Below are 144,179 nucleotides of genomic sequence, written 5' to 3'. Positions count from 1 at the left end.
GAGCTACTGCCTCACCTTGTCCCACAGGGCAGGAAGTAGTATTCTCTGGGATGTGCATCAATGGAAACGTGGAGCTTTGGAAGCAGTTGGGAATTTTAGTTAGAACTCAGCACTGTAGGTATGAACTGTCTGTATCACACAGAGGCTTGGTTCAGGGTAAGGATGCCAGCAAGCTCTTTATGAAAAACAGTCAAAGGTGCAGTTTACACAGGTATGGCTGTCCACTTGGGCCTGTGAGGACCCAAGGTGACTCCTCTACCTGGCACAGGGTGGAGAATCATACTATCATGTCCAGAAACAGAATCAGGGGCCTAGCATCCATGCCTCTCTCCTAGCAAGCTCGCATTTCAGGTGGTATGGCCTAAATGCACTTCCTAAGCTCATCTTGGGGCCTCATGAACTCTGCTAGCCAACCACCTCAGTCTTGGCCCATGTGGGAAGCTGGGGAGCTTGTCTTTTGGAAATGACTCCAGTTTGTGGTTGTTCTCAGTAGACATGCCCTTTGCTGGGGATGAGAGGCTTCCCTCAGCCTTGGTTTGGGGAGAGAAATGTGCTCTGTCCTATGTTCAGCAAGTAGTGTTTTGCTCTTTAACTTTCAGAGTCATATTTGAGGCTAGGCTTGGGTCCTGCATGCCTTTGGTGACTCTGGAATTCAGGGCTGGCTTCTCTTAGGACACTCCAGTGAGTGCCTTATGGTGTTCAGATCTGAGGTGGTAGAGCTGGATGCCCTTACTGTTCCCTACTGAGACTTCAGCAGAGGAGTTGTGTGAGCCTGCATAAAGGAACATAACTTTTTCTACATTGGCCTGAGAGTCAATGCCTGATCCATACAGAATTTTCCACTCCTCTGGCAGTCTCTGCTCAGCCTGGCTCTTAACATCAACATCTCAGAGCAGACACAATCTACTGATACGTTTGCTTGTTCTCAGCAGAGTTCCTACAGGTGGGGGTCTGTCTTTTCCTCTGTATGTCCAGGTACTGTGGCTGATGTTAGGCAAATATTTGCTACAGCCTGGTTAGAGGCCTTGGTGAACTAGGATGGATCCCCACCCATTCTCATACTTGTCTGCAGCTTCTAATCAGGCTGTAGCAAATATTTGTCTAACATCAGTAAACTGTGTCTTGTCAGGAGAAAAAAAGGGGGGGATGATCTGTAAGAACAGACAAATGAGTGAAGACTGGGTAGAGAAGGGCACAGCCTTTATGTGTGTGCTTAGTACTGGGTAGAGAAGGGCACAGCCTTTATGTGTGTGCCCAGTACTGGGTAGAAGAGGGCACAGCCTTTATGTGTGTGCTCAGTACTGGGTAGAGGAGGGCACAGCCTTTATGGGTGTGCTCAGTACTGGGTAGAGGAGGGCACAGCCTTTATGTGTGTGCTCAGTACTGGGTAGAGGAGGGCACAGCCTTTAAGGGGTGTGCTCAGTACTGGGTAGAGGAGGGCACAGCCTTTATGTGTGTGCTCAGTACTGGGTAGAGGAGGGCACAGCCTTTATGTGTGTGCTCAGTACTGGGTAGAGGAGGGCACAGCCTTTATGTGTGTGCTCAGTACTGGGTAGAGGAGGGCACAGCCTTTAAGGGCTGTTAGTTCAAATGCTTTCATGTGATCCTTGGGCCTTTGTGCCAAGCCTTGGCCTACAGCTGCAGGTGGTTGTGGAAGGTAGGTGCTGAGGAGACATGTGAATCTCAGTGGAAAGGAGACTTCCAGGAGCGCTCTAAGCTCAGGTGGGAACTGGGGAAAGGCAAGGTGATGATCCAATGTCATGGTGCGACTAGGTGAGCCCAGGGTTCTTCTTGGCAGGGAAAATATGCCAAAAATGGTGGTGCAGAGAGAAAGGGCAGTGGCCCCAAACAGGGAGATGGCTTTAATGTGAGACCAGTCCCCAAATCACTCCTCCCTTCTCCCATTGAGATGACAGAGCGTGGGTGTTGGCTCAAGCATGAGGTCCCCGTGGCAAAAGGGGGAACCCTAGAATGATCCATATCATTCCCCAGGGACGGACCTTTTGGATGTCACTCCTGGTTCATAAGATAGGAGCCATTAGTGACCACCCACCAGCTACCACCATGTATCCGGCTGCAAATTTCACAGACATCTGTATCAAATTACTGGCTCATGTCATGTATAAAATTAGAGACAGGCAGAAGCTACCACTCTTCATTCCAATGTGATGCATGCACCCCACCCCCAGCTCACTGGAGTGCAGAAAGGGAAGGGAGAGATGACACTGCCTATTCACAAAGGCTGACCCCCAAGTAGAAGAAACTCCAGGAGGTGGCGGTCTAGGCTGAAATGGACGTGGTGGGAGGCCCTGAAACAGTAGAAGTGAGTTGGATGGGGTGAGAGAGGCTGCTGCCTGGGGAGTGCTGCAGCCACACAACAGCCCAGACCCAGCCACCATGCCCCAAGTTGGAGTTGATCAGCTTTTGTCTCCAGTAGGCTGACAGAGCTCCTTGGAGTTTAGAGAAAGTAGTCTCATGAAACCTCCTGTCCACATCCCCTAGGGCATCTGAACAAAGGACCTGTAGACCAAGACGGCCACGTGCTACCACTCTCCTCACCCAAAGTTCTCAGTACCCTGGTTTCCCTGGAAAAGAAAGCACTTCAGGGATGGCTTCTGGAGGCTTCATGTTAAACACAACCTCTGCACAGGTGTCACTCCACAGAGCTGGCTGGGGTCTCCAAATCTTTTGCCTCTCCAGGCCCACTTGTATTGTCATTAAACATTTTTCACATTTTCATTTATTCACATTAAACATTAATAGAGACGTTTTATATTTTTCTATTATTTTCTATTTTTACCCTTCATTGTTTATGTTGGGTATCTGCTTTTTTTCTGTGCTTTTTGGGAGTTCTATGTATGCAATGAGCATCAACACTTACGTTTATAGTGCTGACATTACCATTTTGCCTTTCTTTTTTTTTTGGTTTTTCGAGACAGGGTTTCTCTGTAGCTTTGAAGCCTAACCTGGAACTAGCTCTTGTAGACCAGGCTGGTCTCGAACTCACAGAGATCCGCCTGCCTCTGCCTCCCGAGTGCTGGGATTAAAGGCGTGCGCCACCACCGCCCGGCCCATTTTGCCTTTCTAATGGTGATATTTTTGTCACATAGAAGTTTAAATATTTTTTTACAATGCCAAATCTATCAGCTGTTTGCTAGAGGCTTTGGAGCTTGCCTTTTGCCTGCTTTCCTGAGAGGGCAAAGACTTCATTTTGTGTTGTATTCCAAAACTTTTATAATTATGCTTTTTCTCCCTAATCTAAGTTTATTTTGGGGTATGGGGTGAGACAGAGTGGAACCATTTTTCCACATTAAGCCTTAGATATATTGAGCCCTGGAGGACACAAATTATAGCCTAGAGGCTGGAGAGACTGGGGCCAGCTTCCTGGGCTGGAGTCCAGCCTGCGTTAAGGCTGGGTGCTAGCTGGTGGCTGAGCTTCGGTTCCCTCTTCTCCAAGAGATGGTTGTACAGATCAAAACAAAGCCCTCCTGTAAATACTTCAGAGGGTGTCTTAGCTTCAGGCTCAGGTCCTGCCTCCAACCATTTGCCATCTCACTTCTCCCAGCAGAGAGGAGAGCAAGGGAAGAAACCAGATAGGTAACTTGGTGAGTGAGAACACTGAACTTACAGTTTGGCCCATGCCCTACCCATGGCCCTCCCATCTGGAGCCCTAAGACAGAGACAAGCCTTAGGCTGCCCACGGCTTTAGGAGACTCAACCAGACTTTGGTTATCCTAGGGGCTTCCAAGATGGAAGTTGTCGCATTTGCTGGGTGAGGGGGGCGGGCAGGTTTGGAGATATGCTGACAAGAGCCTCAACTTTCTCATTTGCTAAGCAGAGGGCACAAGATACCCCTTGTTACTCTGTTGTATATAAATACCACTCAGTTGAGAAGGAAAAATGTGCTCACCTTCCACAGGCCTTTCTAGCCCCGACTACCTCTGGGCTCTGGAGGCACACAATGGTCTCCTTTGTTGGCTGTGCCTTAAGGGACTCCCTGCTGACAATAGACTCTCATCTGGCTGGACTCCTGCTAGGCAGCATGTTTTCTTGCTTTCACCCATGCCTGCTAGGGAACCGACAGATACTTTCTACAAGTCCCCCAGACTTGATTTGAGCCCAGAGGGTTTTGCAGGCCTGAGTGCACATTTGTCTGAAGGCAGGTGCTGTGTCAAGACATTGTGGCCCCAAAGAAGCTCTCCAGGGCCCAGAAATTTAATTAAGCCTTATGTCCTTTCTTGCTCAGAAGGCTTGTCCACCCATATAAGGTCACCAACAGTTGGTGGGCAGTAGCAATGGCCCACAGGAGGACACAGACATAACCCTGACTCAGGCACTTCTGAAAGGATTTTAAAAAAACAATGTGTTCTTTCTCAAAATGTATCTGTTAATTAGTCAGAAGGACCTGACAACTGAGTTTCCTCTTTTTCAAAATGAGTGGTCTGCAAGCCTGACTCACTTTTAACTTCATAAATTCTGCAAGGCTTTTGAAGTGCGTGGCACAGTCCTGGCCTATGGTGTCAGTGCTGACATGAGCACATTACAAAAGTCTTGCAGAAAGGAGCTGATATCTTCCTCCTATAAGAAATACATAAATCAGTTAAAAATAGTCCTCAGAGCGGATGTGATGCCGCTGTGGCTGTCGCAGGAAACACGTGGATCAGGCATCTTCAGTCACAGGATGATGTGGACAGGCCTGGAGTTTTGGACCCCTCCCAGGCTGTTTGGATGCCCCTCTCTTTACCCTATACCCACCCAGGCCATGAAGGCTGCCCAAGGAAGCAACTAACATTGCAGCTTCCTTACCTTTTGAAGACTGGGGTTTCTTCCTGAATTCAGACTAACCAGAGCTGGCCCAGGAAGGGGGATACTTATGTGTGGGTACACCACAGCCTTCAAGCTTCCTATGGATGCATGTCTATCCTTACCTGGGAAGTTGTGGGTGTTGCCTGCACAGCTTAGGTAATTCGTGGTCTGGTTTCTGTTTTACTTGTGAAGAAGCAAGACTTATGTGGTCATCAATGTTTCATAACACCCTATACAGTCACCCAAGACTGTTGGTACATTTCATTGTGTCAGAAGTTTATGTAGCTTGTAGTAGCTCAGCAGAACAAGTGTTGAGGCCCTAGTAACCCTCAGAGGCTCAGACTTCTAAATTACTGTGTGCCCTGAGGGGAAGTGGGCCTGCTGCTTCTAGTAATGTCTGGGTTTGGGTTCTGTGGACAGAGCCAGCTCATTCATCTACCTGGAAGCTGAGGGCCCTAAGAACTCCCTGATCTCAGGTTTCCATTTCTAGGATGGGATGGAAGGGTCAGCAGAGAGCCTGGAGAAGGGTGTTAAAACATAAACCAAACCACGAATTATCAAGGTTCCAGAACCTCTATTGGGCTGGTATTCATTTATTGCATTCAGAACCTAAAATTTAGGACAAAGGGTCAAAAATATCTAAACTAGATAGAAATAGCTACCACTAGCTCCAAAATTTAAAAGAACATTGATTCTTTAGCTGGGGTCTTTCTTGTGATGAACCACCTTTGGGCTCTAGGAAAACTGGCCACATGACTTACACTGAGGAATTTTCTGCTGAGTGTGAGCCACCACTACTGTTGTGGAAGCAGAGGAACATTTGGAGGTCAGAATCTCTAGGTCAGCAGGGATGACATTGAAGGCCTGGGGTCTGAACTCATAGGACAGAGGGGCTTCAAGAAATCAGGGTGGAGAGGCACCATCTCAGTCCTGATCAGGCCTGGGGCTCTTCTCTGCCTTGCTTGGCCCCTTCTAAGGGCCTGTGAGCCAACTTTTTGTCCAGTCCTTCTCATTCACAGTCCTTGGAAAGTCTTTGACGAATGCACCAACCTGACTGCAAACACTAAGATTCAGGCTCTAGACAATCACTTTCATCCATGAAGACACAACAGGAACTAAAAGACAAATGGTGGCTCCTTTTTCCTCTTTAGGGTCTTCCAAAGGACTGAGCCTTACTTGGAGTAGAACTTTTGGGCATAATAGTTTTCAGTTGAATCTGGGAGGGTTACTTTATCCAAATTGTCAGCCATCAACTGGCTTCAGAAACTACTTTAGGTATTGTTTTCTCCTGAATTTCTCATGGGTATTCTTCATGGCACCTCGGCTTCCTGCCAGGCTGGGGTGCAACTGGGGAATGAATGAGAAAGGTGGAGGAAGAGGGAAGGGTGGGCTAAGAGATGGTTGTGTGGGTAAAGATACTTACTTAATGCCAAGCCTGACAACTTGAATTTAATCCGTGGGCCCACATGCCCTCTGATTTCGGCATGCATACTGTGATTTATGTATATGCATGCACATAAATGCACACATAATTAATAAATGTTAAAAAACAAAAGTTGGGGGAAGGGTTAGGTGCCATCCCGGACACTGACCCTGGCAGCCAGATACTGTTGTGTGCCCCACTTTCCAGCATCGTTGAATGGAACCTTGACTGAGGGCAGCCCTGCAGACATATCAGGGCTTTGGTCACTTCAATCAGCAGACACTGTTGCTCCCCACAAGCAGAGATAATGACTTGTAGTCACATTGTGCAAACGATAGGAAGTCTGTCTAAATATCAGAGAATACAGTAGTGATGGAATACATACAACCACAGGTCATAGACAGACGAGACCTGACACATACCTGCCAAGAAATACATGCAAGCAAACCAGGCACATGTGTTTATACACATATCATGTTATGTGCTCATGTTCACACACTGAAGACATACTGCATCACACACATGCCCACATATGGATGACACACTACATCACATACTTGCTCACAATAGAAGACACACTATGTACAAATACTCATATGCACAAATAGTCAAATACATATAGCCCCCCTCACACACACAGGCCTTTCTCCATAAAGAATATGCTGTTTTATACATAAGCACACACATTACACATTTTCATGTTTATAGTTATGCACACATCCAAATCCCATACACAGCCATGGCCTGTTAGGCAGAAGGTCAACACATTAGAGATGATCCAAGGCTATGGGCCTAGAGATGGAACTAGTAGGTCACTGATGTAGGCCCTTACCCTGGACACTGGCCAGTAACAACTCGACTGCCCTGGGCCAACTCTTATCCTACACTCCTGCCTTTATGAAGCAGGTGCTGGAGTTTGACCAGATCGCTTAGTGCCTCTCCTACTCCAAACACTGATTCTAATATGTTTGAAGGAAGAGAAGACACATCATGGAAGTGGTGATGGAGGGTGACTGAGGTTCCAGCACCCCTGCCACTCTCCCATGACCACAGTCTTTCTCAAACCTGACCCCTGTCCAAACTTTCCGACTATGAGAGAGATTAAGCAACAACCTGGGCAGGGCCCAGCTGTGCAGAAACAGAAAGAAATTCCTTTGTGGGAGAGCCTGAGCAAAGTCTCTTATGCTTCTGCAGTGCCCCCTGCTGGTTGCTGATCCCTTGATCCATCTGTTATTGTTCAGGCCCAGGTTTCACGTCTCAGTGGAGCTCATCTGCCTCCATCTCTGAGGAGCTCCCAAACCAGTTGGCACCAACACACACAGGCCCCACACAGCCTCGGGTGAGAGGCAAGATTGCCAGGGACAGGGCATGGTCTCCAGCAGAGGCAAAGGTTTGCTCCCAGTCAGTAGGTGAGTGCAGGAGTGATTTCCTGTGTAGGCTTCGGCACTCTGCTCACTATCCCAGTCCATCCCTTTGAATTGTCCTGGTAATGTAGAGTCATTTTCCTTGAGTTACACCGGAGGTTGTGATCAGGCTCGGCTGTGAGGCAGACACAGCAAGTTGGACCCTTGTAGGGCCTGAGGTCCAGTGCATGCTCTAAGAGCCTGCTCAAATGCTATGTGACTTTTAATTGCAAGCTGTGACTGTTGCTGGAGACAGGCACTGCTTCTTTCCCAAACGGTAAATCCCCTGGGTACTTGAACTCTCAAGTGAATGGGTGCTGTTGACAGGAGCTGGCCATGCCAAGGAACCTAGTCTCAAACCCATGGGAAAATGGTAAAGTTTCCTCCTACCTCAGGGTAAGGCTCAGAGAAATGGTGTAAAGCTTTCCTTGGGAGTCTGAGTTTGGGTTAATAGTGTGTGCAGAAAATGTCCTACAAATCTTTTGGGGGCATTTACTCAATTGAGGTTCTCTTCCCAAATGACTCTAGCCTGTGTCAAGTTGACATAAAAACTAGCCAGCAGCTGGGCAGTGGTGGCGCACACCTTTAATCCCAGCACTCGGGAGGCAGAGGCAGGCGGATCTCTGTGAGTTCGAGACCAGCCTGGTCTACAAGAGCTAGCTCCAGGACAGGCTCTAAAGCTGCAGAGAAACCCTGTCTCGAAAAACAAAACAAACAAACAAACAAAAAACTAGCCAGCACACTCTGGTGTGGATGAAGGGAAATGGGACATAGGCTGTGGAGGTACCTAGAAAGGACAGAGCTGGTTCTTCCTTAGGACTTCCATGTCTGTCTGCCAAGTGCTAGCTAGAGCCAGAAACTGATGTGCTCAGGCGTCTGGGCATTCTGTGATAGCTGCTGACTTGGCCAGAGCATGGGAAGACCTTCTGGAGTTGCTAATGAGGCAGAGGAAATACTGATCCCCAAGTTACCAGCTTGTTACTGAGACAAGAGCTGCACACCTCTAAACTCCTAAGTCAGGTTGTAGTTAGTCTCACGGTCTCTGGGCCCAAGGACTCCTGTCTTCAGTTAAGTCCTAAGGGTGGAGGTGGGCAGGCAGCCCATAGGAACGACCTTTCTTTAGCAAGGAGCACTTTTGCTACTGAGGACAGCAGTAGATAGGGATATACTTCCTGGTTATGCCTGGTCCAGGGCTGTGTTGATAAGGATTTGTGCTCAGGTCACCATCTGGGACAAAGAACACATGCCAGAAGGAGAGTCTCCAGGACTCTCTATGTTCTACATTGTACATGTGTGAGCATGTGGATGTGTTTGGTGCATGAACGTGTTTGATTGCGTATCATGAGTGTGTACATGTTCAGTATGCATCTTGTATATGTCTGTTGCATGTTCTGTATGTACATGTACCTTGGTCCAATAGATTCTTTTTGGAATTTCATTCTTAAAAGTTGTGATTATCCTTGTCCAGGTTAACAACAATAAAGAGACCATATCCACCTCACAGTGAGGTATCGCAAGTACCTACAAGGTGCTACGGACAGTAGCATGCTGGAGTGCATTGGTGGCTGTGTTTTTACAGTTCCGTCCATCTTTTTCTTTGTATTGCTATTTGTAAGGTCTCTGATATAAGTTGAACATTGAGATTGGGTGGATGGATGGATGGATGAATGGATGAAATTGTGCATGTTTATCTATATGTGAGCACTGCAGAAAGCTCTGGGGATAAGGTAACAACTCTGTTCTTTCCTTCTCAAATACTGTGTACTATTTTGCTTTGTTCTTGGGAGGATACCTCATGAATCTATATTATTATACATCCTAAACTATCCCACTAAAGCTGTTCTGTGGCTCAGTTCTGAGATGGTAAGTTGGATTTTTATTCCTGTGGTACTTGGGATAGCTAGGAGAATGCTAACTTTAAAAAAACTTTATTTCTTATAGACAAATTATGGACTATTTATTGTGCTATTCTTACATTTTATGGATCTTGGGACTGTACACCAATGATGTGGGATTCCCCTCTGTATGCTATGAATATGTTTTATCATCACTGGTTAATAAAGAGGCTGATTTGGTCTATGGCAGGGCAGACTATATCAAGGCGGAAAATTGAAGAAGAGATAGAGGAGAGCAGGAAAGAAGGCAGAGTCAGGCAGACGCCATGTAGCTGCTGAAGGAGAAGGACACCAGAACATTACTGGCGAGCCACAGCCTCGAGGTGATACATAGATGAATAGAAATGGGTTAATTTAAGATGTAAGAGCTAGCTAGGAATATGCCTGAGCCATCAGCCACAGAATGTTATGATTAATATAGTTTCTGAGTAACTATTATTCGAGTTTGGGTGGCTGGGAAACATAAGCACAGTCTTTGACCACACACCAACTGGTAATTTACATCACTAAACTACAGTGTTCATAATTCAGAGCCTGTCACTGTCACTACGTGCTGCTTGTTCCTGTTCATACCCTTCCAGGTTACATTTATACTGTCTGGATATGGGCTTCTTACGGATTCAAGGAGGGGTATTAACATTGTCAGCTAGCTTGGCAACTAATACTTCTATCACTTCATAAATACATATTTTCAGTTTCATCATCTTTAGCTGTAGAAGGTTGAATTGATGAAAATGTTAAAATATCTCTTTTTATCATGAGCCCATTTTTTAAAAAATATTTATTTATTTAGTATACAATATATGCCTTCAGGCCAGAACAGGGTACCCGACTTCATTACAGATGGTCGTGAGCCACCACGTGGTTGCTGGGAATTGAACTCAGAACCTTTGGAATAGGAGGCAATGCTCTTAACCGCTGAGCCATCTCTCCAGCCCGATGAGCCCATTTTAAAAATTGTTTTGGGCTCAATCTCTTACAAGTATAATATGTATCCAAATCCTTAAAAATAGACACACAGAACTTAGTATATATTTGCAGTTAGAGTAGCCTCTGGCTATTATATTTCCACCCTTTTCTGTTTTGTTTTGCTTTTTGAGACAGGGTTTCTCTGTAACTTTGGAGCCTGTCCTGGAACTAGCTCTTGTAGACCAGGCTGGCCTCGAACTCACAGAGATCTGCCTGCCTCTTCCTTCCAAGTGCTGGGATTAAAGGCGTGCGCCACCACCGCCTGGCTTATATTTGCAGTCTTTTGCCATTGTGAGAAGTTAACTGAAAGGCCAACATGCTGGATCTTCTCTCCTCCCCAAACAATTACTCAGTGGAAACTGAAGCCACAACCATGAGGTGTTGAGAACATGAGCAGATGGGGACTCCTGCAGATTCAGGAGGGGCACTCTTCCTCCTGCATTGGCTCAGTTCAGTTTCTAAAGATTCTTATTTCTGCTCTAGACGTGAAACATCTGGGTCTCAACTTTAATATTCCTACCCAGCCACAAGGCTTATATGGAGAGATGATATTCCCATATTTGTTGAGGCTCAAAATGAGCATCCAGAGGCGTTAGCTGCTGCCATTTTGTGTACACCACTGTCAAGGTCCTGGAATAAACGCTATGCTGTGACCCTGACTGTGTCAGTTTCTGGCCAACTCCTCATTTTCAGGTTCATGCGTACGTTGTTCTTCAGGCAGATTGTTGAGATTTTCAGCCAGCGTCACAGAGCTAAAGGGACTCCAGCAAACAAGCGTATCACATGGATAGCCATGCATATCAACAGGAGGAACCAAGTATCTGAACTCACACTGCAGGCATGTAGATGTTCCATCAAAATGGCCAGAAAGACTATTCATAATGATCACAATAGGAAGAGAACACTGAACACAGAATAGCTAGGTGTGGGTTCACAGCTGACCAGGAAAGTTGAAGGGGAGAATAGAAAATTACAAAGAACTGGATTAGTAAGGCAGGGAGTAGGATAAGAACTTCACTAGACATCTGATTGGGATTCAGGTTTAGCAGGTCCAGAAGAGAGCACCAAGAAGCCTGGAAGCTTAGGCAGGGAGGGAGGGTTTGTCATCAGCCAGTGACTCTTTATAGGCAATTAAGAAGGTGGTTCAACCAAGCTGAGAAGGCTCCCACAGAGCCCGTCCATGAAGAAGAATCAGAGCCCAGAGCCATTGTCCTTTGCTTCTCAGTCAGCCCCCGCTGTTGGCCACACTCAGAGAGACGGGTTTGGTCGCATGATCCATCAGTCCCATTCCAACTGGAGTTGGTGATCTCCCATTAGTTCTGTCCCACCGTCTCCATGAGTGAACGCACCCCTCTCGTTCCTGACTTTCTCCCTCATGTTCTCGCTCCTTCTGCTCCTCATCGGGACCTTGGGAGCTCAGTCCAGTGCTCCAATGTGGGGCTCAGTCACCTTCCCCATCTGTCGCCAGCTGGAGGTTCCCTCACGGTCCTGACTTTCTTTCTCATGTTCTCTCTCCTTCTGCTCCTCATCAGGACCTTGGGAGCTCAGTCCGGTGCTCCAAGGTGGGGCTCTGTCATTTTCTTCATCTATCGTCAGGTGGAGGTTCTATGGTGATATGCAAGAAATTCATCAGTATGGCTATAGGAACTGGCCTTTTCAGGCTCCCTCTCCTCACCTTCCTGGACCTGGGGGGAGTTGGGAGGACCTTGGTCTTAGCATAGAGTGGGGAACCCTGATGGCTCCTTGGCCTTGAGAGGGAGGGAGGGGAGGTATGGGTGGAGGGGAGGGGAGGGAAGGGGGAGAAGGAGGGGAGAGAAAGGGGAGAAGGAGGGGAGGGAGGGGGGAGGAGGAGGGAAGGAGATGGAAATTTTTAAATATAAAAAAAAACCATGAGAAAAAAAAAAAAAGAAAAAAAAAAAAAAAAAAAAGAAGGTGGTTCAGACCAGATGGGGAAGGACTCTCCATGTGGCAGCGGGTAGCTCACAGATTTAAGGCCAGCAGCGATCATTCTTCACTACTGAAGCTCAGAGCAGGTCCTAAGCTTTGTTCCTATACATTCACTTCCATGGTGACCCCTCCTTCTCCTTCTTCTTTTTTTTTTTTGGTTTTTCGAGACAGGGTTTCTCTGTAGCTTTGGAGCCTGTTCTGGAACTAGCTCTTGTAGACCAGGCTGGCCTCGAACTCACAGAGATCCGCCTGCCTCTGCCTCCCGAGTGCTGGGATTAAAGGCGTGCGCCATCACCGCCCGGCTCCTTCTCCTTCTTAACCTCCTCCCCCATCCCTTTTGTGAGTTTCTTACCTACCAGCATCTGCTCTGTTGTTTTGGTGGTGTGACTATTGATTCTCCCTCAACTCCACCACCTGGCCCTTCTTCGTACTCTGCCATGACTGGCCACAGCTCCCAGCACATCTGTGCCAGGTTAGGTTGTATTGGGACATACTTGTGTTCTGTGCATATGCTTTTGTAGGTGAGCACAATATTTTTTTCATAAAAGAAAGAAAAATGCAAATAACAAAATTAGCTAGCTCTTCATGGATTGGGCCCTGTGAGACTTTTTAACAGATAGAGGGGGTTGTCTTCATTTTAGACTGAGCTCAAAGAACAGGTATGGAAGTTTCCCTGTGGAGAAACCCTGGTGGATAGCCAGTGGACTTTTTCTGAAATGTAGAAGCTGAAACAGCCTCATCATAACTGGTTTTCCCTGCCTGTCCTGTTGTGTCTGTCAGGAGAGGGAGTCAGAGACCTGGCAGGTAGGAGAGAAAAAGCAGCAGGAAGGGAGGAAGGACTGGGATAGGGAGGGGACTATGTGAGGAAGAGGTTATTAGCAGGGATATCTGGCAAAGAGAGGGAGGGTAGGCGGAGGGACTCAGGCCTGAGCTGTGACAGGGTCTAATTCCCTACCTCAGGGCCATCATGTTCTCTCAAGCATGAGGAACAGAGATACTAGGGGGAGCAGGCAGATGAACTGTAGCTCTGGTACTTGGAGCTGAACCCAGCCTGATCCCTAGAGGCTGCCTAGTGGTTTCTGGTGCTGCAAATTCCCACTCTTCTCCCACTGGATGCTGAGATGTTTGAGGATAACTTTCTTAGAAGGTGAACTTCTTTCCTGGTTCTGATGTGTCTCCACTTGTATGTATAATGTAAGCTCACATATGTTATGTCCAAACTGGAGCAGCTCCCCAAAAGAAAATCCTCCCTCTTTCTGCCTAAGTTATGCCTTGCTCAGCTTGGCTCTTCTTATAAGCCCCACATTTATCCTTTATTTTCCAAGGCTCCGAATCTGTTGTGCATTCTAAGTTCGTGATTCCTCAGGGCCTTAGTCCTATGCCATTCCCTGAACTCCTTACCTTACCTGGCTTAGACTCTCTGAAGCTTCCCAGTGTCTTGCTTTCCTTCCCTCTGCCCACCCAGTAGCCAAATGATTATTTAAAAAGAAACCTGGGTTATGACACTTTTACCTCATTTCATGTTTAAGGAAACCCATAGTCTTCATCACACTAGAAGGCCTTTAATGGGGCTCCTGATGATCCCTTGACACCTTAGCCTTCAGCCCCCTTGAATAACCTCTGTTCTAGGCCTGACCATCCTGCTTACCCACCAGTGATGGAGGAGGGTCATCTGTTTATGTGTTACTTTTATTGGTTAATAAGAAACTGCCTTGGCCCTTTAATAGGACAGAAAATTAGGTAGGCGGAGTAGACAGAACAGAATTTCGGGAGAAAGAAAGCAGAGTCAGGCAGATGCCTCAGGCAGACGCCATGCCTCTCCTCTCCGAGACAGACGCAGGTTAAGATCTCTCCTGGTAAGACACCACCTCGTGGTGCTACACAGATTACTAAATATGGGTTAAAGCAAGATATGAGAATTAGCCAATAAGAGGCTGAAACTAATGGGCCAGGCAGTGTTTAAATGAATACAGTTTCCATGTAATTATTTTGGGTAAAGCTTGCCAGGTGGCAGGAAGCGGCCCGCCAATCCCATCACTACACACTGGAAAGCTCTTCATGCAAGCCCAGCCTTCTTGAAAAATGAAAGCATCCAGGAAAATGAGATCACATTCTGTCTTCCTGCTTCCTGGAGTAGAATGACATGAGCAAACAGCAGGGTCTCAGTACCCAGGGATAGCTACAATTTCAATGGGATATTTGTAGTGTGGAGCTCGGCGGGCAGGCCTGCTTTTCGTCCCGCCCGGCTCCCTCTTGGTTAGCTTTACCTGAAATAATTACATGGAAACTGTATTCTTTTAAATACTGCCTGGCCCATTAATTCCAGCCTTTTTCTCACATCTTGACTAACCCATATCTAATAATCTATGTAACACCATGAATGGTGTCTTACCCGGAAAGATTCAGCATGTCTGGCCTGGTGGCTGGCTTCATTGCATCTCTCTCTCTGAGGAGAGGCATGGCTGTCTGACTAACTTAGGAGAGGCGTGGCATCTGTCTGAGCCATCTACCTCACTTCCTTCTTGTTCTGTCTACTCCACCCACCTAAGGGCTGGCCAAGGCAGTTTCTTTATTAAAACAGAAGACTCTCCTACAGATATTGACCCCCAACATCGGAAGCCCATATTCCAACTGAGAGGCCTGTCCCGAGATCCTATTATCTGGGTAGATCCCTCTCCCAGGCCCAACCCTGCTTTGCTGCCTGCAGGAACCAGATCTCGGCATGGGAAGCCCCACCAGACTTCTCACAGACCCAGTTTTCTTCCCACCTTTTATCTCCTGGTAAAACCATCCATATAGCCTGTCTCAGAGGATGTTGAGGTACCTTTTCCAAAGGACCTTGGAGAAGCAGAGACCAAATTTATACTCAGTTCAGTAAGAACCTCAGTGCTGTACCTCCTTTTTAGGGGTACAGTGGTGTTTGTAGTGTTTCATCTCCAGAGTGTACCATCCCACACCTCACTAAGAGAATGTGAATCTTCTCCTCCAGCTGTTCAGTGCCCCCACCCTGACCTGTGTGCTGCCATTACCATTAATAAATAGAAACTGTCTTAGTCTGTTGATAGGGCAGAACTTAGGTAGGCAGGGAAAACCGGACTGAATGCTGGGAGTCAGGGAGATGCCATGGACTTGCTGAAACTTTGCTGTTAGGCCACGAGCTCGTGTTAATATACAGATTAATAGAAATGGGTTAAATTAAGATATAAGAGTTAGCCAATAAGAAACTAGAGCAAATGGGCCAAGCAGTGATTTCATTAATATAGTTTCTGTGTGATTATTTCGGTTTTGGGTGGCCGGGACGAACAAGTGGCCTCCTCCTACAACACAGGAGCTTGGGGGGGGGGCAGCAGACAGGTCTGTATTCCTTTCTCTGTTGTGCTCTATACAACCAAAAATCCAAGTGTGACAGGGGTCTTTTAGCGATGTTAGATCGCACACCACCATTTTGCAATGTGTTCTTCTGCAGCTCTTGCTCCACTACGCCATAGAGCTGGTTTTTCCTGCTGTGTGCCTGGTGCAGGGTGAGGGGAAAAGTAGGCACAGCCAGGGATAGGGTCTGGTTTCTGGCCCAACTGTGTACTGCCCAGGAGCACTTCCTTCTTGGGGATTACAATTTCAGTTAGCAAACAACTTGGGGATGTTAGGTAGTTCACTAAGAATCTTCCAGCCAGCAGTCACACTCTATAGATTTTCTCTGTCCAGCTGACTCTCTTGGAGCACTAAATCCAGCTGCCAGGAATGATCAAACCTTTTTCTAACAAAGCACACAGCTGGAAAAACAATCCAAACTAAGTGAAAGGAAAAATTAACTTGTAGTTACATTGGTAGTTGTGAGTCAGAGCCCAGCCTTGCGTGTTACTCTGCTGACACCAAGTGTTTGAGCAGAGGAACTGACGCAAACTATAATTTCCTTCGACACCTCTTAGTAACCATTTCAGAATTTGCTTAATGTGGGAAAAGCTTTCCTTTCAGGAAATAGACACCCTTGTGAAGACACCCTTAAGGTGCTCCAGTGATCCTAGACCAAGAGTCTACTTTCCAGAAGATTAAAAATCAAGTCAGAGTTTGGATAGTCCCCGGAGAGTAAAGGCAGAAGGGGAGAGACAAGTTGCATAAGAATAAGGCAGGAATACCCTTGTGTCGAGAGAAATCAATCTCTAGCCATGCAGGACCAGAGTTACTGTAGATGGATTACTTCTAACACAACTCTGCTTTCCTGGACGACAACTTGTCCACTGCCAATTCTTTTTGGTTTTGTTTTTCGAAACAGGGTTTCTCTGTAGCTTTAAAACCTGTCCTGGAACTAGCTCTGGTAGACCAGGCTGGCCTCGAACTCACAGAGATCCGCCTGCCTCTGCCTCCCTGAGTGCTGGGATTAAAGGCCTGTACCACTGCCGCCAGGCTGCCAATTTTTACTTTACTGCTTGAACAGGGCAGTTCCTGTTGTTTATAACTTGCTGTTTCTGAGATAGGAATGGGTGAAGGCAGGGGGTACCAGGATGGTGGACAGGTCTGAGTGAAGCATGAAACTCTCTCCTGTGGGATTCCTTCCCATAGTCATGACTTTGCTCTATCACACTTCCTGTTCTTCCCCCAGAGCCCATACAAAGTGAGATTTGGTGCACAAGACTGAATAGGTAGAGAGTCAGGGACTGGATCCTTGTAAGCGGAGACTGCTTGTTTGTTTCCTGGCTGCCCAGACCTGAATAATCACACAGAAACTATATTAATTACAACACTGTTTTGGCCAATAGCTTAGGCATAGTCCTAGCTAACTCTTACATCTTAAATTAACCCATTTCTATTAATCTGTGTATCACCACGAGGCTGTGACCTACCAGTAAAGTTATGGCATCTTTCTTCTTTGGCAGCTTCATGGCATCTCCCTGACTTTGCCTTCTTTCTCCCTGCATTCAGTTTAGTTTTCCTGCCTAACTCTATTCTGCCCTGACATAGGCCTAAATAGCTTCTTTATTAACCAATGTAATAAAACATATTCACAGCATACAGAGGGGAATCCCACATCACCTCCCGCTTTCTGTCTAAATAAAAAGGAAGGTTTTAACTTTAACATAGTAAAATTACATATAACAAAACAGGTGTCAAGCAAAAATTACAGTTACAATATTCAGTTTATTTGTATCTGGAAAGTTTCATATTTAATTTATCTTTTATCATAACTGAGAAAAACTATAACTTAACCTACCTACTTAAACTCCATCAAAGACCCCAGAAAGATATAATATTAGCTAAGTTAACAGGAAGTGCATTGTAAGCAACTTCCAAAACTCTAGAATTGACAGAGACATCTCTCTGCCTGGACAGTCACCCAAAGTTCTTTTGTAATGTTGTAGGCACCATCTTCAGACCATAATATCTGACAGACATTTCAGTGAAACAGGAAATTTGAAAGACTTTTTGAAAAATTTTGAAAGTCTTGCCGATATTGGCAGTTTGTCAGTCACTGTCTTCTGTGTCCTTCAGAATGTCTGGAAGTTTCTTCTGTGAAGCAGGAACCCTGAAGGACTGTTTCACCTGCTTTTGGCAAGTTCAGCAGTCATTTTTCTGTGGGTCCTGCATGTCCAGTTAATACAATGTACCATCAAGCAGTCCAGGAAAGAGTGGTTAAACCAAATGGCTAACCAGCTCCATAAGGAGCCTCTTCGATGCCCATCATCCTCTTGAAGTAGACTGGTCCTGCCAGAAGCAGACATGTCTCACTGCTGAGAAAAGTCTAAGTTCTTAAAACCTTTTCAATGCCATATTCTGTAGGTCTTTGAAGTGTTGAAGATTATCTAACTGAAATATGTCTCTATAGATCTAGAAAACCTAATATGACTACAAGTTTGACTATTATAAATGACTATCCGTCATTTTTAATTATATATTACATTTGTAAGTGAGCTGTATAAATATAATACCTTAAACTAGAAATATATATATAACAAAATTGACCTTAAATTTGTATCAATAACCAAAATCCATACCAATGTATTCATTTCTATATCATATTCTGTTTATTACTTTTTTATAAATTGACTGTGACTATTAATAATTTATAATCAATCACCTTTAAATGAAAACATACTTTTATAAACAATTATTTTGGGAATTTGGGTGTTGTTTTCTCCAAACTACGTCCTGATATTTGTTGGGCAAAGTAATTTTAGGGTTCATGGAGACCTTTTTGGAGGGTCTTGTTCCATCAAACCACAAGACCTCCACAAGGTTATATATCTATATATACACACATATACATGTGTGTGGGGGTCCTGGGGATTAAGTACAGGATCTTGTACATGTTAGACAAACACTTTAACACCGAGCTACAGTCCCATTTCTCAGCTTCAATATTTTGTTCTGAGACAGGTCCCACTCTGTTGCCCATACTGGCCTTGAACTTACAATCTTTCTATCTCTACTTCCTGGCTACTGGTGCAGACCACTGCATCTGGCTTCATCTGTAATTTTTGCCCAACCATAAACTGACCTCAGTTTAAGCACAAGTGATAGATTACTTACTCCTCTTGGCATATTTCAGAATAGTTGTGATGACCTACAGGAGACCTTAGCCTGCAGCTATGGAAACAAAACAGCAGAAATATACAGCAGATTAGCTAGACCTGTAGTAACTGAGTTATTAGCAGGATCTCCTCAACTCTTCTCTACTTCAATCCCTGTTCCCTCCTTTCCTAGCTTTAGGAGGCCATGGCTGTCTGTAAAAAGTAAAATGCTGACTGAGGTGGGTCTTTTTGGTGGTACTGCTGTCTGTAGGTTGCCCCTGCTCCTGTAAGTAATCCTAATACTCATTGATTTGTTTAAAGTGGACGAGGACAGAATCTTTAATCTGTTAGGCCCTTCCTTCTTTGGGGCGAATAACCATTTGGAAATTCACACAACTGCATACCACAGTTCCAGGATGGGCACAATAACTCAGCAAATTATCAAAGAATCTACCTCCTGCTGTGATAAAAGCAACTGATACTGGTTCATAGACACTGCAAACACACAAAGATGCAACCAATTTAGAGGAAATCTTGTTCGATGATCTTAACCAATCTCCAGTAAATGCTATCTGGTTACAGGCTTTTTACTTGAATATAGAGGAAATAAGCTGGAGGTAACAGTCTATGTGCTACACTTCCTTCTTTGGGTGCTAATTTATAATGAATCTCAAATCTAGCCCTTCTCAGTACAGGTTTTGTTTTGATTGGAAACTGTAAACTTCAGATTGATAACTTTGTAATTAGTGTAAGCAGTGTAGGATTCCTCTAAGAAATACTTCCGTTCCTCCGACTGGCATCTACGTTTGTCCACAAACCGAGAAACAACAAGCCTCCGTCTCAGAGATCTGACAGTCTAGCAGGGGAAAGCGACTAGGCTACCACAAAGCGGACCGCCACGCTGGAGGGGGCTCAGGGAGACGCGTGCTCCTTAGGGCTTGCCCCGAGGAGATGCTCGGCAGCAAGGAGAGCGGTACCAACCCTAACCTGGGACAGCTCCCCTCGGTCCCGTGCTCCCAACCGTTGCCTCCAGCATCCGGGCCCCCGAGCAGCCAACGGTCCGCGGGTCCCAGACCGTTGGGGCCGAGTAGCTCGGCGGCAGAGGCTCTGAGCAGCGGAAGGCGACATGATCTCCTCCAAGGTGGTGCCCCGAGAGGAGGCTCAGCGGGAGACGCCGTCCGAAGGTCGACCGGAGGCCGACTCACCCGACGAGGCCGGCCCTAGCTGGGCCGCGGGGCCGCCGTCGGAGCGCCTGCCGCCGCTGGGTCAGGAGGCGCCCCCGCCGCGCCGCTGCCACACCGACTGCTTGGAGGCGCCCCTGTCGCGCTCCTTCCAGCGCCTGGGCGCCGCGGTGGGTTCGCACCCCTGGCTGTTTCTGCTTGGGCCTGCGCTGCTGGCGGTGGCGCTGGGCACGGGGCTCATCTTCCTGCCCAAGGAGAAGGAGAACCTGGAGGAGCAGTACACACCGATTGGCAGCCCTGCCAAGGCCGAGCGGCGCTTCGTGCAGGGCCACTTCAGCACCAACGACACGTACCGCTTCTCTGCCTCCAGGACCAGCTCCGAGGCCAACTTCGCGTCCATCCTGGTGGTGTCTCTCACGGACTCGCTCCTGGAGCCGAGGACATTCACGGAGGTGAGCAAGCTGGACAGGGCGGTGCAGGCGCTGAAGGTGGTGCAGGAGAACGGAACGCAGATCCTGTACAAAGAGGTGTGCGCCAAGTACAAGACGCTGTGCGTGCCACCCAACCCTCTGCTGTATGCCTGGCAGCATAACTTGTCATTGGATCTATCAAACCTCACCTTCCCCATCCATAACCTGTCCAACCACTTCATCTACTTGGCGGGCTTCTTTGGGGGAAACGTCTTGGGCCAAACGGTGGGAAGAAGTCAACGACTGGTCGAGTCCCGAGCGTTGAGGCTGCTGTATTACCTCAAGACCGAAGACCCCGAGGACAGTCAGCGTAGCAAGGCATGGCTGACTCACTTTCTTGACCATTTCAAAGACGTGAAGAGCAGTCTGACTTTAGAAGAGACAGAGGTATTCTGAAGGTTAGGGTTTGCAAGGGAGGCCAATAAGGGTGGGAGGGTTGGAGATGAGGTGGCCCTTGAATTAAAGCGAATGGAATCCCACTGTGACACGGATGGATGAAGCCACAGATCATAAAGCATTGGCATCATTCTGGTCTGTGCACGAATCCTGCATCAGGAACTCTGCTTAATATAGAAAATGACTTTCACACGTGGTGTGGGGTTTGGTTACTTGAAAGATATTTTATTGAGCCCATTCTTGTTCGTAGGAGTTCCTACAGCCTGTTTGTGCCCAATGGAATTAAAAGACAAAACTTTTAAGTTCTGTCATGTTATTTAAGAAGATAACTACTTCAGCCCTTTTATGGTTAGTTATAGATAAGACACCTAGCTTAGTATTGAAGTATATGTCATCCGTTAAAATTCTGGGCCAAAATTTCCAATGTATAACCCTAGTGAAAGCAAATGCTTTCTGGGAAGCCAAGCATTTCTTAAAGTGCTACTGGTGCAACTAAAAATGAAAAGACACCAGTCTAATAAGATGTGGAATATGAAATATGAAAAGACACCAGTCTAATAAGATGTGGAATATGCCCACAGCTTTCCACAGTCGTCAGTGTGCATGAAATTCAATTGTGGTTTGTTTATATGTAGGGTTGGCTTTTTTTTTTTTAACCTGATCTTAGCTAAAATGTAGAGCAACCATTTAAACTTTGCATTTTGAGGGAAAGGTTGAAAAGCACACTACAGATTTTATGTGAAGCAAATCATTGACTTTTTACAGTGGGGGCATTAACAAGCTGAAGTGTCCAGCAGAGTTTGTAACTTCTGACAGACTCTGATTGATACCGAGTATTTTTGTTGTTGTTGTTGTTGCAGGTAGTCCATTTTACATCCCTCTCAAGGCAGCTGGAGTTCGAGGCAACCTCCAAGACTGTGATTCCCCTGTTCCATCTGGCGTACATTTTAATCATACTGTTTGCGGTTGTATCGTGTTTCAGGTAAAACCCCCACTCGTGGTTCTCTCCTCACTTTCTAATGTGTTGTGATAAAACACACAATATACAATATTTCACTAACAATTTAGTGATATTAATTCTATCCGTACTGTTTGTCCATCTCGATTATCTGCTTCCTAGGTTTCTCATCACCACTAATAGATACTCCATTAATTATGCAGTAACCCCCTAAACCCTCTCCCAGAGTCCCAGAAAAACTAACCTATTTTTTATCTCTGAATTCGCCTATCCTAGACTTTTCCTTTCTGTTCTTTATAGCTTACTCAGTCTAAAGAAACCACAACAGATGGACACTTCTGTTATCTCTGGTTTTATTTTTTTCCCTAATTTTACAGATTTCCAATTATTCAAGTTTTTCCTTTTTAAAGTAGGTGTCTATTGCTGTGCATTGCCTTGTCACCTCCGTAAGTTACAGTGTTGTATGGCTGTTCTGTCACTTGATAGAAAACCTATACCAAAAGAAACTTATAGAAGAAAGAATTAATTTTGGCTTATGTTTCTCAAGGGATACAGTTTATTATGGAGCAGGGATCTGGCTGATCATATTTCATCCACACATGGAAACAGAAGGACAACAGGAAGTACCCAGTGATGTACTTTCTCTGGAAAGGCTCCATAACTTCCTCAGACAGTACCACCAAATGAGGACCAAGTATTCAGGAATAAAATCCATGAGGGGAATTTCTCGTTCAGACTAATAGTTTCTGCCTCTTGTCCCCATAAGTTCACGACCATCTTACAATGCAAAATGCATTTAGTCCAACTTTGAACATCCCCACAGTAGTGGCTCAGCAGTCACTAGTACCTGGGTCTGGTTCCTAGCACCCCCACACGGTGGCTAACAACTGCCTGCAACCCCATTTCTAATTGGTCTGACCGTCCCTCCTTATCACTGCAAATGTGGTGTAAGACATATACATACAAAATTTAAAAAGTTCCTACAGTTTTAAGTCTTAGCACTGTTCAAAAGTCCAAATTTTCTTCGTAACTGTGATTTCCTGTTTTATTAAAAAACAAATTATATATCTGCACACATATATGCAGATACACATATATCTTATAAAATGGGACAGAATATATATAACCCCTCCCAAATGGAAGTTTGGGGACATAGTAAGGAAATAATAGAGGAAACCAAGACTGTTTGTAGCTCTGGGTCCAGTAGCTGGGACTTCAGGTTTAGAGGGGTTAGTTAGACTAAGGTTTGTAGCTCTGGGTCCAGTAGCTGGGACTTCAGGTTTAGGGGGTTAGTTAGACTAAGGTTTGTAGCTCTGGGTCCAGTAGCTGGGACTTCAGGTTTAGAGGGGTTAGTTAGACTAAGGTTTGTAGCTCTGTGTCCAGTAGCTGGGACTTCAGGTTTAGAGGGTTAGTTAGATGCCTCAGCACTTCCAGCCACGTTGTCAGCAACATCTCTCCTGAGCTGGTTCCGTTCCCTGTATTCAGCTCTCCTTGATACATGCTTTTTGCAGTTTTGACATCTCCAACATCTTGAGGTCTGAAACACAATCTGGGTTTCACGTTTACAAGCTTCACACAATGGCCTTTCAGGGCCTCTAACATTGGCACACATTGCTTGGCCTCAGTGGCTCTTTGACACTGTGGAAAAAGAATCAATGACTTTCTCAATTTTGCATCTTTCTTGTCTACAAAAGTAGTACTACGTGAACAACACTGAGAAGTTCAGCTGCCAGCCTGTGATGGGCCCTTGCCTGTTGGCTTGGTTTGCTTCATTTTCTAATTGCTGAGTTGCTTGCAAGTATATTGTGTGCTACAAACCTTACTCTCTGTCGATGAAAATAGTTTTAGGTTTCCAATCTAAAATTTTTCTTTAAATATTATTTTATTTCATATATATGGGTGTTTTGCCTGCGCATATGTCTGTGCGCTGTGTACTTGCTTGGTCCCCATGGAGGACAGAAGATGTCAGATACCCTAGAACAGAGTTACAGATGGTGTGAGCTACTCTGTGGGTGCTGGGAACCAAACCCTGGTCCCCTGGAAGAGCAGCCAGTGCTCTTAACTGCTGAGCCATCTCTCCAGCTCCTTTTTCTAACTCTTTAGTTTGTTGAGGTCTGAAAAGCTAAGTCCCTCATTACGACTTTTCATGAAAATTATTCTGTGGCATTTTTCATTTTCCTGCGTATTTATCTGTACACTGAGCAGGTGACATGAAGTTGTCAGCCCTGGTTTAATCTTCTGGAGCCACCACTGATTGTGCACTTTCCACTGCCTCCCAACATTGCCACTGGAACATCATTTGTCACTATTGTATGACATACTTTTCTTGGAAAAGCACAACACAACACACAACACACACACCTACTCACCCTAGAAAGGGAGCTCACAGTAGATCAAAGTAATGATTGCAGCAGAGTTTAAATTTGAAGAACTAATGAGCTTTGAATGGGGTTACTAAAAGTAGTATGTGTAAGGGGGGGGTTACTTACAGGAATAGGGGTGACTCAGTAAGAGCAGCTGGATCACCAGAAAGCACAACTTAACATGGGTGGCTACTCATGAAAGTCGTATCCCTAGAACTTTCTGCATAATTTGCAAGGAAACTGGATAGACTGAGGTTTTTTTTTCTGTGTCTTCACTGGTTAGATTCCTCTCCTAGCAGATCTATGAGAATTCTTACAAGCTTTTGCTTTCCTCAATGTGTGTCTCTGGAGTTTCTTCCTCCTTCCTGGAATAGGAATAGGTGAAGAAATCTTTGCCTATTTGAATGTGATCTTTCCTTTTGTCTTAGAAGCTCTGATTTGAATTCCTATTCATCATCTGCACATGTAGGGTCCTAACTTGTTTTCTGTTCCCTATGATGTATTTGGAAGTATAGTTGTCACTCATGGTTTTGAAGCAGTTTCTAGCAAGTGAAGTCGAAAACCTGTAGTGTATTGCCAAGGTTTTAAAATGTACTGATGGGGGCAGAGGGATATGGTTCTTATAGAGAACCCAGGTTCAGTTCTCAGCATTCGCTTTGTGGCTTGTGATAAAGCATCCTCTTCTGACTTCTGTGGGAAGAAGGAATGGGCATTATGAACATACAGATAGGCATGCAAAACAAACATACACACAGAAGAAAATAAATCCAGAAATTTTAAAATTTTCTGTTGTCCTGACAAGGAAATGGGTTGGTTGTTCAAAATGTGTTGTGCTCCAATTCTTTTCTTTCCTTTTTCAAATTATCAACCTTTCTATAAAGCACACATCGTCAAGTAGATAAAAATCATTTCATGATTTTAAACAATGTTTCCATACCTTTAGCACAGTATCTACTGGACTAATTTGAAATTGCAGACTATTTGTACTATGTTTATGTCTAGTTGAAGTCGGGGTGGATGGACAAGAACAGAATCTGCCCAACCCTTATGAGGGTTTCTTACCACTTATATCATTGTAACTTCTGTGGGTGAACTGTTATTTTTATGTCTCAGAGATTTCTCTTTTTCAAACTGAATTTTTATTAATTTTGATGATATCCATAGCTTTTCTTCTCTTGTATAAACAAGAAAGAAACCCCTTCCCCAGTCTCCTGGTTTCCATTCTGAAGTCAACACATTCTTGAAATACACTGGCTGATTTAATTCAGAAAATTTTTCTATTATCCAACTCTCTGCTGTTGTTTCTTTCTCATTAGTGATAAGAAAATTCAAGGTTAATAAAGCATTATGCAATCTATTTAGAGAGGTATTTTTCTATACCTTTCTGTTTGTTCAGCATATCCTTTATAGTTCAATTTGATCTTTCTATAACTGCCTGACCTGAGGGATTGTTTGATATACCTGTAATATGTATATATTTATATATGTATATATGTGCATATGTATGGATATGAGATATGTATATGACAGATATAAAAATTATCATCCTAGAGGCTTTTGCCTTGGTGTCTAAGTCAACAACCAATTGGTCGGATTTCAGTATGAAAGCTGCCATCACAAGTTTTTATTTTCCCTCTAAACTTACAGGTTGGACTGTGTAAGAAACAAAATGTGGGTAGCAGTCTCTGGAGTGTTTTGTGTTGCCTTGTCAGTGGTGAGCGGCTTTGGCTTGATGCTGCACATTGGAGTCCCATTTGTGATCATAGTTGCAAATTCACCATTTCTTATTCTTGGTGAGTAAAACAAAATATGAAGCTGTGTTGAGCCTGTAGGTGTGTGTGGTGATAAAGGGACCACATTTGTGTAGAAAGCTCCAGCAACTGGAAGAACAAACTGGATTATCTATCTTCAGAGTTGGAAAAATGTAGTATCCCAGACAAATAGAAAGGAGAATGGACTTTAGTTCACACTGAAAATATGCAAGAAGTATTTTGTATCAAGGGATACACACTAAATTTTAAAAAGTTTTTTTCTATATTAATCAGTACTAGCAAGATTATTTTGGAATGCTGTGTGTGAATGAGTACTCAAGAGTTTGCTGTAGAAAAAAATATAAATTGGTTTGTATTCCCCAAGTTTATAGCAAAAATTATAGAGCAACAATTTCAGTTCTATAAAATTTATTTGATACATGTAATTGATCATAAGAACAAATGGGTTTATTTTGGTGTGTTTTAGAATAAGAAAATATTGAAAGCAACTTGATCCCATATCAATATGGCATTTGTCAAATCAAACGTATTAAAAATGGAAACCATATTTGACCTTTTTTAAAAAAAGACAAATATAATGAATTAAATGAAAATTTGTCATTATGAATCAAGATACATGCAATAGATAATTTCATGGGTATAGCTGCATAGAAAAAATTCTAGATGAATTTTTAAAATATGTTTTCAGAATTTTCCTTGCAAGGGTGATTATAGTTGTTTTGTACTGCTGTTTTTAAATTTTATTTTACAGTAAGTATGTATGTCAAACTATGCAATTTGAGAGAAATCAGTTTTTTCCCCTGTAGATAGATGGGTTTATATTGCACATCAGTTTAGCCTGCTCTTAAGATTGCACCCCCATGTTCATGCAGTCAGCCACTGTGCCCATAGTCATCAATAACTAGGTTGATGTCTTTATTGTAAGCCAGTTTGTATTCACTGCATTCATATGGTCTGCATCCATAGGAGTGTAAGTATAGATTTGTATAGAATATATGTAATTCTAGCAACTCAAGAACTGTGAGGAGAATTTCTGAACAAATTTCCATAAGTAATAAAATCAGGTTTTAAACACCCAAGAGATACTAGTGCATTCCATTCTTAGTTTTTAGTGCCTCTGATTGTTTCCTCTTTTCAGTTGCTGGTCATGGGGTGCTACCATACAGTATATGACAGCCCCTCTACCTTTGCGCAACTTTTGGATCTTCCTACCTCAATTATATCTGAACTACAGGCCATCTTGTAATTTCAAGTATTCTCCTAACCTTAAAGATCAGCATTGCAGTCCCAAACCTGCTGTTAAATAAACATGGGAATAAAAGCACACATGACTGCAAGCAGTCTCCACTTCAGTCTAATGCTGCAGGGAAGTGGAAGATTGGTAGCTGGCTCAGACTGTCTAGTCTCCCTGCTTTTGTGTCTTCATTCTTTACACTATTAATGTAAAAGCTCTCAAACTTTCTTCAGTTTTGTTTCAAGCCAACCATGAAATGGCACCATGGAAAGGATTCCAAAGATTCACTTTTGCACACCATTCTTATCTCAGGACCAAAGAAACATTCTGTCCACTGCATGCTAGGTGTCAAAAACCAACAGGGACACTAGATTTGTGTGTATGCCTAATAAAAATGGCACAACTTGGATGGCTTTATGCTTACCTGCAAAAACATTTGCCGCCTCCCACAGAATGTTTGATGGATGTGTTTGTATATTAGTTGAAATGACTCATGGGATCAAAGATAGATTGCTGATGCTGTTTCAACTGGTATGCAATCAGGTAGATGTCCTCATTTTATCACAAAGACACCCTGAGTAAACACTAGGGAGTATTCTGTGTACTAGTAACATAGGTATGTACAAAACTAAGACCTATTACAGAGGAAAGAGTGACAAATTTTGTCATAAATTCAGAAGCAGACTGAGAAGATGGTGTTGAAACAGAGATTTTTCAAGACAAGTAATAGAAAATGCTTGGTTGTTTTAATATTTAATGTGTATTATTAATATATAGAAAGATCTGTTCTTTTGTTATAGGTGTTGGGGTTGATGACATGTTTATCATGATTTCTGCCTGGCAGAAGACTAGCCTCATGGAAAGCATAAGAGAACGACTCTCCAATTCATATTCAAAGGTGGCAGTGTCCATTACAATCACCACCATCACCAATGTCCTTGCTTTTTATACGGGAATCACCAGCTCTTTTAGGTCTGTACAGTATTTTTGCATCTATACAGGAACAACTCTGCTCTTTTGCTATTTTTATAGTATCACCTGTTTTGGAGCAATTATGGCTCTGGATGGTAAAAGAGAAGCCGCGTGCTTCCGCTGGCTAGAAAAGCCAGACCCAAAATGTGCCTCCTTAAAAAAATCCTGCTGCATCCCATTTGGTTCAACCCCAGAGGAGAGTGGGGAAGATAAGCATCCAATGAATTTGTTCTTTAGAGACTATTTTGGTCCTTTCCTCACAACTTCTAAAGCCAAGTTTTTTGTAGTGCTGATATACATTTTCTACATCATAAGCAGTATATATGGATGTTTCCAAGTGCAGGAAGGGTTAGATCTTCGGAACCTTGCGAGCGATGATTCCTACATCACACCATATTTTAATGTTGAGGAAGATTATTTTTCAGACTATGGTCCAAGGGTTATGGTCATAGTCACTGAGAGTGTTAACTACTGGGATGGTGATGTAAGACAGAAGCTGGACAACTGTATGATAAAATTTGAAGAAAATGAATATGTAGATAAAAATCTCACAGAGTTTTGGTTGAAAGCATATATTCAATATATGAATAACAGTGGAAAGGATCCTAATGACAAGAATACATTTATGAATAATATTTCAGGTTTTTTAAAAGTTTCCCCTATTTTTACATATGATATTAATATTTCCTCATCAAATGAGATCACTGCTTCCAGAAGCTTCATCCAGACGGTAGGTGTTTCTTCGTCAAGCAGTAAGAAGAGAATGTTACTCGAGCTACGAGGCATAGCTGAGAACTGTGAGGTCCCCTTGATGGTGTATAACCAGGCATTCATCTATTTTGATCAGTACGCTGCGATAATAGAAAACACTGTTCGAAATGTCATGGTTGCGTCAACAGCTATGCTCATTGTTTCTTTATTGCTAATTCCTCACCCAGTGTGCTCCTTGTGGGTTACTTTTGCTATTGCGTCTGTGATTGTGGGAGTGACGGGTTTCATGGCATTCTGGAATGTTAATCTTGATTCCATATCCATGATCAATCTTGTTATTTGTATAGGGTTTTCTTTTGATTTTTCTGCACACATTTCCTATGCATTTGTTTCCAGTTCTGAGACCTCAGTAAATAAAAAGTCAATTGAGGCGTTATATATGCTAGGCTATCCAGTGTTGCAAAGTGCAATTTCAACAATAATAGGGGTGTGTGTTTTATCTGCAGCTAAAGCTTACATCTTCAGGACGTTTTTTAAGATTATGTTTCTTGTTATGTTTTTTGGGGCCGCTCATGGCCTAATTTTTATTCCAGTATTCTTAACCTTTTTTTGAAAGTTTGTTTCAATACACAGTAAATAGCCCTAACCAGTTAGAGAATTCCTGATGACCTGAATCCAGTCTGATTGCAAAATGTACTAATTAAGACTAGTCAATAGAAAAAGAGAGAGATGAATTAGAAGAGGCATTTCAGGGTAAGAAAAACAAGGGGTAGGGGTAGGAGGGAAGGGAGGATAATATTGGATATAAACAAAGTACATTGTATACATGTATGAAAATGTCTCAATAAAAACCGTTAGTTTGTCCAATTGGTATGCACTAATAAAGTATGAATTATTAATGTATAACTGAAAACAGATATAAAATGTTAAAAATAGTCATTCCACTTAAAAGATGTTTTCCTGATTTTGAAGTTCCACATTAAATTGTTCCTTAACATATTCTGAGAAAAATTAAAACGTCTTTACCAAATTCAGAAAAATGTTATCATCTTTATTCTAATATCTACAATAAGTCTTAGTTACTTTTCTATTGATGTGATGACCAAAACCAAACTTTGGAAGGAAGGGTTTATTTCAGTTTGTAGCTTACAGTCCATCACAAAGGAAAGTCAGGACAAGAACTGGGAGACAGAAACTGAGGCATAGACTGTTGGAAAAACTCTTATTGGATTGTTCCTCATGGGTTGCTCAGCCTGATTTCTTTTTTTCCTTTTTTCTTTTTTTATTAAATTATATAATTTTACAAATTTTCACCTCCTCCCCTCCTCCCATTGCCCTTCCCCTCCCCCATCCCCCCTCTCCCTCCCTCTCCAGTCCAAGGATCAGTCAGGGTTCCCTGCCCTGTGGGAAGTCCAAGTTCCTCCCCCATCCATCCAGGTCTAGGAAGGTGAGGATCCAAACAGACTAGGTTCTCACAAAGCCAGTACATGGAGTAGAATCAAAACCCAGTGCGATTGACCTTGGCTTCTCAGTCAGCCCTCCTCGTCAGCCATGTTCAGAGAGTCCGGTTTGATCACATGCTCCATCAGTCCCAGTCCAGTTGGCCATGGTGAGCTCCCATTAGATCAGTCCCATTGTCTCGGTGAATGGATGCATCCCTCTCGGTCCTGACTTCCTTGCTCATGTTCTCCCTCCCTCTGCTCCTCATTTGGACCTTGGGAGCTCAGTCCAGTGCTCCAATGTGGGTCTCTGTCTCTATCTCCATCCATCGCCAGACAAAAGTTCTATGATGATAGGCAAGATATTCATCAGAGTGGCCATAGTATAGGGCCAGTTCAGGCCCCCTCTCCTCAGCTGCTCAAGGAACAGGCTGGGGGCATCTCCTTGCACACCTGGGAACCCCTCTAGGGTCCAATCTCTTGCCTACCTTCAAATGGCTTCCTTAATTAAGATATATACTTCCCTGATTCCATATCCACTCCTCCTCCATCCCAACTGTCCCATTGCCCCATGCTCTCCCCATCCTCCCCTTCTCACTTTTCCCTCCCCATCTCCCCTCACCCCCGTCACACCCTCACCCCCGAGCTCTCAATTTTTGCCTGGCAATCTTGTCTACTTCCAATATCCAGGAGGATAACTACATGTTTTTCTTTGGGTTCATCTTCCTATCTAGCTTCTCTAGGATCATTAAATATATCAGCCTGATTTCTTACATACCCTAGGGAACCTTTCCAGAGATGGCCCATGAAGGGACTGTAAGCTAGGTGTTGTGGGCACTCAGCTATCAAAAACAAGATATTACTCTCTCTTTTTCTAGACAGGGATTTTCTGTGTAGTCCTGGCTGTTCTAGAACTCACTCTGTACACCTGACTGGCCTTAAACTCAGATCTGCCTGCCTTTGCCTCCTGAGTACTGATATTAAAGGCGTGTGCCAACCCTGCCACCTCTGTCATAATGCTGTTTGGGAACATACATAGTTTTTTGAAGGAGATAGTATTCAATTCTGTATAAATAAATTTATTAGTAATTAGTAAGTAGGGGTGTTGTTCCAAAAGGATGGATTATATCATTTTTGGTTTTGGACATATGTTTTATTTCTTCTTGCTCATCTTTTAGTCATGATTAATAGACTATGACAGAACAGAGTTATCATTTCCAATCATTTTCCCTCAAGTTTTGACATTATTGATTAACAGTTATCATTTTTACTCATTAACCCCATAACCCAATTTTTAAGAATCTAGAGGCATATGACAAGCTGTTCTCAGACTGGTTGCTTCTGTGACTACAAGGACATTTGACCAAACCATCTTCAAGCCATCCTGAGCATGCTGCCACATCTCAAGCAGTGTATTTTTAACTCTTAATGGTCAGAGTGCCCAAGAAATATCCTCAGGCCAAAGCTGCTGCAGTTATTATGCAAATTCTGGCATAATAAATGTTTATATTTTATATCGTTATGGAATACTTTTGTCATCTTTCTATATCATTCTTTGCCCATCAGTATAAGTCTCTGTGCAGGACAGAGGCAACTTCAGCTTATCTAACTTTGTTGCTGCCTATGCCAGGCAGTTGCCTGAGTGTACAGTGGGAAGAGGCTTGTGATCTGAACTGTGGCCAGTTCCTCTAGCCCACCGAATCTTGTTGACCTTTTAAAGTTTACTTTGTTTTGATTATCTTGTTCCTGAATAAGTATAGGGGCAGATGTTTCAAAATGTCTCATATCCTCATAGACTTCTGGCTTCTTTATGTGTGTCACAACCTCCAAGGTGTAAGGAAGACCTTCAAGTAGATGAGGATATCTCTCCAAAGTGGGGGAAATAGTATGCTGGGGACTGTACTGGGGAAGCTTAGAAATACCATTCCTGGGAGAAGGCCTAAATGACTCATAATAAATGTTCCATCAATCTAATATCCCAAATTGTATAAATATTAAAAATCTCCCAAGTATGCAACAGGTGGAGATGAAAGTCAAAGGTGGTATGGCGGCCATCATGTGGCTCAGCTTTGCTGGATCTTTGCCAAATAGCTGTGCTGGCTTTATGATTTCTGCATTCCCATCAGATATGGCTGTGCCAACATCCAGCATACAAAACTTCACAGAATATCCCCTTAAAATGGTTTGTATTGGGTTGGAAATACAGCTTAGTGTTTCAGTTTTTGCCTAACATATGTGGATCTCTGAGTTCAGACCCCAGTACTATAAAAATAATTTCTAAAATAATGTGTTTTGTACTGACTTTTGCATTTTTACAGTCAGATCTTTCCATTTTGGTGATTTTTTGGCAAATGCAAATAGTTGTGTAACCACTACCTCCTCCAAACTGTAGAACTGACTGAGCATGGTCGTGTACACCTGTTAAACCAGCACTTTGGAGAGAGAAACAGGAGCTAAAGGCCAGCCTGGGCTACATGAGACTTTGTGCTTAAAAAACAAACAAAAAACTAAAAAGAGAACAGTTCCATCACCCCAAACATAGTGAAGTACCAGCCAGTACTTCCTTGCCTCCCACAGCCCTTGGTGAGGTGGCTACTTAAGTATAACCTCTTGTCTTTTGTTTGTGTGACCCCTTTATCTAAGAGTTTGTCCCTCTCCTCTGGTTGGTAACAGGGCTTGAAGCATGATTTAACAAAAGCTTGGGGTCAGAAATTGGGGTTCAATCTGAAGATCCAAAAAGCAAAACAGCCAGCCCCTGGCTCTTACCTCGACCTCAGTCTGAAATGGCGATAGTACCTTCTGAAATCTCGGAAGACTGCTTTTGAGAGCTGTCTTCCCCTGTCTTATATTTCTCTCCAGGGCTGGGAGTAAAGGTGTGCGCCACTGAAGGCATGTACCACCAGTTTCTATGGCAGCTAGTGTGTCACTGGGATTAAAGGTGTGTGTCATTGTGGCTACTGAGATTAAAGGTGTGTGTTATCATAACCTGGTTTTGTTTTACTCTCAGATCTCCAGGCAGTCTTTATTTATTAAAATACATTTGAAATGATACAAGGGCTGATAGGAGGGTCTCAAAAACAAAAATATGTCCCATGGATCCAGTGGAGTTGAAGGAACCAGGTTACTCAGCCCCAGCATTGCCTCTATGGCTATTCTCTATCCATAGAGTTTACTTTATCTCAAATGTTGCATGGATGGAATTATGTGGTATGTTGGCTACAGCTTCTTTGACAATGCTCGGTTAATTTGAGATTTATCTGATACATCAGTTAGTGGTTTGTTTTTATTGTTGAATATATCTCCATCATACGGATATACCACATCTTATTTTTGCATTCTCTGTTGGAAGATGTTTGGGCAGTTATAAAGCCCTTTCCAGTTTCATATACTTGCATATGGGTTTTTATGTCAATGTATCTCTGCACTCTCAGATATGTGTGAAAAGAATGACCTTATGCATCTCCTAATTATCCATGTGTTAAAGGCTTGTATCCAGCCTTGAGAGGTAGTGGACTCTTCTAAAAGGTAGAACCTAGCAAGACGACCTTAGATTATTGGAGATATGCTTCTTAAGGGATTAATGAGGCCTTGATCTCTTTCCTTTATTGTTCCTGACCATGGCATGAACAGGTCTCTTCTGCCAGACTTGTCTGCAGTGATGTGTTGTGCTGGTCCAGGCCCCAAAGCAACAGGGCCCATTGACTCTCTTAGCTAGGTGTTCTATTACTGTGAACAAAACAACTTGGGGAAGAAAGGATTGATTTCAGCTTATAGTTCCATGTACAGTCTATCACTGATGAAAAACAGAATCCCATGAGCATAGTAAAGCTTAAGGCACAACTAAATAGAAACTTTTTTCAAAATACATGTCTCTTATTAAATGAAGATGGGTTCTATAGATAGACTATAGATGTTATCTAAGAGCCTTGGGGAGGATCTGGTATGGTCTTAGTTGTTCCGATAGTACAAAGGTCATCTAGGCGACCACCTCTATTCCTAGTCTTCCAGAAAACAGGTTATACATCTCTTCCTTTAAAGAGACAATCCTATATGTTTAGCATTCCTGGTTTTCCTGTTCCTTATCTGTGAGCACAAGGATCTTTGTGCCCCAAACAGTTTCATAAGAGAGTTGTGTGGTGCCTTACTAGTAGCAATATATATGATTTTGTTGGCTTTTGATATTTTGGATTTTATACCATTTTGGATTTCAGATTAGGTATGCTCAACTTTTTCCTGTTATGTCAACACCTAGAAAAAAACTCCATGTTAGGCCACTGGTCTTGTTTAGACACAGGTTCATGTAGCACAGATGAAATGCTCACCAGAAATAATGCTTACATCATATGCTTTCCCCATATGTTACTTAATTTATTCAGTCACATGGCCAGGATATCCTAAAACCAATGAACAGTAAACCAAAGTCACATTTCTTTCTCTTCCTTCCTTCCTTCTTTCCTTCCTTCCTTCCTTCCTTCCTTCCTTCCTTCCTTCCTTCCTTCCTTCCTTCCTTCCTTCCTTCTTTCCCTTTGTCTAACCTTACCCTTAGATTAAGGGCTGTGCCACCACACCTACCTTACCCTTCTTGAACAGTGTGCTAGCAGCAGTGCACAGAAATGGTTGTGGAAGGTTTTCAAACATGTTTAGAAAAAAATGCTATAAAGCCATTAACTTTTTCACTGTTTTTTTAAGAACTGCATTAACAGTATGTCTCTAAACAAATTATGAATTTATGTAGAAATTCATATAAAGAGGTTGGTTATAAAATACATATAAATCAGAATCAGGAATGGTGTTTAAGCTGGGTAACTGAAATACCTTTCTCTAGTCTTCACCACTTAAAGGTTCTGCCACCTCTCAGTAGTGATATCCTAGACCCTTGGGGGGAGCAGTCATCATCCATTCAACAGTAATGTGTCAAATTTTCATAAACAGTATTGCTTTGACTATATATGTAAGGGGCTATAATCTGCTTACACTACATAATGCATATGATAATCTTCTATAAAACTGTAAAATCTTTGGATTATAGATTGAGCAATGTGGATTTTAAGAGATTAGCAATCTGTTGAAATTGATCATCATCATGTCTTTTGGTGGCATGGGTAGAAGGCCTTGCCCAAACATGACTGGTTATATTGTTTAGGAATATTAAATTGGAGTCTGTATATGTAGTTAAAAGTGCATGCTGTTCCTCCAGAGGACCTGAGTTCAGTTCCCACCACTGACCTGGTGGTTCACTATTGCCTATAGCTCCAGCTCCAGGGGATCCAGTGTTCTCTTATGACTTCCTTGGATATTATACTCGTGTGTGTGTGTGTGTGTGTGTGTGTGTGTGTGTGTGTGTGTGTGTATAACAGAATATTAAGAACTGGTGATGTAGCTTTTTTGCAGAGGGCTTGCTTAGCATGCCTAATGTCCTAGATTCAGTACTCAGAACTGAAACAAAACAAAAAGAATATTCACTGATAGTAGCGTAAAGAATGTGTCAGGGGAAAAGCCTTTACTGGATTTCTTGACCCATTGTGTTGGGCTAATGCCAGTGATCATGAGGAGGCAACTCCCTGTTGGGTGAATCTCAGATAGGCAAGGCCCCGACCACAGACTCCAGAACGTCTTCTGTGCTTTCATGTGTTTGCTGCTGTTTTTCTCTGGTATCTGGCATGGTGTGAACAGGAGTGGGGAGATCCCCACTGCCTGTAATGTAGTGTGTTTATCTCATGGGAATACTCCATTATTGGGCATTTTACCTGTGGACTATTATGAAGATTATTTCTTCCTGTGCTGTACTATCTAATTGATAATAATGTTGCCATTTTAAACTATAGGTAATGTTTGGTATTTGGTTGTCGGCTGACATCTGAGTGTTGGAAGATGGAGTTCTCAGTATCTTGGGGAAATCTAGGAATGATGGTTAGAATCAAACTTGAGAACCACAGAGAACAGGGCATCGTTCTGATAATACATGGCTCATTTAGCTCAATCATACGGTTGAAACTCTATCAAAAGGTTATTGAGTGGACTGACTGTAATGCATGGAATACTTAAACAGTGCCTGGCCCTTAGTGCAGATCTTTATCTGAATGCTAGCTTTGCTCTCAAGACCTGGAAGTGCAGTAAATGGTGAGGGGACTAGTGGGTAGGGTCACTTTCTGCTAATCCTGATGATCTGAGTTTCATACCCAGAGTCTAAATGGTAGCGGGAAAGAAACAACATGGCACATATTCCCTCACCCTCAAGAAAGTAAAAATAACAAAAAAGAGGTAAACATTTGATGGTCGTTCAGCTGGTGCTTATAGTAGTCGATAATTTATGAAATAAAAACATTCATCAACATTTTGATTATTATATATCTATGTAATAGAATATTATGCAGACATCAAAATTATATACACAACAAGTCTAATAATGGAAAGGTTGATACTGCCATGTATAGTGGGGAAAAAAGCATGATCGGTGTTGGTATGACATAAACTAACATATTTATAAATAAATGCACAACAAATAGGTGTCCATTGCCCCAAACTTAAGAAAATATGTAAAGGATTAATAGCAATTAACCTACAAATTGTTTGTTTGTTTTTAAAACTATGTTTGGGCTATTGAGATGGCTCAGAGATTGAGATTGCTTGTGGCTCCATTCCCAGTACCTACATGGCAGTTCACAGCCACCTATAATTACAGTTCTGGCACATAAATTACAGGCACTATCTCCCCACCACCCAACACAATACCTTAAAACTGTTTTATTTGTTACAGGGGTGATGGTGCAAACCTTTAATATCAGCACTCAGGAAGCTGAGGCAGGTGGATTTCTTTGGCTAGTATGGTCAAAATAGTGAATTCCAGGATAGCTAGGACTACATGGTGAGACCCTGTTTCAACAAAACAATACGCACTGTCTTGCTCTTGCCAAATTCTCCTCAGAGACCATGTTAAATTTTATAATCAAGAAAACTGTGTGTGGTAACAAAATTTTCTCTTCCAAAGTTCCTCTTTATTCATAAGCTCACAAAATCTTAAAGGAATTTATGAAGGTCACAGAACATCTAGAACGTGAAATCAGAACTATGCGCTTACATTTATAACGATATAAATGTATTCAGTTTTTTATTAATGAAATATGTATGGACTAGGGTGAAAAATAAGGCAATGCTAAGTGAAATTATAGAGCAAGGGGCCAGGGAGGTAGTCTAGCAGGTAAAGGAGCTTGCTTGAGAATTCAGTTCCTGGACACACATCCTGGAAGGAAAGATCCAATTACCGCAATTCCACATAGAATACTATGGCACTCTCCCTTCCTCAAATAAGACAGATAAAATTTAAAGAAATTATAAAACTCATTATAATGCAGAAAGATGTTATGATCACAATGAAAAGCTCAGTATTGTTAACATAGCATGTATTTCACAAATTAACTTTTAGAGTCAGAGGCATTTTGTGTTTAAATGAATAGGCTAATCTAAAATTTGTGTGGAAATGCAAAAGCCTGAGAATAACCAAAGCATATTTCTAAAAATAAATGGAAAATCTTACACTAAATAATTTTAAAGCTTACTATAGAAATGCATTAATTACACTAATAAGCAGTTCAGTTTGGCCCCACGTGCCACAGGCTGGAAGACTATGAGTCCAGGTCAGTCTAGAGGATGTAGTGTAGCCCTGTCTCAAAAGAACCAAACAAGTATACTAATAAGAAATATCACTGACATAAACATAGATCAGTAAAACATAGTCTTGAATTCATATTCATATACATTGTTGTATGTAGGCGGAGACTGCTCGTGTGTTTCCTGGGCACCCAGACCCAAATAATGACACAGAAACTATATTAATTACAGCACTGTTTGGTCAATAGCTTAGGCATATTCCTAGCTAACTCTTACATTTTAAATTAACCCATATCTATTAATCTGTGTACCACCATGTGGCTATGGCCTACTGGTACGGTTCTGGCTGGTAGATAGTGTCTTTCTCCTTTGGCAGCTACAAGGTGTCTTTCTGATTCCATCCTCCTTTCTCCTCTGTCTCTGCTTGGAGTTCCCACATTGCTCTATTCTGCCCTGCTATAGGCCCAAGCAGCTTCTTTATTCATTAACCAATAAAAACAAAACATACACAGGACTTCCCACACCAGCTGCATTTTGAAAGAAGTTCCTAAATCAATGTGGGAAAATGTTTTTAGTGGATATCGCTGTAACAACTGAGTATTTGAGGATGGTTAGGATTGGGGTTTTAGCTTGGTAGCAGGTTTGCACCTCTCCTTCTGGGACACTGATGGAGTTACAGGGACAGTCTTCACTGAAGACAAGGCCTCAGCAGCTAGTGAGGAGATGGGCTAGTGCCTGCCATCTCTCTTGGGATGTGGGAAAGGCCTTGGCTCCCCTTATTTCCTCAGAGGCTGACCAGCTACAGTCCCTGTGGTCAGACAGGGACAGGAGTCAACTTTTCTCCATTTCCCTTCCTGGGATGGGGAATGCTCTGGGTTGAACCAAGGTCACATGTATTTTACCTCAGGTGCACCTGGAGGTGAAGCCGCTGAGAGGTCCTCCACTCACCCTCAGGGAGCTCTTGTTCCTCAGGGGTTCAGCAGTACATTTTTTTGTAAGTTTGTAGCATTAAGTTGATATAAAAGATGAAGTTGGCTCTGCCAGGTAACTCCTAACTAGCCGACTGGCATTCGAAGTTGGTATATTGGACTAATATGTACTGATGCACATTTGGGGTAATTTGTTTTATCCTAAGCTCAATTTCCTGCCCCCGACAACTGACACTGACTTTCCACACCTCCTCCTACCTCCTCTACTTCCCCTGCCTCTTCCCCTATTCCCTTCCTGTTTCTCCGCTTTTCTCCTAGCCTTTCCCTGGCTCTTCTCCTCCCTCTGGCTCCTGGCCATCTGCCTGCCTTCTTCTCCTCTCCTGTGCCCTCCCCTTCCCAGTCCTCTGCTCAGGTGCATTTGGTCAAAGAGCATGGAGCACGGAGCTGCATGTGTGCTGTCTTCCTCAGACACGTGCATGCTAGTGGAACAACAGCAACTGCACAACTTGTAAAGTCAGTCTCGTGACTTCCAAGAAGGGCTCACACTGCTGCCTGTGCATTTTATTTTTGTTCATAAAACACTTTCTGAGGTAGTGAGTGAGGAAAACATCTAACTTGTGAGTATGTAACTGGAAGGCCACGCCAGCAGCGGATGGATGCTGGACAAGCACAATGCCCTGAACCCTTCATCCTTAGAGACCTCTTTGAAGAGGCCTTGAAGGGGAGAAGAGATGCCAAGTAGGTGAGGCAACACACATGGAATTTGGATGTTGAGAATCATAAGCCAAAGGGAAGCAGGTACAAGTGGTAGGAAGTAAAAGGGGTTTAAGGCAGTGTCTTAAGCATAGGGGTTATGGTTTAAAGATAGGGTTAAAATGGTTAAGGACAGGGTCAGGGTCCAAGACAGCAGTAGCGGAGATCTATGAGGGGAGTGGGAAGCCCTGGGTTCTACCCTCTCAGTACTGCATAAACTGGGTGTGCTGCCCCATTCCTGTAATCCCAGCACTTACCAGCTGGAAAGAGGGGGATCAGTCCCACTCCCACCCTTGTGGATTGGAATTTTTCTTGATTTTTTTTTCCAGCAGCATTTGGGCTAATAAAATGTTCTTGCAAACTGTGGTTAAATATGATTCTCTGTTTATTAGATGTGTCCTCTTTCATGATCTTTAAACTTAGTTTAGGAATGCATACTCCTGTACCCAGACATACATATAGATACACACACACACACACAGACACACACACACACACACACACACACACACACACACACACAGAGAGGTGGGGGAGGGGGCAGACAAACATAAATGAGTAACAGTTCCTCTTTCAGAAATGATTGCTTTATTCAACCTCCAATAATCATTTTTCAAGCAGCATACCCTGGCAATTGTGGTTCAATCGGACTCTGCTATCACACAAGGAGCCCACAGGGCCCTGTCTCTGTCTTCGTGTTCATTGAACTCTCTCAGGACTTGGTGAGCTGCAGAAAATACCCAACTTCATGTGGAAATGACAGGTCACTGCCCTTTGATTTGATTCTTTAATTTTTAAAAAAGATTTATGTAGGCTGAGTGTGGTGGTGCATTATTTTATTTTATTTTTATTTTATTTTTTTTTTTTTTGTTTTTGTTTTTCGAGACAGGGTTTCCCTGTAGTTTCTAGAACCTGTCCTGGAACTAGCTCTTGTAGACCAGGCTGGCCTCGAACTCAGAGATCCACCTGCCTCTGCCTCCCGAGTGCTGGGATTAAAGGCGTGCGCCACCACCGCCCGGCCCCTGGTGCATTCTTTTAATCCCAGCACTCAGTAGGCAGAGGCAGGTGGATCTCTGTGAGTTGGAGGCCAACCAGGTCTACAGAATGAATTCTAAGACAGCCAGAGCTGCTACACAGGGAAATCCAGTCCTGAAAACAAGAACAAAAGAGATTTAAGCTTTTATGTACAAGAGTGCTCTATCTGCATGTATGCCCCTTTACCAGAAGAGGGCACCAGATACTACCATGTGCTTTCTGGAAACTCTAAAGGGATGAGCTGCGGGCAGGCCTGTTTCCCATCCCACCCGGCTCCGGCACGGCTAGCTTTATACCCGAAATAACAACACACAAATTGTATTCTTTTAAACACTGCCTAACCCATTAGTTTCAGCCTCTTACTCACATCTTGACTAACCCATATCGAATAATCTGTCTAACACCACGAGCGGTGTCTTACCGGGAAAGATTCAGCACGTCTGTCCTGGTGGCTGGCTCCATCGCATCTCTCTCCCTGAAGAGAGGCACGGCTGTCTATCTCACTTAGGAGAGGCGTGGCAATTGACTGAGCCATCTACCTCACTTCCTTCTTCCTGTTCTGTCTACTCCACCCACCTAAGGGCTGGCCAAGGCAGTTTCTTTATTAAAACAGAAGACCCTCCCACATCAAGGAAGAGCAATCAATCCATCTCTCCAGGCCTGATTCTTTGTTTTTCCTGCAGGCCTGCATTAGTGGAAGAGTGGGCAGCTTTGTATTTCTTGTGGACTGCTTTGCCCATGTAACGATTAACCTGTGACAAGAAAAAAGAATCAACTTCCTTGTGTAAAATTTACAATAAAAGACTGTTATTAATTAATTATTACCATGAGGCCATGGCCTACCAGAAATGTTCTGGCATCCTCCGCTGGCAGTTACGTGGCATCTCTTTGACTCTACCTACTCTCTCTCTAGATCTCTGTTCAGAACCCTGTGTTTGTGTACTCACTTCACCTTCCAGATCCCAGATTCGAGACACATTGTCTGCTGAGGCCGGTCCCCAGGGCTGGGATTAGTGTACATCACCACCACCTAGCTTTGCTCCGCCCTGACATGGGCCGAAGAAGATTTATTCATCAACCAATTAAAGCAACACATAGATAAGAACATCCCACATCAGATTATCTCAGCCAGCAGTTTCAAAGATTTTCTGAATGTAGAACTGGGAGGAAACTTCAACAGAGTAGCACTGAAATGTTAGATCATCTGGGCCATTCATTTCCACTGGAGATTATTCAGGGGGGTCTTCCTTGATCAAACCTGATCTTTCTTAACCAAAAATGAATCCATAGCCTCTCTTTTCCTGTGGAAACAAAAGTAAATCCTCTTCTAAAAAGTAACATATCTTTTGACATAAATTTTGAAGTCATTTTCAAAATATATAGGTTGGGTTAATCCAGCAGCATTTATAATCAAATGGCTTTTAGCATACGTTCCTCTTTCCTCAGCAGTCAAACAATTCAAAGACAACACAATAACAGTATTCAGACTGTGTATTTTTCACCTTCATATAGCTTTCTTTTTTCTTACCCTATTTCTTTTATTTTATTTGCTTTTTGGTTTATGAAACAGTCTTTCACTGTTTATCTTTGTCTGTCCTGGAACTCACTCTGTAGAACAGGCTGGCCTCAAACTCACAAAGATTCATCTATCTCTGCCTCCCACATCCTGGGATTAAAGGCATGCACCATCATGTCCGGATACTCTATTTTAAAAAAATTTTTCTACCCTTTTTCTCTTATGCCTACATATATTTTTAAACATATTGTAAACCATTTAGATGTTTTTATTCTATCTGAATCTGTTTTTACTGTATATCTCCATCTTTTTCTGCGCATGAGTCTTAAATCTACTAAGCAGCATGGTTAACATTAAATCTGCAGGTCCCTGGCACCACCAGGAAGCATGCCACCAGCTACTGATAAAAACCTTTTAAGTGACTGGAAGCAGGACCTCTTAAAAGAGCTGCCATGTGGTTTTTGCCATTAACATTAAGTTAGGAAGCCTCAATTAAAGGAGCTGAGCTTCTGCTTGCTGCCAGCAAACAGAGCCTACCAGACAAAAGATGGTTACCAAGAAGTTGCTCTTGACTCTGTTCTTGTCTGACTAGAATACTTTCTTTTAAAGAAGTCTTTCTCAAGCTTCATGTGGATATTCTTTCCAAACATTAGGGTGCCACTTGTAGACAGAAGTTTCTATCCAGCCTGAATCTGCAACCATTCATCCCAAAGAAACACACAGAGGCTTATATTAGTTATAAACTGTTTGGCCTATTAGCTCAGGTTTATTACTAAAGTTCTTACAACTTAAATTAACACATAATTCTTGTTGATGTTTAGCCATGTGGCTTGGTACCTTTACTCAGTGAGGCAGTCTCATCTTGCTTCCTCTGCATCTGGCTGGTGACTGACTCTTTGACTTTCCTCTTCCAAGAATTCTCTTAGCCTGGTCGCTCCCCCCCATTCTTCCTGTCTGGCTACTGGCCAATCAGCATTTTATTAAACAAATACAAGTGACAAATCTTTACAGTGTACAAAAGCACCATCCCACAGCAATTATCCATAAAGTTTTACAACTGAATTAGTTACTTCATGTCATTGAATAGATATATGAAATCTAAAAGGGTTATTTTAACATTTAAGTTTGTAGGGCTCTCTGTTCATAACGAGTTTGTAGGTAGGTACAAACAAAATAATATACTGCTTGAACAGATTGTTGACATCATCAGATTTTATCTCCAGAATTCCCTTGTATAACTTAAATGTGTTAGCTAAAGGTCTTCCTAAATCCTTTATAGCTAGATTCTCTTCTGTATGAGTTTTTATCATGTCCTCAATGACTACTGTGATATGCACAGGCTTTAACAGAATGGCTTCAAACTAAAAGTTTTATTGTCGTATAAAGAGTACTATGAAGTACAAAACCTTACCACATTAGCTACATTTGTAGGGTTTCTATGCAGTTTGATTTTTTTCCTCATGGTTTCAAAGAGAAAAATCACGTACAAAGGCTTTACCACAATGATTACTTTCGTAGAGTTTCAATCCAGTGTGTGTTCTTTTATATATGTGGAATCTACTGTTATATGCAAAGGCTTTCCCACATTGATTATATCAACAATCAGGGTTTCTTGCCTGTATGTGTTCGTTTATGTGTTTTGAGATACTTGTGAAATGCAAAGGCCTTACCACACTGATTACATTCATAGGGTTTCTCTCCGGTGTGTGTTCTTTCATGTGTTTGGAGACTACTGTCACGTGCAAAGGCCTTACCACATTGACTACATTCATAGGGTTTCTCTCCAGTATGTGTTCTTTTATGCATGAGAAGAGCACTGCTATATCCATAGGCCTTACCACATTGATTACATTCATAAGGTTTCTCTCCAGTATGTATTCTTTTATGCATTAGAAGATAACTGTGAGTGGTAAAGGATTTCCCACACTGATTACATCCATAGGGTTTCTCGCCTGTATGTGTTCTTTTATGTGTTTTGAGATAACTTTGAAATGCAAAGGTTTTACCACACTGATTACATCCATAGGGTTTCTCGCCTGTATGTGTTCTTTTATGTGTTTTGAGATAACTTTGAAATGCAAAGGCCTTACCACATTGATTACATTCATAGGGTTTCTCTCCCGTATGTGTTCTTTTATGTGTTTGAAGCCTACTGTGACATGCAAAGGCCTTACCACACTGATTACATTCATAGGGTTTCTCACCAGTATGTTTTCGTCTATGCATTAGAAGATGATTGTGTTGAGCAAAGGCTTTACCACACTGATTACATTCATAGGGTTTCTCTCCAGTATGTGTTCTTTTATGTATTCGGAGGTAACTGTGAAATGCAAAGGCCTTACCACATTGGTTACATTCAAAGGGTTTCTCTCCAGTATGTGTTCTTCTATGCATTAGAAGACGACTGTGCTGTGCAAAGGCTTTTCCACATTGATTACATTCATAGGGTTTCACACCCGTATGTATTCTTTTATGTGTTGTGAGATAACTGTGAAATGAAAAGGCCTTACCACATTGATTACATTCATAGGGTTTCTCTCCAGTATGTATTCTTTTATGTGCTTGGAGAATACTGTCACGTAAAAAGGCCTTACCACATTTATTACATTCATACGGTTTCTCTTCAGTATGTATTATTTTATGCATTTGGAGACTACTGTCACGTGAAAAGGCCTTATCACAATGATTACATTTATAGGGTTTTTCTCCAGTATGTGTTATTTTATGCCTTAGAAGATTCCTGTTGCATACATAAGTTTTACCACACTGATCACATTCATAGCGTTTCTCTCCAGTATGGATTCTTTCATGCCTTTGAAGCTTATTACTATAAGCATAAGCTTCAACACTTTGAGTATATTCAGAAGGCTTTTCTCCAGTATGGCTTCTTTCATTCCTGCAACAATAATTGGCACATGTAAAAGCTTTACCATATTCATTACACTATTGAATATATTGCATGAATTAATTTTACAATTTGGTCTAATTGTAAATAGGAACCAGATCTTAAGGTTTTATCACTGTGATTACATTGATATTGTACTCTTTCATTAATGGATGTTTTGTATCTTTGAAGATACATATGATGGTAAGAGCCTTTATTACATGGTTCACATTTATAACATCTTTTTTCTATTTAAGACTTTTCACATATTTGAAAAGAACTGGAAAAATTCAGAGCTTTACCACATATTGCATTCATAAATTTTCCTATAATGTGAGTCATACTACATTTGCAGAGTGAACAAGGACAAACAAGTATTTAGACATTCCTACTACTCACAGGGCTTTTCTGCAGTGTGAGTTTGTTGCTGAATTTTCAAAGAAGTAAAAGCATTTACTTGTAAACTTGAAACCTACTGAAGAAGTTCATTCAAAATGGGACTAATATATATCTTCTAATTGATCTGAGAGGGAGAGGGGTATGTTGCTTCTTTTGATATCCCTATGTTTATATGGCTTGTATCCAGAGTGACATAGGATATACCTATTAAAGGAAGAATTACAAATAAAAGGTGTCCATGTTCCATTCATGAAGTTTTACTTTCTGTTCCTCATAGACCTATGGTATAGGGATTAGGGTTTCTGCCCAACAACTGCCCCTTGGCTCTTGACTCTAACTACCCCTCTTCACACCAAACATAGCAAAGTCACAAGTATATGAGGAATACAAGCTTTATTATTGACTGTTTGCTTATTAGAAGGTTTGAGACATATACGTATCACCTATTCAATGAGCAAACCTTTTGTACTATGACTGGTATGAAACTAAATGGATTGGCGGTTCCACAGTACAGCTCGCATGGGGCTATAATTGAAATGGTGATATCTATTAAGAAACTGTTTCCTTCTCTTCTTTCTTAATATAATGATTTGCAAACAAAATTTACCTATATGACATCAAGATATGTGGTTTTGTGAGAATTTAATAATCATTAGTGCACTTTAAGTTGTCCTTATTTACACTGTTGCTTTCTTTTAAAATGTCTTAACAATTTCTTGATGCATATTTATATTAGCTTGCATATGAAAATTACCTTCCATGTCTTCTAGAACTTTGACAATGTTCTTCAAAATTATGATCTTCCCATTTGCAGCCTAAAATATAGTAACAGAAAATGAGTGATGTATTATTGGAAAATGTGCAAAATTTAAGTTGTTATCTTCAGTGAATCTTAGAACCATGCCCAACTTACTCACATCATCCTTCCTTAGTCTCAATTACAATTACAAAAGATCATCTATAACCAAGAAACAGTCATCCCCTTATTTTAAAATGTGAAGGAAAATTCATAGTCTTACCTATAGCAGTGAGGTTCCTGTAGGTCTCCAGCATCACATCTCTGTAGAGACTCCTCTGGGAAGGATCCAGCAAAGACCACTCTTCCCAAGTGAAGTCAACATACACATCATCATAGGTCACTGCATTCTAAAATATACATGTGTACAAAAGAAAGTGACAACTTTGCAAATGTATACTTCTTTGAAAATATAGGGTGCTTATCAACATATTTCATGACACAGAAGTTTAAATGTAATCACCAAGTCATTTTAGAAGGAAACTGGAGGGTCAACTCTGTCATTTCTGCACCTTTGAATGGAATATTGCCTTGTTAGAGAAATGCCTATTAACAGACTCAGAGAGACAAGGAAACAGATCAATAGTACTGACTACACATCAGAGAAATTGTATGAACAACTATCAACCACAAAAACATGATGGGCAAGCTGGTGTGCTGGCTCATGTCTGTAATCCTAGCACTCAGAAGGCAAAGGCAGGTATGTTTGCCTCTGAGTTGAATACTGGCCACATTTATGCAATCAGTACTCTACACAGGAGATACTGTTTATAAATTGTACAAAATTAACTCCAGATGGATCCTAAAACTAAATGTTAAATGTTGAAAGCTCAGACACCTCCTCTTCACAATGACCCCCAAAACAAGAATACTTCTAAGTAGTCCACTCCCAATGCTCTGCACAGAGGCAGCCCCAGGAAATTGCAAGGACAATGCAGGACCATGCAGAATCATGCAAGTCACAGGGGATTCTGCCTCTTGCCACTGGTTCCAACCCAGCCCTGGGGAGGACACACAACACCAGACCTAGTAGCTTAGCAGGCCACCCCTCCCTGTCTGGGGACAGTGGCCCCTTGCTCACCAAGGTATGTCTGCTGAGTATGCCTACTCTCTACCTGCAATGGAGCACAAGTAGCAGCACACAGGCCAACTTCTGACTTCCTCAGTAGTGTAGCTGAAAAGGTAGCATGGGGCTCAGAAGTACCTTCCCATCTGAGCTTCCAGGTCCAGTGGAGGCCCTGATTGGCTAGTGAGGTCTGAATGACAGGAGCAGTTCCCTTGGAGATAGGGTGAGCTGAAGGGACCTAGCAGAGTGGTTCCCAGCCTTAGCCTCCATTCCACCCTGAGCACAGACTATCCCAAACTGGCTGGAGATTTGCAGCAACTTCACCAACATATCTCTTGTTTACCTAAACCAATGGTTTCAGTTATAAAGAAATCTATACAAATTCAGAAGGAGGATAAGCAATGTTGCCCAAGAGGAACACAGGGTAACTCCAGAATATTATAAATAAAATCAGGGAGAAACCGCTGAGCGAGTAAGCCAGAGCAAGAGACCACTGAGGGTCCAGAAGTGAGTCTAGGACCTCCCAAGAACCAGGCCTGAGCCAGGACCTCTGCCAGTCTCAGCGTGAATCTGGGACCTCCGAGGGAGTAGGCAGGAACGAGCGATCTTGCAGGGCCAGCCGTGAGACTGGGACCTCAGAGGGAGTAGCCCTGAGGCAGGATCTCTGTGGGCCCGGGCATTGGTCTAGGACATCAAAGGGAATAAGCAGGAACCAGGAAACTCTGCAGGTCTGAGCATGAATCTGGGACCTCTGAGGCAGTAAGCCTGAGCCAGGTCGTCTGCGGTTCTGGGCGCACCCAAGTCTGGGAACTCGGAGGCAGCAGATTGGAGCCAGAAACCTTTACAGGACACACTCCAAGCCAGGGACTTCTGCAGGAGGGGATCCAGACCAGGATTTACAGAAACAGGTCAGAGCCAGTAACCTAAGCCAAAGTAGGCCAGAGAGAGTAAACTCCAAGGGAGCAGAGCAAAGACATTACTAAGAAAGAGAATTACAGACCAAACTCACTCATGAACATGCAAAAATATTAAATAAAATACTGGCAAATCGAATCCAAGAACACATCAGAACCATCATCCACCATGATTAAGTTGGCTTCATCCCACAGAGGCAGGGATGATTCAACATATGAAAATCTGTCAACGTAATCCACCATATAAACAAACTGAAAAATAAAAATGACATGATCATCTCATTAAATGCCGAAAAAGCTTTTGACAAAATACAACATCCCTTCATGATAAATGTCTTGGAGAGAGCAGGGATTCAAGGAACATACCTAAAGATAATAAAGGCAATATACAGCAAGTCAACAGCCAACATCAAACTAAATGGAGAGAAACTCCCAGTGATTCCACAGGAACCAGGAACAAGACAAGGTTGTCCACTCTCTCCATACCTATTCAATATAGTTCTTGAGGTCCTAGCTAGACACCAAAAGGAGATCAAAGGGATACAAATCGGAAAAGAAGAAGTCAAACTCTCACTGTTTGCTGATGATATGATAGTTTACATAAGCGATCCAAAAATTCTACCAAGGAACTTCTACAACTCATAAACACTTTCAGCAATATGGCAGCATACAAGATTAACTCAAAAAGAAATCAGTAACCCTCCTTTACACAGATGATTAATAGGCTGGGAAAGAAATCAGAGAATCAACACCCTTCACAGTAGCCACAAATAGCATAAAATATCTCAGAGGAACTCTAACCAGAGAAGTGGAAGACTTGTATGACAAGAACTTTAAATCTCTTAAGAAAGAAATTGAAGAAGACACCAGAAAGTGGAAAGATCTCCCATGCTCTTGGGTAAGCAGAATTAACATAGTAAAAATGGCAATCTTTCCAAAAGCAATCTACAAAGCAAAGCCTAGCAAAATTCTTCACAGACCTCGAAAGAACGGTATTCAATTTCATATGGAAAAGCAAAAAACCCAGGATAGCCAAAACAATCCTGTGCAATAAAAGAACTTCTGGAGGCATCACAATCCCTGACTTCCAACTCTATTACAGAGCTACAGTACTGAAAACAGCCTGGTATAGGCATAAGAACAGACAGGAGGACCAATGCAACTGAATAGAAGATCCAGATATTAATCCACACTCCTTCTAACACCTTATTTTTGACAAAGAAGTAAAAAACATCAAACAGAAAAAAGAAAGCATATTTAGCAAATGGTGCTGGCATAACTGGATATCAACATGTAGAAGAATGAAAATAGACCCATATCTATCACCATGCACAAAACTCAAGTCCAAATGGCTCAAAGACCTCAACATAAAGCCAGCCACACTGAACCTCATAGAATAAAAAGTGGGAAGTACGCTTGAACGCATTGGCACAGGAGACCACTTCCTAAATATAACCCCAGCAGCACAGACACAGAGAGAAACAATTAATAAATGGGACCTCCTGAAACTGAAAATTTTCTGTAAAGCAAAGGTCATGTTCAACAAAACCACAGCCTACAGAATGGGAAAAGATCTCCAAAATATAGCAAGAGCTCAAGAAATTGGTCGTCAAAAGAACAAATAGTCCGATAAAAAAAATGGAGTACAGACATAAACAGAGAACTCTCCACAGAGGAATCTCAAATGGCTGAAAGACACTTAAGGAAATGCTCAACATCCTTAGTCTAGTCATCAGAGAAATGCAAATCAAAATAACTCTGAGATTCTACACCTGTAAGAATGGCCACGATCAAAAACACTGATGACAACTTATGCTGGAGAGGATGTAGGGTAAAGGGAACACTTCTGCATTGCTGGTGGAATGCAAGCTGGTACAGCCCCTTTGGATGTCAGTGTTTCAGATTTAGGAAACAACCTTCCTCAAGACCCAGTAACACCACTTTTGGGTATATATCTAAAGGATGCACAATCATGCCACAAGAACATGTGCTCAACTATGTTCACAGCAGCATTGTTTGTCATAGCCAGAACCTGGAAACAACCTAAACGCCCTTCTACTGAAGAATGGATAAGGAAAATGTGGTACATTTACACAATCGAGTACTACACAGCAGAAAAAATTAACAACATCTTGAGTTTTGCAGGAAAATGGATGGAGCTAGAAAACACTATTTTGAGGGAGGTAATCCAGACACATAAAGACAATTATCACATGTACTCACTCATTGGTGGGTTTTAAACATGAAGCAAAGAAAAGCAGCCTACAAACCACAATCCCAGAGAACTTAAATAATGAAGATACTAAGAGAGACTTCCGTAGATCAAATACATGGGAAGTAGAAAAAGACAAGATCTCCTCAGTACATTGGGAGCATGAAGACCTTGGGGGAGTGTTGAAGGGGGGAAGGGAGAGGAAGGGAGGGGAGCAGAGAAAAATGTAGAGCTCAATAAAAATCAAGAAAGAAAGAAAGAAAGAAAGAAAGAAAGAAAGAAAGAAAGAAAGAAAGAGAGAGAGAGAGAAAGTCCACAGTGACCATGGGACCCATAACCACAATCCCATGTGTGGAATGAATCAAGTTCTTAACTTATGAAGCAACCCCTTCCCAAAGGCCCTGGCCCCAGACCATTACCAAGTGTGATCTTAACCAGTGTTACCCAGCTATGCTGAGGGATAATGCTGTTGTCCACTGTAAAGATATGTCAGTTGTATTAGTTTAATAAAATACTGATTGGCCAGTAGTCAGACAGGAAGTACAAATGGAGTGACTAGATTAAGAGAATTTTGGGAAGAGGAAAGGCAGAGATTCAGTCACCAGTCAGATGCAAAGGAAGCAAGATGAGAATGTCTTAGTGATAATAGAAACCAAGCCACATGGCTAAACATAGACAAGAATTTTGGGTTAATGTAAGTTTAGAGAGCTAGTTAATAATAAGCCTGAGCTAAGAGGCCAAACAGTTTATAATTAATATAAAGCTCGGTGTGTTTCTATGGGACTGAATGGCTGCAGGAACATACAGGATAGAAATTTCCATCTACAAATGGCACTTATGTTTGGCAAGAATTTCCAAATAAAGCCTGAGAAAGCTTTAAAAAAAGAATTCTAAATATACAAGAACAAAGACAAGCTTTTCTCCAGTACGTTCTGCTCCTTTAAGAGAGGCTTCTTGACTCAGCATTAGTGACAAAAACCTCCACAGCTCTTTTAAGAGGCTCTGCCACTAAACACTTAAACGGCATTTATGAGCAGCTAGCATCAGGCTTTTCGGTGGTGGCATGAACCTAAAAACTCCACAGAGTTGTGACATTCAATGTGGTTCCCACTTGTACTTGTGCCATGAAGCGAGACTCTTAGGAAGCTAAGAAATGTAGAAGAGCCAGTTGCCAAAGCCACAGCTTTAATCCTAGCCATTTTGCTTAGCAGATGAAGACTCATGTTCAGAAAAAGAAATATATAGTAAAGACAGATTCAGGGGAAAAAGAATCCTCTAAATGATTTACAGTGTGTTTAAAAATATATGTTGGCTTGGGAGAGGAAAAAAAAAGATAAAGTACTTAAACAGAAATGGTGACACAGGCCATTAATCCCAGCACGCGTAAGGCTGAGACAGGTAAATCTCTGAATTCAAGGTCATCCTGGTTTACAGAGTGTGTAACTAGCACAGCCAAAGATACACAGAGAAATCCTGTCTCAAAAACCAACCACTTAAAAATAAAAATAAAAGAAAGTAAGGGAGAAAAAAAGCTACATAAACATGGAAAATACACAGAGAATCTGGATCCTGTATGTTATTGTGTTGTCTTTGGATTGACTGCCGAGGAAGGAGCAACAGCTGCTAAAACATCTGATTATAAATGCTACTGAGCAAAGAGGTCAAGACCATGATGGAGAGACCCACTGACACAGCTTACCTGAGCTAATGGGAGCCCCTGGACTGCAGTCCAGCATAGGACCAAAATAGGCCCACTTAATGTGAGTGACAGTTGTATGACTGGGGCAGACTACAGGGACACTGGCAGTGAGACCAGGATTTATCTCTACTGCTTGTACTGGCCAAACAGTTTATAATTAATATAAACCTCGCTTTGTTTCTTTGGGACTGAATGGCTGTGGGACTGGGTGGGACAGAAACTTCTGTCTACACAGCTACCTATGATTCTATGTGTGTACAGAAATTAATAAAGATAGATTTCATAACTTCAACAAAATTAACGCAAAGTGACACTTAAACTGTTCATGTTTTGAACCTCCAGCTACGGATATGTCTTCTAGAGAGGCCCTATGCTCTGGAGCCCTCCCTGCAAACGGAGGTGATCTCCAGAGCCTAACATGACTATACAGCTCCTCATGCCCCGCTGTGGTTTCAGGCAAACCCAGCCCCGATGATGCCCAATCACAAAACAAGGTTGGAGAATAATTTCATGCCTGCTTCCTGCCACATCGATAATATCACACGCTGTGGCATCTGCCCTATTCACCTGCCCAACACCATGCAAACCTGAGATAGCTCTACAGATCAGAAACTCATTTTGTCCCATGGAACTGAGCTTCACTGAATCACACCATGGTGGCTGGCAGTAGCAGAAAGCTGAAAACATTATCTTGTATTGCCGAAGGATGATGCCCATCACCTCCTTTCTACGAGTTTCTAAACTATCTGACACATGTGTTAAACAAACCTGAAAGTGGAATGGAACATTCAGAACTTCTACAACCCAGATCTTCAGTTTTTAAATCTGTCTTCCCATGGCACAACAAATGCAAAGCTTCTGTGTGGACACTGGACAGTGATATTACTAGATAATAGTCTCCGAGGCCAGGATGGCAGAACCTCCCCCTCCGCAAGGAATCCACACTTAAGGAAGCTCAGAGGTCCAGAGCCACTGCTCATGTCACTACAGGGATCAACAGAACCCCAGGCTGGCTTATGGGGTATCTGAGTCCAAGCAGTCCTGATTCTGATAGTTCAGTCAACCTACTCTTCCTGATCTGGGGACAGTGGCCCCCACACTCACCATGGACTGGCTTGTGGACTTCAGCCCCTGGCCCCAGCAGAACAAGAGGAGAATCATGAAAAGAAACTGTGAGCTACCTCCCACTAGTGCTCCTGAAGGTCAAGCTTTCCCACATTTCCTCATTACTTAAGACCACCAAGCTGGGCTTCAGGACAATAGCAGCAATGCCACTGGGTGAGTAGAGATCAAATGACTCAGACCACACAGTCCTTCCAATCCTTGCCCTTCCACACTATACTGAGATAAGACCCTAATCTGGGAAGTCTGCAGTTTAGTAAAATCTTCCAACCTCCCAGAACACTTCCTGCTCCTCTTCCAAGGCACTGGGTCCTATGTGGGTCCTATGTGTGCACAGTCCAGTACAGCCAATCATAGTTGGGAGGTCCTGCAGCCAAAGGCAGGTCACATCCAAACAGTAACTGTTGTTAAACAGAGGCCATGGATTAGAACACAATGAAAAGTCTATGGGAGGGCTTGGAGGCAAAAATAGAGATAGCAGAAGTAATGTAATTATAATCGTAAAATATTATGTTAAAAAGTTGAAACAAGCTTTATGACTACATGCTCTAGAGACTAGGAATTTCTAGTAGAGCACACCAAGTACCACTCATGCCATTTCCTTAAGGATATACAACTGAAACCTGGAAAACACAGTCATGCAATGCAGGGACACACCATTTTATCCAGTTCTTCTATTTAGGTTGAACTGGTATAACTACAGTAATTTGGATTCTAGTTCAGTTCTTTTTCCAGATTCTTTATTGCCTGCTATGTGGACCCAAGATATGGCTAGACAGAACCTTTCTGTGACCATCTAAAATTGATTCCCTCACTACTGATTGCTAATGTCAACTACTGTCATAGCAGGAAAGCCTTTACCCTCCTTGCCCATCCTTTTCTGTGATGTGACTACACATGCTTTACAGTTAGTTAGTGAACTCAATTCTTCCATGGGTCTCACTTCATTTGTGAATTCAAAATAAAATCTACAGGATCATTCAATGATCTATTTTTCCTTCCAGTCAAGGCTACAGGACTGTCTTTTCATCAGTGGGCAGCAGAGGCAGGAGTAGGTAGGTGTTCAAAGCAATTTTCAGTTACTTAGTGTGAGGCATCGGAGCTACGGGAGACATTGATCTAAGCCAGTGGTTCTCAGCCTTCCTAATGCTGTCTCATTAATGTACAGTTCCTCATCATGTAGTAACTTCCAATTATAAAATTATTTTCACTACTACTTCATAGCTATAATTTTGCTGTTATGAATTATAATATATATATATATATATCTGTATTTTCTGATAGTCTTAGGCCAGTCCTTTGATAGTGTCATTTGATCCCTCAAAGTGAGCCAGACCCCCCCCCCCAGATTGAGAACCATTGCTCTAAACTAATATGAATAAATAGCACTTAAGAAAAAAACAATGGAATGATATTCTTAAACTGGGAAACATTGAAAATAGAAACAAAGAGATTATAGCGGTAATTCATCAAAAAAATGAAATAAAAAATACAAAACACTGACCATTTAAAATGATAAAAATAATTGGAAGAGTAGTTAGCTATACTGACATTGAAACAGAGTGGGCACTTCCCTGGTAGGGAGAATGCCATTAATAAGAGAATGCATGACTTTATCCCATGTAAAATGTTAGCTACTGAATGCTGTAAGCCGACACGTGGAGTTACAGCCAATGGCCTACATCTCAAACCTCTCAGCTGATTTAACTGTGTCAGTCCAGAATGCACATATGGGAGAATTTGCTGATTAGAAACTAAATACTTAGTAGTTCAAGCTATCCTTCCTAAACTGTACACCCACCAATTCTGTCTGTATTCATTCACATGGAAGGGGTTAATTCATGATAGGAAATACACAGATAGTCATTCACCCTACACCATCAGGTCTATCTTTTCTGCAGCTCACTGCCTTTAAACCCAACCTGTGATGTAGCTATTGTCTAGTCTGTTTGCCCCTGCAGTGTGCACACTACACTGTTCCTCCTCTTCTATTCCAAATAGACGAGTCATGCTCCATCTACATAAATCCTTCTCTTGTTACTGCTTTGGATAGTCCACTATATGACTCAAACTGGTAATTTTAGAACTCTATGGTGCTATAGACCTGCAATCCAGGAACGCAGGGTGGTTTAGTCAGGAGGATAGCGAGGGCAGGGTCCTGTGGAACTACAGATGGGGTTCAAGTTCACCTTAATCAAATTGACTCAAAATTGCTTTTCAAAAAAGTATTGAAAGTGAAGACCTTCTAGAAGATACTAGAGAGATCAGTATTTTTCGACTCTGGTAAATCTGGTGATGTCACTCCACACTGCAGGCACCAGCTTGTCACAGTGATGTTAACATTAACAACAAGGATCTTACTAAGCACAATTCTGCTCCCAATGCTCTGCGCAGGCACAACCGGGTGACTGAAGTTATTCAGAGGCTGCCAGCCCGGCCCAGGGAGTTGCAAGGCCACATAGGACCACGCTGGACCAGGCAGGAAAACAGCGAACTGTCTGGCCACTGGCTCCCACCAAGCCAGGAGAGGACCCATCACAGGCTGCTGAACCTCAGCCAGCCTCTCTACCTAGTTTGAGGACAGCGGCCCCTCCCTCACCAAGGATAGCTACTCCACCACACGTGGTGACAGCGGACCCTGGCTCACCAAGGCCCACCGGCTCTCTCCGCTTGAGTACAGCAGCACCTCATTCACCATGGCCAGCCACTCTTGCCGGCATGGGGACAGCACCCCCTAGCTCACCAAGGCCCACCGCGCTTCCCCGCATGGGGTCAGCAGCCCATCAATCACCATGGCCAGCCACTCCTCCCCACAACCGATCCTCACTCACCGTGGTCCACCGCTCTTCCCCGTTTGTGGAGCGCAACCCCTCGCTCACCATGCTGCGGCTGCCAGAACTATCCGTGCTCTCCCCACAATGCAGCTCAAGGTTCAGCGCAGGGGAAACTTCCGACTTCCTCAGAAATGCTGAACCAGAAGTCGGCCTCCCGGAGGAACCCACCAATCTGACTGGCCGGTCCTCTGGAGGCTCTGATTGGCTAGTAATAAGTGAGTGATACAAACGCAACCCAATGATTCTCAGCCTAGACCTATCCCAGATTGGATGGAAATTTGTGCCAAATTCAACAACCAGTCTCTTCTTAATGTAAACCAATGGGCTCAGTTTTAAAAGGAAGTATGCAAATTCAGGAGGAGGTTACTCAGGTAATGTTGCACAAAGGGAACACAGATAACTCAAGAACTTAAACAGAGTCCACAGTGACCTTGGCACTGATAACCACAGACCTTTGTGTGGAAAGTGTTGGATTCTCAGGATCTGAAGCAATCCCATTGTTAGGTTGGGAGCAGTCCCTCGCATCTATCCCAGCCCCCCAGGCCTGATCTGGACTTCAAATCCCAGCAGGCCAGGTCCTGACCCCTCCCTTTCCCAATTCAGAGATTCAGGTCCACTTCCACCTTTCCCTCCCCCTCCTACCTCACTGCTCCACTCCTGGACCCCCTCTGCGCACTGGGCTAGTCCCTCCCCTGTTCCCTTGTCCCTTCCAAATCTCTCTCAGGTAGAACAGCGGCTTCCTTTTCTACTAATCATTCTGCTACCTCAGCCACTACCAGATATTAGAATAGAGTTAAAAAAAAAAAAAAAAACAGTTGAGGATGGTCCCCAAACTCCTATACGGGAATTGGTGAAAATGGCCTTTAAAGTTTTTAATGCCCGAAAAAAATCAGCTGAGTCTTCCCGACAGACAAAGCTGCAACAATATACAGGCCCAGGCCTTACCAGCTGCCCTAAGGTCACAGGAAAGTGGACAAGGGAAGTCAACCACAGGACTGTATCAAGTGTGGCCTAAATGGTCACATGGCACGATATCGCACTACACCTGCTCCGAGGTTGTGCCCTATCTGCCAGCAACCTGGACACTGGAAATCACAATGGCCCTGCGCAGGCTTGTCCTCTATGCCAAGCCACGGAGGTCCGGCCTCATCACCATCGGCAAGTGAAACTGTGCCAGCCTTAAAACATCTCAGCCTTGCAGAGGACTGACGCTGCCCATCGCCTCTCCTAGGCTAGGGTCAGGCTACAGGGGCGGGTGAGTCCTTTACTTTCATTCTCACTCAGGCCTTAAGTTTCCCTCACCAATTTCAGCTATGGGGGTAGAAGGGACCCATTCCTCCCCACTTGGAACTATGCCACTGCCCTACCATCTTGCAGGACATTTTTCTGCCATTCTTTCTTAGTGATACCTGCTTGCCCAACACCCTTACTGGGTGGAGATATCCTTAGCGGGTTCCCCAAAGCTTTGTTCCACTTCTTGGAGCCCCTTTTAACCCCGCCCATCTCCAAGATTTTATTTCACAGGTTCATTCCTCCTGCCAGACGTGTGCCCAGGCCAACCCCAAGGAGCTCTCCACATACACCAGCTTCGTGGACACCAACCGGGCAAAGATTGGCAGGTTAATTTCACCCATATGCCTACTCATAAAAAACTTTGTTAGCTCCTAACACTTGTGGACACTTTTACAGGATGGATAGAAGCGTTTCCAGTCTCCATGGAAACATCAGATGCCATGTCTCAGGGTCATGGAACTCGTGTCAGAAGCTCTCAACATCTCCTGGACAATGGGACTCATCAAACAACAACTAAACAAGCTCTCCACTGAACTCAGGTTATCTTGGCCCTCGCCTCAGGGCCACCCCACGTTCCCCTACGGGCCTGAGCCCTTTTGAGTTGCTTTATGGCAAGCCCTTTCTCCTTAACCATCACCTCCCAGTTTAAACTCCTCCACTGGCAGAATACCTACCCTACCTCTCCCTTTTAAGGTCCCTTCCCCCGTTCACACGCTGACAGCTGTTTTCCTGCCATCACACCAGTGGACCCTACTGCCCTAAACCTGCCCTGCTCTCCCCAGGGGACAGAGTACTTTTTAAACAGTTAACTCCTAGGTCTCTCAAGGCTCAATAGACAGGACCTCACAGATTAATCCTCACCACCCCCTCGGCTGCCAAGCTCTTGGGACACCCATGCTGGTACCATCTCTCTAGGCTCAAGCCGGCACCTACTCAACTCAAGACACTTGGTCTGTCCAGCAGACAGGACCTTCCACCCTCCGGTTTCCAGGATGCCGCAATGAAGGGCCTACCTGCTCCTCATTCTGGCACACTCATATTTAGCGATAACAATTTTTTTCCTAGACACCTGCCTTCTCATCTCCCCCAAGGAACGGATGCCTTCCTTCTCCAGGATGAAAGTTCATGGGATGCCTTTCCAGCCACACCTCACTAAATGTGGACACCTGGCTCTCCCCTTCCCCACGCTGCCCCGTGCCTGCAGGAAGTAGCCGGATTTGAGTCTACACCCTTTTCCCAAAGAGAGCCTAAGTGTGTTTGTCATAATTACCATTCCAATTTTTTGTCACCCCTATAGCCAAAGAGTCTGGAATGTTAGGTTGGGAGCAGTCCCTTGCATCTATCCCAGCCCCCCAGGCCTGGTCTGGACTTCAAATCCCAGCAGGCCAGGTCCTGACCCCTTCCTGGGGGTGGGATCAGGACCACTCCCCAGGGTACTTAAGTGATCCCCCAAAAGAAAAACACGTGGTCTCTCTTTCTCCCTCCCGGGGGTCGCATTCTTGCGGCTTCCTGGTTTCTCCCTCGGGGCCACCCGAGAGTGCAGATCTCCCATTAAACCTGAATATTTCTTAATTTGGCTTGCTTTGATTTGGCTTGATTGGGAATTTTTGCGTTGTCAGAGAGCTCGTGTTAGGAAATATTCCTAACACCCATCCCAAAGACCCTGGCCCCAGATCGTTGCCAGCTCTGCCAAGCATATTCCCAGTATTACAGAGGGAATTCTGATTTTGCTCTATACATCAGGGCTTTAGAGAAACCAAAAACTTGGAGAGGACTAATTTCAAGTCTTCTATTGAAACTCTGCACTCTGTATTAGACATTTAGGTGTACGACATTTTGGAGTTAATCTATTTGTGAAGGAGGTAATTGTCATCTCATGCTCATGTACTGGATAGTTCTCCACTACTAATTAAGCTGCAAGGAAGAAGAGCAGGATTGCTATATAAAGGATTGACAAATACTTAGGAGAAAGTAATTGACACAAAGTAGAATTTAGCTAAGGGAGACCTGCATCTAAAATACTCCCAAAGATATGTAGTATGATGCTAGAATATAAATATTTATTCACCTCTTATGAATACTGTTATAGGTCACATATCTGCAGTAAAAACAGTGGATAGGATGCTCAATTCTGGAGAGGATAGAAAGACCCTCTGTGTAAAGTTCTCTATAGTAAGCCTGGCAGTGATGGCACATGCCTTTAATTCCAGCACTCAGGAGGCACAGGCAGGCGGATCTCCATGAGTTCAAGGCACACCTGGTCTACAGCAATTAGTTCTAGGAAAGGTTCCAAAGCTACAGAGACACCCTATCTTGAAAAACAAAACAAAATAAAATCTGGAGCATCATCGTTTTAAGAGGGAAAAGGTAGATTATACATACAAATCCCTAGTTTCTCGAGCACATGGTCATAAAGCCAGGCTGCCTTGCTTTCATCTTTTCCAAATATTTTTTTGGGATTATATTTACATCATTTCTACTATCTCTTTTCTGCCTCCAAAGCCAAGTATGTCAGTCATTCTAGGCTGCACCGTCACTGGACAGTGAGTAGGAAGAAGGGACAGGATGCTTGTCCTATGCAGTCCAGGCTTTTATTGGCAAAGAGCAATACAGAGGTGCTTGTGTAAGAATGGGAATTCATTGTCCACACATTATAAGCTGTTATGACCACAATAAAGAAAGGGAGGGTGGGAAGGAGCCTCAAAACTTTCCAATTTTGTCTGCAGTTGGGATTACCAGTGGGCAATCAGTAAGTCAATTGAAAGTGATCAATAAATATCCTGTGTGGTCATTTCTTGGGTTCTCCAGACCAGGTTTCTTTGTCAGGAGATTGATCTATCCCCATTTAAATGTTAGGTTTGCACCCAGGACAGAGATCCTATTCTCTTGACCAGGGGCCTTTTCATAGGTCTTCATTACTACTCTTAACTTTCCTGCTTCCTAAGGGCCCTAGAACCCTTAGCATCAGAGTTCAGAGCTCCCAAAAACACTTTTGTCCTCTTTGGTCTCTGGCAAGGACAAAACTCCTAACATTCCCAGTGACACTTCTGCATTTTAATCAAGAAAGAAAATGGTTACTTTTATTTGGGTTTCTTTTTCTCTAAACTTTCTAGTCGATTTCTACCTCCAGTTCTTATCCCACACCCTAACTGCCTTTATGGGATTGGGGCATTGACTGATTTGGTTTCTTCCAGATGAATTTGGAGTATTAGGTGACTGTATTGAGGTAACTTTCCAGAAGGCCTCTCATAATGACCAAACTCCCAAATATGGAAAGGAAAGGAATTATTTTAATGGTGTCTGAGAAGGACTAAAATGTCCAAAATACATAAGACATTCTTGATAGGATCACAGCAGCTGCCATCTGTTAGATGCTTTCCTTTAACCTCTACAGTTGGTCTCCAGTGTGATGAACCCATAACCAGGTTGCACATCCTTTCATAGCTGTTTCACCAGCCAAAATCAGCATGAAGCACTCCCATGTGGCTTCTGGATAGGGAAAGAAGTATTTAGCATCATTTAATTTGGGGGTTAAAACGATCATGAGCCTGTCTTCCTTGGTTGTAGGCAGGTCCCCAGGGAGCCAAGGTGACATCTGACATCTGGCTACCTCTTTTTACCAGGAAGAAAATTTTACTAAGATTGGTTGTCTAAATAACACCTCACTTAGACTTACATGCAATGTCAGTGGAGTGTGACCCTTGGGTTGTTACCAATTCTCTTAGTCTTTGGTTAAACATTCTTCATGAGTGCTGAAGACCAGGCAGGAAGCCACAATTTATCTTTCTTTATGTGCTGTCAAGGCCAGTTGAACAAATAGTCCTGAGGGGTCACTTGGGCTTGAAAATAACCTCAGACTCTTCTAATATTTCTTTACCAGTTACCCATCAATGTGAGAATAGGTCAAAGGCTTTGCTTCATGTCCTGTGTCTTTCTTCAAAGCCTTGAGAAAATCTTTCCCACATTGATCCTCCTTTTGTAGACTTGATAATATTTAAAATCCATTGAATGGGCTGGAGAGATGGCTCAGAGGTTAATAGCACTGACTGCTCTTCCGGTGGTCCTGAGTTCAATTCCCAGCAACCGCAAGGTGGCTCACAATCATCTGTAATGAGATCTGGTGCCCTCTTCTGGCCTGCAGATGTACATGCAGGCAGAACACTGTATACATAATAAATAAATAAATCTTAAAAAATAAAATAAAATCCATTGAGTAAGGTCTCCATGGCCTCCATGTACAGGACAACAAGTGATCAATGGCCCTTTTTCCCATGGGCCTCATTCACCTTGTAAGGAAAGGGGAGAAATATTCGCCCTTTAATCCCTCTAACCATGTTAGAATAGCCTCCAAGATAATTATGAAGCACCCAGAAGATCAGTTTTACACGAATTTGGTACTTTTAACTACTGTTAAAAGCATTTGAATAGCCAAACATAACTCAATTAACTTTATTTGACATACATTTTTGCGAGTCCTTGAAATAGTTATATCTGACCTTGCCAACTTAACATATGATCTCTATATCTCATCCTTTATGTACCTTAAACAACTTACTCGGACCTCATAACTTGCACAACCTTCCTGGTCTTCTTTATTCTGCTGTCATCCAGGCATTTTCACCATCTTCATATATCTGTCTTTCTTTTCTTTAAACTTTTTAATATTTATTTATTATATATACAATATTCTGTCTGTGTGTCTGCCTGCAGGCCAGAAGAGGGCACCAGACCCCATTACAGATGGTTGTGAGCCACCATGTGGTTGCTGGGAATTGAACTCAGGACTTTTTGGAAGAGCAGGAAATGCTCTTAACCTCTGAGCCATCTCTCCAGCCCCTCTGTCTTTCTTTTCTAATGTCATTTCCACAGTTTTATTCTTCTTATAAGTTCTTTTATATACTGCTTCCTTTTTCTAATACCATGCGACATAGGAACATTAACAAATATGTTTATGATCTGTTGTAAGAATTTTCTTCCATGTGGAGAGGGAGGAAGCAATATGTATCCCATCCCCTAAGTTCCAATAATGATGCAAAGTACAATTTCACCAACTTCCCTCCTGGGGATTCCATGAGTTTATAGAGCTTATTTACTGAGCATGGTTGAAAGGGTTTTGATATCCTGGTAATTTGAATCAAAGTGACCCCCCAAGTCCCATAGGGAATGGTAATGAAGGATGGGTGGCTTTGTTGGAGTTGGTGTGGCCTTGTTGGAGGAAGTGTGTCACAGCCATTTTCTGCTGTCTGTTGATCTTGAAGTAGAACACTCAGCTCTTTCTCCAGCACCATGTCTGCCTGCATTCCACCATGCTTACTGCCATGATGATAATGGACTAAACCCTCTGCAACTGTAAGCCAGCCCCAGTGAAATGTTTTCCTATATACGTTTTGCTGTGGTCATGGATCCTCTTCACAGCAATAGAAACTCTAACTAAGATACCCAAAGGCAGCCACACAGTAATGTCTCCAACCAGTGTGTGCAAAGGTTCTCCCATAGCTACATATGTGGAGTTTAGCTTCTCTCTACTCTTCCACTGCCAATATACTCTGCATTACATTACATTTTTCACAGACTTAGAAGTAAGCCTGCTATTACTCAAGGTGAATTTCTATTTTAAAGGTGGCTTTCTCATGAATGCATACACAGAATCTACCTTCTCCCACGTCTTTCCCAGGCTATGTAGTCTAGCCCCACTCTAACACCACAAGTCATTATGGCCGAATTGCATACAGTACCTGGAAATGAGGCTGAAACTCATAAGGAGGGGAAAACTCCTGTCAGCAAATCTCGTGGTGACCATCCTTGGTAAGCAGGCACAGCTGATCATAACGAGGTGCCAACTGTTTGTCTTATGATAATGCTGAGCAACAACAATTAAATAAAAAGAAAGCTGAATAAAAGTGTGAATAAGATGTTATAAATGAATATTTCCTATGTACAATGTGTTAAACTAAGCCCTACAAACTACACAAGACAGTCTTCATATAATACATGTCATCACTATTATAACCACACTATTGGATTTTAATGCCAGTGTGTACTCGATACCAAGAACCAGCAAATACATAAGAAAACATTATGGAATTGATATTTACAGCACCCAGTAAAATACAACTAAGAATTCCCTCTTAAAGCTGTGATGCCAAGATTACTATCGAGAGATCTTTACACAGAGGGTCTAGAGAGACCTCCTCTCCATGGCTGAGCATCCTATCCCCTGTTTCTACTTCAGACATACGACCAATAACAGTACACATGAAAAGTGAATAAACATTTGTATCCTAGCACTGAATTCTTCAACAGGCCTGGTTAACATACTATATATCTTTGGGGTATTTTATGGCAGCCCTCCCTTAGCTAAATTCTACTTGGTATGAATTACTATCTCCTAATCGTTGGTCAATCCTTTATATCACCAGTTCTGTTCTTCTACATTATAGCTTAGTGGTGGAGTACTACCAAGTACATGAGAAGACATTTATAACTTCCACAAATAGATTAATTTCAAATACATATTACACACAAATGTCAAATACAACATGCAGGAGTTTAAGAAGATATTCTAAACTAGGCCGCTTCAAGTTTTAAACCTGCCTAGGTTTTGGGAGGTTTCTCTAAGGCCCTGATGTATAGAGCAAAATCCGAGTATGTATGTAAAATGTGATTATGATTTTGAATGGGTAACAGATACATTCAGACTGGAAGAAAACTGTGTGGTTTCCTTTGGCACTATCATATGGTGATCAAGGTCTGGTTGCCTTTCTTGTATATCACAGACATTTTTTTCAATCTGAGGCAGCTTACTAGTGCTCAGGTCAGATCAGTAGAAACTTAAAACAGTAAAATATTGTCTTTTATTCAAATGTAAACATAATGCCATTTGAGAATAGAGGAACACAGTATAATCTGAATAATGAGTCCTAGGTCAGGCAGTGGTGGCACACGCCTTTAATCCCAGCACTTGGGAGGCAGAGGCAGGCGGATCTCTGAATTTTAGGACAGCCTCGTCTACAAAATGAATTCCAGGACAGCCAGGACTGTTACACAGAGAAACCTTGTCTTGAAAAACCAAAAAGAGAAAGAAAAAAATCCAGTGCCCTTAGCTGCTGAGTCATCTATCTGTTGAGTCCCATATATACATGTAATTAATAGCAGTAAGATGTAAATGATTGTTTTTCAATTCATCTTTACCTCGGTCCTGATGACCTAGAAGAAATAAAAGATTGATAACATCAGAAATTAACTTAGACTTGGTGCTTGAAGAAACATATGAGTCCAAATCTCCCAAAATAAGGGAGGAGTACAAAGAATGATCTGGATAGAAACTTTTATCTGTAAAACTTTAAGACAACTCTGAAGCCATTTCTGAACCTTCTCAGCCTCTGAGCCTTAGTGCTTCCCCTCCTCCCCTGGGAACGAAGGACATAACAGCTATACATGCATATACTGAGATGTTGGGAACTTTCCATCCCCTTGAATAGGGGCAGTTAACCCTTAGGTGTTGACTCGGTTACTGATGTTTTGACTTAGTCCCTGTGAAAGGTGCAAAGTGACCCTCAGAAGTTTCCCTTTACCTCATCTGATCTGGCCACCACTCTCCAGCCAATTATTGATAATAGCCCTTTTGAATAAGCCAATCATAATAGTGAAAAAACAACCCCCCAGATACCCCCTTTTGTGGCTTTTTCCTTTAAAAGTAGCCTGTACCAGCCATTCGGGGACTTTCTGGCCTTTTCGAATGCTGAAAGACCCTGTCATGACAGAATTAATAAAAATCCTCATGCTTTTACGTCAGCTGTGGTGTGAGAGATGGTCTCTTGGGGTGACTCCTCGTCAGTGCTTGGACTCTAGGGTCCAACATTATCTAGATAATAGTAGTCTTAAAGTCCCTGACCACTTGACCAAAGTTGAAATATTGTGTTTATCTTAAATGTAGTAAATAGGAAGCAATGGGAGTGTACAAAGACACAGGTCAGGTATACCCCTGCTGGACATTATGTCTCCTGTAAGGAGGGAAAAGGAATTGGCTGGCATAAAGTTCAATTTTTCTGAAAGGGATAGTATTCTGCTTCCCTGGTGCCTGTCAATAGACTACAAAATGTGAATGAAACCATTTAGTGCATGACTTGGGAAAAGTAGAAGGCAAATACCAACCAAAGGATTTCTCAGAGTCAAAGTCTTGCAGTTCTCAGATGGGAAGTTTAGGCTAGGCTAGCCCAGCCTTGCCTCCACTTCCACCCCTCAGTGGTTCTGATAGGGCCTGCACTTTTGCAAGACTGACTCTAGGCCCATGCAAATTCTTTATGAATCTTTCAAGACTAAATATTTAAAAGTGCCAGATTCCTTTGATGTGTTGCTAGTTTTGGAGGCACATAGCTAAGAAAATTCTTCACTTCCTTATGAAGCCATTAATTATATCAGGAAAAGCAGTGTGTCAAAAACAAAACAAAACACCCAAACTAACAAAAACCAGAGAAGTCTGGTTTCATCTCTTTAGTATAAATAGTGTAATCCACTCAGGGCTCAGTGGCAGCAGGAAGTTTATGGATGTCTCCTTTTTGTTTTTTTTGCCACAGTAACCAAGAAGTCACTGGGCATTGATTCTTTTTAACAAAACCATTACTAAAGAATATGGCTAATTCAAATGGCTGCTGCCTTTGTGATGAGGTTACCAGTCAAATGAGAGCAAACCATGTGGTTTCTTTTTGCTCAAGGTTAGCTCAGCCCAACGGGAAGGTGAACCCATTCACCATTAGGCAAACTCTCTGCAAGATTCACATATCTCAAAGGTTAAATGTGTCCTGTTGCTCCCTAATCATAAGCCTGTGAGCATTCTTAGCTTTTCTGCTTTCCATATTGCCGCGGACTGTCTCTTGTGGAGATCATAGACCGAGGGAGAACAGGGGTGAAACAGGAGAAATCAGGAATTGGCGAGGAAATGACAGACAGACACACTCAATAAGGTTGAATATGCTGCTGCAAATTTACTGAAATTCAAGCATCAGTTTTATGGGATTACAGAAGGAAGTTGGCAAACAAAATTCTTTTCATGAAAAGAATGATTACAGGCAATTGATTGTTTTCAGTATGTTCTGTGGTTAGTACCAGGAGGGCAGAGTTTTTCTTTGAAACTCATCTCACACCATTAACCAACTGCTTTCTCATGGCCCTAAATCATATCTGTTCTCATGGTAACCCAAAACACCATTCTTCAGGATTTCACTCCCAGGGCTTGCTCCAATATTGAATGGCTGGTTTCATATTGTTAAGAATAGCCTGCGTTTCTTTCCTATCTAAAATGCACCAGGGGTTTTCTCATTCTGGCTAGCCTCTCCAAAGATGGTAACTCATGTCACTCCATACGTTTTCCTTCATCATTTACTCATCTTCTCCTACCATGAGCTCTTTCTGTTCTATGGTATCCATAAGTTTCCCCAGAGAGTGAGCCAGAGTCTAATATGTCCTCAGTAGTTTGGTTATTATGAGAAATGTCCTAGAACATCTCGATCTGCTGGCAAGATAAAAGAACTACACAGAATACAGAAACAAAGAACAGAAAGCTCAATACGGCGTCAGGGCCAGCGAAGGCGAGTTTGCTGATCCAGAATCATGACTGTGGCTGATTGCCAGGGAACCGCCTGGGGCTCAGCTCCTGGGAGCGCAGACCCCAACCCTTCAGCTTCGTTCCACCTTAGCGGCATTTATCTGCTACACATGCGTGACAGCCGTGGGCGTAGCACCATATAACATTAGAAACAACGTTTCTTTTTTTTAAATATTTATTTATTATGTATACAATATTCAGTCTGTATATATGTTTGCAGGCCAGAAGAGGGCACCAGACCCCATTACAGATGGTTGTGAGCCACCATGTGGTTGCCAGAAATTGAACTCAGGACCTTTGGAAGAGCAGGCAATGCTCTTAACCACTGAGCCATCTCTCCAGCCCCCGAAACAGCATTTCTTTTATAAACATTTAGGAGTTTTCTTTGAGTATGTTGAATTTATGTTGCAAACTGAACATGTCCAACTTCTTAATATTAACTCATCATGTTAATAGGATCATCAAGGGACTAACCATTTATTGTTTTTTTATTTTTTATTTTTTGTTGTTTTTTATTGTTTTCCGTATATGTGAAAACTTAGTTTATTGCCTAAAATATACTTTGGTGCTAGATGGGTGGTTTAACATGTCCTCTTCTTTAGGATGATGCCACAACTCCAGTGTCATCTATGTGACATGACATATGTCATTATGCCGGACAGGAGCTACGTGTCCCATGGGACTAGGCTTCCTGGAGGTCAATGGCAGACAGCCCGGTATTGGCCATCCTTGGGACATAGACAGGTTTCTCGATTAGCTGGCTGTGTGGGATATGATCTTTGCACAATCTCTTTCATAATAATGGTAGTCTTTATATATACAAGACAAGGATTATTCTCTTCAGGAACAGCTCTGAGATAGGGAATCACAGTATGGGAATGTATAAGACTATAGCAGAACCTTTGTCATACACGGGGTGTATGATGAGTAAGGGAATAGATGGATTAATGTAACGAACAAAGACTGTTATGTTATACTCTGAACTTTATGGATAGGCTTGCTAGATCCCAACCCCCATGGTGTCTGCTGCATAAGAAGGTACTAAAAAGTATATTTCAACAGGTGCAAAGAGCTGATTAGGCATATTTGGTCACTAGATGAGATAAAGAAAGGGTTAGAAAGAGGAAGGGCCATGATAGCGATAATGAGACAGAAACTCTCTATTCATAAGATGAAACCACTTGTCTGAGGTTTATGTTCCCAAGGACAAGATTTCCTCTTCTAAGGATGCTTTATGTCTAACACCTGTCCCTGATAATATACTTTTCTTAAATATTGCTGATGTGACTACAAGAAGCTTTCATACTGTGCCAACCAATGACACATGACCTTCTGATTTGTTCTTTGTTTGAATACTATATAATGAAAACATGAATTCAGTAAAATTGTAGCAGATTCCAACCACTCTCTTGTGTGTTGTGTCTGTCTGTCATTCGCCAAACTTGTGCCTTCCTGTGTACCAAGACCCTGCTTCTCCCATGGTTTGAGTGGCTTCCCTGAGCCGGTCCGTGGCAGGATGATCTGTGTACAGATCCTAATACTCATGTTGGATGGCTCATATGTTCCTGCAACTCCCGATCCAGGGAATCTGACAAACTTCTCTGAAGAAGGATGCTTAAAAGAAATCCCACACTGGCTCAGAATTGAAAATAATAGACGGGCTGGGTGGTGGTGGCAGTGCATGCCTTTAATCCCATCACTTGGGAGGCAGAGGCAAGTGGATCTCTGTGAGTTGAGACCAGCCTGGTCTACAAGAGCTAGTTCCAGGATAGGCTTCAAAGCCACAGAGAAACCCTGTCTCGAAAAACCAAGAGAGAGAGAGAGAGAGAGAGAGAGAGAGAGAGAGAGAGAGAGAGAGAGAATAATAATAGATGGTTATTTATTTAGGTTATTTAGGGATAGACTCACAAGTCACAATCCTCTGCTGGAATGGAGAACAGCAACCAAATCCAGCACTTGGAAAAGAGGCCAGACATGCGCTTCACATCGGCATAAATAGTATAAGAGGCCATGCCCAAGTGAGTGGGTAACTTAAAAGCTACTGGCTGTAGGAATTCGTACAGCACTTCCCTCTTTTGTTTAAATAAGAGTTCTAAGACTAATACAAAATTATATACAATAAGAACAAATATATCAAGTAAGAAACCTGTGATAAATTGTAGAAGGAGCAGCGGGGCTGCATCCCGCCACCTGGATAACTTTACACCCGAAATAATTACACAGAAACTGTATTCTTTTAAACACTGCCTAGCCCATTAGTTTCAGCCTCTTATTGGTTAATTCTCACATCTTGCTTTAATCCATATTTAGTAATCTGTGTAGCACCATGAGGTGGTCGCTTACCAGGAGAGATCTTAACCTGCGTCTGTCTTGGAGAGGAGAAGCATGGCGACTGCCTATGGCAACTGCCTGAAGCGTCTGCCTCACTGCCTTCTACCCAGCATTCTGTTCTGTTTACTCCGCCTACCTAATTTTCTGTCCTATTAAAGGGCCAAGGCAGTTTCTTTATTAACCAATGAAAGTAACACATAGACAGATGACTCTCCTCCATCAATAAATGTTTCAATAATTATTCTATCCTAATTAGTTTAAGTCTTGGCCAGGTCATGAGAGTAAAGTAACTACAACAACCTAGTCTTCAACCTCATTGAAGATTCGAGAAGGGAAATAATATTACTTGAGTAGGCAGCAAGTGCAATCAAGCAACTTCCAAAAATGTACAACAACTGACAGAGATAACCAGCTACCTGGGCAATCACCCAAAGTCTCATTTGCACTATTGAAGCAACCAACTTTGGCTAAGGTCTAGCGTAACTGACAGACAATTTTCAGAGGCAGGCAATTTTTCAAAACTGTCTTACCCTGTCTTTGCAAGATTTGAGACTTTTCCCTTGTGTCCTGCTTATCTATTTCTGGATACCATGTACATTATCAGTGGTTGAGACATGGGCAGCTCCTTGCCCAAAGATCAATTTTGCTAAGAAGAAAACAAGCTCCAAGTGGAGTGTGTTTGGTTCTCAAAATTCTCTCTGGAATAGATTGGTACTGCCAGGAGCAATCATGTCTCACTTTGACAGAACCCTAAGTTAATTAAATGCCATATTCTACAGTTTTTTGAAGTGGTTGAAAATGGGCTCGCACACTCAAGATTTTGATGCAGTACTGAGAGCATGGAGTCCATAAGATCAAGATGAAAGCATTCAAGGGGAATGGCTCCATATCTGGCAGAGGCAGGTGGATCTCAGGGAGTTTGAAGCCAGCCTGGTCTACAAGAGCTAGTTCCAAGAACTGGCTCCAAAGCAACAGAGAAACCCTGCCTTGAAAAACAAGACAAAAAACCAACCAAACAAAAAAACCATAAATCAAGCAAAAGAGAGAAAGAGAAGAAATGTTGAATTACAGATAGAAAATAAGAAAAAAAAAAAACCAGAATGTTCTTTACCAAGAAGACAGCCTGGTTTATAAAGTGAGTTCCATGACAATTAGGGCTATTACACAGAGAAACTGTGCCTCAAAAAATAAAAAAAAGAAAGTAAGAAAGAAAAAAAAAAAAGAAAGAGCCAGGCAGTGTTGGTGCACAACTTAAATCCCGGCACTTGGGAGGCAGAGGCAGGCAGATCTCTGTGAGTTCAAGGCCAGCCTGGTCTACAAGTCAAATTCTAGGACAGCAAGAGCTACAGAGAGAAACCCTGTCTTGAAAAATTAAAGAAAATTATACGAAGGGCCCGGCAGTGGCAGTGCACGCCTTTAATCCCAGCACCGAGGAGGCAGAGACTGCTGGATCTCTGTGAGATCAAGGCCAGCCTGGTCTATAAGAGCTAGTTTCAGGACAGGATCCAAAGTTTCAGAGGAATGTAGGGCCCGGGTCTGCCCTTGTTCCTGGGGCTCACCTTGAGGACGGTTTCTGGTCAGATGACTAAGCATCCTGTTTGTTCTTATGCTCCCTCTGCCCCGCCTGGTGATTTGTTGTAGGGCATTGTTGACTCTATTGTTGGTATGGTAATTTCCCACCTGCCTAGGTGGGAGTCCTTGTGCAGCAGTTAGATATGGTAATTTCCCACCTGCCTGGGTGGAATTCCTTGGGCAGGAGTGTGGGGTATTTAAGATTTTCCCAAAGGCTAAATAAACGGCATTCAGCTGATCTCCTTTCGAATGACCCAGGTCTCTTTGTGTGTTCTTTCAATCTCCAGGCCCTTGTCCGACTCGGGTAAGGTACAGTGGCGCGCGAACTGTACCGAGGGGGTAACACAGAATTGGGTGTTACAGAGGAACCCTGACTTGAAAAACCAAAAAAAAGAAGAAAGAAAGAAAGAAAGAAAGAAGAAAATACAACTTTTTTCCTTTTTTTTGGTAATCCCATGTCAATTATTTTAATTTCAGTTTTTCTTCTTTAAATTGTAGTTGCAGCAAAGTGTTCAGAAAGAAGTCCTGGGCCATGTATTAAAATAGTTTGGCTGAAGCACAAATAAAAAGACAGGTCCTGTTCTAAAAAACAAAAAATCGAGTTAAAATGTGAAATAAAACAAGTAAGTTTTTCTTTTCCCTAAGAAACCTGAAATGACTGAATTCAAATCAGCAATTTCCCAACTTCACCAAGAAGGTAATGTGTAGCTGAAAGGCAGCAAGTGCACCTGTGTAGACCAGGCGGTGGTGGCACACACCTTTAATCCCAGCACTTGGGAGGCAGAGGCAGGCAGATCTCTGGGGCCAGCCTGGTCTACAAGAGCTAATTCCAGGACAGCTAGGTCTATTACACAGGAAAACCCTGTCTCAAAAAACAAAACAAGGGGCTGGAGAGATGGCTCAGAGGTTAAGAGCACCGGCTGTTCTTCCAGAGGTCCTGAGTTCAATTCCCAGCAACCACATGGTGGCTCACAACCATCTATGAGATCTGGTGCCCTCTTCTGGCATGCAGGCATACATGCAGACAGAACATTGTATACATAATAAGTAAAATTTAAAAAAAAACAAAAACAAAAAATGCATATCTAAGCAGACCAGTCAAGTTGTAGCCTCACCCTTTAATGGGTCAGCCAGGAGTTCAAGACCTTAGCAGAGGGTGGAGACCTTAAAATAGTCTGTTAAATCTGTGAGTCTCACTCCACCCACATATGACAGATAAATAAATACTCAGCAGTAGAAGCTTGAAAGCAGCTACTCATTTTTTTTGATTTTTTTTCTCAAGAGAGGGTTTCTCTGTGTATCATTCTTAGCTGTATGACCTTGAACACATAGAGACCTGCCTGTCTTCTTTGTGGAGTTTTGGGGTTATAACGTTGTGCCTCCACCAACCAGTTCATTTTTTTATGCCAGTTTTTTAGTTTAATTTTAGTTAATTTTCTGAATTTGTATACTTTGTTTTAAAACAGAACCCATTGATTTACATTAGCAAGAGACTTGCTGTTGAATTTGGCATAAATCTCCAGCCAATCTGGGAAAGGTTTGTCTTTAGATTAGAAGCCAGTGAGTCCCTTCTGCTGACCTGGTCCGTCACTCAGATCTCACCAGCCAATCAGAGCTTCCATCAGACCTGCCAGTCAGATGGGAGGGTTCTTCCGGTAGCCAGACTTCCGTTCTGGTTCAGCTCTCTCACGCGCTGCGTCTCGGGCTCTCTTGTGGGCAGAGAGTGCATCAGCTCAGCAGCTGCACCATGGTGAGTGAGGGGTTGCTCTCCACAGATGGGAGGAGTGGCTGGGCTTGGCGAGCGAGGGGCCATTGTCCTCAAACGAGGTGGAGCGGCCCGCTGAGGCTCACGGCTGGTGTTGGGTCCTCCACTGGCTAGGTGGGAGCCAGCGGACAGACAGTTTAGCGTCTTCCTGTCTCAGTAGTCCTAAACTCGCAGCTCTCTGCTGGCAGCCTCTGAACCACTTCACTGCCCAGGCTGTGTCTGCACAAAGCAGAGCGTCAGGAGCTGCCGGTGGTGGTGTCTGTCGTGCTTATATCGCCACAGGTGGAGAGATATCACCACATTCGCCAAACGTGGAGACTCCTGGTCTCTCCGGGGTTTTCAGAAGTTCTGCACTTTTTTAACATTTAGGTTTGGGATCCATCTGTAGTTAATTTCCTGTGGCTTGTAAACCATTTCTCCTGTGTAGAGTAGCGCTCTGCTACTAAACTGTGATGTAGAAGAGTACAGTTGATAATAAAATTAATGGTATAAGGATTTACCGGTTCTTAGGAGACATTGTCACTCAAAGTAGAATTTAAGTGAGGGAGGGCTGCACCCCAAATATCCAAAGATGAGTAGCATGCATACTATGTTTGTTATAGATTAATATCATGAGATGCAAATGTTTGTTCACCAGGATTAATCAGCCATTAAGGTACATTCCTATAACAAATGAGACAAACCAGCCAGAAGACCCACTTCCCCATCAAAGGCCTCTGACCTGCTGCTCAAGGCCATTATGGGGTCACAACCTTGTGTGCTGGGAAAGTATAATAATTCTAGAACAGCTGCATTTTTCAGCTCTTAGGAAAGAGGTTGTGACTCAGTGTCCCCTGTGCTGATTGAGGTGGACTTGAATCCTGTCTGCAGTCCCACAGGGCATTGCCCTTGCTATCCTCTTTGCTAGCCACCATAAATTTTTGGATTACAAATATGCTTCACCACAGAGCTCTAAAATTACCAGTTTTAGTCATGCAGTGGGACTGTCCATTGCAGTAACAATAAAAGAATTTGCATGTGGAACATGGCTTCTCCCTTCAGACCAGAAAATAGTAACCATGTACTGTGTACACTGGAGGGGGTAAACACACTGGATAATAGCTAGATCATAGACTGAAGTTTAAGGCCATGGGCTGCAGAGTGGGGGAGGCTCTGCCATCCTGGCATGGGAGACTATGAGCATGTAATATTGTTGGCTCACACTATGTAATTGAGAATTGCTTTGAAAACCTAATCCTGCCTCTGCTGCCCAGTGCTGGGTAGATAATCTGTCAACTTAAGGACTAGACCTTGACTGGTCAGTGGGAAGGAAAAATAAACCAGCAAATGAGTGACCTCCAGTCTCTCTGACTTTCAGTGTATGATTATAGATGAAGAGGGTAAGTACATAGGTCAAGCTTGAAGCTGGTAGATTCAGAGTGCAGAAAGGGAGAGACAGGACAGTGGTTGAGAACTTTCCTACTTCAACAGTAGTTGAGATTACCAATGTGGAACTAAGTAATCAATTTTAGATGCTCCATAAATGTCCTGATGGTCATTTCTTGGTGTCCACAGACTAGGAAATCAAGAATGTGGATAAAGAACCGAATGTATCATGAATCCAAATTGCTATTGTTACAGTAGTTCAACAAAAATAGAGCGGAGTAAAATGTTGCCCTGCCTAACAGGACTGTTATTTTACTGGTTTTAAATATACACCCTGAGATAAAAGGTTTGAGAAATCTTTGATGTGCTCCAATATAAATCCATTGTTTCTAAAGAAAATGGCCATAAATCCGCTTCAAATTTTCAAAATAATTTTTATTTTTTTTATTAAAAATTTTTCCACCTCCTCCCCACTTCCCATTTCCCCTCCCTTACTCCCCTCTCCCTTCCTCTCCAGTCCAAAGAGCAGTAAGGGTTCCCTGCCCTGTGGGAAGTTCAAGGTCCTCCCCCCTCTAGCCAGGTCTAGGAAGGTGAGCATACAAACAGGCTATGGCCCCCCCCCCCCAAAGCCAGTACATGCAGTAGGATCAAAACCCAGTGCCATTGTCCTTGGCTTCTCAGCAGCCCTCATTGTCTGCCATGTTCAGGGAGTTCGGTTTTATCCTATGCTTTTTCAGTCCCAGTCCAGCTGGCCTTGGTGAGCTCTGATTAGAACAGCCCCACTATCTCAGTGGGTGGGTGCACCCTCCGTGGTCCTGACTTCCTTGCTCATGTTCTCCCTCCTGCTCCTCATTTGGACCTTGGGAGCTCAGTCTGGTGCTCCAATGTGGTTCTCTGTCTCTATCTCTATCTATCGCCAGATGAAGCTTCTATGGTGATATGCAAGATATTCATCAGTATGGCTATAGGATCTGGCCATTTCAGGCTCCCTCTCCTCAGCTGCCCAAGGAACTATCTGGGGACATCTCCCTGGACACCTGAGAACCCCTCTAGAGTCAAGTCTCTTGCCAACCCTAAAATGGCTCCCTTAATTAAGATATATACTTCCCTGCTCCCATATCCACCCTTCCTTTATCTCAATCATCCCATTCCCCCAAGCTCTCTCCATCCTTCCCTTCCCACTTTTCTCTCCCCATCTTCCCTTACCCCATCCCATCCCACCCCCAGTTCCCAATTTTTGCCTGGCAATCATGTCTACTTCCAATATCCAGGAGGATAACTATATGTTTTTCTTTGGATTCACCTTCTTATTTAGCTTCCCTAGGATCATGAATTATAGGCTCAATGTCCTTTATTTATGGCTAGAAACCAATTATGAGTGAGTACATTCCATGTTCATCTTTTTGGGTCTGGGTTACCTCACTCAGGATAGTGTTTTCTATTTCCATCCATTTGCATGCAAAATTCCTTACCATGGCCCCTTATTATCTTATAATTCATGGCCCATTTTTCTTTAATAACAGTTGTGAATGTGACCTGTGTTTGGCCACAGGATTTCCCAGGTATGAGGCGATAGGTTGGCTGCACTGCACATTGAGTGTGTAATGGAAGGTGAACACAAAGGACCCTGTGCTTTGGATGAGGAACAGGGTATGCTCTAGGAAAGTGAATGAATGTCTACTAGAATACAAACTTTCTGGACTAGGGCCTTGTCTACTGGGCTGGAAGGGCAGAGCAGGAAGTACTGGGCTGTCTGAGTCATTTGATCTCTGATCACCCATTTTGGGAGCTGATAATATTCTGAGGCCCAGCAGGGTGGCCTTAGCCAGTGAGGGACTCTGGAAAGTCTTAGCAATCAGGAATAATAGTGGCAGGTAGCTTGCAGGATTCTTTTCTACTTTTGTTGTGATAAGTTGTAAGGAAGACCACAAGCTGTGTCATAGTCGGTGTAGGGTGTTCAGAGAAGGTCTGTTGAGCTGTCCTTTCTGCTGGGATTTGAATGGACCATGAGCCAGGCTGTGGTTCTGTTGCTCTATGTAATGACCTGGCCAGTGGTCCTTGTCCTCTGAGCCTCCCTGTGTATGGATTTCCTGGGGAGAGGGAGACTCTGCAGCCCTTCCATGGTAGGTATTATGCTTGTAATATCACTGTCCAGTATAAACACAGAGTCATGCTTTTGGTGTGCAGTGGGAAGACAGATTTGAAAACTGATAATCTGGTTTCTAGAAGTTCTGAATATTGCAGTCTACTTTCAAGTTTGTCTTATAAATGTTTCAAATAGTTTAAAAGCTGGTAGAACTACAGTGATGTTGATTTAGCAATGCATGATTAAAGTGTTTCTGACTTACTTCTACCACCAGCTGCAATGGTGTGATTCATTGATGTATAGTTCCAGGGGACAAAGGGAGTTTCTGAGCTGCAGACGTTTCTTAGGTGTTTATAGTGTTGGGCAGGCAGATAGAATATAATCTATATCTTGTGCTATAATCCATGTGACAGGAAGCAGAAATTATTCTATATTGTTTTGTGATTGGGCATCAGTGGGGCTGGGGATTACCTGAAAACACAAGGAGGTCTAAGGGGCTGCAGAACCATAGTAGTAGGTCATCTCTTTTTGCAGAGAGGGCCCTAGAGCTTGGGGTCTCTCTGGAAGAAATACCAGTAGCTGGAGGTTCAAAAACAACAGTTTCAGGTTCACTTTCATGTAATTTTGTGAAAATTGTGAAGTCTTTATTTACTTAATTTCTATACATATAGAATCATAGGTAGCTCGACAACACTGGTCAAGATCACATGTTTACTGACTAAGTTTCCTTTGGTCTTTTGATTAATAGCTGACTATATTTTCCTGCCTTTGTTCTTGGCTTTTCCTCTCCATCCTCTTTATTCTTTCCCAAATATCAATACATTCTTGATTGATCAGCATTGTGGTAATTTTTCCCCGCCGAGACAGAGTTTCTCTGTGGCTTTAGAGCCTGTCCTGGAACTTGCTCTGTAGACCAGGCTGACTTTAGACTCACAGAGAGCTTCCTGTCTCTACCTTCTGAGTGCTGGGACTAAAGGTGTGTACCACCACCACCCAGAAAGAAGTCATATTATGTCAGTCTGTGTTCTATTTTTTCATAATCCCATTGATTACTCTGAGCGCTTCCAATATGAATGTAGCTTTGTAATCAGCTTTCCCGTTATAAATTGTTGGGAATTGTCATTGTACAGTATTCATTGATGGTGCAAAGTTATGATACACATCACTTTAATTTTGATGCATCATGTTTCCAAGGATCATTTATTTACTTCTTATTTATTTAGGTTTTGTTGCTCTTGTTGTGAATCTGTGAGAGACTTTTGGTTTATTGGATAAAAGGTATTATGGATGTTGGCTGGTGGCTCAGCACATATTTATTTTAGAGGTAACCTGAGTTCAGATAACTACACTCAAGTTGTGAGGCTCATAACTCATACCATTTCAGATCCAGGTCATCTGAACCCCTCTTTTTTGTGTTACTTGTATAAACACGGAAGACATTCTCACTCATGCACAAACATATACAAAGATATAGCAATAAACATGTTTTCAAAAGTGCTTGTGACTTATAAAGCAATTAGAGTAAAACAAGTTGCTTTAGGTGTTCACTGATTCTTTAAAAACCTGTTATTCTGCATTTTGTTTTAAAATGTTTTCATTTCCTCACTCTGATTGTAGTCTTCCAGGCAATTATCAATCGGGGGAGCAAAATGGTGTTTAAGTGATCCTAACAGACATCCTTTTCTTTACTATAAAATAATGAGGTTTTTTTTTAGCAGTCAAAACTATTTTCTTTGAAGGTAAGGCATGAAAAGGTTTCAAGTGAATCTCTCTAATTTTGATGGAACAGCCCTCCTCACCCAAGCCGTTTTCTGTTATTGGTAAAAGATAAAGAACTGAAGTGTCTAGGATGAGTGCTGGTCAATGATTTCCTACAGTTTGATTTTGATTAGAATCTTTTAGGTCTTTTTTTTGGTTTTTCGAGACAGCGATTCTCTGTGGCTTTGGAGCCTGTCCTGGAACTAGCTCTTGTAGACCAGGCTGGTCGCGAACTCACAGAGATCTGCCTGCCTCTGCCTCCCAAGTGCTAGGATTAAAGGCGTGCGCCACCGCCGCCCAGCAGAATCTCGTAGTTTTTATTTAAAGGAGCATAACATGTCTTTGTTTGTCAGTGCTACTCATCTATGTTGTTTATTTTATTCATTGTTATTCAAGTTTATTGTTTATTTTCGATAAAATAATGATCTCACCAAGTTTGTATTCAGATTTCTCATGTTATGAGTTCCTTGAGTTTTTGTTGGTTTGGGAGTTTTTGTGGAGAGACAGTTTTAGTTTTCTTTATCTTAGATGTTTGCCTCTTTCCATTTCCTGGCATATCTATCTTCATTTGTGTTTTTGCTCCATAAGTGATTGATATGATTAGTATGTTGCGTTTGGATCTTTAAAACCTTTTTGTTTATCATCTTTTTCTTCTAATTAGCCTCAGCTGTCAGCATGACATAGCATAGAGTGATCTGAGAAAATACCAATTGAGAATGTGCTTAGATCAAAATACCTGATTAAGGTATCTGAGAGAGATTGTATTGATTTTGATTGATATAGGAAGGCTCTTTCACTGAGTTGGTAATATCTCTGAACAAGCAACCTTGGGATAGATAGGAGAGCTAGCTGAGCACAAGACAGTGGCAAAGCCAGAAAACAATGGTTCCACATATTTTGCCTTTAGTTAATAGCTTGATTATCTGTCCAAGGCATTGTGAAATAGGGTTAACACCAAATAAACATGTTCATTACCCGAGTTGCTTTTGATTGCCTAATTTAATAACAGCAGCAGAAGAAAGTTGGAATGAAAATGGGACTCAAAGGGGATTTTGTTGCTGCAAAGGAACTGGGAATGTTGACTCTTATAAGAATGCTGAAGAGATCAGAAAATTGGACAAAGAGCTTAATCAGCTGTTCTTGTAGGACCTAGAAGATGGGAATGTTGAGAGTGAGGGCAGACAGTGGAGGTCAAGGTCAAGGATTTTAGTGGGCAGTAGGCTCTTCTGGGAACCGTGGAGTTGGCCTGACCTAACTGCCTTGAGAGACTTCTGTCATAGGTTTTTCAGGTTAAAGTCTGTGGTTCCTGGGTCACAATATACCTCTCAGTTCCTGACAGACTGTTGCATTCCCTCAGGCAGTGAAGCATTCAGGATGATTTGTGATCTTTTTATGATCTCTTAGTAGTCAAGGAATCATGAATGCTTAACAGGACAGTTGAACTTAGACATTAATCTTGTGTATGTTGTATAGCTTGCAAACTTCATTATATCCTGGTATAGACAGAGGGTGCTTGGTCATTTCCCCATTGCCCAGACTTGCAATAATTATACAGAAATTGTATTAATTATAAGACTGCATATCCAATAGCTTAGGCTTCTTATTAAGTAACTTTTACATCTCAAATTAACTCATTTTTATTAATCTGTGTATCACCACATTGCTGTGACCTACTGGTAAGGTTCCATCCAGCATCTCTCTTCTTTAGTGGCTACATGGCATCTCCCTGACTCTGCCTTCTTTTCTCCTCTATCTCTGCCTGGAATTCTCGCCATGTTCTCTTCTGTGCTGCTAAGGCCCAAAGCAGCTTATTTATTAACCTATGGGAATAAAACATGGTCACAGCATACAGAGGAGAATTGCACAACACCTCCCCTTTCTGTCTCAATAAAAGGTTTTCACTTTGTTATAGCAAGATTACATATAATAAAATAATTATAGTTACAATTTTTAGTCCATTTAATTTGGCAAATAAGGAAAATACTCTATCATCTACTTTATCTTTGTGATTCTAAAGTTTTATATCTAATTTATCTTTTATAAAACTGTCTTTCTTCAACCCCAGCAAAGACTTCAGAAGGGGATATATATTACCTAAGTAATTATAAGCACTTCCAAAACTCTAGAATTGTCAAAGACATCTTGTTGCCTGGACAGTCACCCAAAGTTCTTCTGTAACATTGGGGCATCATCTTTAGTTTACAGGCCTGTAGTGTCTGGCAGACTTTTTCATGAAGCAGAAAATTTTAAAGACAGTTCCACCTATATTGGCAATTTCTCAGTTACCTTTTTTTCTGTGTCTTGCAGAATGTCTAGCAGACTCTTTCACAAAGCAGGTACTGTCTCATTTTTCTGTACATCATGTCCAGTTTGCACAACATACCATCAAGCAATCCAGGCAAGAGCAGTTTCTTTCCTCATTGGCTAGCCTTGTCACGTTGAAGGCAAATTCCATAATGAGTTTCTTCAATGCCCATCAACCTCTCTGAAACAATTTGTGCTACCAGAAGGAGACATGTTTCACTGTCATGAAAAGGCCTAAGTTTTTGAAACATTTAAAATGCCATATTCTGTATGTCTTTGAAAGATTTGAAGAATACCTATCCATATGATATCTCTGTACATTTAGAAAGCCTAACATGACTACAAGTTTAACTATTATAAATGACTATCTATTAATTTTTATTTAACTATAAATATCATCTTTAAGTGAACTGAATAAATATAATACCTTAAACAAGAGCAGAGATTCATTTAACAAAATTGACCTTAAATTTGTATCAATAGACCAGAATGTATACAAATGCAAAGTATTATGTCTATATCATATTCCCTTTAAATGTAAACAAACATTTATAAACAATGGGAATTTTGTAGTAGTTCTCTCCAAACTCCTTTCTGCTTTTTGTTGGGCGAAGTATTTTTGAAGGTTCATGGGTCGACATCAGGGGATCTTGGCCCATCAAATCACCTTATTCTGGAAGAAATCCACAGGTTCTCATCCTCTGCAGAAACAAAAGCAGAACCTTTTTTCCAAAGCAACATATCCTTAGACCCAAATTTTGAAGTCAAGAGACCTTTAAAATATATCTGTTGGTTTGGCTTAGCAGCCTGCACAATGAAATGTCTCTCTGTACTTAGCTCATTCACAGTCAAAAAACTCAAAGAAAACACAATAATATACATAGTCTAAACTCTCTATTTCCCATCTTTTCATGGCTTATTTTTCTTTACTCCTTTAATGTATGACTGTCTTCTCTCTCCCAAGCTTACATACATTTATACACTGTGACCCATTTACAGGTCTTTTTATATGAATCTGTTTCTTTGCACATTTGTAGTTATTTTCTGACCAGAAGCACTTGTTAAATGCTAAACAGGCATGGCTAGGACCAACTCCTCAGCCCTGCCTGCTTGCTCTACTTAGTCCAACATGGCAGAGGTATGTTTACTGCCAGCTCTGTAAGCCATTCTTTCTGCCCCAGCTTTAGGGACATGGCATGTCTATGTTTCCATTATGCAATTTGTAACATGGTACACACAGACCCCATTTAAGTGCAGTACCTCCCAAAAGAGTCAGAGCTATTTGTGCCAGCACAAAACAGGAAGCCCTTTCCTAAAGAAGCTGTGCATCCTTTGTTGCCAATGCTGAGTCAGGAAGACCTCTCTTATAGGAGCTGTGGCACCCTTGCTTGCTGCCAGCTAACAAAACTCATCTGGAAAAATATGTGGCTAACAAGAAGTCATGCTTAACTCTGTTCTTTTGTGTCTAGATTTTTTTAAAAAATTCTCATGTTTTATGTTGATATAGTTGCCTCTTTTTGCACCATTTTGTTGACAAAGGCTGTTTATTTGTTTCCTGGCTGCCCAGAAATAATTACACAGAAACTATATTGATTACAACACTGCTTGGCCAATAGCTTTGGCTTCCTATTAAGTAACACTTACATCTTAAATTAATCCGTTTCTGTTAATCTGTGTATTGCCAGTGCTTGTGGCCTACCGGTAAGTTTCCATACAGTGTCTGTCTCCTTTGGCAGCTCCATGGTGTCTCCCTGTTTCTCCTTTCTTTTCACCTCTATCTTTGCTTGGGATTCCCACCTTGCTCTATTATGTGCTTCATAAGCCCAAAGCAGTTTTTTTTTTGTATTATCCAATGGGATTAAAACATACTCACAGATTACAGAGGGGAATCCCACATCATCCTGGAAGCTACAACTGTTTTGATCCTAGAAATTGCCTTTATCTTCTATTTTTGATAAATAAAAAGTCTGAGTATCCTCAATAAAACAGTCACAGCCTTGTCTTGTTGTGGCCTATCTAGCCCAAATCTGGCCTCATTCCTTATGGCCCTTTCTGGGGATTTTAGCTTGGTACATAAGCCCAGTTGCTTAGAAGACGTCATGAAAAATTTATCTAGAGATTATTTGCGTGATATTTTTGTCCTAATCTTTCTTGTTCTCTCCATGTCCTGCGAAAGTGTGTGGCAGAATTACAAAGGAATAAACTGATTTCTTGTACAAAATACTGCTTCTATTCAGTGACTCAAAATTATTAGGCCTGTTCATATCCCAATATCCAAGTTTGGACCCTTAGAATCACCTGCTTCTCCAGATGCAGGGGATCTGACACCTTCTTTTCTTATATGTCACCTGTATACACATGGAAGACATTTTTTTCTCACACATAAACATATACAAAATGTGGGGATAAACTTTTTTTCAAAAAACCTAGTTTCTCATAAAACAGAGCAAAACAAGTTTTTTTTTTTTTTTTTTTTTAAGATTTATTTCTTATGTATACAACATTCTGCCTCGATGTATGCCCGCACACCAGAGGAGGGCACCAGGTCTCAGTACAGAGAGTTGTGAGCCACCATGTGGTTGCTGGGAATTGAACTCAGGACCTCCGGAAGAACAGCCAGTGCTCTTAACCTCTGAGCCATCTCTCCAGCCCAAAACAAGTTGCTTTAGGTGTAAAATATAAATCATACCACTGTTTCTTTAAAAAATTTATTATCTTTCATTTGGTTTGAAAAAGGTTTTATTTCCTCAAATCTTCAGTCATAGGACACAAAATGGTGCCTAAGTGACCTTAATATAATTTTCTTTTTATAAGAGAACGAGATCCTTTTAGTAATCAAAACTTTTTTTTTTATAAAGTAAAACATCAGAAATTTTTATGCACATTTCTCCAATTTTTGTGAAACAGCTCTCCTCACCCAATCCATTTTCAATTATCAGCAAAGGAGAGAACTAGAGTGCACAGGATGACTGCTGGCCAGTGATTTCTTGTTATTTAATTTTGTTTAGTGTCTTGTCATTCTTGTTTAAGAAACCATGATGTTTTTTCAGGCTTGTCTTTGTGTCTTACTTTGCCTATGATACTGTCTACATTGTTGATTTTATTAATTATCTCAATTTATTGTTATTTCTCTAGAAAATGATCAATTTTCATCATTCTTTTTCAGAAAATTTACTATATTATGAGGTCCCTGAGCATTTCTTGGTTTAGGAAGTTTCTGTGGAGAGACAATTTTAGCTTTCTTGATCTTAGACACTTTTTCTCATTTCTTGACCTATCGGTGTTTTCCAGTTCTTCATGTTTGATATGGTTAATATATTGATTTTGTGTTTAAAAAATTTTATATATTATCATCTCTACCTTAATTAGCTTCAGCTGTCAACATGATGTAGATTAGCGTCATCTGAGAGAACATCAATTGAGGCTTTGCCCAGGTCAAAATTGCTAGTTACTCTGTTTGTGTTGATTTATGATTGATGTGGGAAGACTCTTCTCTTCCACTGAGCATTTCAATACCCTAAGTAAGTGGGACTGAGAGGGATAAGAAGGCTGGCTGAACATGAGAGAGTGACTAAGCAAGAGAAAAAGCCAGTATACATTTTTTTCCCTGTGTCCTCGCCTTCAGTTCCTAACTGGAGTGTCTATCCTAAGCTTCCACAATTGTGGGTTGTGATCTGGAAATATCAAACAAACTTGTTTATTACCTCATATGCTTTTATTTAGAGAATTTAATCACAGCAAGAAATGAACAAATTAGGTCAAAATGTGGTACACCAAAAGTGATTTTGTTGCTGGGTAGAATGTGGGAACGTTGTCTTTTGGAGGAATGTGGAAGATATTGGGACTTTAGATGGCAAAAACCATAGAAAACTGTACGGAGCTTAATTAACTATTCTTGTAGGACTAGGAATATGGAGGTGTTGAATGTAATGCACATAGTGGAGCTTGAGTTCATAGGATTTCAGTGGGAAATAGACTTCATGAAAAATTTATCTATGGGTCATTTGTATAATATTTTTGTTCCCAAATCACTCCAATTTTTTCCATTTCCTGAGAAATTGAGTAAGGCAAAATTAAAAAGTAATTGGGTGATTTCCTAGACAAAGTATTGATTCTGTTGGCTGCTTATTACTGATGATTTATTTAGGTCTATAGCGGGAAAAATGTGTGATGTAGAAAGAAATGAAAAGTCCGTTTTGTGGAGAAAAAGAACACTAGGAAGATTCAAGTGGCAGTCCTGTGGTGAAAAAGAGGGAGAAAATTTCAAGAAGTTTAGAACCATTAAATAGAAGGCCCTTCTTACAATTTGAAGCTTAGGAAGGTAACTTAGGGTAAGATGCCATCTATCTAAGTCTTGAATTTCTCAAAGGAATAAGCAATTTGATTTCTAATCCAAGGAAGCAACTTCATGCAGAAGGTGCTGGAACTCTGATCTAAGCATGGTAACATCCATAACAACTTAGAAGTCAAATTGTGGGGAGGACCCATATTGTATTTTTTCTGGAAAAAGAAAGAAGCAAAATTTATAGGTCATAGATTCTTCCTCTTTAGTTTCAGTTTAGCACTGTTGCATCTATCTGTTTAGCAGAGTCAAAAACCCAGTGAGGAGACTATGAGACTTCATTGCATGAAGCTGTGAAGATGAAGACAGAGTTGTATTTTTAGATGATCTGATGTTGAGATATCCAAGCCATGAGATATCTGCCATGGAGAACTACATACATACATACATAAATCATATATATATATATATATATATATATATATATATATATGATTTGTTGTTTGCCCTACTGAGTTTTAGTGTTACTGTGAACCAATCTTCCCATTTCTCTCTCTTTTCAAAATTTATTTATCTTGTAAACAGAGAGTGCTTGTTCATTTCCTGGGCACACAGACCCAAATAATTACATGGAAACTATATTAATTACAGCACTGCTTGTCCTATTAGCTCAGGCTTCTTTTTAATTATTTTTATTGATATTTATTGAGCTCTACATTTTTCTCTACTCCTTTCCCTGCCTCTCCCCTCCCCCACTCAACCCTCCCCCAAGGTCCCCATAATCCCAATGTACTCAGGAGAGCTTGTCTTTTTATACTTTCTACTTCCCATGTAGATTAGATCTTTGTAAGTCTCTCTTAGTGTCCATATTGTTGTATAAGTTCTCTGGGATTGTGGTTTGTAGGCTGGCTTTCTTTGCTTTATGTTTAAAAATTACCTATGAGTGAGTACATGTGATAATTGTTATTCTATGTCTGCATTGCCTCACTCAAAATAATGTTTTCTGGTTCCATCCATTTTCCTGCAAAATTCAAGATATTGGTATTTTTTTCTGCTCTGTAGTTCTCCATTGTGTAAATGTACCACATTTTTTTTATCCATTCTTTGATTGAGGGGCATTTAGGTTGTTTCCAGGTTCTGGCTATGACAAACAAAGCTGCTATGAACATAGTTGAGCACATGTCCTTGTGACATAATTGAGCGAGCATCCTTTTGATATATACCTAAAAGTGGAATTATTGGGTCTTGAAGAAGGGAATTTTCTGAGAAATCACCACACTGACATCCAAAGGGGTTGTAACAGCTTGCATTTATACCAGCAATGCAGAAGTGTTCTCTTTTCCTCACAACCTCTCCAGCATAAGTTGTCATCAGTGTTTTTGATCTTGGGCATTCTTACACGTGTAAGATGGAATCTCAGAGTTGTTTTGATTTGCTTTTCTCTGATGACTAAGGATGCTGAACATTTACTTAAGCGTCTTTCAGCCATTTTAGATTCCTCTATTGAGAGTTCTCTGTTTTGGTCTCTACTCCATTTTTTTAAATTGGATTATGTGATCTTTTGTTGTCCAATTTTTGAGTTCTTTGTATATTTTAGAGATCAGACCTCTGTCTGATATGGGGTTATTGAAGATTTTTCCCATGTTGTGAGCTGTCGCTTTGTCTTGTTGACCATGTCCTTTGCTTTGCGGAAGCTTTTCAGTTTCAGGAGGTCCCATTTATTTATTGTTTCTCTCAGTATCTGTGCTGCTGGGGTTATATTTAGGAAGTGGTTCCCTGTGCCAATACAATCAAGTGTACTTCCCATTTTCTCTTTTATAAGGTTTGGTGTGGCTGGCTTTATGTTGAGGTCTTTGATCCATTTGGACTTGAAGCTCAGGCTTCTTATTAACTAGCTGTATTAAGGAGGAGCAGGCTTGTTGCCCCATCTGCCTGGCTAGTTTAACCCCCGGAATAATTACACAGAAACTGTATTCATTTAAACACTGCCTAGCCCATTAGTTCTAGCCTCTTATTGGCTAACTCTCACATCTTGATTCAACCCATTTCTAGTAATCTGTTTAAAACCATGAGGTTGTGACTTACCAGGAAGTATTCAGCATTTCTGACCTGGAGGCTTCATGGTGGCTCTCTTTCTCTGCCATCTTCCTCCAAGAATTCAGTTCTGTTCTCTCTATCTATCTAAGTACCTGCCTATCAAAAGGCCAAGGCAGTTTCTTTATTCAACCAATGAAAGCAACACAAAATACAGAAGGACCTCCTACACCAGCTACCTCTTTCATCTTAACCCATGTCTATTAATCTTTGTATAGCCACAGTCTGTAGCTTACTGATTAGGTTCTGGGGTATCTTTCTGCTTTGGCAGCTACATGGCATCTCTTAGACTCTGCCTAGTCTCTCTCTATATCTCTTCCAGCCTGGTTATATTCTGCCGTGCCATCAGCCAAAGCAGCTTTATTCATTAACCAAGAAAAGCAACACTTATACTGAAGTACATCATGTATCACTTTTCTTATAATAGATCCCAACTGCAGTTTTCCCTCCCTTCATTTCTCTCAGTCCTTCCCACCACTCTCTTTTCCACCAGATCTACTCAATTTTCATTTCCCTTCAGAATAGAGCTGATATCCGAGAGATATCAATAAAGCCATACATAGCAAATTAATATGATAGGCACATTTCAAAGACTGGATGAGTCAACCCAGAAGAAGGAAAAGGGTTCCAAGAGCAGGCAAAAGAATCAGAGACATCCTCCACTCCCACTGTTCGGAGTTGCACAAAAACACCAAGCTACACAATGATAACATATATGCAGAGGACCTTATGCAAACTCCTGCAGGCTCAATGATTGGTATTTCAGTCTCTGTGAGCTCCTATGAACCCTACTTAGATTCTGTGGCCTGCATTCTACTGTGTCATTTTAGTTAGGAAAGATTTTGACTATTTTTTTGAAATATTTTTCTATGCCTTTGGGGTGAGATTCTTCTCCTCCATTTCCTATTATTCTTAGGATTGGTCTTTTCCTAGTGTTTCAGATTTTTCTGGATGTTATGTTTCAGGAAATTTTAGGTTTAACATTTTCTTTGATCAATATATCTATTTCTTTGATCATGCTTTTAAGGTCTGAAATTCTCTGTTCAATGTCTTGTATTCTTTTGGTGAAGCATGCTTCTGTAGGTCTTATTTGATTACTTAAATTTTCATTTTCATAATTTCAGTTCACATTTTTAAATTGCTCCTATTTCTATTTTTTAATAATTTTTAAAAAATATTTATTTTTATCATTATGTATACAATGTTCTGTCTATGTGTATGCCTACAGGCCAGAAGAGGGCACCAGACCCCTTTACAGATGGTTGTGAGCCACCATGGGGTTGCTGGGAATTGAAATCAGGACCTTTGGAAGAGCAGGCAATGCTCTTAACTGCTGAGCCATCTCTTCAGCTCTCCTATTTCTATTTTAAGGTCTTGAACAGATTCATTCATTTCTGTCAACTGTTTTTTGTTTACGTTTTGGCTTTCTTTAAGAGATTTATTGATTTTCTCCAATACTTCATTTATCCTTTCTCTATTTTCTTTAAGGGATTCATTTACTTCCTCTTTAAGGACTTCTGTTATCTTTATAAAATTTATTTGTGCTTCAACTGTGTTGGAATATTCAGGGCTTGTAATATTAGGATAGCTGGAATCTGGTAGTGACTTATTGCGCTGGCTGTTGTTCATTGTGTTTTTATGCTGGTGTTTAGGTATCTGGGTTTGACATATTTGTGGGTCTAGGTACCAATTTCTCAGTTTGTCTTTTTGTATGGGTGTTTTGTTCCTTGGTTTCTATTTTCTCTCTAGTTTTCTGCTTTATGTGGCCTATGGTTAAACAGGGGCTCTCATCCCAAGTTAGGGCTGGAAATCTTACAGATAGTATGGACTTTGTTCCAGCAGGGAGTGTCCGCCCATGTTTGGGAGAGGGTAGGGAACTTGGGGATAGTGTTGAGCGTGACCAGGAGAATGAGGAAGGTCAATTGGAATGTGGTCTACATAGTCGTCTTACAGATAGTGCAACTTGGTCTCCACCCAAGTTGAAGGCTACAACACAGAGAAGAGTAGGGAAGTGGGATTGGGAATAGTGTTGTGGGATTATTAAAAGAATGGAGGAGGTACACAGACAAGAAACTTATATGAATTTCTGGTGACTGGCATAGGTTCTGGTCCAGCAGAGAGTCTTTACCTCAGTTTTCCTGGTTTTTTTTTTTTTTTTTGGCTGATGTGGTCTGCACTTTAGCAGAGGCTATGCATCTGATATAAGGATGGGTACATGGTTTTGGGAGTAGCACCTGTAGGGTAACTGGAGGATTGTGTCTGTGGGAATGTAGGGAGTGGGAAATTTCATAGGCTTGTGATCTGCCCATCTGTTCTTCTCACTGGTGTGACACACACATGAGTCTGCCTATGTTGGGAGCTGTAACACTGTCATATTCCTATTTTTATCAATGGGAATATGTCCTGTGCCATTATATGTTGTAAATATTTATTTATTTATTTTTATTTTACAACATGTGACATTCAAGAGATTGTCTTCAGTGTCAGAAGAGACTTTAGACATTTGCGATGTTTGAGTTGCTACAGATTATAAGGATCATTGAACTTAGACTAAATGCATTTTTATTTATATTTATTCTTCTCTCATTCTATATATCCTGATTGAATTCTCCCCTTCCTCTACTCATTCCAGTCCCTCCCCCATTGTCCCAGCTCCACTGCTCCCTTTTCCCTCAAAAAAATAGCAGACCTCCCAGGGATATCAACCAAATAAATCATATCAAGGTTCAATAAGACTAGGCCCAAACTCGTATTTCAAGGCTAGACAACGTAATGCAATAGAAGGAAAAGGGTCCTAAGAACAGACAAAAAGTCAGAGATACCATGACTCCTACAATTAGGAGTTTCACAAACAACCCAAACTAAACAACCATAGCATGTATACATAGGACCTGGCACAGCCCCATGAATACTCCATGATTAATATCAAAACTGCTTTTAGATTTCATCTTACAACTGTTAGAATTGTTAAGATCCATAATACAAGTGACAGCTAATGCTGGCAAGGGCATGTAGCAAGGGGATCCATTAATGTTGTAAGTGCAAACTTGTACAGCCAGTGTGGAAATCAATATGCAGTCCTCAGGAGATTGTGAGTCAGTCTACCTCAAGACCCACCTATACCACTCTTAGACATATACCCAAAATATCCTACCACAAGGACATTTGCTCAATTGTGTTCATAGTGGCTTTGTTCATAAAAGCCATAGACTGCTGTATCTGGGAGAGATTGTGTTGATTGATGATTAATGTGGGAAGGCTCCTTCACTGAGGGTGGCAATATCCCTAAGAAAGTGGGCTTGGGCTACAAAAGGGAGCTATCTCATCATGAATGAGACAGTGACTAGGCAAGAGAAAGCCAGGAAACAATCTTTGTCCATGGATTTTTGCCTTCAACTATTAGGTTGATTTTCTATCCTAAACTCTGAAAATGATGAAGTCAAATTACCCCACTCGTTGTCTGAGCTGCTTTTGGTTAGAGGATTTAATCAGAGCAACATAAATCCAAGTTAGAACACAAAATGGAAAACCAAAAGTAACATTGTTACTAGGCAGAACCCTGAATGATGTCTCTTGAAAGAGTATAGAAGATATCTAGACTTTAGGTGGCAAAAAAATATAGAAAGTAGTACACAGAACTAAATTGACTGATCTTGTAGGACCAGGATGACCGAAATGTTAAGAGGAATGCCAGAAAGTAGAGATTGAGATCGTAGGATTTCAGTTAGAAATGATAGACTCCATAACAGTTTAAGTTAGAGGTCATTTGTGTGACATTTTTGGCTTTAAAATCTTCTTTTTCTGCCTATGACTTGGAAATTTAGTAAAGCACAATTAAAAAATAATGTGCTAATTTCTTAAATGAAATATTGGATCAGTTGGATGTTTATTCCTGATGATTCATTTAGGTCTACAGTAAAAAAAAAATTTGGGGCTGAAATAAATGAAAATGAAATAATCGTTTCAGGTGGTAGCCAATTACTGAAAGAAGCAGGGATTTTCAAGGAGTTTATTACTATTATAGACAAGGCCCTTGCCATGGAATGGAAGTCTGCCCTAATACCACAAGATATTGAGATTCCTAAACTATAAGGCATCTTCTATGGAGAATGAACTGAATATAGGGAATGGAATGTAACTGAAGAGGGAGGTGTATGAGAAGATGCAGGGATAGGGCCAGCTAAGCCCTTTGAAACTGAAGCCCTTTGCATCTGAGACAGAGCTACAGGATTTGATGTTTGTCCTGCTATGCTTCAGTCTTGCCTTGGTTCAATCTTCCCTCACTCTGTCTCCATTTCTCTATTTTGGAGTGTGAACGGTATTCTGTACCATTGTATGTTGGAAAGATGTAACTTGTTTTCTGATTTTTACAAGATGCTACTTGCTGTGGGACAATGGTCTTGTAATGATTTGTCACTTGTATTGCTTTAATAAAATGCTGATTGACCAGTAACCAGGCAGGAAGGATAGGTGGGGTGACCAGAACAGGAGAATTCTGGGAAGAGGAAAGGCTCAGTCTGCAGTTGTCACCCAGATGCAGAGGAAACAAGATGAGAATGCCTCACTGTTAAAAGATACCAAACCATGTGGCTAACACAGACAAGAATTATGTAGTAAGATGTAAGAATTAGTTAATAAGAAGCCTGAGCTAATAGGCCAACCACATTGGTCTGGAAGGATTTCACAGGTTCTCATCCTCTGTGGAAACAAAAGAAGAACCTTTACTTCAAAGCAACAAAGCCTTAGACCCAAATTCTGAAGATATGTTAACTTTAAAGTATATATATTGGTTACTTAGCTCCTTTACACTCAAAAAATTCAAAGAAAACACAATAATATACATAATTCAGACACTCTGTATATAGTCCATGTTTACGTGGCTTATTTGTTTTTATTCTATTACTTTTTTAATATTTATTTTGTTATCTTTACTCCTTTAATTTATGACTGTACTCTGTCTCTTTAAAAACTTTCTTTAGAGCCGGGCGGTGGTGGCGCACGCCTTTAATCCCAGCACTCGGGAGGCAGAGGCAGGCGGATCTCTGTGAGTTCGAGACCAGCCTGGTCTACAAGAGCTAGTTCCAGGACAGGCTCCAAAGCCACAGAGAGACCCTGTCTCGAAAAACCAAAAAAAAAAAAAAATAAAAAAAAAAAAATAAAAACTTTCTTTAATTTTTTATAAACCATCTACTTCTTTTTATAACTCTCTATACTCTTTTTGTTCTCTCGCCCAGGCCTATGTATGTTTTTTAAACACACTGTGACCCATTTAGTGGTCTTTTATGTATGAATCTGTCCTATTGTGTATCTGTAATTCTTTACTGTTCAGGAGTGCTTCTTAAGATGGTAAGCACTTCTTATTAACTTAAGCTGTGCCATTGGTAGAGCAAATATTGCCTGCATGCTTGCTCCACCCAGTCCAATGTGGCAGAGGCACATTTGCTGCCTCTGAGAGCAATGCCCACTGCCCCATTTTCAGGCATACATGGAGTCTAAGTTGCCATTAGCAATCTGCTCAGAGACCCCATAGCTGGTCATCCAGAAACAGTCAGAGTTCACGCTGGCAGCATGGCCCAAAAAACTGGCATTTCAAAATGGTGCAGCTTTTTTTCTGCTACCTCTAAATCAGGAAAACCTCTCTTAAAGGAGCCTAAGCACGTCACCAGTAAGCAAAGCCCATTTGGGGAAATAAATGTGGCTGAACTTCATTTTTTAGTGTCTAGAATTCCTTTCCAAACTCTCTAAGATTTTAAGTGCATATTAGTTGGCCACATGGGCACCAGTTTGTTGTGGGAAGCTGCTTGTTAAACCCCAGCTGCTCAGCCTGAAAATAATAACATAGAAACTCTATTAATCAAAGTGGCTTGGTGATTAAATTATGGTGTCTATGTCATGGAATAAGTATGGGGAGCACCAGAATTATATGACTATAATCTCAAAGAAGTATACATTTACAGTGTTGTCAAAATCATACTTTCTGTTGTACACATGTATGGGATATTTTAGAATGCAGTGACCTATGATGACGTGCATGTTGACTTCACTTGGGAAGAATGGACTTTGCTGGATCCTTCCCAGAAGAGTCTCTACAAAGATGTGATGGTGGAGACCTACAGAAACCTCACTACTATAGGTAAGGCAGAATTATCTTTCATGTTTCAAATAAGGGAACAACTGTTCATTAGTTAATGATGCTCTTTTGTAATATGATTGAGAAAGAAGAATGGGGTAAATAAACCAGGCATGTTTGTAAGGTTTCAAATGGTAACTAAATTTTTAACAATTTTTAAAATATAACATACACTTTTCTGGCACTATATTTTAGGATACAGTTGGGAAAACCATAATATTGAAGAACATTGTCAAAGTTCTAGAAGACATGCAAGGTAATTTTCATGTATAAGCTGATACAAATGTACCTCTGAAGACTTTATAATGTATCCTATGTGTTTTAAACCAAAGCAACGGTGTAAATAATAAAGTGCATTGATGATTATTAAATTTCAGATAGGTGAATTGCATTTGCAAGTCATTCTTTTAAGAAAGAAGTCAAGGAAACAATGTCTTAACCTATATTGCCATTGAAATAATACAATGAAAGCTATTCTGCAAAATTGTCAATGCATTTATTTCATATTATTCATATTATAAAAGATATACATGTTGAAAAGGTGGTAAGTTTATCTGTAAAAGTCTCTATTATACTAGTAGTCCTTAGAAGAGGTAGTTTAACCCATATACTTGTGACTGTTAAGTTTAGTGAGGGGGCAGTTAGAGTCAGAAATCATGGAGCAGCTGTTGTGAAGAAGCCTTAATCCAGATACAAGTCTATGAGGACAGAAAGTCAAACTGTGTGAACTCATGTGGAAACCTTATGTTTGTTTTTCTTCATTTACTAAGTATATCATATGTTACTCTGGATGCAAGCCACATGAGCATAGGGATGTTGAGTATACTTGTTGAATTTGGTGTACACATATACAAGTAATTGGTTTTCTAGTCTCATTGTTAATATATCAATAAGCTCACATTTCAGAAAAGCACCATGAGTACTAGGACTGTGTAAGTACTTCTGTTTGTCCTAGTTCACTTAGCAAATGTAGTATCACTCAGAGTATCGGGAACTTTATAAATGCAATAAGAGTGGTAAAGCTCGGAGTTTTTTCAGTTATCTTCAAATACATGAAATTCTCATACAGAAAAAAGATTCTGTAAATGTTAACCATGTATTAAAGACTGTTTTCAGTTATCTTCAAAGATGAAAAACAAGCCTTAATGAAGGGAAAAAACAAGATTGTAAACATGGTGATTAAAACTTAACAAATAATTCTTCTTTAAAATTGGACTAAATTGGAAAGTTAATTTATACAGATAAAAATATTCAACACTGTATTAAATGTAGTAATGCTTTCACATGTACCATTATCATTGTAGGCATGAAAAAAGTCAAACTAGAGAGAAAACTTCTGTATATACTCAGTGTGTTAAAGCCTTTGCATGTGACCGTCATCTTCACAGGGATGAAAAAACACATACTAGATTGAAACCCTATGAAGGAAATGAGTGTAGTAAAGCCTTTTCACATCACAGTCATCTTCAAATGCATAAAAGAACATTCACTGAAGAGAAATCCTATGAATGTAATCAGTGTGGTAAAGCCTTTGCCCATCCCAGTAATCTTCAAAGTCATGAAAGAACCCATACTGGAGAGAAACCCTATGAATGTAATCAGTGTGGTAAAGCCTTCAAACGGCACAGTCATGTACAAATTCATGAAAGAACCCATACTGGAGAGAAACCCTATGAATGTAATCAGTGTGGCAAAGCCTTTGCACAGCGCAGTCATGTACAAATTCATGAAAGAACCCATACTGGAGAGAAACCCTATGAATGTAATCAGTGTGGTAAAGCCTTTGCACGTCACAGTACTCTACAAATGCATAAAAGAACCCATACTGGAGAGAAACCCTATGAATGTAATCAGTGTGGTAAAGCCTTTGCATGTAACAGTACTCTACAAATGCATAAAAGAACCCATACTAGAGAGAAACTCTATGAATGTAATCAGTGTGGTAAATCCTTTTCATGCCACAGTACTCTCCAAAAACATAAAAAAACTCATACTGGAGAGAAACCCTATGAATGTAATCAGTGTGGTAAAGCCTTTTCATGGCGCAGTAATCTCCAAATACATAAAAGAACCCATACTGGAGAGAAACCCTATGAATGTAATCAGTGTGGTAAAGCCTTTGTATGTCGCAATAGCCTCCAAACACACGAAAGAACCCATACTGGAGAAAAACCCTATGAATGCAATCAGTGTGGTAAAGCCTTTATATGTCGCAATAGTCTCCAAACACATGAAAGAACACATACTGGAGAGAAACCCTATGAATGTAATCAGTGTGGTAAAGCCTTTGCACGGTATGGTCATCTTCAAAGACATGGAAGAACACATACTGGAAAAAAAATCCTATGAATGTAGTCAGTGTGGTAAAGTCTTTTTATGTCACAATAGTCTTCAAACACATGAAAGAACACATACTGAAGAGAAATCCTATGAATATAATCATTGTAATGTAAAGCCTTTGTATGTACAGTAATCTCTGACAACATAAAAGAACCCATACTGGGGAGAAACAGTATGTATGTGATTAGTGTGCTAAAGGCTTTGTTTATCATAGTCATCATCTTCAAAAACATGAACTGACACATGCTGGAGAGAAACCCTATGAATGTAATGAGTGTGTTAAAGCCTTTGCACTTCACAGTATTCTTCAGATGCATAAAAGATCACACACTGGGGATAAACTCTATGAATGTAATCAGTGTGGTAAAGCATTTGCATGTATCTAAATCATGAGAAAAAAATCATACTGCAGAGAAACCCTATAAATGTATTCAATGTGACAAAGTTTTGTACTTTATATAAGAGTAAAACTTTTTGTGTGCAACAATCTGTTAAAATCTTTGTATATTACAATAGACATTGACTACCTGAAAAAGATACTGAAGACTTATTATAAAGTATTTGGTAAGATCTTTAGCCAAAACATTTATAATCAGCTACACAATGATTTGGGTTTCCCTTTTGTATGCTTTGAATGCATTTTGTTACCCTTGTTTAATAATAAATTTTATGATAGGGCAGAATAGAGCAAGACAGGAATTCCAAGCAGAGATAGTGGAGAAAAGAAAGTGGAGTCGGACTCCATGTATCTGCTGAATGAGACAGATGCCCTGGAACCTTACTTGTAAATCAAGCATTGTGATATCCTTTTATACTGTTTGTACATACAAACTCATGTTAAAATGAATTTGTAAATTTATGAAGACATATGTGTAGGGTAAATGAGCCAGCCAAAGAAACACATCCTGACCCTGAAACCAGAGCCAGTGAAATATATAATTTTGACTCTGAAACTGGAGTCAAAGAAATATATCCTTACTCTAAAACTAAGACCAAGAAACACAGTTTGTTCTTGAATCCAGAGTCAATAAAGGAAACACCTGACCCTGAAACCAGACTCAAAAGGTTTTAAGGGACCAGTGAAAAAACACATTTTGTCCCGGAAACAAGAACCAAAGAAACACACTCTACCCTTGACCAACTGAGCATAAAACCAGCTAATCCCTAAGCTCGAGATCTACCAACATCTGATCATGAAATCCTGCCAATCTCTGCATTGTTCAAGATCAGAAATTGACATCTAAACAATTCCCACCCTGAGAATCTTCTCGCTGGGAAAACTCTGCCACTAAAGAAGTCCTATATAAGTTCTGTACATGTTCAGTTGGCATCTGCCCATTTCTGCCCTGGCAGAGGCAGTCCCTCTCCTGGATTCTTCCCTTCCAAATAAATTTTTGAATGAATTTTGGGTGAAGACCTTTCATTGAGTGATAAGAAACTTTGTAGTGGATTGGAACAGAGAAACTTTGGTCACCTCTGCTGGCAAAGTCCCTTAAAGGAGCAGGGCAGAAGTAGCAACTCTTCACCAGAGACTGCAACATTTCTGCAATAGTTTCCCATTGACTCCAGTGAAGCAGAGAAGTAACAATTTGGGCTGAAGCTGATAAAAAAAATTGACATCTCCGTTAGGAAACTCCCTAGTGTGTGGAACAGAGAAGCATTGGACACCTCTGCCAGGAAACTCTCTTAGGGAAGTGGAGCAGAACAGCCATGGACATCTCTGCTTTGAAGCTCTCTTAGCAGAGTGAAGCCCAGCCCAGCTGTGTTGGCTCTCTTTTGGAGAGGAGTATTGCTACATCCTTTAGGGAGAACATCTCCCACTGGAACACAGCCTCAGATAAAGCCGGACTTCCCAAAAGTCAGTGTATGTCGGGACCAACTTTGACAGGTATACTACTTACCAGGCTAGGGATATGGGAATTAGAAAATAAGAGAATGAAGACACAAGTGAAAACAATAATAAAAAAGACATAGGATAGTACCGGAGGGAGTTCCAGTGAATACTGTAAATCTGCCTGCATTTAATTTTCCATATACTTTTATACCCCAATACAGCAGTGGGAAGAAGACAAAAGACTGCTTTAACATAATGCAAAAGGCAACTAGAACAGTTACTTGCTTCAATACTTTGAGCCATCAAGTCCTTAATTATTGAGAAAAACATTCTGTCATTCAGGCAGTGAACCCACCCTAGACCAAGTATCCTAAAGGCAGTCATTCCCTAAGTCAAACCTCTTAATTCAAAAGAAGGAGCAGAAGTATGTTTGAATTCTTTCACTTTTGCTCAAGGGGGGGGGGTTTACCTGTATGGGCTTTCTTAAAGTCCAAAACACAAAACAACCACACCTTAGGTCAGGGTGTGTAGCCATACCTGTTAACAATTTTGAGCAATCTTAAACTCTGACCTTCAGATAAGGCAGAAATAGGCTCATGGTTTTGGGCCTCCACAAGGATACCTTTTCTCCTCATAGTTGTAGGTGTCCAGTACACTTTCCCTTCACAACTGTGGGTATGGCCTGACTTCTAACAATCAGGGGCCCTTTTTCTTCAGAGCCCTAGGTACCTACCTTCCCTCCACAGCTTCAGTTATAGCCAGACTTCTCAACAGTCCGGATTCCTGTCTCCTTATAGCTGTAGGTGTCCACTATACTTTCCCTTCACAGCTGTAAGTATGTCCTGACATGACAATGAGGGTACCTTTCTCTTCAGAGCTATAACTATTCAGGATGCCTTTTCTTCACAGTTTCAGGCATAGCCTGACTTAACAACAGTCAGGGTAGCTTTCCTATCAGCTGTAGATATCCAGGATTGTAGTTGGAGACTGCTCAGGCAGTTTCCGTAGCCATCTAGACCCTAATAGTCACACAGAAAGTATATTAATTACAACACTGTTTGGCCTGTTAGCTCAAGATTCTTATTAACTAATTCTTACATCTTAAATTAACTCATTTCTATTAATGTCACCACAAGGCTGTGGCTTATCAGTAAGGTTCTGTTCTGGCATCTTTCTGCTTCAACAACTACATTGCATCTCTTTTACTCTCTATATCTCTTCCAGCCTGACTATATTCTGCCCTGCTGTAGGCCAAAGCAACTTCTTTATTAACCAATGGCGATAAAACATGTTCACACCATACAGAGGGGAATTCCACATCACAGGATACCTTCCCTTCACAACCGCAGGTATAACCTGACTTCTGACAATCAGTATTGTAGGGAGGTCGCTTGTTTGGTTCCCAGCCACCCAGCTAGCTTAGATCTGAAATAACCACACAAATACTGTATTAATTAAATCACTGCTTGGCCCATTAGCTCTGGCTTCTTATTGGCTAACTCTTACATATTAATTTAACCCATTTCTATTAATCTGTGTGTGGCCACGTGGCTGTGACTTACTGGGTGCCCATCACCTGTCTCTGGTGGCTACATGGCATCTCTCTGTCCTTCCACCCAGCATTCAGTTCAGTTTTCCCTGCCTACTTAAGTTCTGCCCTATCAACAGGCCAAGGCAGGTTTTTATTTATTAATGGTAATCACAGCACACAGAGGGGACTCCCACATCAAATCAGGGTATCTTTCTCCACACAGCTGTAGATATCCAGACTACCTTCCTTCCATAGTTGTAGGTATAGCCTGACAGGATAACTTTTCCTCCAGAGCTGTAACACTTGCACTATGAATTTAAACAATATTGTAACCCTTTTAGATTTTATATTTCTCTCCAATTAAATAGAATCATTCATTCAGGTGTGAAACTTTATTGATTTATATTAGTTATTTTTCTGTTGCTGTGATATAATGTCTATGTCAACTTACAAAAATTAATTTGCCCTTTGGTTCCAGAGGGATGCAGGATCGCCATGAAAGTGACATGACAGCTGGGCAGTGGGGGTGCACACTTTTAACCCCACACTCAGGAGGCAGAGGCAGCTGGGTCTCTGTGAGTTTGAGGCCAGCCTGGTCTACAAAAGCTAGTTCTAGGACAGACTTCAAAGCTACAGAGAAACACTTTCTCAAAAAAGAAAGAAAGAGTCATGGCTACAAGTGTCTAACATGACAGCTAAAACAGGAAGCTAAGAACTCAAATCTTTAACCTACAGCATGAAGCAGAGAGTGTAAACTAGGAAAACCTACTCCTAGTGACTGACTTCCTTCAGCAGGACAGCATTTCATAAGTCTTCCCAAATGATTCCATCAACTTAGGCATGATTTCTCAGACTTTAAGCTACCTGATTGCTTCATGATGAAGAAAAATTCTATAAGCCATTAGGTGCCTTAACACCTGTATTATAGGAATGAATTCTTACAAGAGAAAAACTTTCATGAATGAAAATGTTTAAAGAGTTGTTTTAATTGTGATTATGTGATATCAGTGTGTTTTGTGTGGATATGTGAATGTGCATGGTGGTTTCTGATAATATTAGACCCAAGGATTTTATAGCAGAAATTACAGGAGGTTGTCAGAAATCAGACATTGGTCCTGGGAGTGAACATTTCTTTACTGCCCAGCCATGTTTCTAGTGCTCTAAATATTTCAAAACCTATTTGTATCAATTCAAAGTCAGGAAATAGGGATAAACTCACACAAAAGAAAACTCTATTCCTGAAAATGATTTTGTAAAGACTTTAGACATTACAGTTGTCTTCAGCTTCAAGAAAAAAAAGTAGTGTTTCATTTATTTTTCATCATAGCCTTGAAGGAAGTAAATTATTTGCCATGCTCACTGAAAACTGATGGTAGAGATCACTGCATTGTGGTTTCTAATTTGAAACATTTGAGGTAGATACTAAAGTGTGCTACATGTGTGACAGATCCATTTAGTGAAGTTTATTTTGTGGTCCTTAGTTCTTCTATGACTTTTGTTAATCTGTTATGTTTTTACTTATTGATAGGTATTTTTCTACTATAATGTGTAGAATGGTATCCCCATCATCTAAGTTGTCCTTTATTTAAATATCAGGCAGTGTGTGATCATACTTTTCAAGTAAGAGTGTCTGAAATGGTGGTGGGTTGTTGCTCCTAGTTTTGTTTTTCATATTTCCACAAATTCTCAAGTTCCCTTGAGATTTTCTTGTTTCTTACTCAGTTTTGCTTAGATGTTAGTAATGATTCAGGGATACATTTGAACTCATGATCCTCATGGGTCTACCTCCTGCGTGCAAGTCTAAGTGTAGATGATGTGCTCCCAACATGTGCTGTTTTGTCAACACAATTTAACAATGTCATTGTTAAAATGCTTAATAGAAGAGAATGTAAGAAACAATAATGATCTCATGTGTGTATTCAAAAACAGTATTTTTGTTTATCTGGTAGAGATGAAATAAAGTAGGATAATCAACATTCAACTGTGTATCTCATACTGTGGCTTGGTGTTTTATGTGTATGTGTGTATACATATATACTGATGTTCCATGCTTTACCCATCTCCATTAGTTAACCATTTGGCATTTTATCTTGAAGAATTGCCTTCTAAGGAAATTGTCCAGAGATGTCAGGTAATGTAATGGCACTAAGATGTATTTTGTAATAAAGATTTATGGTGTGTGTGCGATGTGATTATGGGTTTGTAGGACCAATGCAGATATGTGGAGACCAGAAGACAACTTTGCAGTTTCTACTTTTGGTCCTCTTAATATGATGATCAAAGTTAGTTTTCCATCCTTGCACATCACAGACATTTCCCATGGAGCCATTTCATTGGTCCTCAAATAAGATTATTAGGAATATTATACTGGTAAACTGTTGTTTTCCTTTCAGATTATAAACTTAATTTTATATGAGGATAGAGGAACACAATATAATTTGAGTAATAATTCCTTGCATAGGAAAATATTTATATAAGTATACATCTTTTTAATTTGTTTATCCTAAGGACTGAACATTGTTTATAACACTTTCTCAAAACCATGATTGAATTTCAAAGAATTGTCTCGTTCATTAAAATTGGTTGCTGATAATTCCAGTGACCTGTTTTCTATTTCTGAGTCATCCATATTTCTCCTACAAGTTTTTTTTTTTATTTTTAACTTGGGCAGTGGCATATGCACACTCCCACATACATAAATGATTTTTAAAAGATTTTTATTTATTATGTATACAGGTTTCTTCCTGCATGTATCCTACAGTACAGAAGAGTATACCAGATCTTATTACAGATGGTTGTGAGGCACCGTGTGGTTGCTGGGAGTTGAACTGAGGACCTCTGGGAGAGCAGCCAGTGCTCTTCCCCTCTGAGCCATCTCTCCAGCCCCCTACATAAATGATTTTTGATCCTGAATGAGTGCAATTGAGGTCAGTTGTAGTCAAATGAATCCCTAAGTTCATCACTAAACTCACACAGGGGAAGAAAATAATAGACTCCTGTGAGTTGTCCTCTCAGTGCTACATACACATCATGGCACAGGTATATACACACAAACACAGTTCAAACATTTTTATATGCATAAAGTTAATAAAGCAAAGAAAATAACCCATTTGTTGAGCGCATACTACATGGTTGCACATTTAAATTATAGAATTTCAAGAAATTTTACTGTATATCAGAATAGTGATGGTCCCTTTAAATCATACTTTATCCTTTTGTTCTTTGGTTCAGTGGTAGGTCATTTAAAAACACATACCTCAAATGGACTTAGAGGTACATGGCTAAAATCCAAGCATTTGCAGGATTGTGTTGGGCCAATCTCTGAGTCTGTGGCCATTTTGTTGCCCATAGTGAATTCCATTGCAGCTATGGCTTTGTGGACATACCCTGTGTCAAAAATTCCAAAAATACAATCTTATCTCAAATTTTGGAACTTTTCCTAATATAATCTGGCTGGACTCTGACTAGTTTCAACAAAAGCTTTTGTTATCTTACTCATATCAAGGAACTGTGTTAACAATGAAACTGAGAAGCAATATGGAGAGGTATAGAAAGCCATTGAATTATTTGACAACCATCAAGAGGGGTCTTTCCTTAGAAAAATTATCCATTACGATCAAGTAGGCTTCATCCCAGAGATGCAGGGCTGGTTCAACATACGAAAATCTATCAATGTAATCCATCATATAAACAAACTGAAGGAAAAAAACCATATGGTCATCTCATTAGATGCTGAAAAAGCATTTGACAAAATTCAGCACCCTTTTATGATAAAGGTCTTGGAGAGATTAGGGATACAAGGGTCATTCCTAAATATAATAAAAGCTATTTACAGCAAGCCGACAGCTAACATCAAATTAAACGGAGAGAAACTCAAGGCTATCCCACTAAATTCAGGAACACAACAAGGCTGTCCACTCTCTCCTTATCTCTTCAATATAGTGCTTGAAGTTCTAGCAATAGCAATAAGACAACATAAGGGAATCAAGGGGATTAAATTTGGAAAGGAAGAAGTTAAACTTTCATTATTTGCAGATGATATGATAGTGTACATAAGCGACCCCAAAAACTCCACCAAAGAACTCCTACAGCTGATAAACTCCTTCAGTAACGTGACAGGTTACAAGATCAACTCCAAAAAATCAGTCGTCCTCCTATACACAAAGGATAAGGAAGCAGAGAGGGAAATCAGAGAAGTATCACCTTTCACAATAGCCACAAATAGCATAAGATATCTGGGAGTATCTCTAACCAAGGAAGTGAAAGATTTATTTGACAAGAACTTTAAGTCTTTGAAGAAAGAAATTGAAGAGGATACCAGAAAATGGAAGGATCTCCCCTGCTCGTGGATTGGGAGGATCAACATAGTAAAAATGGCAATTCTACCAAAAGCAATCTATAGATTCAATGCAATCCCAATCAAGGTCCCATTAAAATTCTTCACAGAGATTGAGAGGACAATAATCAACTTTATATGGAAAAACAAGAAACCCAGGATAGCCAAAAAAATCTTATACAATAAAGGTTCTTCTGGAGGCATTACCATCCCTGACTTCAAACTCTATTACAAAGCCACAGTATTGAAAACGGCTTGGTATTGGCATAAAAACAGAGAGGTTGACCAATGGAATCGTATAGAAGACCCGGATCTTAAACCACAAACCTATGAACACCTGATTTTTGATAAAGGAGCCAAAAGTACACAATGGAAGAAAGAGGGCATCTTCAACAAATGGTGCTGGCATAACTGGATGATAGGAGACAGAAGGAATAGTAGCTCATCTTCATCTTCAGCATGGCTCAGTAGTGGTGCTCCTCTTGTATTCCAAAGTTTAATTCCTGGCACCTACATCTGATTCTTCAGAACTACTTGTATTTCCTGATGTGGGAGAGTCTTCTGTTTGAGTTGATTTCATTGGCTAATAAAGAAACTGCCTGGCCCATTTGATAGACCGCCCCTTAGGTGGGTGGAGTAGACAGAACAGGAAGAGGAAGTGAGGTAGAAGGATCAGTAAGATGCCACACCTCTCCTAAGTGAGACAGACCACTGTGCCTCTCCTGAGAGAGAGGCCAGACACAATGAAGCTCCAGCCCAAGATGGATGTACGCTAGAAACTTCCTGGTAAGGCACCACTTTGTGGTGCTACACAGATTATTAGATATGGGTTAGTCAAGATGTGAGTAAGAGGCTGAAATAATGGGCCAGGCAGTGTTTAAAAGAATACAATTTGTGTGCTGTTATTTCGGGGCATAAGCTAGCTGGTGGTCGGGAGCCGGGCGGCGGGATGCAGCCCGCAGCTCCACACTACAGAATGGCGCCCAACGTGGATAACTGAATCCACAGAAAGCCTGAGAAAGCTTAGGAAAGAATAGAGTAAAGCATGTTTTCTCAGTAGCAGCAATTTATCGGGTTTGGCTTTGCTTGCTAGAGCAAGTGCTCTCATCTAAGAGAGGCTTCCTGACTCAGCTTTAGCTGCAAAACCCTGCAGCCCTTTTAAGAGGTCCTGCCACGAAACACTTAAACAGTGTTGATGAAAAGCTGAACGTGTGCTTTTCGGTTTTCAGCCACAGCAGGAAAAAAGTTGTGCTGTTTTAAAATGCTGGCGTTCTGGTCTGTACTGCCAGGACAAACTCTGACTCTTTCAAGCAGGCAGTCCTGACTATGGAGCTTTTGATTGTTGTTTAACACTGTTGTAGCTTGCTTGCTGGCAGGGACCTTGAACCGACACAGAGTTGTGTGATGAACATGGCTACAGCTGGTACCTCTGCCATGAGGCTAGAAAGCTAAGGAATGGGCTGTATCTAGCTGTCAAAGTCACAGCTTTAGTCCTACCGATATTGTTTGGTAAATTAAAGACTCATGTAGTCAGAAAAAGAGATATTCAGTAAAAGAAAGATTCAAAGTTGAAGAAAACGTCAAAATGGTTTACAATGTGTTGAAAATATATGTAGACTAAAGTTAAAGTTCTTAAAAGTAAAAATAGAAAGAGTAGTTGGTTGTGGTGGTACACACCTTTAATCCCAACACGTGGGAGGCAGAGGTGGATTGATCTCTGTGACTTCAAGGTGTGGTAGCACACACCTTTAATCCCAGCACTTGGGAAGCAGAGACAGTTCTGAGAGTTCAAGGACAACCTGGTCTACAGAGTTATTCCAGGACAGAGATATACAGAGAATGTGTCTCCAAAAGTAAAAGTAAAAATAAATGAAATAGAGGTAAAAATAAAGCCACATAAATATGGAAAATATATGGAGAATCTTGATACTGTATGTTATTATGCTCTCTTTGAATTGTTTGAATGCTGAGGAAGAAGCAACAGCTGCTAAAAGATATTTGTTTATAAATGCTGCTGAACTAATCCACCATAGACATTTTGAAAATACCTTGACTTCAGAATTTGGATCTAAGGATATGATTCTTTGGAAAAGAGATTCTCCTTTTGTTTTCACAGAGGATGAGACACTGTGGATTGCTTCTATCCCAATATGGTATGATAGACCACGCCCTCCCGAAAGGTTGCTGTGAACACCTTCAGAAAATTACTTCACCCAACTGATGACTGAGATGAACCTGGCACACAGTTTACACCATAGAAGATCAGATTAACAGTGCCCCCATTCAGCAGGAAGCAGTTTGGAGAGAAATAACTGCGCCCATATTCCCAAATATTGTTTATAAATGTTCTTTTACATTTAAAGGGGGAGATGGTATAGATATAAATAAGTTGGATTGTTGTGAATCTTGGTTAATGATATTAAGGTCAATCTTGTTATATGTATTTCTGATCTTGATTAAGGTATTGTGATTGTGTAGTTCTTTTAAAAATGTAATGTATAATTAGGAAATATAGGTTGTTAATGGATAATTGTCGATAATAGTAAAGCTTATAGTCATGTTAGTTAGATTTTCTAGATATATAGAGATATATTTTAGTTAGATAGGCATTCCTAATATCTTTCAAAGACTACAGAATATTCCACTTAAATGTTTTAATAACTTAAGGCTTTTCATGACAATGAGACATATCTGCTCCTGGCAGCACTAGCTACTTCAAGAGGAAAATGGGCATCGAAGAGGATCCTTATGGAGTTTGACAGCCATTTGGGCAAGAAACTGCTCTTGCCTGGACTGTTGCAGAAACTGGATACAAAGAACCCACAGAGAGAGGACTGCTGAACTTGCCTAAAGGTGAGATGATTCTTTGGGATTCCTGATTCATGAAAGAGTCCACGAGACATTCTGCAGGACACAGCAGATACTGACTGAACTGCCTTTGAAATTTCCTGCTTCATGGAAATGTCTGCTGGAAACTATGGGCCTGAAGGCCGAAGATGGATGCCCCAACGGTACAGAGGAACTTTGGGTCACTGTCCAGGCAGCGAGATGTCTCTGTCATTTCTAGAGTTTTGTAAGTTGCTTACTTCTTATTTACTTAGGTAATATTATATCCTCCTGGAGTCTTTGATGGAGTTGAAGAATGGATAGATAGTTAAAGTTTTCCTTTGTTATGATAAAAGATAAAATGGATATAATATTGTAACTAATTCTTACTTGATAACTATTTTGTTATATGTAATTTTACTATGTTAAAGTTAAAGCCTTTCTTTTATTGTTTAAACAGAAAAAGGGGAAATGATGTGGGAGAGTCTTCTGTTTGAGTTGATTTCATTGGCTAATAAAGAAACTGCCTGGCCCATTTGATAGACCGCCCTTTAGGTGGGTGGAGTAGACAGAACAGGAAGAGGAAGTGAGGTAGAAGGATCAGTAAGATGCCACACCTCTCCTAAGTGAGACAGACCACTGTGCCTCTCCTGAGAGAGAGGCCAGACACAATGAAGCTCCAGCCCAAGATGGATGTACGCTAGAAACTTCCTGGTAAGGCACCACTTTGTGGTGTTACACAGATTATTAGATATGGGTTAGTCAAGATGTGAGTAAGAGGCTGAAATAATGGGCCAGGCAGTGTTTAAAAGAATACAATTTGTGTGCTGTTATTTCGGGGCATAAGCTAGCTGGTGGCCGGGAGCCGGGCGGCGGGAAGCCGGCCCGCAGCTCCCCACTACAATTTCCTGGTCCTGGAGATCTGGTGCATTCTTCTGCCCTCCTAGGGAACCAGATATGCAAACAGTGGAAAGACAGATATGCATATGATCATATATTGTTAAAAATGGTTTTATTTATGTCCATTACCTTAGAAAAGTGATGTGGGAGTGTCATCTGTCTATCTGTTGTTTCATTGGTTAATTAATAAAGAAAACTGCTTGTCCTGATAGGTTAGAACATAGGTAGGTGGGAAAGACAGAACAGAATGCTGGGAAGAAGGGAAGTTAGGCATTCGTCATGCCTCTCCTCTCTGAGACAGACGTGTTGGAGCCAGCTGCCAGGTCAGACATGCTGAATCTTTCCCGGTAAGACACCACCTTGTGGTGCTACACACATTACTAAATATGGGTTAAAGCAAGATGTGAGAATTGGCTAATAAGAGGCTGAAACTAACGGGCCAGGCAGTATTTAAATGAATACAGTTTGTGTGTTGTTATTTCGGGGCATAAGCTAGCCAGGTGGCCGGGAGCCTGGCAGGATGAAAAGCAGGCCTGCTCACAGCTCCTCACTACAGAAAAGAATAAAATTTAATTTAAATGTATAAATTTTGCCAGTGAGTATACCAATGGCATACCAGGAACAAGTAGTAATCTGAAGATGCTGTCTGATCCCCTTTGACTGTAGGTACAGGCAGTTGTCAGCTGTCTTTTGGGCACTGGGAATCAAAAGTTAGGCCCTGTGGGAGAGCAGCCACTCTTTTAAGTGCTGAGCCTTCTATTCAGCCCCATGAACATGTCATTAATAGCAGTAAGGTGTGATTGGCTGATCTGAGTTCATCTTTACCTCACCCTCGATGACTCAAAGATTGATAGCATCAGAAACTAACTTAGACTTGATGCTTAAAGAATTTTCCAAGCCAAAATCTCCACAAAATGAGCAAAAAGTACAATGAATGATCAGGAGAGAACTGGCAAGAAAAGTCTTTAAAAGATGGTTGACTATTTAACCAGAGCCACAAGAGTGAGTTTATCTCCAATAAGGTAAATAACCATCCGTTGGAGCCCACAATCTCACATGTCAATTGGACCCCTGATTAAATTTGTACCTCTTGTAAGGAAAGAAAAGTAACTTGCAGGCATGAAGTCTGACTTGTTTGAATGGTTTCATATTCTGTTTCCCTGATGTGTGTAAAACCTTCAGTTAGGTGCCCTGAATGGTAGTCACTCTAGATGACATCCAGGTTGTGAGGAGAGCCTGAGACTTGAACTTAAGTCACTCTAAAGCTAAGGCCATCAGGCATTTACAAAGAGCTGTAGAGTTTGGAAGAATTGTTAGGTTTGGATTTGAAAGCCCGAAGTTCAAATGCCTGAGAGCAGTGCTTGGGGTGTACATGAGGACCAGTTGGTATGAACTGTATTCTATCCATTCAGTTGTGGTGGATCATCCTCCTCTAGGTCTTCTATTTTGTCAGTGACAGTACCCTACAACCCCCACTTTGTGACCCCCACTGAGACCTTAAAGTTCCTCTGCCTCCAACTCATTAATCCCTGGTACCTGCCTCCTTCTAAGAGACATTTATATCTCTCCCTTTGGCTAACAACTCATGAAATAGTGGATACCATGAAATTCTTATTTCCTTGGTAATTTCATTCTGGGAAAAGACTGACTGCTGATGAGACTATCTTTACTGAGGAAACATCTTCTCTTACCTCCTTGGAGGAGAGACACAAGCTGAGGTTAGGGGAGGGTTTTAGAGATGGGAAAAAATTAATTATAGGACTTAGTTATATTACCTTGTTGTGCATATTGTCTTGCTATTTATCTAAGCCTGTTAATACCCCAAAGATGAATTAATTGCCTATATCTTCATCACTGTTCTAAATTAGTCACAATGAAGGAAAGTAATGTTTACAATTTTTTTTTATTAATTATGTACTCCCTTTTTCTACTGTTTTCATTTTAAAGAATACTCTCACTATGAAACTCTGGGTGGCCTGGAACTCACTATATAGACTAGGCTCTTCTAGACATCAGAGAGATTTGCCTACCTTGTCTCCAGTGTACCTGAATTATAGATGGGTACATCACAGATAACTAACTTGTTTTTTTGTTTTGTTTTGTTTTGCTTTTTCAACAAAGGGTTTCTTTGTGTATCCTTGGCTATCCTGGAGCCAGCTTTGTAGTCCAGGCTGGCCTTGAATTTACAGAGATCCATATGCCTCTGCTTTCCAAGTGTTAGCATTAAAGATATGTACCACCACTAATGGTAATGTACTAATGTATTTTGGTTCTTTTCATTGGCTTAATAAGAGTGAGTGACTGAGCCTGACTTGTTGGGGTAGCAAAGACACAGGCTCTGGTCCTAACTCCAGTAACAGAAGACTCTCATCAAATGCAGCCTTCCTGTCTTAATGTCCACTTTGAAATGTCTGATGCAAGTGAGAAGAAGACACGAGATGCAAACAAACCCACTTAGGAGTTTATTAGAGAAAGAAGGTGCTCATAGGCCTGACTAAATGGTGTATGGGGAGAGAGAGAGCAAAGATGTCCAGCTTTTAAAGGCTACCTAGCACATGCACGCAGGAGGAAGACGTGACTACATCAGAAGCTGATGACGGGCAACGCGATGCCTTGCACATGCATATAGGGGGTTTGCATGGGTATGTCAGACACTGATGACACAGATGGCGGGCGACTCACGCATGCGCACAGGGCTTTAGTGGAGGTAACCACATATGCGTGCACGTGGATCATGGGGGGGGGGCTTTGTTCCTAGGGGTCTGCCCACATGTGCCTGCCTTTAGGACCCAGAAGTGCAGCCTTATGGGTGGCTGAATAATTACATTCCACCCTTTTATTATAAAAGTTTGGTGGATTTGAGGACCTTAATGGGTGGAAATGGGGCACCACAAGTTCTCTCATGACTGCTTCACACTGACTTTGTGGTTGTTGAGGAGTTGCGATGTTTGACCACATCCTGTGGTGGCTGATCATGGCTGCATTTTCTGGGCTCTGAGGAACTGGGTCAGCTTGTAGCTTAGACCTTGCAAGATGCTGGAAAGACAAAAATTATATTTGGGAGGAAAAAAATTTTTAGATCCTAGTGTTTAATAGAGGAGAGTCCCAAGATGGAAGATGGGGGGCGTTTAGCGGTTCCAAATACCAGGAATGACAAGAAAAGCATTAAATGATACTTATTCTGGGTGAGTCTGGTCCATTTTTGTAGGTCAAATTGGCTCCCTGGAGCTTATAAAAATGTTTGAAAAGAAATAAATTTTAGACATGTTAACAGTTTATGATTATAACCATAGAATGGAAAGTGGTGGGAAGAGGGAAGAGGGAGGGAATTATTGAAAAGGATATTTATTAGACTCTTTCATGTTGTACCTGAAGTAAATTTTGCATCATGGCATTACGTTAACATCCATCCAGGAGACAGTGCTGCAGTCAGTGATAAGCCTGTTATGTTAAAGTCTGCTTTGTGAGTTTTTTTTTTGAGTTTTTGGGCTATAAATTTATTATTGTTTCTTACCACCTGGGCTTTTGACAGTCCTTGTACCTCTGGCTCTATGTTTAATGGTGGTTTCTGTAATAACAGCTGAGTGGTTAATTGGAAATTTAAGCATGACATTGGAGGTATATGGAGAAGTTGCATACAGGAAAAAGAGGAAAAGGGAGAGTATAGGCACAAGAGAGTTGAATAGGGATGAGACTTATTTTTTTGGTACTGGAGAAAGGGGGGCTGATCTTAGTGTCTTCTGGAACTTATGGGGTATCTTGAGCTGGAAGAGTAAAAGGTTTGAGATGCGACAGGTGAATCCAATGAGGAAGTCCCTTGAGCTTGGTAGCTGTGGTAGTTACAAGAATTACTCTAAGGGGACCCTGCCATTTAGGGGAAAGGGGTAAGGGATGTTGGTCTGGGGGAGAAAATAACACCTGATCCCCTATTTTAATCACCAGTGTGCGTGAGCTAGCACATGGTTGAGTTAATGAGTGGTCAGTGAAATCCCATAATAGGGAGCAGGTGATCAGGAAGGGGAGAGGTTTTAGGTGAGAGGCCGGGGGTTAAAACTGGCCACCCATACATGGATTCAAAGAGTGAGATGAAAAGGGGGGCTTTTGGGGAGAGCCCTAAGCCTAAGGAGGGCCAGAGGCAAAAGTTTTACCCAGTCAAGGTGAAGTCCCTGTGACATTTTAACAAGAACATTTTTTTTTTTTTGGTTTTTTGAGACAGGGTTTCCCTGTAGTTTCTAGAGGCTGTCCTGGAACTAGCTCTTGTAGACCAGGCTGGCCTCGAACTCAGAGATCTGCCTGCCTCTACCTCCCAAGTGCTGGGATTAAAGGCGTGCGCCACCACCGCCCGGCCACAAGAACATTTTTTAAAGGAATGGTTAGTTTATTCTACTTTCCCTGAAGACTGAGGGTGGTATGGGATATGAAAATGCCAAGGGATGTTAAGAGCCTTATACAAGTTTTGGGAAATCTGGGAAGTAAACTCAGGGCCATTATCTGACTGAAGAGAAGTTGGGATTCCAAACTGGGGGATGATTTCTCAGGGAAGAACATCAGAAACTATAGGTGTTCTTAGGTTTGTGGGTTAAGATCTGGGTCTTCTATTTGATTCCATTGGTCGACTTCTCTGTTTTTATTCCAACACCAAGCTGTTTTCAATACTGTAGCTCTGTAATAGAGTTTGAAGTCAGGGATGGTAATGCCTCCAGAAGTTCCTTTATTGTATAAGATTGTTTTGGCTATCTTGGGTTTCTTGTTTTTCCATATAAAGTTGATTATTGTCCTCTGAAGATCTGTGAAGAATTTTGATGGGACCTTGATTGGGATTGCATTGAATCTATAGATTGCTTTTGGTAGAATTGCCATTTTTACTATGTTGATCCTCCCAATCCACGATGAAGGGAGATCCTTCCATTTTCTGGTGTCCTCTTCAATTTCTTTCTTCAAAGACTTAAAGTTATTGTCAAATAAATCCTTCACTTCCTTGGTTAGAGTTACCCCAAGATATTTTGTGCTATTTGTGACTATTGTGAAAGGTGATATTTCTCTGATTTCCCTCTCAGCTTCCTTATCCTTTGTGTATAGGAGGGAAACTGATTTTTTTTTGGAGTTGATCTTGTATCCTGCCACATTACTGAAGGAGTTCCTTGTTGGAGTCTTTGGGGTCGCTTATGTACACTATCATATCATCTGCAAATAACGAAAGTTTAACTTCTTCCTTTCCAATTCGAATCCCCTTGATCCCCTTATGTTGTCTTATTGCTATTGCTAGAACTTCAAGCACTATATTGAAGAGATGAGAAGAGAGTGGACAGCCTTGTGTTCCTGAATTTAGTGGGATAGCCTTGAGTTTCTCTCCATTTAATTTGATGTTAGCTGTTGGCTTGCTGTAAATAGCCTTTATTATATTTAGGAATGACCTTTGTATCCCTAATCTCTCCAAGACCTTTATCATAAAGGGGTGTTGAATTTTGTCAAATGCTTTTTCAGCATCTAATGAGATGATCATATGGTTTTTTCCTTCAGTTTATTTATATGATGGATTACATTGCTAGATTTTCATATGTTGAACCAGCCCTGCATCTCTGGGATGAACCTACTTGGTCATAGTGGATAATTTTTCTAATGTGTTCTTGGATTCGGTTTGCCAGTATTTTATTGAGAATTTTTGCGTCCATGTTCATGAGCGAGATTGGCTTGTAATTCTCTTTCTTGGTTGAGTCTTTGTGTGGTTTAGGTATCGGGGTAACTGTAGCTTCATAAAAGGAGTTTGCCAATGACTCTTCTGTTTCTATATTATGAGATACCTTAAGGAGTATAGGTATTAGGTCTTCTTGGAAGTTCTGGTAGAATTTTGCATTGAAACCATCTGGTCCTGGGTTTTTTTGGTAGGGAAGTTTTTGATAACAGTTTCTAATTTTTCGAGATTAACAGGACTATTTAGATTGTTCACCTGGTCCTGGTTTAACTTTGGTATATGGTACTTGTCTAAAAAATGTTCATTTCTTTTACATTTTCCAATTTTGTGGCATACAGGCTTTTGTAGTAAGATCTAATGATTCTCTGAATTTCCTCTGTGTCTGTGGTTATGTCCCCCTTTTCATTTCTGATCTTATTAATTTGCTTGTTCTCTGCTGTTTGATTAGTTTGGCTAGGGGTTTGTCAATCTTGTTGATTTTCATTCAAGAACCAACTTTTTGTTTCATTGATTCTTTGGATTGTTTTCTGTGTTTCTAGTTTGTTGATTTCCTCCCTCAGTTTGATTACTTCCAGTCTTCTACTCCTCCTAGGTGAGTCTGCTTCTTTTTTTTCCCTAGAGCTTTCAGGTGTGCTGTTAAGTCTCCAATGAGCGCTTTCTCCGTTTTCTTTAAGTGGGCACTTAATGCTATGAACTTTCCTCTTAGCACTGCTTTCATTGTGTCCCATAGGTTTGAGTATGTTGTGTCTTTGTTTTCATTAAATTCAAGAAAGACTTTAATTTCTTTCTTTATTTCTTCCTTGACCCAGGTGTGGTTCAGTAGTTGACTGTTCAGTTTCCATGAGTTTGTGGGCTTTCTGGGGGTAGCATTGTTGTTGAATTCTAATTTTAATCCATGGTGATCTGATAAGACACAGGTGGTTACTAATATTTTTTTGTAACTGTGGAAGATTGCTTTGTTACCGAGTATATGGTCAATTTTTGAAAAGGTTCCGTGAGCCACAGAGAAGAAGGTATATTCTTTCCTATTTGGGTGGAATGTTCTATAGATGTCTGTTAAGTCCATCTGGTTCATTACCTCCATTAAGTCTTTTAATTCTTTGTTAGGTTTCTGTCTGATTGACCTGTCCATTGGTGAGAGAGGAGTGTTGAAGTCTCCTACTATTAGTGTGTGTGGCTTGATGGCTGCCTTGAGTTCTAGTAATGTTTCTTTTACATAAGTGGGTGCTTTTATATTAGGGGCATAGATATTCAGAATTGAGACTTCATTCTGATGAATTTTTCCTGTTATGAGCATAAAGTGTCCCTTTCCATCTCTTCTGATTGATTTTAGTTTGAAGTCAACTTTGTTAGAAATTAGTATGGCCACACCCACTTGTTTCTTAGGTCCATTTGCTTGATAAACCTTTTCCCAGCCCTTTACTCTGAGTAGGTGTCTCTCTTTGTGGTTGAGGTGTGTTTCTTGTAAACAGCAGAATGTTGGATCCTGTTTTCATATCCAATCTCTTAGCCTGTGCCTTTTTTATAGGTGAATTGAGTTCATTGATATTAAGTGATATTAATGACCAGTGGTTGTTAACTCCAGTAATTTTTTTTTGTAGTAGAGTTTGTGTGTTTCCCTTCTTCTAGTTGTGCTGGTGAAGGGTCGCTAGATGTCTGAGTTATTGTGGGCATTGTTGGACTCCTTGGTTTGTGATTTTCCTTCTATTACTTTCTGCAAGACTGTATTTGTGGCTACGTATTGTTTAAATCTGTTTTTGTCCTGGGATATTTTGTTTTCTCCATCAATGGTGAATGCAGGCTTTGTTGGGTATAGTAGTCTGGGCTTGCATCCATGTTCCCTTAGTGTCTGTAGCACATCTAACCAAGACCTTCTGGCTATGTCGGTTTCCATTGAGAAGTCAGGTGTAATTCTGATAGGTTTCCCTTTATATGTTACTTGACATTTTTCCTTTGCAGCTCTTAATATCTGTTCTTTATTCTGTATGTTTTGTGTTTTGATTATTATATGGCGTGGGGATGCTTTCTTTTGATCTAGTCTATTTGGTGTTCTGTAGGCTTCTTGTACCTTCATAGGAATATCCTTCTTTAGGTTGGGGAAATTTTCTTCTATAATTTTGTTGAATATATTTTCTGGGCCTTTGAGCTGTAATTCTTCTCCTTCTTCTACCCCAAATATTCTTAGGTTTGGTCTTTTCATGGTGTCCCAGATTTCCTGGGTGTTTTGTGTTAAAAATTTGTTGGATTTGTTTTGTTCTTTAATCTGTGAGTTTATTTCCTCTATAGTATCTTCAGAGTCTGAGATTCTTTCTTCCATCTCTTGTATTCTGTTGGCAATACTTGTTTCTGTAGTTTCTGTTTGTTTACTCAGAATTTCCATTTCCAGTCTTCCCTCAGATTGTGTTTTCTTCATTACTTCCATTTCATTTTTCAGGTCTTGAACTGTTTCCCTTACCTGTTTGATTGCTTTTTCTTGTTTTTCTTGGGTATCTTTGAGAGATTTATTTATTTTGTCTACCTTTTTGTTTGTCATCTCCATTTCTTTATGTCAGTTTTTTACCTCCTGTTTAAGGTCCTCTGTCATTTTCATAAAGTACTGTTTAAGGTCGATTTCTTCTATTTCTTCTGGAGTAGGGTGTTCAATTCTTGTTGTTTCAGGATGCCTGGATTTTGGTGATGTCATGTTGCCTTTCAGGTTGTTGGAGGAGTTCTTGCATTGGCACCTGCCCATCTCTTCCTTCAAATGGATCCAGGAGAGACTTGGTGTCTTGGTCCAATCTTTGCTGTGACTGAATGTGGGTGGATCTCCTCAGTGCAGGAGCAGGAGCTATTCCTGACTGGATGGAACTCCTCAGCACTGAATCATGGATGCTGGTAGCCCCAGGACACCGCAGACAAAAGGGTGAACGTGGTGGCAGGGCAGGGTCGAGTATCACAGCGAACCTTGCAGCACAATCTGAAGGAGCCCACACTCCCTTGCTGGAATCCTCAGACCTGCCTGGAGGGCAGCCTCTTACACCTCTGGGTGGATGGCCTTGGTGCAGGAGCAGGACACTGGTCCTGAGCCAAGGACCTTGAATACACTAGGGAAGGCTTGGGAGAGGCAGGGACGTGTGTAACAAAGACACCCCTGCACCAGGAGCTGTGGGAGGGGAGCTGTGCTCTCTTCTAGGGCAGGTCACCCAGGATGGCACACACTCACCCATCCAGATGGAACTCCACAGCACTAAATCAGGGATTCCTGGTAGCCTAGGGACGCCGCAGGGACAAAAGCTGGTTATTTTTATTTTTAAGTTTGCTTCTGGTTTTCCTAGGATCTGGTTTCTGGAATAAAGTTTGCTTTTGGTTTATTAGACTTGGTGGTGTTCTCATCTTTATGCGACCCCCCTGGTTCCAACACTTATAACTTATATTGACGTGGAGCATCTCTTTGTAATGGAAAAATTAAAAATGCTGTAGGATCCCTGGTGGCAGAAGGTAGCAGAAATGCTGTAGGTCCCCAAGTGGTGATAGCGAGCCATGTGGTGGCAGGGACCAGGCCCTGAGAGCAGTCAGTTCCAGGCAGAGATAGCTGCCAGTCCCTGAGCAGTGGCTAGTCCCAGGCAGGGAGACACATGGTGGGTGGGCAAAAGACAGAGACATGGATAGACATGACATGCTGAGTGAGGTTGAATATTATTCAGGGCATTATAGAGGGGAAGGTTGGAGAGAGAGAAGGAGGAAGGGAAGGGAGGCGAGAAGTGGGGAGAGAGGCAAAATCTGCCTCCCTGAGAGGAAGACGGAAAGAGAGAGAGCTCAGGCTGGAATTCACAGAGTTCACTCTGCTTCCTGAGTGATGGGATGATGATAGTAAAGATGTTTTGCTTCCTTTTATTGTATATTTAGTTTAATTTTAAATTTTATTCAAGTGTTTTCGTGTGTGTGTGTGTGTGTGTGTGTGTGTGTGTGTGAGAGAGAGAGAGAGAGAGAGAGAGAGAGAGAGAGAGAGAGAGAGAGAGCGCAACTGCATTTTTCAGCTCTTAGGAAAGAGGTTGTGACTCAGTGTCCCCTGTGCTGATTGAGGTGGACTTGAATCCTGTCTGCAGTCCCACAGGGCATTGCCCTTGCTATCCCCTTGGCTAACCACCATGAATTTTTGGATTACAAGTATGCTTCACCACAGAGCTCTAAAATTACCAGTTTGTGTCATGCATTGGGACTGTCCATTGCAGTAACAATAAAAGGATTTGTGTGTGGAGCATGACTTCTTTCTTCAGACCAGAAAAGTAGGAACCATGTACTGTGTACACTGGAGGGGGTAAACACACTGGATAATAACTAGATCATAGACTGAAGTTTAAGACCATGAGTTTCAGGGATTTCCATAACAAAGAAGGACCTGATGGGGCACAATGTGTGACTTTATGTGTGATTTTCCATCATACATTAATTCCTTCCATGTGAATCAAGACAGAATTAGTGAGTGTACAATTTAGGGAGGAAAGCTTGAACTACTAAGTATTCAGTTTCCAATTAGTGAACTCTCCCATGCAGATATGTTCAGTTCTGGTTGACACAGTGAAGTCAGCTCAGATGTTTGATACACAGGCCATTGGCTGTAACTCCATGTGTCAGCTTACAGCACTCAGCAGCTAACATTTTACATGGGACAAAGTCATGCATTCTCTTATTAATGGCATTCTCCCTACCAGGGAAGTGCTTACTCTGTTTCAAAGTCAGTATAACTGAGGGTTCAATTATTTTTATCATTTTAAGAAGTCATTTATTGGTTATGACATTTTCTTCAATAGCATGACTGCTATAATCTCTTTGTTTCTATTTTCCAATGTTTCCCAGTTTTTGAATTTCATTCCATTTTTTAAGTGTTGTTTATTCATTTATCTATTTATTTATATCAGTTTAGAGCAGTGATTCTCAACCTGGTGTGCCATTACTCCTTTTGGGGGTATCAAATGAACCTATCACAGGACTAAGACCATTAGAAAGTACAGATATTTATATTATAATTCATAACAATAGCAAAAACATAATTATGACATAGCAGTAAAAATAATTTTATAGGTGGGGGTCACTACATCATGAGTAACTGTATTAAAGAGTCACACCACTAGGAAGATTGAGAACAACTGGTTTAGATTAATGTCTCCTGTATCTCAGGCTTGCAGCATGCTATGTAACTGAGAATTGCTGTGAACACCTAATCCTGCCTCTGCTACTCAGTGCTGGAAAGACAGTCCAGAAACTCCTACCAGTCTGGACCTCGACTGGTCTGTGTGAAGGAGAAATAGGTCAGTGAATGAGTATCCTCCAGCTTCTCTAGATTTTATTGTGCATTTACAAGTGGAGTGGGACCTGTGTAAGAATTGAGTTCACTGACCAATGTAAAGCCAGTGTAGTCACAACAGACAAAGGATGGGCAAGAGAGTAAAAGCTTTTCTGCTGTGATGGTAGTTGACATTAGCAGTGAGTAGTGAGGTGATCAATTTTAGATGTTCCATAAATGTCCTGTCTGGCTATTTTGTGAGTCCACAGACCACACAGAGGACCCGGTGCCTTGGAAGAGGAACAGAAAGTGCTCTGGGAGAATGGAAGATTTTACTGAACTACAAATTTTTCAGATTAGTGTCTTGTTTGACCATAGTGTGGAAGGACAAACCTGGAGGATGTTTGCTTTCTGAGACATTCGATCTCTGCTTACCCAGTATGATTACTGCTAATGTATTTGAGCCCAGCTGGGAGGTCCTAGTTAATGAGGGACTCTGGTTAGCAATTAGGAGCACCAGTCAGAGGTAGTTTACAGGTTCTTTCCAGGATTCTCTTGTTCTGCTGTACAGAGCTGTAAGGAGGACCACAAGCCATGCCATATTGAATGTAGGAGCTACTGTCCCCAGACCAGGAAGAGCAGGTTGACTGAGCTGTCAGAGCTGCTTGGACAGGCATGAACCTTTGTGGTGACCTGGGTAGTGGCTCTTGGCCTCTGAGCTTTGTTGAGACTGGGCTTTGCCATCCTGGCATAGGAGATTATGAGTTTGTAATATTGTTGCCTCACACTGTGTAACTGAAAATTGCTTTGAAAACCTAATCCTGCCTCTGCTGCCCATTGCTGGGTAAATAGTTCTTCACCTTCTTCAGGACTCGGCCTTCACTGGTCAGTGGGATGGAAAAATAAGCCACTAATGAGTGACCTCTAGTCTCTCTGACTTTTAGTGTATGATTATAGATGAAGACGGTGAGTACACAGGTCAAGCTTAAAGCTGGTAGATTCACAATACAGAAAAGGAAAGACAGGACAGTGGTTGAGAACTTTCCTACTTCAACAGTAGTTGAGATTAGCAATGCGGAATGAGGTAATCAATTTTAGATGCTCCATAAATGTCCTGATTGTCATTTCTTGGTGTCCACAGACCAGGCAATACAGAATCTGGACTCCTCTTATTATGAAACCAAACTGCTATAGTTACCATAGTTACCAAAATAGATCAGAGTGAAATGTTGTGGCCCTGCCTAACAGGACTGTTATTTTACTAGTTTTAAATATACACCTTGAGATAAAAAGTTTGAGAAATTTTTGATGTGCTTTGATATATCCCTTATTTCTGAAGCACATGGCCATAAATCCTGTTTCAACTTTTCAAAATAATTTCTTGAGATAACTATATCATATCCACATTCTCTTTCCTTTCCCCAAGCCTTACCATGACCCCTTATTAACTTCTAATTCATGGCCTATTTTTCTTTAATAACAGTTGTGAATGTGACCTGTGTTTGGCCACAAGATTTCTCAGGTATGAAGTGATGAGTTGGCTGCAATGCACATTGAGAGTGTAATGGAAGGTGAAAACAAACAGCCCTATGCTTTGGATGAGGAACAAGGTATGCTCTAGGAAAGTGAATGAATGTCTACTAGAATACAAACTTTCTGGACTAGGGCCCTGTCTACTGGGCTGGAAGGGCAGAGCAGGAAGAACTGGGCTGTCTGAGTCATTTGATCTCTGATCACCCATTTTGGGAGCTGATAATATTCTGAGACCCAGCAGGGTGGCCTTAGCCAGTGAGGGACTCTGGAAAGTCTTAGCAATCAGGAATAATAGTGGCAGGTAGCTTGCAGGATTCTTTTCTACTTTTGTTGTGATAAGTTGTAAGGAAGACCACAAGCTATGTCATAGTCGGTGTAGGGTGTTCAGAGAAGGTCTGTTGAGCTGTCCTTTCTGCTGGGATTTGAATGGACCATGAGCCAGGCTGTGGTTCTGTTGCTCTATGTAATGACCTGGCCAGTGGTCCTTGTCCTCTGAGCCTCCCTGTGTATGGATTTCCTGGGGAGAAGGAGACTCTGCAGCCCTTCCATGGTAGGTATTATGCTTGTAATATCACTGTCCAGTATAAACACAGAGTCATGCTTTTGGTGTGCAGTGGGAAGACAGATTTGAAAACTGATAATCTGGTTTCTAGAAGTTCTGAATATTGCAGTCTACTTTCAAGTTTGTCTTATAAATGTTTCAAATAGTTTAAAAGCTGGTAGAACTACAGTGATGTTGATTTAGCAATGCATTGATTAAAATGTTTCTAACTTTCTGCTACCACCAGCTGTAATTGTGTGGTTCATTGATGTATAGCTCTAGGGGACAAAGGGAGTTTCTGAGCTGCAGAGGTTTTTCAGGTGTGTATGGTGTTGGGCAGGTAGATAGAGCAGAATCTATATCATGCTATAATCCATATGACAGGAAGCAGAAATTATTCTATATTGTTTTGGGATTGGACATCAGTGGGGCTGGGGATTACCTGAAAACACAAGGAGGTCCAAGTGGCTGCAGAACCATAGTAGTAGGTCATCTCTTTTTGCAGAGAGGGCTCTAGAGCTTGGGGTCTCTCTGGAAGAAATACCAGTAGCTGGAGGTTCAAAAACAACAGTTTCAGGTTCACTTTCATGTAATTTTGTGAAAATTGTGAAGTCTTTATTTACTTAATTTCTATACATATAGAATCATAGGTAGCTCGACAACACTGGTCAAGATCACATGTTTACTGACTAAGTTTCCTTTGGTCTTTTGATTAATAGCTGACTATATTTTCCTGCCTTTGTTCTTGGCTTTTCCTCTCCATCCTCTTTATTCTTTCCCAAATATCAATACATTCTTGATTGATCAGCATTGTGGTAATTTTTCCCCCCCGAGACAGAGTTTTTCTGTGGCTTTGGAGCCTGTCCTGGAACTTGCTCTGTAGACCAGGCTGACTTCAGACTCACAGAGAGCTTCCTGTCTCTGCCTTCTGAGTGCTGGGACTAAAGGTGTGTACCACCACCACCCAGAAAGAAGTCATATTATGTCAGTCTGTGTTCTATTTTTTCATAATTCCATTGATTACTCTGAGCACTTCCAATATGAATGTAGCTTTGTAATCAGCTTTCCCATTATAAATTGTTGGGAATTGTCATTGTACAGTATTCATTGATGGTGCAAAGTTACACATCACTTTAATTTTGATGCTTCATGTTTCCAAGGATCATTTATTTACTTCTTTATTTATTTAGGTTTTGTTGCTCTTGTTGTGAATCTGTGAGAGACTTTTGGTATTTGATAAAAGGTATTATGGATGTTGGCAGGTGGCTCAGCACATATTTATTTTGGAGGTGACCTGAGTTCAGATAACTACACTCAAGTTGTGAGGCTCATAACTCTACCATTTCAGATACAGGGCATCTGAACTCTTCTTTTTTGTGTTACTTGTATACACATGGAAGACATTCTCACTCATGCACAAACATAAACAAAGATATAGCAATAAACTATTTTCAAAAAATGTTTTCAAAAGTGCTTGTGACTTATAAAGCATTTAGAGTAAAACAAGTTGCTTTAGGTGTCCACTGATACTTTAAAAACCTGTTATTTTGCATTTTGTTTTAAAATGTTTTCATTTCCTCACTCTGATTGCAGACTTCCAGGTGATCATCTATCAGGGGGAGCTAAATGGTGTTTAACTGATCCTAACAGACATCATTTTCTTTATTATAAAATAATGTGATTTTTTTTTAGTGGTCAAAACTATTTTCTACGAAGTTAAGACACGAGGTTTCAAGTGTATCTCTCTAATTTTGATGGAACAGCCCTCCTCACCCAAGCCGTTTTCTGTTATTGGTAAAGGATAAAGAACTGAAGTGTCTAGGATGAGTGCTGGTCAGTGATTTCCTACAGTTTGATTTTGGTTAGAATCTTTTTGGTCTTTTTTTTTTTTTTTTGGTTTTTCGAGACAGCGATTCTCTGTGGCTTTGGAGCCTGTCCTTGAACTAGCCCTTGTAGACTAGGCTGGCCTCGAACTCACAGAGATCCACCTGCCTCTGCCTCCCAAGTGCTGGAATTAAAGGTGTGCACCACCACTGCCCAGCAGAATCTTGTAGTTTTTATTTAAAGAAGCATAATATGTCTTTGTGTCTTTGTTTGTCAGTGCTACCCATCTATGTTATTGATTTTATTCATTGTTATCTAAGTATATTGTTTATTTTCTGGAAAATAATGGTCTCTCCAAGTTTTTATTCAGAATTTATATGTTATGACTTCCTTGAGTTTTTATTGGTTTGTGAGGTGTCTGTGGAGAGACAGTTTTGGTTTTCTCTTCTTTATCTTAGATGTTTGCCTCTTTCCATTTCCTGGCATGTCTATCTTCATTTTTTTTTTTTGCTTCTTAAGTGATTGATATGAATAGTATGTTGCCTTTGAATCTTTAAAACCTTCTTGCATATTGTCTCTTTCTTCCTATTAGTCTCCACTATCAGCATGGCATAGCTTAGAGTGATCTGAGAAAATACCAATTGAGAGTATGTTTAGATCAGAATACCTGATTAAGGGCTCTGAGAGAGATTGTGTTCATTTTGATTGATATAGGAAGGCTCTTCCACTGAGTTGGCAATATCTGTGAACAAGCAATCCTGGAATACAAGTGCTAGCTCAACACAAGACAGTGATAAAGCCAGAAAACAATGGTTCCACATGTTTTGCCTTTAGTTATTAGCTTGAGTATCTGTCCTAAGCTCTCATAAGGAGGAATTGTGAAATAGGGTTAACACCAAATAAACATGTTCATTACCTGAGTTGCTTTTGATTGCATAATTTAATAACAGCAACAGAAGAAAGTTGGAATGAAAATGGGACTCAAAGAGGATTTTGTTGCTGCAAAGGAACTGGGAATGTTGACTCTTATAAGAATGCTTAAGATATCAGAAAATTGGACAAAGAGCTTAATCAGCTGTTCTTGTAGGACCTAGAAGATGGGAATGTTGAGAGTGAGGGCAGACAGTGGAGGTCAAGGTCAAGGATTTTAGTGGGCAGTAGGCTCTTCTGGGAACTGTGGAGTTGGCCTGACCTAACTGCCTTGAGAGACTTCTGTCATAGGTTTTTCAGGTTAAAGTCTGTGGTTCCTGGGTCACAATATACCTCTCAGTTCCTGACAGACTGTTGCATTCCCTCAGGCAGTGAAGCATTCACGCTGATTTGTGCTTCTTTGTATGATCCCTTAGTAGTCAAGGAATCATGAATACTTAGCAGGACAACTGAACTTAGTAATATTGTTGCTAGGCAGAACCTGCTAATTATGTCTCTTGAAAGAGTATAGAAGATATCTAGACTTTAGGTGGCAAAAAATAAAGTAGTACACAGAACTAAATTGGTTGTTCTTGTAGGACCAGGAAGATGGAAATGTTAAGAGGAATGCCAGAAAGTAGAGACTGAGATCATAGGATTTCAGTTGGTAATGATAGACCCTGTAATAGGTAACAGATTAAGTTAGAGGTCATTTGTGTGATATTTTGGCTCCAAAATCTTCCTTTTTCTGCATATTACCTGGAAATTTAGTAAAGCACAATTAAAAAATAAGGGGCCAATTCCTTAAATGAAATATTGGATTTATTGGATATTTATTCCTGATGACTCATTTAGGTCTACAGTAAAAAAAAAAAATTGGGGGCTGAAATAAATGAAAATGAAATAATCGTTTCAGGTGGTAGCCAATTACTGAAAGAAGCAGGGATTTTCAAGGAGTTTATTACTATTATATGATGGAGGAGTGTTTATGTGTTACTTTCATTATTAATAAAGAAAACTGCCTTGGCCCTTTAAGAGAAAATTAGGTAGGTGGAGTAGACAGAACAGAATTGTGGGAACAAGGAAGTAGAGTGGGGGAGACGCTTCAGGGAGTCGCATGGTGAGGCTCCATGCTGCTCCTCTCCGAGATGGACGCAGGTTAAGATCTCTCCTGGTAAGCCACAACTCGTGGTGCTACCCAGATTACTAAATATGGGTTAAAGAAAGATGTGAGAATTAACTAATAAGAGGCTGAAACTATGGGCCAAGCAGTGTTTTAAAAGAATACAGTTTCCGTGTAATTATTTCGGGTGTAAAGCTAGCCGGTGGCCGGGTGGTGGGACGCAGCCCCGCCGCCTTCACACTACAATTATAGACAAGGCCCTTGCCATGGAATGGAAATCTGCCCTAATACCACAAGATATTGAGATTCTTAAACTATAAGGCATCTTCTATGGAGAACGAACTGAATATAGGGAATGGAATGTAACTAAAGAGGGAGGTGTATGAGAAGATGCAGGGATAGGGCCAGCTAAGCCCTTTGAAACTGAAGCCCTTTGCATCTGAGACAGAGCTACAGGATTTGATGTTTGTCCTGCTATGCTTCAGTCTTGCCTTGGTTCAATCTTCCCTCACTCTGTCTCCATTTCTCTATTTTGGAGTGTGAACGGTATTCTGTACCATTGTATGTTGGAAAGATGTAACTTGTTTTCTGATTTTTACAAGATGCTACTTGCTGTGGGACAATGGTCTTGTAATGATTTGTCACTTGTATTGCTTTAATAAAATGCTGATTGACCAGTAACCAGGCAGGAAGGATAGGTGGGGTGACCAGAACAGGAGAATTCTGGGAAGAGGAAAGGCTCAGTCTGCAGTTGTCACCCAGATGCAGAGGAAACAAGATGAGAATGCCTCACTGTTAAAAGATACCAAGCCATGTGGCTAACACAGACAAGAATTATGTAGTAAAATGTAAGAATTAGCTAATAAGAAGCCTGAGCTAATAGGGCAACCAGTTTATAACTAATGTAGACCTCTGTGTCTTTCTTTAGGACTGAATGATTGTGGGACTGGGCGGGACAGAAACCTCTGTCAACAAATCACTCTCAAGTGATTGTCTTGAGCATCAGAAGAGACTTTGAACATTTGAACAGTGTAGGGGCTATTGCAGACTATGAGTATCATTGTAGTGACTAAATTAATTTTCTTCATGGATGACCATGAGCCTATAGTAATGACCAAGGTCAGAATGTAATTGATTGAATGAACAACCTCCCAGATACAAAGATGTATTTTAACATGTGCCTCTTCTTTGTAACTTTTATTTGATTGCTTGTGAAACCATTAGTAGGAGGAACCTTTCTGAGTCATTGGATTGCATGTGCATAACCTCCTTTCTGACTGTTTTGTTTTGAATTTTTGTTTTTTAATTTTTTTCAAACTGATCATTTACTAAGCATACAATTTACTACTGCCATGGAAGGCACCAGGTCTCATTACAGATGGTTGTGAGCCACCACATGGTTGCTGGGAGTTGAACTCGGGACCTCTGGAAGAACAGCCAGTGCTCTTACCCTCTGAGCCATCTCTCCAGCCCTTGAATTTTTATTTTAAAAAGAGTATTATACCTGTATACATGGATATTTACCATGTGAGTACTTGATTCTTATATTGATCAAAAGATGGTACTAGGAACTTGTAACCTTGAACTTGAAATAATGGATAGTTATGATCCCCTGTGTAAGTCCTTGAGGCCACCTGTATGCGAGACTAGGAAGACTTTTTACTGTTGAACCATCTTTAGTGCTCTGTGTTTATTATTTGTAATCAGTATATTAATTGCTATTGTTTTCATTTGTTCCTTTGTAATTTTTAAAACACAGTGCCTTTTAGTAAAATCTTATTTATGTTGCAGTTTAAATTGGGGCCCTTCAGGTTTCTGCTAGATGAATAAAGAGTTAAAATGAATGCATAACGTTTTGTGGAAAATTCAGCAAAAACCTATGAGTTATTTCTAACTTTTATGTTAGTTTGACTAATTTTTATCATGTGAAACAGGTATTTAACATGTATTTCTGGCTGCCCTAGAAGTGACTGCATGGACTAGGCTGGTATTCAACTCAGAAGCAGATAGATATACATGCCTCTGCCTTCTGAGTGCAAGGATTAGAGGCATGATTCAATGCATCCAGATTTTTCATCTTCTTTTTCTTTTTTTAGTTATGAATTAATTATTCATACAAGTTCTCTTATTTGTACTCTGTACTGTTAATCTGTTTACCTATCTTTTATTGTCAGTTAGTAGGCATTTCTCTTGCAAGGTGATATCCCAAAGGGTTCAGAATTGACAGAGATGAACCTCCTATTCAGTTTTCTTGTGACTTGGTGATTAAATTATGATGTCTATGTCATGGAATAAGTATGGGAAGCACCAGAATTATATATGACTATACTGTCAAAGAAGTATACATTTACAGTGTTGTCAAAATCATACTTTCTGTTGTACACATGTATGGGATATTTTAGAATGCAGTGACCTATGATGACGTGCATGTCGACTTCACTTGGGAAGAATGGACTTTGCTGGATCCTTCCCAGAAAAGTCTTTACAAAGATGTGATGGTGGAGACCTACAGAAACCTCACTACTATAGCTAAGGCAGAATTATCTTTCATGTTTCAAATAAGGGGACAACTGTTTATTGGTTCATGAAGCTCTTTTGTTTTTTTTTTTTTTTTTTTTTTTTTTTTGGTTTTTCGAGACAGGGTTTCTCTGTGGCTTTGGAGCCTGTCCTGGAGCTAGCTCTTGTAGACCAGGCTGGTCTCGAACTCACAGAGATCCGCCTGCCTCTGCCTCCCGAGTGCTGGGATGAAGAATGGGGTGAATAAATTAGGCATGATTATAAGGTTTGCTTCAAATGGTAACTAAATTTTTAACAATTTTTAATATATAACATACACTTTTCTGGCACTATATTTTAGGATACAGTTGGGAAGACCATAATATTGAAGAACATTGTCAAAGTTCTAGAAGACATGAAAGGTAATTTTCATGTATAAGCTGATACAAATGTACCTCTGAATAATTTATAATGTATTCTATGTGTTTTAAACCAAAGCAACAGTGTAAATAACAAAGGACATTGATGATTATTAAATTCTCACAAAAATCATATACCTTAATTTTAGATAGGTGAACTGCATTTGTAAGTCATTCTTTTAAGAAAAAAGTCAAGGAAACAATGTCTTACCTATATTGCCATTTCAATCATAATATAATGAGAGCTATAGTGTAAAATTGTCAATGCATTTATTTAATAGTATATTATAATGATATACATGTTGAAAAGGTGATAAGTATATCTCTATATCTATTACACTAATAGTCCATAGAAAAGGTAGTTTAACCCATGTACTTGTGACTGTGTTAAATTTAGTGAGGGGGCAGTTAGAGTTACAAATCAAGGGGCAGTTGTTGTGGAAAGTCCTTAATCCAGATACCACAAGTTCATGAGGACAAAAAGTCAAACTGTGTAGACTTATGTGGAAACCTTATATTTGTTATTCTATCTTTACTAGGTATATCATATGTTACTCTGGATACAAGCCACATGAACATAGGGATGTGAAACGATATAACCTACCTCTCTCACAGAACAAATAGAAGATATTTAGCAATATCCATCTTGAGTATACTTGTTGAATTTGATGTACAAGTATACAAGTAATTGGTTTTCTAGTCTCATTGCTAATATATCAAGAAGCTCACATTTCAGAAAAGCACCATGAGTACTAGGACTGTATAAATAGTTCTGTTTGACCTAGTTTACTTAGCAAATGTAGTATCACTCACAGTATAGGAAACTTTATAAATGCAATAAGAGTGATAAAGCCGTGAGTTTTTTCAGTTCTCTTCAAATACTTGAAAATTCTCATACAGAAAAAAGTTTCTGTAAATGTAAACCATGTAATAAAGGCTCTTATCAGTTATCTTCAAAGATGAAAAGCAAGCCTTAATGAAGGGAAAAAACAGGATTATAAATATGTTGACTAAACCTTAACAAATAATTCCTCTTTAAAATAGGACTAAATTGTAAAATTAATTCATGCACATAAAAATATTCAACAATGTATTAAATGTATCAATGCTTTCACATGTACCATTATCGTTGTAGGCATGAAAAAAGTCAAACTAGAGAGAAAACTTCTATATATACTCAGTGTGTTAAAACCTTTGCATGTGACTGTCATCTTCACAGGGATGAAAAAACACATACTAGATTGAAACCCTATGAAGAAAATGAGTGTGGTAAAGCTTTATCACATCACAGTCACCTTCAAGTGCATAAAAGAACATACACTAGAGAGAAGCCTCATGAATGTAATCAATGTTGTGAAACTTTTGCACATTACCATACTCTTCAAATGCATAAAAGAACACATACTGGAGAGAAACCCTATGAATGTAATCAGTGTGGTAAAGCCTTTGTATGTCACAGTAGTCTCCAAGCAAATGAAATAAACACACACTGGAGAGAAAACCTATGAGTATTATCAATGTGGTAAAGCCTTTGCATGTCACAATATTCTCTAAGATCATAAAAGAACCCATACTGGAAAGAGCGAAACATATGTATGTAATTAGTGTGGTAAAGGGTTTGTTTATCATAGTTATCTTTAAAGAAATGAATTAACACATGCTGGACAGAAACCCTATGCTTGTAAAGAGTGTGGTGAAGCCTTTGCACTTCACAGTACTCTTCAAATGCATAAAACATCACACACTGGGGATAAACTCTATGAATGTAATCAGTGTGGGAAAGCATTTGCATGTATGAATAATCTAAATCATGACCAAAAATCATATTGCAGAGAAACCCTATAAATGTATTCAGTGTAATAAAGTTTTGTACTTTATATAGGAGTAAAATTTTTTTTTTTGTTTTTTGAGATGGGGTTTCTCTGTGGCTTTGGAGGCTGTCCTGGAACTAGCTTTTGTAGACCAGGCTGGTCTTGAACTCACAGAGATCCACCTGCCTCTGTCTCCCAAGTGATGGTATTAAAGGCGTGCACCACCACTGCCTGCAATGAGGAGTAAAACTTTTTGTGTGCAACATTCTATTAAAATCTTTGTATATTACTGTAGACATTGACTACCCGAAAAAGATACTGAGGACTTCTTATTATAAAATATTTGGTAAGATCTTTAGCCAAAAGATGCATAATCAGCTACACAATGATTTGGGATTCCCCTCTGTATGCTGTGAATGTATTTTGTCACCATTGTTTAATAAAGAAGCTGCTTTGGTCCTATGGCAGGCCAGAATAGAGAAAGGCAGGAATTCCAAGCAGAGATGGAGGAGAAAATGGGGCCAGACTCCATGTATTTGCTGAAGAAGACAGATGTCTTGGAACCTTACTGGTAAACCACAAGTCTTGTGGTAAAATACAAAATAATAGGAATGGATTAATTTAAGATGCCAGAGTTAGTTAATAAGAATCCTGAGCCAACAGGCCAAGCAGTTTATTAATGAATATAGTTTCTGTGTGATTATTTCGGGTCTAGGCAGCCAGGAATGAACAAGAATCCTGTGCCTACAACACAAGACTATTTCTTCTCTAGAAATAAATTTGACAGTGTTAACAATCTTTTCAAGCATTATGATGTCCTTTTTATACTGTTTGTACTTACAAACTCATGTTCTTTAAGAGTTCCAAATATTTAACTATGGGGACAGGAGGAAGCATGGAACATCAAGATCTGTATATATCCTAATATACACAAACACACAAATAAATATGTAACATATGGATATTTATAATGTGTTTGTCTCCAATGTGGTAAATAGGCATCTATTGGAACCTGTAAGCTCACATGTCAGATGGACCCCAGGTTGAGTTTTTACCTCCTGTGAAGGAGAGAAAAGGAACTTGCAGGCATGAAGTCTGACTTATCTGAATTGAATCATTTTGTGCTTCTCTGATGTCTACAAAATCTTTAGTTAGGAGTTTTGAATGGTGTTGACCAGATGACATACAGGTTGTAGGGAGATCCTGAGACTTGAACTGAAGCTGTAAGGTAAGTTAATCAGATACTTATATGGAGCTGGGGTTGAAAGAATTGCTAGGGATGGAACTTTGCAAAAGCCCAAGGATCAAATGCCAAAGAGCAGTGCATAGGGTGCACTTAAGTAAGTTGGCACCATCTTTACTCTGTATCCACTCTACTAAGGTGGTTCCCAGTCTCCTCCACATCTTCCACTATTTACTTTTTTGGCAACTCATTTAACTGTCAGTGACAGTACCCTGCAGCCCCCATTTTGCGGTCTCCATGAGAACGTAAAGCTCTTTAGTCTCCACCCCATCAATCCCCAATACTTGTCTGCCTGGCAGGAATAAGGATATTCTAAGACACATTTAAATTTCTTCCTTTGGCTAACAACTAGTGAAATAGTAGACACTATGAAATTTGAGTTTCCCTGGGAATTTCACTGTGGAAAAAGACTGACTCCTCCAGGTGAGACCATGTCTACTGAAGAAGCATTTACTCCTTATCTGACCACCTTACAGGAGAGACAGGAGCTGAGGTTTGGGGAGGGTTTTAGAGATGGGAATGCTTTCATTATATGACTTAGTTATATTAACTTAGTTGTGTATATCCCTTGTCATCTATCTAAACCTGTTATGACCCCAAGAATATATCTTCATCACTGTTCCAAATTAGTTACACCAAAAATATCATGTTTATTACTTTTATTAATAATTTGTTCTTTTTTCTTTTATTTTTTTATCTTAATAATAGCCTCATTATGAATCTCTGGCTGTCTTGTAACTCAGTGTATAGACTGGGATCTTGTAGAAAATCAGAGAGATTTGGCCACCTTATCTCCAGTGTACCTGTATTATAGTTGGGCACACCATAGACAACTAAATTAGTTCATTTTTGTTGTTCAAGACAGGGTTTCTTTGTGTAGCTTTGGCTGTCCTGCAACTAGCTTTGAGGACCAGGCTGACATTTAATTTATAGAGACCTACCTTTCTCACACTATGTAGTTTAGAATTGTTTTGAACACCTAATCCTGCTTCTGTTGCTTAGTGCTGGAAAGAAAGTCCTGCAACTGCTTCAAGGCTGGGCCTTAAGTGGTCAGTGAGAAAGAAAATACATGATTGTCCTCCAACTAATCTGTATTTTATTGTGAACTTTCAAATAAACAGGGACTCACGTAAGAATTGAATTCACCGACAAAGTGTAATTCAGGTATAGTCCCAGCACAGAGAGGTATGGGCAAGAATGAGCATGGAAGCTTTCCCCCTTAGACCATAGCTCACATAAGAAATAGATAGTGAGTCAATCAATTTTAGGTGATTGCTAAATGTTCTGACTGGCCATTTCTTGCATCCACAGAGAAAGGAATCAAGAATCAGGATAAAGAACCAAACTTATGAAACCAAATTACAGTAGTTGCACTAGTCTGACCAAAATAGAACTGGATAAAATGTTGTTCCCCTCCCTAAAATAACTGTTATTTTACATATTTAAGATGTACAGCCTAAGCCGGGCCGTGGTGGCGCACGCCTTTAATCCCAGCACTCGGGAGGCAGAGGCAGGCGGATCTCTGAGTTCGAGGCCAGCCTGGTCTACAAGAGCTAGTTCCAGGACAGGCTCTAGAAACTACAGGGAAACCCTGTCTCGAAAAAACCAAAAAAAAAAGATGTACAGCCTTAGATAAAATGTGTTACTAATCCTTGGTGTGCTCTAATATAAATCACTAAATTTTGGAGCACATGACCATAAACCTGTTTCAGCTTTTTAGATTAATTTTTGTGGATTATAATTACATCATTTACATCATCACTTTCTTGCCTCTAAGACTTTCCAGAAATGAGAAAAATCATGAATTTTGCTTTATCAAGGGTTGCTGTTTGAATGTGACCCATGAGCTGGGCAGTGGTGGCGCACGCCTTTAATCCCAGCACTCGGGAGGCAGAGGCAGGCGGATCTCTGTGAGTTCAAGGCCAGCCTGGTCTATAAGAGCTAGTTCCAGGACAGGCTCTAAAAATGCTGCAGAGAAACCCTGTCTCGAAAAACCAAAAAAAAAAAAAAAAAAAAGAAAGAAAAAAGAATGTGACCCATGTTTGCCTTCAGAATATCTGAGCTATGAGGGAAAGGGTTGACTACACTGGTCAGTGACTCTGTAATGGAACACACACACAATGGACACCATATCTTTGAAGAGGAACAGGAAGTGCTCTGAGAGACTGGAAGAGTTTCTTCTAAAATACCAATTTTCCAGAATAGAGCCCTGTGTTCCCCTAGGGTGGAATGGCAGAGCTGGGAAGGGCTGTGCTGGCTTAGTCATTTGATTTCTGCTCATCTCGTAGGGGAACTGCTACTGTCTTGAGGCTCAGCTGGGCAATTCTAGCTATTGGAGGGACTCTGGGCAAGCATAGCAATCAGGAGCACAAGAGTAAAATTATATTGATACCTGTCAAAATTATTCAGAAAAGGCAAATTATTCCTAGGAGGAGAGAGGATACTGGGATGGTATACACTAACACATCAGTATCTCCCCAAAAGAGAGGCTCAAATGTTGGTGGGTTAGGGACATAAGCCCAATGGTTTACAGCTGATCCCTGATCAGAAGAGACATACCAGAGCACATATGGCCAGAAAAAGATGGTCAGCCATACCGGTCTTCTAGACTGCTTGAAAATAATCCAACCCTGGGATACCAGATATTTTACTTGACCCCATGTTGGTAAGTGTAAAGACCTATGTCGTCGAGGTCGCTTCCATAAAGATAATTGTGCCATTGCTAATACTAGAATGTCTTCTTTGTGTCTCTACATTAATTACCCCAAGATAGTTTATGTAATTGTGGCTTTTGTCAAAAGTGATGTTTCTCTGATTTCTTTCTCAACTCCATCATCATCTGTAAATATGGGGCTACTGATATTTTTTGGGGTTGATCTTATATCCTGCCACTTCACTGAAGGTATTTATCAATTTTAGTAGTTTCCCTGTAGAGGTTTTGATGTTACTTACACATAATTAAGTTTGACTCTTTAATTTGAATCCTCCTTTTGTTGTCTTATTGCTTTATCAGAACTTGAAGAACTACATAGAATAGGTATGGATCTTACATCCTCATCTTCCTGATTTTTGTGGAATCACCTTTTTTCCCCATTTAATTTGGTGCTGGCTGTCGGGTTGCTGTATATTTGTTTTAGTATGTTTAAATATGCTCCTATCCCTCATCTATCCTCATCTATCCTATCCCTCCCACACCTTTATCATGAATGGGTATCAGATTTTGTCAATTGCTTTTTTAGTATCCGATAAGTTGGGCATATTTATATTATGGATGACTGGAATAGAATTTTGAATGTTTTATCATTCTTGCATTTCTGGGATGAAGGTGATTTTATCATGAAGGTTTTCTTTTTGATGTTGTCTTGGATTTGGTTTGCAGGCATTTTCTGGAGTATTGTTGCATCCATGTTCATAAGTACGATCAGTTTGTAATTCTTTCTTGTTTGAGTCTTTGTGGTTTTGGTATCAGAGTAACTATAAAACTATTTGCTCCTGTGATATTTCTGTTTGTGAGGGTTTCTATGACAGCTTCTATATCCTTGGAGTTTATATGTCTTTAAATTTTTCACCTGTTGATTTAATTTTGGTATATGTTACCTAACAAGAAAATTGTCCTTTTGTGTTTCTTAATTTTGAGTACAGGTTCGGATTAAGATGTGTTATGGTTAGAGTTCTTGTTTTTGTTAGTGTTTTGGTTTTGCTTATGGTATGTGTTTGTCTTCGGGTTTGATTTAGAGTTTGGTTAGAGTTAGGGGATTCACGTTTGGTTTATTGTTCATGTTTGTGTTCGGGTTCCATTTAAGGTATGGTTTATGGTTTGTGTTTGGGTTCAGATACTGGTTTAGGGGTTTGCTTTCACGAATCAGGTCAAGGCTCGGGAAGTGGGTTTGTTAGTGTTTCTTTAGGGATCCGAGTTTGGGTTAAGTTTTCTGTTAGGGTAGGGTTTGGTTTTGGGGTAAGGTTTAGGGTTCCGGTTAGGGATCAAGTTTTGGTTAGTATTCAGGTTTTTGTCTTGTGTTTCTGATTTGAAGTACATTTTAGGGTTCAGGTTATGGTTTATATTCACATGAGGATTTAGGGATCATTCATGTTCGAGTTTATGGTATGGCTTAGTGTTCAGGTTAGTAAAAAGCATTAACACAAATCTGAAACCCCCCTTTACTCATGTACATGGTCATTAGAAACTCTTCGCTCCTTGCAATAAACAATACCTCAATAACAGTAATGAAAATAAAAACAAGTACATGAAAACAAGGCAAAAAGTATACAGAAGCAAAGCAGTTCTTTATAGCTGGTAGGGCATGAAGAAATGAGCTCAAAGTCCAATCTTTTATCCAGGGTCCAGATTCTGACAGAACATTTGAGATAAGTTTGTTTTCATCTATGCTTGATTTGCCAAGCAACTATTTCCCAAGTTCATCTCACTTGTCCCACGAGGAGCCTGCACTCTTAGCCAGTTCTGTGTCTCCAGTTTCCTATGTTATTTTTATTTCATGTCAAAAGGAGCTCTAACCATAAAGTATGTACATATTTTGTATGTTGTTGAATATAAAACTCAATCCAAAATAAAAGTATAAGGAGTTGTAGAATATAAAACTCATAATCCAAAATAAAAGTATAAGGTTGTAAGAACCCCCTAGCACCTAATCCTGTAAATTTGTCGCCAAAAAATTTGTCCAATGTTAAAGGCATCTGAATCAGGAAATGATTTAGCAAAAGTCCTATATCATTATGTAAGTGATCATTGAAAGATTGAACATAGGCATTGCCCAAAAGATTTCATGTAACGAATTTCATGTAAGCCTAATCATTAATTCAAAAAAGTGGTTGAACTCCAATCTCAACAACCATAAAGTATGTACATATTTTGTGTGTTGTTGAATATAAAACTCAATCCAAAATAAAAGTATAAGGAGTTGTCAAATATAAAACTCATAATCCAAAATAAAAGTATAAGGTTGTAAGAACCCCCTAGCACCTAATCCTGTAAATTTGCCGCCAAAAAATTTGGCCAATGTTAAAGGCATCTGAATCAGGAAATGATTTAGCAAAAGTCCTATATCATTATGTAAGTGATCATTGAAAGATTGAACATAGGCATTGCCCAAAAGATTTCATGTAACGAATTGTTATAAGCCTAATCATTAATTCAAAAAAGTGGTTGAATTCCAATCTCAACACTGTTATTTGTATCTTGCAAAGACACAAATTTCTTTCCCAACCATCCCACAGATTGCTTAAGTACATCAATCTGTCTGAAGTCCAGCATATATTTGAACTTGCTGAATCAAGATTCATGAGAATCTTTATGCCATTTCCCTATAGTGTTTTGTTTGCAAGGATGTATGTAAAGCAATACCAGCCACATATGCAGTAGGAACAACAGCAATACGGTTAAAAATTGCAGCTATTACTAAACCTAACATGAATTTGGTTCTTTTCAATATCTTATTGAAATATTCTATAACAATATGATCTAGAGAATTTTGAGACCAATAACTACCTAAGCTTACACGTAGACAAATATGTTTACTGTTTAGTATCATAAGTGATTGATTATGAGGGTTAAACTTAAGATGAATTAATACATGAATACAGTTGCTAATCATAAATAATTCCAGTAGTAAAATTGATTCTTCCTATTAAAAATATATGTGGTAGTAGCACACAAGCAGTAACATTACTCTTGTATATAAGGTAAATATATAAGCAGAAGTGCATTCTTCTATTCCAACAAATGATGCATTAAAAAGCTGAGCAGGTTTTAAGACAGTTACGATTTTCCAAATATGCATCTGCAGTGCAGTAAGGACTGTGAATAAGGCAATGTGATCATCACTGACTCTTCCTTCTCCCAATGCCAGAAAACTTCTTCCATTTATCATTTATTCTCATCTAAATTCATCCTGGTAACATTGAGTAAATCACAAGTGGTAAGATTCCATTCAGAAAAAGTTTTAAAAATTTGACCGTATGGTCCACAATTGATCCATTGATTTTTGAATTATTTTCCAAATTTGGCCAAACATGTTTTCCAAATAATTTGCTGATATTTTAAATTATAATATGTAAAATCTGGACATACAGAATAAGCCAATTCATTATTTTCTGTGATATTATCCCTGGTATGATTAATGGACTATGAGCAGAGTCTTTGAAGATAAGTACGATATCTGCCTATATTAAATAACAGGTTGTAAGCAATGCTGAAATCCCATTGAAAAACAAGGACCATTTCCAAATCATATTGGTTTGTTTTTATCCACACAAGTAAAATTATATTGAGACCCGTCAAAATTATTCAGATAATTCAAAATAATCCAAGAAGTAGAGAGGATACCGGGATGGTATACACTAACACATCAGTATCTCCCCAAAAGACAGGCTCAAATGTTTGTGTGTTAGGTACATAAGCCCAATAACTTAGGGCTGATCACTGATCCGAAGACACATATACCAGAGCACATATGACCAGAAAAAGATGTTCAGCTATAACCAGTCTTCTGCTGGAAAATAATCCAACCCTGGGATGCCAGAGATATTACGTGACCCCATGTTGGTAAGGGTAAAGACCTATGTCATCGAGGTCGCTTCCATAAATATAATTGTGCCATTGCCAATACTAGAATGTCATCTTTGTGTCTCTACATTACCCCAAGATAGTTTATGTAATTTGTGGCTTTTTTCAAGAGTGATGTTTCTCTGATTTCTTTCTCAACTCCTTCATCATTTGTACATAGGGGGCTACTGATGTTTTTTTGAGTTGACCTTGTATCCTGCCACTTCAGTGAAGGTATTTATCCTATGTAGGAGTTTCCATGTAGAATTTTTGAGGCTACTTACACATAATCTAATATTGTTCGCAAATAATAAGTTTGACTTCTTCCTTTATAATTTGAATCCCCTTGATTGCCTTTTGTTGTCTTACTGCTTTATCAGAACTTGAAGAACTATATTATATATGGAGTGTACATCCTCATCTTCCTAATTTTAGTGGCATTACCTTTCTTCTCCACTTAATTTGTTTCTGGCTGTCAGGTTGCTGTACATTGCGTTTATTATGTTTAAATATTCTCCTTGTATCCCTGATCTCTCCCTGACCTGTATCATACATGTGTATCAGATTTTGTCAACTGCTTTTTTAGTATGTAATATGTTGGTCATGTTTTTCTTTCAGTTTATTTATATGATAGATGACATGAATAGATTTTTGAATGTTTTATCATTCTTGCATCTCTGGGATGAAGGTGATTTGATTATGAAGGATTTTTTTGATGTTGTCTTGGATTTGGTTTGCAGGCATTTTCTGGAGTATTGTTGCATCCATGTTCATAAGTACGATCAGTTTGTAATTCTTTCTTGTTTGAGTCTTTGTGGTTTTGGTATCAGAGTAACTATAAAACTATTTGCTCCTGTGATATTTCTGTTTGTGAGGGTTTCTATGACAGCTTCTATATCCTTGGAGTTTATATGTCTTTAAATTTTTCACCTGTTGATTTAATTTTGGTATATGTTACCTAACCAGAAAATTGTCCTTTTGTGTTTCTTAATTTGGTGGAGTACAGGTTCGGATTAAGATGTGTTATGGTTAGAGTTCTTGTTTTTGTTAGTGTTTTGGTTTTGCTTATGGTATGTGTTTGTCTTCGGGTTTGATTTAGAGTTTGGTTAGAGTTAGGGGGTTCACGTTTGTTTAGTGTTCATGTTTGTGTTCGGGTTCCATTTAAGGTATGGTTTATGGTTTGTGTTTGGGTTCAGATACTGGTTTAGGGGTTTGCTTTCACGGATCATGTCAAGGTTCTGGAAGTGGGTTTGTTAGTGTTTCTTTAGGGATCCGAGTTTGGGTTAAGTTTTCTGTTAGGGTAGGGTTTGGTTTTGGGGTAAGGTTTAGGGTTCCGGTTAGGGATCATGTTTTGGTTAGTATTCAGGTTTTTGTCTTGTGTTTCTGATTTGAAGTACATTTTAGGGTTCAGGTTATGGTTTATATTCACATGAGGATTTAGGGATCATTCATGTTCGAGTTTATGGTATGGCTTAGTGTTCAGGTTAGTAAAAAGCATTAACACAAATCTGAAACCCCCCTTTACTCATGTACATGGTCATTAGAAACTCTTCGCTCCTTGCAATAAACAATACCTCAATTAATAACAGTAATGAAAATGAAAACAAGTACATAAAAACAAGGCAAAAAGTATACAGAAGCAAAACAGTTCTTTATAACTGGTAGGGTATGAATAAATAAGCTCAAAGTCCAATCTTTTATCCAGGGTCCACATTCTGACAGAACATTTGAGATAAGTTTGTTTTCATCTATGCTTGATTTGCCAAGCAACTGTTTCCCAAGTTCATCTCACCTGTCCCACGAGGAGCCTGCACTCTTAGCCAGTTCTGTGTCTCCAGTTTCCTATGTTATTTTTATTTCAAGTCAAAAGGAGCTCTAACCATAAAGTATGTACATATTTTGTGTGTTGTTTAATATTAAACTCAATCCAAAATAAAAGTATAAGGAGTTGTCGAATATAAAACTCATAATCCAAAATAAAAGTATAAGGTTGTAAGAACCCCCTAGCACCTAATCCTGTAAATTTGTCGCCAAAAAATTTGTCCAATGTTAAAGGCATCTGAGTCAGGAAATGATTTATTTAGCAAAAGTCCTATATCATTATGTAAGTGATCATTGAAAGATTGAACATAGGCGTTGCCCAACAGATTTCATGTAACGAATTGTTATAAGCCTAATCATTAATTCAAAAAAGTGGTTCAATTCCAATCTCAGCACAGATATTTGTATCTTGCAAAGACACAAATTTCTTTCCCAACCATCCCACAGATTGCTTAAGTACATCAGTCTGTCTGATCCCCGTGCTCCCCTCCCTCCTCCCTCCTCCCTGATCCCCGTGTTCCCCTCCCTCCTCCCTGATCCCCGTGCTCCCCTCCCTCCTCCCTCCTCCCCGATCCCCGTGCTCCCCTCCCTCCTCCCTGATCCCCGTGCTCTCCTCCCTCCTCCCTGATCCCCGTGCTCATTATTTACACGGCCGCTTTTGTTGGAAACAAAAAAGATGCATCACAATTCTTCAGATATATATTTGTATGTTTACACATGGAAATTACCTTTCATGTCGCCTAGGACTTCGACAAGATTCATCAATATCCTGGTGTTCCCAATGGTATCCTAAAATATAGTGCCAGAAAAAAACCAGAAAAATGTATGTTACATATTAAAAATTCAAAAAATTTTAGCTACCGTTTGATGTTAAAAATATATTAAAAATTTAAAAAAACAGGAAAACATGTTACATATTAAAAATTGTAAAATAAAATTAGCTACCGTTTGATGTTATATATTAAAAATTGTAAAAAAAAATTGAAGCAAACCTTAGAACGGTGCCCGATTTATTCACCCCATCCCTCTCTCTCAATCGTGTTACAGAAAGCACCATGGACCGCCGAGCGGCTGCCCCCTGATTTGAAACAGGAAAGGCCATTCCGCCGAACCGACGGCGCTGAGGTTCCTGTAGGTCTCCAGCATCACCTCCTTGTAGAGACTCCTCTGGGACGGATCCAGCAGACTCCATTCCTCCCACGTGAAGTCGACCCGCATGTCATCCGAGGTCACGGCGTTCTAAAATATCCCACACGGGATACCAAACACGTCATGCAAGGTCACTGCGTTCAAAAATATCCCACACGGGATACTGAACACGTCATCATATGATATCGAATACGTCATGCAAGGTCACGGTCTGCTTCTGCTGCTGCTGCTGCTGGTAGTGGTGGTTCTACATTTGTCCTTTTGTGGTGCTGGCTCAGAACATAACAAAGCTGCCCAGAGCTGCCGACTCACAGATGTTTTCCTCTACCCATGTGAGTTGGGGACGTAGGTCACCAAACTCTGCGTATCCCAGTAGCTTTGCTCCCCAACAGGTACCGAGAGCTCAGGCCGAGCCGATGGGAAGCCCCGCAAGGCTGGATGAGGCCCCAACATTTATGTCTTTGCAGCTGAGAGAGAGCTGGCCGAGGGCAGTGCAGCTGGCAAGTGGTCTGCAGGCCGCATCAGCTCCTGGGTGGGCTTCTCCATCTTCATCTTGACGGCATCGGTTGGGACGCTCTGCTACCTGCGTGGAGTCTCAGGAAAGAACCTGGGGTCTCCCTGTGTGGACAATGACATTCGCTTCCCACCCGAGCAAGAGGTAACTGGAATTAGATACCGAGTTTTGATCTCTCTGTTCCTCCTAAAGTCCCAGCAGTGCCTGAGGCCGGCTTAGCACTCACTGCTCTGCCGTCAGACAAGCTGACCCTTCCCTGTTCCTATCCTCCCCACGGATCCCACGCGACTCCAAACAACTTTGAGTCTTCAGTCCCCACGGTTGGAGCACCCCTCTTCTTGGCCCTACGCACTGCCGCACGCAGACTCGACCTTGCCACTCCTGGGCATTACACGACCTCAACCCTTTCCCGATGCCCAGCATGCGTTGTCTGGCTCCAACCTGTCCCCGATGATCCAAGCAGGTGACCTCCGTGAACTCTGGTCTACCCTGGGTCCGCATCGTCCACCCAATTTCAAGAGAATCTACCGTCATGGCCAGTGTTTCTGAGCGTCCGCCGCCAGCCGACCCCAAGTGGGAAATATCGAGAACTCGGTCAGTGCTGGTGGGGCGTTGCGTAGACCTGGAGAGGGTCTGTGGCTGGGGGCTAGATGGCTACCAGGCAGGGGCCTGTGGCAGGTGGGGTGAAATACTCCCGAGGTGGGGTCCAGGGTGAGACTCGGGTTACTCTGTCTTCATGAGCAGAAGCGCATTGCCGGGGGCTGGGGAGACGGCTCAGTGGTTAAGAGCACGGCCTGCTCTTCCCGAGGTCCTGAGTTCAAGTCCCGGCAAGCACATGGTGGCTCACAGCCATCTGTAATGGGGTCTGGCGCCCTCTTCTGGCCTGCAGGCATACACACAGACAGAATATTGTATACATAATAAATAAATATTTTTAAAAGCCCATTGCCAGCTATGGATGCAGTGGCACAGGGCCATGAGGGCTGGGGGTCCTGGCCACATACTCACGGCCTCTGCTTCTTCGGACAGGCTGACACTTGGTCATTCTCTAGGAGAAGGCTGCTTTGGCCAGGTTTTTAAGGCAGAGGCTGTTGGCCTTCACCTGGACAACACTGCCAAGCCCGTCACCGTGGCTGTGAAAATGCTGAAAGGTGAGGAGGGAGAGAAGTAACCCAGGGCCCGTGGGGGCGGCAGGGCCACCCGGTGACTTTCCCACTGTCAACACAGATGATGCCAACGGCCAGGACTTGTCGGACCTGGTGTCTGAGATGGAGATGATGAAAGTTATTGGCCGGCACGAGAACATTATCAACCTGCTGGGGGCCTGCACACAGGGCGGTAAGGACAGCGGGTGGGGGGACGATTATGAGATCGGGACCCCCCGAGTCGCACACCATCTCTGAGGGGCCTGTGCTTCCAGGGCCATTGTATGTGCTGATGGAGTACGCAGCCAAGGGCAACCTCCGGGACTTCCTGCGGGCACAAAGGCCGCTCAGCGCGGAATGCTATGGTGCCTCCAGGCTGCCAGAAGAACAGCTCACCCGCAAAGATCTCGTGTCCTGTGCCTGTCAGGTGGCCCGAGGTATGGAGCACCTGGCTTCTCGGAAGGTGAGCAGAGCTGGGGCCCAGGCCGGGTAGGGTCTGTCAGCGTGGAAGAGTGGGTGTCCAGCCTGCTTAGGCGAGGAAGGTGTCAGCGTAGCCAGGTTCCTTTCACGCCTCCTCAGTGCGTTCACAGAGACTTGGCTGCCAGAAACGTGTTGGTGACTGAGGACAACGTGATAAAGATTGCAGATTTTGGCCTGGCCCGTGATGTGCACCGTCTGGGATACTACAAGAAGATCACGCACGTGAGCCCCGTTCCGGGGTGGTGGGGGTGCGGCGCTCCGCCGGGGGACCCCTGATGGCCAACACCTCTCCCTCTGCCTAGGGCCGGCTCCCCGTGAAGTGGATGGCACCAGAGTCCCTGTTGGACGGAGTCTACACCCACCAGAGTGATGTGTATGTGTCCTAACACAGGATGGGGATAGCAAGACCCCAGTCACGCCTGTCGCCGCCTTTAGGGCCCCGGCCCTCCCAGGCTGTGTTCTGTGTCCTCATCGGAGCCCACGGCACAGCCCTGCCGTGCCTGCCTCTCCTCTGCACACCCCGCCTTGCCCGTGGGTGCCCTGTCCTGCTGTAGAACTGTTGCCGTAACTGACCGGGAGTAACAGGCCTCTGCCCTCGCTCCCCGACAGGTGGTCCTTTGGAGTCCTGCTCTGGGAGATCTTTACCCTGGGGGGCTCCCCATACCCCGGCATCCCAGCGGAAGAGCTTTTCAAGCTGTTGAAAGCCGGCTACCGCATGCACAAGCCTGCCGACTGCCCACACGACTTGTGAGCAAAGCGTTCCTTACTCACTCCTCTGACTAGTCCCTGGGAGTGGCTGGTTTCCTACCGGGGCTCCTGGCGGGAGGCTGGCAGCCTTGGGTGAGGCAGGGATGGACAACGGGCCGAGAAACCACAGCCAGGTTTGCCACAGGTATGTGGTCATGCGGGACTGTTGGCGTGCGGTGCCTTCCCGGAGGCCCACCTTCAAGCTCCTGGTAGAGGGATTCGATGGCATCCTCACGCACGTCAGCCCACGTGAGAACCACCCGACCCTGCCCTCCCTGATCCCCGTGTGGGCCGCTCCTCCACGTTCCAGATGGGGTCGGCTTGCGAGGGCCAGCCTGGACACAGATGGCCGTGGGATCGAGGGGATGCGTCCTGACCCAGTCCTGTGACCTTCTCTGCCACCAGGTACGCCTGGACCTACCGATGCCTTTTGAGCAGAGCTTGCCAGGTGATGGGGATACCGGGAGCCCCAGTTCCTTAGAGACGACTGTTCACCCACGCCCTGCTGCGCCCAACCCGACCCGAGCATCGGAGGCCTCAGACGTGAGGGGCCCAGGATCCCATAGACCAAGCCCCGGTTAATGTTTACGGATATAAAAACGTATGGGGCCTTTACAAGTTGTATTTGCTACAGGGTTAGCACTTCTTATGTGACGCTTCCTCGTTTTGTAGGATTGGCTATGACGTTTCAAACCTAGTGAGAAAAAGCAGTGAACGTACGCTTGTGATTTTTTTGTACTGTTCCTGAGCCCCTGACTTTGGTGGCTGTCTCTCGCCTATGAGCTGGCAGCGCCAGGACAGTGTCTCAGGGGAACTTTTCTTGGAGCCCAGCGTGTGGTTTCTCAGCCCACATCGGCAGATGTCGTTTTGTTAATGCAAACAACTTTTCTAAAAAAAAAAATAGGATCTCTGTGAGTTTGAGACCAGCCTGGTCTACAAGAGCTAGCACCAGGACAGGCTCTAAAGCTGCAGAGAAACCCTGTCTCGAAAAACCAAAAAAAAAAAAAATATATAAAAAATAAAAAATAAAATAAAGAGATAACCGGTTCCGAGTCCCACGCGCCGCTGACCTTCCGTCCTGGCGTCTGTGCAGCTGGATCCGCACTCTCGGTGGGGACTGGTGATGAGATTCGTCTCTGCGGGGGTGGAGATGATGATACCTGGGGAGACGTCTCCGCTGCTGTCTGGTCCCTAGTGCACAGTGCCGGGCTCAGGCCCCAAGAGGACGCATTGTCTGACCTTGTCCTTCCCGGTGTGAGGGCGGGCGGGCGGGCGGCTGGGCTGGGCCATGCTCGTCTGTGCCCCAGACTCCCTGGCGGAACCTCGGGGTCACCAGGTTAGAGGTTCCAGAGCGAGGATCCCAGAGAGTCGGGGAGCCGGGCGGCGGCGGTGGCGCCCGCCTTGGATCCCGGCCCTCGGGAGGCAGAGGCGGGCGGATCTCCACGGTTCCCGTTGCGACATCTCCAGCCTGCACATGGAAGAGGAGGGAAACCGAGTCACTGGGACTAAAACCGTCAATTTCCAGAAAGCCGACAGTGGGAAAAGTGTCCTGGGTGCCTGTGCGTACTTCAAAAAAAAGTCCTGGGGGCTGGAGGTTCAGCGCGCTGCCTGCTCTTCCCCAAGGTCTAGTCACTTCCTGTTCCTGGAGAACTACAAACATGGCGGCCCAGAACGGGCACTTCCTGTGCGGGCCGTGACCACTTCCCGTACCCGGGGAAACTACAAACATGGCGGCCAAGACAGGGCACTTCCTGTCCGTGCCGCAGTCCCTTCCTGTTTCTCGGGAAACTACAACTTCCCGTACCCAGGGAAACTACAAACATGGCGGCCAAGACAGGGCACTTCCTGTCCGTGCCGCAGTCCCTTCCTGTTTCTCGGGAAACTACCAACACGGTGGAAAAGACAGGGCACTTCCTGTGCGGGCCGTGATCACTTCCTGTCTGTGCCGCAAGGTCCTTGGGAAATGTAGTTCGGCGTCCGTCCGCGGGGCGTCTGTTCCCCGGTGACCTCGCGCTGTCCTCCACGGTTTTCTCATTTCCTGAGGTTTCCGCCCAGGGCAGGAGGGGGGCCGAGGTCGCGGCTGCAGCGGGAGTTCGAGACCACCCTGGGCGAGTTGGGACAATACCTCGGAAAATGAAAGTTCAACGAGGGCGGAGGGTACAGCTGCCGAGTGTCTGCCAAGCCCTATGCCCGACCGGCCACAATAGAATATATAGACATCCTTAAAATAAATATACGCATCCTTTTCCCAGGCCTGCAGCGGAAACAGAGAGGAAATGCAGCCCTCGTCCGTGAACCCCCAGACGATGCGGAAATCGCCCTCGCGGCTGCACAGTTGCAGAGACCTCGC

The 144,179-nt window shown here is 41.4% G+C and overlaps 5 protein-coding genes and 1 long non-coding RNA gene across 7 annotated transcripts; 4 read left to right on the top strand and 2 right to left on the bottom strand.

The window, feature by feature from the left end:
- Nucleotides 1–20,072: 20,072 nt before the first annotated feature.
- Ptchd3 (patched domain containing 3) lies at nucleotides 20,073–29,761 on the top strand. The gene is made up of 4 exons (XM_038328942.1): nucleotides 20,073–20,984; nucleotides 21,854–21,975; nucleotides 25,962–26,107; nucleotides 28,121–29,761. Exons 1-4 carry the CDS (start codon nucleotides 20,073–20,075, stop codon nucleotides 29,614–29,616), a joined length of 2,676 nt encoding a protein of 891 aa, XP_038184870.1. The 3' UTR covers nucleotides 29,617–29,761.
- Nucleotides 29,762–43,218: 13,457 nt separating this feature from the next.
- LOC119812303 (zinc finger protein 431-like) lies at nucleotides 43,219–56,324 on the bottom strand. Its single transcript, XM_038326869.1, has 4 exons — nucleotides 56,207–56,324; nucleotides 46,586–46,712; nucleotides 46,321–46,381; nucleotides 43,219–45,179 (listed from the first exon to the last, which is right to left on the bottom strand). The coding sequence occupies exons 1-4, from the start codon at nucleotides 56,255–56,257 to the stop codon at nucleotides 43,886–43,888; spliced, it is 1,533 nt and encodes a 510-aa protein (XP_038182797.1). The 5' UTR covers nucleotides 56,258–56,324; the 3' UTR covers nucleotides 43,219–43,885.
- Nucleotides 56,325–72,690: 16,366 nt separating this feature from the next.
- Nucleotides 72,691–95,565, top strand: LOC119811260 (zinc finger protein 431-like). Its single transcript, XM_038324981.1, has 5 exons — nucleotides 72,691–72,759; nucleotides 92,670–92,796; nucleotides 92,989–93,049; nucleotides 94,098–95,087; nucleotides 95,348–95,565. Exons 1-5 carry the CDS (start codon nucleotides 72,757–72,759, stop codon nucleotides 95,517–95,519), a joined length of 1,353 nt encoding a protein of 450 aa, XP_038180909.1. The 5' UTR covers nucleotides 72,691–72,756; the 3' UTR covers nucleotides 95,520–95,565.
- Nucleotides 95,566–117,448: 21,883 nt separating this feature from the next.
- LOC119811259 (fibroblast growth factor receptor 3-like) lies at nucleotides 117,449–142,544 on the top strand. 2 transcript variants are annotated; one of them, XM_038324979.1, is made up of 12 exons: nucleotides 117,449–117,540; nucleotides 126,303–126,363; nucleotides 138,842–139,275; nucleotides 139,411–139,601; nucleotides 139,921–140,051; nucleotides 140,487–140,608; nucleotides 140,685–140,795; nucleotides 140,878–141,065; nucleotides 141,182–141,304; nucleotides 141,385–141,455; nucleotides 141,692–141,829; nucleotides 141,975–142,544. In XM_038324979.1, exons 3-12 carry the CDS (start codon nucleotides 139,140–139,142, stop codon nucleotides 142,216–142,218), a joined length of 1,455 nt encoding a protein of 484 aa, XP_038180907.1. In that variant the 5' UTR covers nucleotides 117,449–117,540; nucleotides 126,303–126,363; nucleotides 138,842–139,139; the 3' UTR covers nucleotides 142,219–142,544. The 2 variants fall into 2 exon arrangements, with proteins under 2 accessions (XP_038180907.1, XP_041910767.1); XM_042054833.1 differs by lacking the exons at nucleotides 117,449–117,540; nucleotides 126,303–126,363 and having other exon boundaries at nucleotides 138,685–139,275.
- LOC119813570 (zinc finger protein 431-like) lies at nucleotides 119,062–126,367 on the top strand. The gene is made up of 4 exons (XM_042055030.1): nucleotides 119,062–119,125; nucleotides 120,852–120,910; nucleotides 125,848–125,971; nucleotides 126,300–126,367. The coding sequence occupies exons 1-4, from the start codon at nucleotides 119,062–119,064 to the stop codon at nucleotides 126,365–126,367; spliced, it is 315 nt and encodes a 104-aa protein (XP_041910964.1).
- On the bottom strand, nucleotides 142,432–143,591 carry LOC121677149. The gene is made up of 2 exons (XR_006020783.1): nucleotides 142,900–143,591; nucleotides 142,432–142,717 (listed from the first exon to the last, which is right to left on the bottom strand). It is a non-coding gene; the product is annotated as an uncharacterized LOC121677149 (long non-coding RNA).
- Between the last annotated feature and the right edge of the window lie 588 nt (nucleotides 143,592–144,179).

Source organism: Arvicola amphibius, chromosome 4 (genome assembly GCF_903992535.2).
Source record: "Arvicola amphibius chromosome 4, mArvAmp1.2, whole genome shotgun sequence".
Taxonomy (NCBI): Eukaryota; Metazoa; Chordata; class Mammalia; order Rodentia; family Cricetidae; genus Arvicola; species Arvicola amphibius.
Note: the sequence above shows the minus strand (reverse complement) of the source record. Positions and strands in the feature narration are given on the sequence as shown.

Excerpts from the sequence above, each read along its gene's own strand:
- Ptchd3 (XM_038328942.1), top strand. The coding sequence starts at position 20,073 with ATGATCTCCTCCAAGGTGGTGCCCCGAGAGGAGGCTCAGCGGGAGACG. Across the intron at positions 20,985-21,853 it reads TGACTTTAGAAGAGACAGAG|GTAGTCCATTTTACATCCCT; the intron begins GTATTCTGAAGG and ends TTGTTGTTGCAG. Across the intron at positions 21,976-25,961 it reads GCGGTTGTATCGTGTTTCAG|GTTGGACTGTGTAAGAAACA; the intron begins GTAAAACCCCCA and ends CTAAACTTACAG.
- LOC119813570 (XM_042055030.1), top strand. The coding sequence starts at position 119,062 with ATGCACATTGAGAGTGTAATGGAAGGTGAAAACAAACAGCCCTATGCT. Across the intron at positions 119,126-120,851 it reads TGCTTTGGATGAGGAACAAG|GTGGCTCAGCACATATTTAT; the intron begins GTATGCTCTAGG and ends GGATGTTGGCAG. Across the intron at positions 125,972-126,299 it reads CTACAGAAACCTCACTACTA|TAGGATACAGTTGGGAAGAC; the intron begins TAGCTAAGGCAG and ends GGCACTATATTT.
- LOC119811259 (XM_038324979.1), top strand. The coding sequence starts at position 139,140 with ATGCAAGGTCACGGTCTGCTTCTGCTGCTGCTGCTGCTGGTAGTGGTG. Across the intron at positions 139,276-139,410 it reads AGATGTTTTCCTCTACCCAT|CTGAGAGAGAGCTGGCCGAG; the intron begins GTGAGTTGGGGA and ends ATGTCTTTGCAG. Across the intron at positions 141,456-141,691 it reads TACACCCACCAGAGTGATGT|GTGGTCCTTTGGAGTCCTGC; the intron begins GTATGTGTCCTA and ends GCTCCCCGACAG.
- LOC119811260 (XM_038324981.1), top strand. Across the intron at positions 92,797-92,988 it reads CAGAAACCTCACTACTATAG|GATACAGTTGGGAAAACCAT; the intron begins GTAAGGCAGAAT and ends ACTATATTTTAG. Across the intron at positions 95,088-95,347 it reads TGTGGTAAAGCCTTTGCACG|TCATCATCTTCAAAAACATG; the intron begins GTATGGTCATCT and ends TGTTTATCATAG.
- LOC119812303 (XM_038326869.1), bottom strand. The coding sequence starts at position 56,257 with ATGGTGAGCGAGGGGTTGCGCTCCACAAACGGGGAAGAGCGGTGGACC. Across the intron at positions 46,713-56,206 it reads GGGAAGAGCGGTGGACCACG|AATGCAGTGACCTATGATGA; the intron begins GTGAGTGAGGAT and ends TGTATATTTTAG. Across the intron at positions 45,180-46,320 it reads AGTTCTAGAAGACATGGAAG|GAATGAAAGAAGCCATACTG; the intron begins GTAATTTTCATA and ends TTATTGTTGCAG.